We start from the raw sequence: 144,179 nt of genomic DNA on the forward strand, positions 1-144,179 counted from the left end.
AAAAGTAAACAGCTATGAAGTAGGGAGCTCTTGATAACCACAAGTGCATTTAAAAACAGCATCCCACCATGCGATGACTTTAGCCAGCTGTGTAAATTTGCCTTGGGCTGAACCAAAGTTTTGCTGATTCCTCATTAGGAAAACTCTGGGTATGCACCTTTTGGAGTCAAGAAAATGAGAAAGTGGTGGGAGTGGGGGAGAATCTGAGTACCTGGGTGCTTTGGGGCAAGCAAACTAACTGGATGCAATCATAATATAAACTTTGCTAGATGAAAAGATCATAGAATAAATGTTGGGAATAAATGTCTCACTGATTTGTCTGCCCTTGCTTGCTTGAATAATAGAGCACTAAATCAGCCATCAATACCAGACAGTGTTTCTCTATCCAGAGAAATGTAAAACAGTAGTTATTCATTACCTTATAGCAATGCAGAGAGGCCAATGTATCTTTATAGTACCCCTTTTTTTAAAAGAGTCAACAAATATTTATTACCTACATACTTTGTGTGAGGAGGTGTTATGTTTGCTTAGTACATACCTCTGAAATACTACCACTATCCTTAATTTATGTTCTAATAATAAATTCAAAAACAAATGAAAATTATGTATGTGTGGAAAGAGAGAAAGGGGAGGGGAGAGAACATAGGGAATATATAATAAGCTAGTATAATAGTCTAGTGTGACACAGACAAATGAAAATAGGAAGTTTGAAGATGGGTTCTTCTTTTACTGGGACAGTCATAGAGGACCTCTTTGAAGTGACATGAGTTTATATCTTTTTATTTATAAAATATGTGCTATTGACATTCTGCAAAAGGTAAAACTGTAGGGAGGGGACTGGATCAGCAGCTGTCAGAGCTGAGGGAGGATTTAACATCAAAGGGGCAGCACAGGAAATCTGGGGGTAATGGGAATGTTCTATCTGGATTCCTGTGCTGGTTACAGAACTGTATGTATTTGTCAAAACTGTTTACTGAATTTTACTACATGCATATTATACCTCAATAAACTTGCCTTAAAAAATAAAATAAAATAAAATATGTGCTATGGTACAGGAATTTTCTATCAGTTTGGCAATATCTGTGAACAAAGATGCCTACATCACTACCTTCCAGTCAATGGTAAAGAGGGAGTGAGAACAAAAATTGATTAATAAACATAATAAATAATGTGATAGAACATGGCATGTGCTTAGGGAAAAAATGATGCAGAAAAAGGAAGCTTGAAAGAGCTGGTGGCAAGTTGTCATTTGACTAGGTGGTCAGGAAGCTTGCTGAGTAGGCAGTGTTTGATCAAATATTTGAAAACGTGAGGATACCTGCTAAGGATTATTTGGGGTAAGAGTATTCCAGGCTGAAGAAATATCTATTCAAGATTTGGCGGTGGTTTGCTTAGGGATTTTCAGAAAAAACAAGAAAGCCAGCTACAACCAGAGCAGAGCTGGGAAGGGGAAGAGAATTAAGAGATGATTTCAGAGGTTTCTGGGTTTAGTTCTGAATAATGAGGCTGTAACGATGAGTCCGTTTTTTATCTCATCCAACGGGTGTTTCTCTTTTTGAGAGGAAAGGAGCTTTGAGATTAGGAGGTGAATCTGCTCAGAATAAACTGTTTCTGCATCTGTAAAAATCTTGACCCCCAAGCCCCATCTACACACCTGCACCCGCACACATTCTTGGTAGAGAGAAATACTAACCTAAGCCCATGGTTCACCACCCTGCCTGAGACTCAGCATCACCAGCGCAGCTTATTTTGCCACATACATGCCAGAGGCCCACTTGGTGAGGCGGATTCAGATCTGGATTATGACACAAGCCTCTCTTTTGGTTTAAAATCTCCCCGAGGTTGCTTTGATAGGCAGTCAGTTATAGAATCCACTGCTCTGAATCTACTTAGCGTGGTCTGAGCCAGTGTTATCTGGGAGTTTGTTAGTAAGATAGAATCTCAGACCTTATCAGAGAACTGTGAATCAGACTCCGTGTTCTAACAAACTCAAGAGAGGTGTATAGCATGTTCAAGATTGAGATATACATCTCTACATCTTTGTCCTACTTCTCTACTCTTTTACACTTAATCTGTGTAGATATACCCAAGCACTTCAAACCTATTTGTTAGAGGGAAATAAGTGTAGGCCAAAGAAATAAATAATCTTTCCCCCCAAGAGAAATTCTTCCTGGGACTTCCTGTGTAAATCTGTTCTGCTTTCTCACAGTATTTTTATAACCTGGAAACAATTTGTAAAAAAGTGTATGTGGTCAGAAATCCATCATGCTAATTCTATGTTATTTGATATCATAATAATATAATTGTTTATTAATTCATTGGTGAAACAGTTTTTATAAAGTTTTTTCTGAAGCATTCTTGAAATTGAAAACTTTTTTCTCTCAGCTTAAAAGGATGAGTAGGCTCTTCTGAATGTTTAAAATTTTAAAAAATGATCAAATTCATACAAAAAAATTTAGGGGGTGCGTTTTCAGGGTCTGGTAAACAACATAAGTTTTTTTTTTTTTTTTTCATTTTGCTTTCTTTTCCCTCTTTGTTTTTAATGAGTAGACATGAATATTTACAGTTATGGGCTCAGAATGTCTTCATGTAAGTTTTTAAGAATAAATACTAGCCTATAGTTGAAATAAAATATTTTTTATCAAAAAATGGAAAGGAAAGTATTTAAGATCCCTTCTTCATATATATGTGCATACATACATATATGTTAAATGCAGTAACACATCTAACAGAAATAATAAACTTCAAAAACATATATAATTATGTCCATATAATTTCCACTGCTGCCAGAGTAATCATCTCACAAACTCCAAAACTACCAACAAAGAACAAATAAATATATCAGAAGATATTTTTCTCTTTAGGTTCATGACAAAAAAGATTTATAATTCAGATTCAGTCATTACAGCTGAAAGTGAATATATTGCAGAAATAGAGCCTGTGATATTAGCTGTGGTTGACAATGAATTAAAGCCATTCCCAATGACATAGTTTTTCTTTTTTCCCTGTTCTGGCAGCCAGTCGAAAAACTGGTAAATCTACTTAATATCTACTTTTGAAGCTAGGGGTGTTGCTTCATCATTAAGAATCCATGCTTTATGACATGGGAAAAATTCATTTGAAAACAGGCAAGTCTGGACTTCCCTGGTGGTCCAGTACTAAGACCCCCTGCTCCCAATGCAGAGAGCCCGGGTTCAATCCCTGGTCATTGAACTAGATTCCACATTCTGCAATCAAGAGTCCACACATTCTGCAATTAAGAGTTCACATGCTGCAACTAAAGACTGAAGATCCCGCATGCTCCAACTAAGACCTGGCACAGCTAAATAAATAAATAAATACATATTTTTTAAAAGAAAAGCAAAGGGAAAAGGCTGACTTGCTAAATGATATTTAATCCAATTCTGTATGAATATCACTCTTTGGCAGCGTCACCATAATGATGAAAGATCATTAATTGAGCCACAGATCAGCAAAATAAGTCATTCAGGAGAGCAAAGGAAGTAAAATACTTTGCAAGGAACTTCAAAACCCTGTCACAAGTTTTAACAGCTGACTTATATCTTCTAAAGCTAAACTTGACCTAAAACTTTGTCAGATAAAATATACCACATATAAAAGTGTTGCTGTTCAGTTGCTAAATTGTATCTGACTCTTTGGGACCACATGAACTGTAGTACACCAGGCATCAGTCCTTCACTGTCTCCTGGAGCTTGCTCGAACTCATGTCCGTTGAGTCAGTGACGTTATCTCACCACCTCATCATCTTCCAACCCCTTCTCCTCTTGCCCTCAGTCTTTCCCAGCATCGAGGTCTTTTCCAATGAGTTGGCTCTTTACATCAGGTGGCCAAAGTATTGGAGCTTCAGCTTCAGCATCAGTCCTTCCAATGCATGCTCTGCTGTGTTGTGCTAAGTCACTTCAGTCATGTCCAACTCTTTGCGACCCCATGGAGTGTAGCCTGCCAGGCTCCTCTGTCCATAGGATTCTCCAGGCAAGAATACTGGAGTGGGTTGTCATGCCCTTCTCCAGGGGATCTTCCCAACCCAGATATCAAACCCAGGTCGCCTGCATTGAAGGTGGATTCTTTACCATCTGAGTCACCTGGGAAGTCCCTTCCAATCAATATTCAGGGTTAATTTCCTTTAGGATTGACTAGCTTGATCTCCTTGCTGTCCAAGGGACTGTCAAGAGTCTTTTCCAGCACCACAGTTCAAAAGCATCAGTTCTTTGATAGCCTTCTTTATGGCCCAATGCTCACATCGGTACATGACTACTGAAAAAACTACAGCTTTGATTATACATTTTGTTGGCAAAGATATGTCTCTTCTTTTTAATATGCTGTCTAGGTTTGTCATGACTTTTCTTACAAGGAGCAAGTATCTTTTAATTTCATGGCTATAGTCATGGTCCACGTTGATAAAAGTGTTATTGTAAAACAATTCATAGATTTCACGTACAATATTTAAATTTAGCTATGTTATAAAAACAAAAGCAGGTAATAAGTAAGGGTTGGCTAAAAATTTACCAATATTTTATTTAAGTGCTGTTACTAGTCAAAGATTTAGATAAATTACACTGTTTTTTTTTCTATAAACTATTAAATCTAATTTGCTTTAAGCCTTTTATTATCTCAGAGATCAACCATACTGACCACTAAGTGCAACTGGGCATCCTTGCCAGTGTCCTGTGGTAAACAGAATGATCTCAGGCAAGAAGAAAATCTCAAGTAAATATCTCTGCTATTATTACATCCCACACTTCATTATGTCATATTTATTCTAACTGTCTTTCCTATGTGATTGTTTGAGAAATAAAGGAACAAAGTAAATGCTATAGAGATTTTAGGGCTGTTTAAAAAAGTTTATTAAAAACTTTTCCAGATGACTTTCTGGTTTATGGTATTATGGGTGATTTTATTTACTTGTATATTTTTTTTAGTATTTTCCAAGTTTCTGTAAGTATATATGAATTACTTTCAAAATTAAAAAGAAAAATATTTCAAAAATATACCAAACGGGTATTGTAAGTGGAATGAATATTATAATGATCAAGAATGTCTGCATGCTAAGTCATTTCAGTCATGTCCGACTTTGCAACCCTATGGACCATAGCCCACCAGGCTCCTCTGTCCATGAGATTCTCTAGGGAAGAATACTGGAGTGGGTTACCATGTTCTCCTCCAGGAGATCCTCCCGACCCAGGGATTGAACCTGTGTCTCTTACTGACCCCTCCTGCATTGGCAAGTGGGTCCTTTACCCTAGTGCCACATGGGAAGCCCCAATGATCAAGAATAATAGTAGTACAAAAAATTGAAAAAAAAAGGATATCATTACCAGTAGATTTCCTCAGTGGCATGATAATATATTGTATTGCTAATTTGTGCCTTTTCACTCTTGTTAGTTTCCTTTTTTTAAGTTATGACTTTGGGCTCCTTTTCCTCAGAAGCAAAGAAAAACTTCTTTGGCAGGCCTCCTGTCCTACCCTAGTCTCATAAAATTTTAGTTTACAGTGAGTATTGATACAAGTGAGGGCTTGAGGGAGAAAGGAGGAGGCTAAGAAAATGTCTTTGCAATGAGAGAGAGTAAAAGAAAGGCTGTGTGGTGGATTCAGGGAAGCCTGATTCTTTACACAGGTGTTTCACAGTAGGCTAAAGCTAAGGGCATTTGGTAAAGTTTGGACTAATTTGTGCATCTGAGTGGAATATGACATATATTCACCAAACTGCTTGCTTCATGGAGTTACACTCTGTGGAAAAATATTTCTCACAGTAAATGACACATATCTTTTGTATTCAGGTCCCCAAAATATCCATTAAAGATAATGTCAATCACTGAGTCCTTCCCAGACTTACTGAATCAGAATTTCTGAGGAGTAGAAAGCAGTCATTTAAATAAGCTTCCCCAATCACTTTAATCACAGTAAAGTTTGAATACTATCATTATAAAGGCCTAAATGAATATTTATTAAAGACTTCTATATTTAGAAATCAGCATTTATCATGTCATTACACATATTAATTTTAACCCTGGGAACAAATCGCTCATATTTTCCCCAAACAGAAGGTCTCCTTTGGTCCACAACAAGACGGGACATGAGAATCAAGCAGTGACTATTTAACTGAAACTCCATTCTCCTCCCTTTCCACATTCCTGACCCATCAGAGCATTGACTGCAATGGACAGGAAGTGATTAAGTCCTTATTTTACCATGTTCACTGGCATCCATTTGCTTCTGTCTAATCTAAGGCAAGTAAACGTATTTTTTCTTCCAAAAAGACTTTTTGTGGAAGAAGATATCCACAAAGACAGATGCTTGGGAAATGCACAGCAGTGAACATTCTTTCTCATTGGCCCACAGCGCCCTGGATATGGTTTAGGAATTGGGAGGAGGATCACAGGTGTGACAGAAATTGCTGGTATCTACATGGCTAATTTGCCTCGAGAGAATAGAGTATATTTAGTATGAATCTGGACCACAGTCACCCTGAATTATCATTTGTCATGGTATATGTGCATATAAACATTTTACACAAATTTTCCACTAACAACCACCCATTTCCATTCCATCCTAGTGATGAGTCCTCAGGATACTGAAAATTGGAGTACTCAAATCTGAGCCAGACCTGTGAGCTACACCTAAATCCCCATGTCTCATCCAAAACAGTTCTGTTAAAGCTTCTTGTACACTCCCTATCTGCAGTTTGTTTTAAATAGAAAAACAGACCTGTGATATTTACTCAGGTCCTTGTATTGAATTCCCTTGATTGCACTAGTGAAGAGGTAGAACTGATTCTCGAACTATACTAGATTTTATGGAGTTTTTTTTTTTTAAGTTTGCCTAACATGCATCATAAAAAGACATTTTTTTCCTTATTCTCACAGGGTAGATATGTGATTAGGAACATCTAATTAACAATTGACTTTAATATATGCATGAACTTCAACAAAAAGACAAATTAAACATAATGCAAGCAACATACAATGATTCCTTGCTATTTTAATGTTGTTCTTAGAGGATAGAGAGGGATTACCTGTTCACTGACTCCATCTCAATGACGTGATATAATTATAATTGCCTTTTATCACAACCCATTGTTTATACCCAAGAAGAAGTAATAAAAATTGCCAAAATCCCTCTCCATTTTGCAAGTGATTCATTGTAAACTAAACCTTCTGGGGAAGTTCAGCTCTGCTCAGAGTTTTAGAAAAGGAGTATGAAGAGAAGGACTCGTTTTATTCAGGACTAAAGGATGAAACCTACGAGGATAGAACCTAAATTTGTTTAATACTATTTGAGATTAAAGAATAAGAGGCACAGTGGCTTGGTCTCTACCGTCATTTAAACTTTGCTTATATTAAAAGGACCAAATTAAAATTATATGCTGAGATTTGCTTTAAAATATTGCATTTAAAAAATAGTTGTGAAATAGATTAAACAAGATTGGCCAATCCTTTAAAATTATTCAAGTTGGGTCAGTGAAACGCACCAGGATTTATTATCTCCTTCTCTCTTTTTTGTGTATGTTTTAAAATTATATGATTAAAAAATTGTGTTTTAGCCCAGATAATGGTGCCCTCTCTAATTTTTCCACATTTTTTCACAACTAGAATCGGCTATATTCAGTGTATAGTTCTGTATTTTTCTTCTATGCTTTTGGAGTTAAATTCCCTATTTAACCTCAATTTCTCAATAAAGCCTCATAAACTTATAGCTTTTGACATATAATACAAAGATACAGCAAAGTTTGACCTTTTGCATATCAACTTTTCTGTTGAAAATATCATAGCATTATCATGGACAGGAAATGGTCTGATGCTTTAGGCTGTAATCAGAAGTTTCAGTAAGTGTTGTGCGTGCTCGCTCAGTTAAGTCTGACTCTTTGCAACCCTTTGGACTGTATTCAGCCAGGCTCCTCTGTCCATGGGATTTTCCAGACAGGAATATTTTTCCTTCTCCAGAGATTCCTCCCAACCCAGGGATCAAACTCACATCTCTTGTATCTCCTGCATTGGCAGGTGGGTTCTTTATCAGCTGAGCCACCAAGGAAGCCTGAAGTCTATTTTAGAAGTGGTGGAGAGTAACTAGTAGCCACACACACACACTCACACACACACACACACACACACACACACACACGCGCATCATGCTTAGGAAAGCATGTGTAACTGCTACAGTATTTGTGTCTTTAAGTCATGAAGCATAGTTGATGTCAGGCCCTGACTTGTAGCATTTGCTGCTTTTTGTGCTGTACCTACTTCCAAAGGCTGATTTCCAGCTTCCAAAGTGATGTCACAGATGCGGAGCTGAAAAATGTAGCTCATAGTCAGTTCTCAGGGGCCCGTATGTACCTGCTCCTGCACATTCCTCCTTTCATAGCACCGGAAGTTGAAACTGTACCTTGCTAGTTGGCACTTGGCCATTTTGCATTCTTCATGTCATTCAAAGAGTATATAGTATCCTGGCTGGGGGAATGGATCCTCACAAACAAGAAGAAACTGTGGCAAGGAAAGAAAAACTATCAGGAACGTCTAGAATTCTCCTAGAGCTTTTCTCATCACTTCCATCCCAAGCAGTAATAGTAATGGATAATAGGAGCAAAACAAACATATGAGCAAATAAGTCAGCAAACAGATAGATGAGGTAGGTTCAGTAATGACTCAGACCCCTCAATGAACCTTTCCATCACTACCAGATGAAGAACATCAGCCAGCTCATGTCTTGACAGATAGATGGAATGTGCAGTCAATCAAGATCATTAGCTATTAATTCCTCCTAACCTAAGAGGGTTTCTGACACATTTATGTGCTCCACACATATTTGGCAACTGAGTAAAACTTCTCTTCTGATACCTGGTTGGGCTTCTCTGACGGCTCAGTTGGTAAAGAATCTGCCTGCTATGCAAGAGACCTGAGTTCGATCCTAGCTTGGGAAGATCCCCTAGAGAAGGAAATGACTGACCCACTCCAGTATTCTTTCCTGCAAAATCTCATGGACAGAGGAGACTGGCAGGCTGCCATCCATGGGGTCCCAAGAGTCAGACGCGACTTAATGACTAAACCACCTCTACCACTGTTACCTGGTTAATTATGTAAATTGTCTTTAAACCAAGTGTCATTTCTGCTATTAACTAAATTATCAAATATATTAATGACTCTATTGCTTGTTCCCCATAAATGTGTGCCAAAGTATAACAAAATTGACCAAATGAGCTTTGCCATTCTAAGAAAAATCTTCTGGGTCATCCTGATTAGAGATTCCCAGATTTCTCACTTTGCTTTACATTGTATTGACGTAAAAAAAATTCTGGAGAAGTAAAGGCAAAATATGCTCCTTCAGTCAGCTTTAGTAGCGGGTACAGAGAAATAACCATTAACTTGGCTACTGAGCTCAAAGAAAGGAAAACATCATACCAGTGATCAATATCATTTGCTGGTTCTCAGTACCACCCCTTGACCTTCAGACTTCTCTCAAAGAATGCAGGGGAAGAAAATGAAAAGCCATTTTCCCCAGGCCCCCTTCACAGCTGGAAAGTAAAGAAGGAGAGGAGGCATGCGTATCTTACTGCAGCTGCAGACAGGTATGTGCACATGAACAGATAAGCAGCAAACGAAGGGTATTGTTGGCAGCCACAGGAATTTCTCCTGAGTGTATCCATTTCAGTGCTCTATGCCTTTAAGATCGTACTGGAAGGTTCCCAAGGCTTTCCCAAGCCATCCTGAAAAGAACCCACTGGTACTTCAGGCAGCTAAGTTCACTCGTGTTGATTTCCCTGTTCTACCTTCATTTTATCCTGAAAGTGCCTTTCCTGGTGGTCACATCCTCTGCCCTTGCTGGTTTAGAAAGCCTCTAGTTACCCATGTAAATGCCTTTCCTATTATCACACTAATGTAGAATCACTTCTGAATAATACAGTCCTATCCCATACTTTTTCCTTTACGAATGACGTGGTGGAGATGGACGAAGCAGAAAGAAGCAGCAAAAGAGAAGGCAACAGAGATAAACGTTTGTTGATTTGTCTTTGAAACTAACACAAAGATTTCCTAGGCCCAGGCATCCTTAGAGATGGATTAGATGAACGTTTGTTAGAAAACACTGAAATAAAGTATTGCTTTAGAAGTCACTTTTAAAATTACTCTAAATGCTACAGTGTTGTTAATTCTATGAGCCATGAGGTAGCAACCAAGGAATGGGAGTTCTGAATTATTATGGAATTGTTACCATATTATCTAAAATGTGATAGATTATTAGCAGTAATCACATTGATACCTGATGTTATCACTTAAAAATGCTTCAAGTTACAAACCTGCATAATTTCCTCATAAAATATTCACTATTGAAGCTTCTTTATTCTAAAATTATGTCAACTTTTATAATTATTTTCAACTGATATTAAATTCATCAGTAAACATATATACAGTGACTATTCCTTATATGCAAGACCTTATGCTAAGCAGTACTTTGGTACATATCAAAGTTACAATTTATGTGCTTCCTGATTTTACAGAGCACCTGAGTCATCCTTAATCCCTTCATTCAATCCATCTGCTTGTAGCTGGATGTTTTAACTCCAAAAAATATCTCAAATCTATCTATTCCTTTTCATATTTCTTGAACATAACAAGACTTTATGTTATGCATGTAGTTTGGGACATATCAAAGTTATAATTTACATGCTTGCTGATGTCACAGAGAGCCTAATCATCCTTAATCCCTTCATTCAACCCATCAGCCTGTAGCTGTATGTTCTAACTACAAAATACATCTCCTATCTATTCCTTTTCATCTGTATTATAGTCACACTACCAACAAAGCTAGTGGAGGTGATGGAATTCCAGTTGAGCTAGTTCAAATCCTGAAAGATGATGCTGTGAAAGTGCTGCACTCAATATGCCAGCAAATTTGGAAAACTCGGCAGTGGCCACAGCACTGGAAAAGGTCAGTTTTCATTCCAATCCCAAAGAAAGGCAATGCCAAAGAATGTTCAAACTACCACACAATTGCACTCATCTCACACGCTAGTAAAGTAATGCTCAAAATTCTCCCAAGCCAGGCTTCAGCAGTACGTGAACTGTGAACTTCCAGATGTTCAAGCTGGTTTTAGAAAAGGCAGAGGAACCAGAGATCAAATTGCCAACATCCAATGGATCATTGGAAAAGCAAGAGAGTTCCAGAAAAACATCTATTTCTGCTTTATTGACGATGCCAAAGCCTTTGACTGTGTGGATCACAATAAACTGTGGAAAATTCTGAAAGAGATGGGAATACCAGACCATCTGACCTGCCTCTTGAGAAATTTGTATGCAGGTTAGGAAGCAACAGTTAGAACTGGACATGGAACAACAGACTGGTTTCAAACTGGGAAAGGAGTACGTCAAGGATGTATACTGTCACCCTGCTTATTTAACTTATATGCAGAGTACATCATGCAAAATCATGGGCTGGATGAAGTACAAGCTGGAATCAAGATTGCCAGGAGAAATATCAATAACCTCAGATACACAGATGGCATCACACTTATGGCAGAAAGCGAAGAAGAACCAAAGAGCCTCGTGATGAAAGTGAAAGAGGAGAGTGAAAAAGTTGGCTTAAAGCTCAACATTCAGAAAAGTAAGATCATGGCATCTGGTCCCATCACTTCATGGGAAATAGATGGGGAAACAGTGGAACCAGTGTCAGACTTTATTTTTGGGGGCTCCAAAATCACTGCAGATGGTGATTGCAGCCATGAAATGAAAAGACACTAGCTCCTTGGAAGGAAAGTTATGACCAACTTAGATAGAATATTTAAAAGCAGAGACATTATTTTGCCAACAAAGGTCCATCTAGTCAAGGCTATGGTTTTTCCAGTGGTCATGTATGGATGTGAGAGTTGGACTGTGAAGAAAGCTGATCACTGAAGAATTGATGCTTTTAAACTGTGGTGTTGGACAAGACTCTTGAGAGTCCCTTGGACTGCAAGGAGATCCAACCAGTCCATCCTAAAGGAGATCAGTCCTGGTTGTTCATTGGAAGGACTGATGTTGAAGCTGAAACTCCAATACTTTGGCCACCTGATGTGAAGAACTGACTCATTTGAAAAGACCCTGATGCTGGAAAAGATTGAGGGCAGGAGGAGAAGGGGACGACAGAGGATGAGATGGTTGGATGGCATCACCAACTCGATGGACATGGGTTTGAGTAAACTCTGGGAGTTGGTGATGGACAGGGAGGTCTGACGTGCTGTGATTCATGAGGTCGCAATGAGTCGGACATGACTGAGCAACTGAACTGAACTGATAGTCACACTGGCTAAGCAATTATGATCTTCCAGGAAACTGCCTCCTCACTCCTGCTTCTTCATTTCCTCCCCTCTGCTTCACACCACAATCCAATCTACACTCAGCATACACAGAGTAGTTTTAAAGCATGAATCAGGTCATGTCAATTACCTGTTGTACAACTTTCAAAGGCCTTTGGACACTGATGCTTACAAGACACATTTCCTGCATCCTTCTCAAACCTCATCTGATGCGTATCATACCCCTTTCCCCTCTGTGCTCAGCCATCTAGGCCTTTTCTCTCTGCCTGCCTTCTCTGTTTTAGTGACTCAGCCTTTGCTGTTTTTTCTCCCTGGTACCCTCACCCTCTCCCCTAATTCTTTCGTTTTATTTTTTAACTTTTAATTTTAAAATAATTTCAGATATACATAAAGGTTGTTGAACAGTATTAAGAGCTCCCATGTACCCTTTTTCCAAATTAAGATATTTGCTGTCATGACCACAGTAAAATGATCACAGTCAGGAAATTCCCACTGATCAAATACTGATTAAATATTACTATCTAATCCATAAACCTCAATTAGATTTCAGTGATTGACCTAGTAATTTCCTGTAACGTGCTGAGATCCAATACAGAACTTTATGATGCACTTAACTGATATGTTTCATTAGTCTTTTTTTAATCTAAAACAGTCCCTCAGAGTCTTCTTGTCTTCAGTAGGTTTAAAGAATAGAGGACAGTTACTTCATTGAATGTTTTGCATTGATTGTGTTCTGCTCAATACACTGTATTAGAAAGTACACCATGGGCAATTGCCATGTTACTGGTGATACTGACTTTCATCATTTGGTTAAGGTGGTACAAGCTTTCTTCACTGCAGAGTTAGCTACTAAACACACTTATTAGTGATAATGGAAGTATTCTGTAGAAATATACTTTAACACTCTGCCTGTTAATATTCTTTAGCACTCTTCACACTTATGGTTTTTTTTTTTTTTAGACTTATGGTTTTTTAAGAATTTGTGTTAAAAAAAAAAAGAATTTGTGTATACCTCATTACCTTTTAACAACTTTTTAAGACATTGTAAGCTTACAGCAATGAAAAGTATTGCATACTTGTGAGAATATTATCAAAGATAATGTGAGTAAATTCATTTTACCAGACTATTTCAAAAAGGTTCTATTTATTTTTTTAATAATTCATGTAAAATATAATCATTCATGTATTTCTACACATGCTACACACACATAAAAAATGCCTAAACGATGATGGAAAAATTGACTAATATATTTTAGCTAGTTTTATTTTAGTAAAAGAAAAATATTTTACTAATGTCCAAAATTGTTACTGCAGTATCAATATACATTATAATTTTCTTGATAGTTGTTTTAATTTAGGAAAACAAGATTTTTAGTGGTTGTTTATCTGTATTTTGTTTTGAAGAATCAATTATGTTGGGTTTTTTTATATTTTTATAAAGGTTTTAATTATATCAAAATTTTAAAATTTACATGGTAATAGAGATGTAAAAAAGAAAGCTTTAAGCCATAAAAACAAAATTTTAACATAAATATACACCTTCCAAAGCACCAATTATTACTGTCAATTTACTTGGATATAATGTGAATGAAAATAGTTGAAAACTTTCTATTGATATGAAAATGTAATAGTGCCCCCTTATGGAAAATACTTTAATGACACTTGGTGGTTTTATATATCTCTTTAGAAGTGGAAAGAAATATTAACTAGATTTTAAAAACAACAGAACAACACTTAAATTTTTTTATTTGTGTAATTTTGCTCTTAATCTTATCAATACAGAATTTCTACAAATTCCCTTCTCACATAGTATCATTTGAATTTGTGTCAGAATGACAGTAATATATCTAAAGGAAAACTGAAATATAATAACTGACCATTTAATATTGAGGGTGGGTAAGAATATTCATTTTAGTATTACACCATTGGTGGTTAATATGTCTGATTAATCTAGATAGAACTGGATAAAATAAGAAAAATGTTGAAAATAATATCTAACTTTATGTAACAATGTATTTGATATGCATTATTCCAGGTACAAAACATTCTACATATATTAACTCATTGTATTCTCACATCAACCTTATGAGTTAGGTATTGTTACCATCCCTTATTTACAGATGAGGCAACCGAGGCGTAGAGAATGATGTGAATTAGTCACTTGGATACAAAGTAACAGAGCTGGCATTTGAAACAGGCAAACTGATTTCCTGTTTTTAACTCCAAAATTCTGCTGGTTCTATATGATCAAGATAATTTCTTAAAATATTTGATATATCTGTCTAAAACCCCTGAAAAATCCCAGACACTGTCAGCTCATTATAAATTGGATCATTTTAGTAAACAGGTGGGTAGATTAGTTTGGCCTAGAACAAGAATGTGGATGTTTTAGAAATGGCCTTGTTTATTCTTCTCTAATGCTTCTTCCACCTTCATTATCTCCTTCTCACCTATTCCCACTTCCTTTAAATTCAAAAAAAAAAAAAAAAAGGAGAGAAAAAAGGGAAAATTGCATGTCTGTTCTGTGCCAAGTACTGTGTTTAAGGCCTGGAAAATACATTTCTGAATCAAACAAAACATCTAACATTTGGAAGTACACAAGCTAAAGCAGAAAACAGAGAATTTGAGTATAGTGTGATTATGCAGTTCCAGAGATAGAGTACATAGCAGGGCAAACAATTCCACAAAGGAAAACACCTTCTAAACGGAAAGATGTGTTGATTCTAGCCGAAGATTAAGGGGGAAATGGGAAGGCTGGAGAGCAATCTGGACCCAAAGAACAGCATGTGGAAAGAAATGGATTAGAAGGAATTCAGAACATTCAAAGTGCAGATACAGCATGTGGCTGGGATGGAGAATGTGCTAGGAAAGAGATGAACCCGAGGTGATGCAGAGATTGTTGAGAACAGCCAAGTCTGTCTACCATCAGAAGCAGTTTGAACTTTATCCTGAGGGACTTTTAAGAGGTGAATCAGAGTAGAAGTACACTTTTAAGTGCTCCACTTATCTGCTTTTTTCTCTAGAAATGAAGGATAATAGGGAAGTCTGTATTTTTTTTTCACTTTTAGCAGCATAAGATTTATATCTACCAGGGAAGACAAATCAAAACGAACACAGCTTCAGTCTGCTCTATTTGTGGGCTCCAAAAGGGTATGTTGAAGTTCTAACCCCCGGTACCTGCGAATGTGACCTCTGCTGGAAATAGGCCACTAAAAGGTCATATTGGATCAAGTTGGGCCCCAGTCCAATAACACAGTTGTCCTTAGAAAAAGAGACATAGACGAGGGGAGAACACCAGATGATGAAAAAGTAGAGAGTGGAGTGAAGCATCTTTATGTCAACAACATGGATTGCCCAATACCACTGGAACTAAGAAAAAGGCATGAAAAAGACACTCCTCTAGAGCCTTCAGAGAGAGCATGTCTTGATTTCAGACTTGTAGCTTCAGAACTGTGAGAGAATAGATTTCTGATGTTTTAATCCACCCAGAGTCATGCACTGTCATGGCAGCCCTCGAAAAGTAATACAACATCCTGCCTAGTTCTGCCCTTAGGCCTTCATAGCAGGTCACTACAGATCACTACAGAACTCAACAAGTGATAGGCAGTTAGTTGGCTCATGAGAAAAGGCCATCGTTATATTTGCTAAGACATTTTTCCATATTTTCCTCTCTCCGAATTTTCTATATGGATATGTGTTTAGGTTAATGCAATAGTCTAAGTACCCAAGAAGTTTTCTAAGTTAAGTCTAGTGTCTTCTCTCTTGTTCACCAAGATAATAGTGCATGAAGAATTACTTCCAAGCCAGGTAATTCTCATAATTTTATATGGATGCCATGATGGTAGTAAGAACAAGTGAGATATTGCATATGAATGTGGTAAACTGTTGGCAGAATCTGGCCCCTTGAGTGTGTTGTTTCATCACAATATGTATTTCCTAATTTTTTTTTAATAATCATTTTGAATGAACTTAGATATGGAGTCCAGTTTCCAACTTTCCCTCCAGCTCTTTTGATTTTCACATTTATTTAACTTGAAAGATCAGAGTTTGGCACGACACACTGTTCACTTTGCTTTGAATATATGTTCCTGTCATTTGGCTACATTATGCTTATAGAGGTCCAGAGAGGGTCTACACTGATCTGGTTTCTCTAAGCCAATGGGACAAACTATTGTTACCCTCATATGAAGGAGATTTGAGTCACAGTCAAAGTCCTGGCCCCTCAGGCTTCATTCTTTCCTATGCTTCTTAGTTCCCATTTCTTCCCTGGGTTCCTGATTCTTGGCTTTGGGGCTACAGTGTCTAATCTTCAGCCCTGCGTTCATTGGATGGATCTTATATTTGTCTTCACTAATTTGACTGGAATATGCATGGGGCATAGAGTCAGTAAATATTGTTTAGATAGAACAGAAACATAATGTCTTGGCCATTTCTAAATCAAGAGACTAATTTATCTTGGCATCTCAAGGCTAGTCATATACTTATGAAAAATAGGAAGTACTTGTATGTGGTTTGACTTTTATGGGATCTGGAAAGCCTCAAGTTTGTAAAGAAGCATCTTCAGCTTTTGGAAAATTCCTGAATATAATGGCCACTTTATATGGGCCAGCAATTGTGCTGAGCATTTTATCCCATTATCTTCTCTAATTCTCATAATAGCTCTAACTGGTAGATACTGTTATTAATCCCACTTTACCGATTTGAAAACTGAGATTCAGATTAGCTTGGTAAATTGTGTAGAGTCACATAATATTACACGGTAGAGCTAGAATGAAGAAAAACTTAAATTGCATCCCAGGACCAAAGTTTTATTACAGGTGTGTGTGTGTGTGTGTGTGTGTGTGAATTGTGCATATGGTTTCTTATAAATTTAGAATTTTTTTTTTTACTGAAATGCTACTCAACCTGAAAAACAGAAAAAAAGTGATACTGCTTTAGTTGAATATAAAGGAAGGTGGAGTCAGTATAGAAACCTCATCTACTGCCTCCCTGAACAGTAGAGCTCTGTGGATTAAAGCGGGAATACATTTAAGGCTGTACTCGGTATTAAGTAGTAGCTGCCACAGAAAGTGATGCTAAACCCTAAAACTTTTACCAGTCATTTATTCCTTGACTGGGACTTCCCAGGGCGCACAAACACACATTCCTTGACTAATGGATATGAATTAAGGAGAAGAGTAAGGAAAACAGCAGAACACTGCAGCCAGAAATGGGCAAGGAAGGAAGGAAAAGTCCAGAGAAACCTGGTTGACATGAAGCTTAGGAATCCCCAGGTAATCCCTATATACACCCAGCTTAAAAGGTACTGATAAAGAGTAGGGATGCAACAGATAACTCCTCTATACCTAGCCTCTCAGACCTCAGTATTAAGATCATATCTTAACAGAAATGATCACATCTCACTGTTTCAAAAGTTTACATAAAGTCTAATTTTCAATAGCCAAGTCCCCAAATTATCTAAAGTATACAGTGTTTCTTAAAACAGGAGTAATGTGTTTAAGCTGACTTTCCTAAAATTAGCATGGGTTGCACTAAGCAATACCCTCTCCCAGTTATTCCTTCTTGCTTTTTTAAGATGTGGCTGCTTTTAGGGCTGCATTCAAGGTGACAGCTCCTAGTATTTCCTTTGTGTGAAACCAACTAGACGACTCTGAAACCTGGACAGCACAATGTTCCAGGCCAACCTCGAGAGATAATCAGTAAGAGCAGGTGAGGCTGCCATACCTGGCTGATCAGTGAAGGATATCACACCCCGGCAAAGAAGCGTAAGGTCCCACATCCACTCCTCTCTCTAGCACACACTGGTAAGTGCTTTTGCCAGAAACATCTTTGTATTTTTTTTGGAACAGACCAGAACAGTTTTGTGTTTCTTCAGTAATATTGCTCAGGCACTGCTTTTTTTTTCTATTAAAAGATAAAGACATATTCACATATAAATTACTTCCCATTCTGATGACTATGATAATGATGTAAAGAACAGAGATTTCTAATTTTCCTCAGATTACTATCAAATAATTATCATCATTATTTTATCCAGAAATAGGATCATTCAATGACAAAAATATCTTCTTTCTATCCCAAAAGCATTGTTAATGGCCTTGACATTACCCAAAATTATTTGACCATAGTAAAGGAACATGTATACGTTAATCACATACAACTGTTAAATTCCTATGAAACAATCTACTTGTGAAATTTCAGGTACTTTTCCATTTAATCATGACAAAAAGCAAAGTAATGTCTGAACTAGTGCTTGCCTTCACTATGTGCATTATAAAGTTTAGTTTTGTAGTAAGAATACCAAAAAAGTGATGCTTCCATTGATCACCCCCATTCTAGAGATGTTATGTTCACTCACCTGCCTGAAATAGAGAGCCAGTTTTAAAAGCCTAATTTGTTGGGAGTTTGTTAGTTTGTTTTTGACAAGAAATGTGCCTCTGTGCACATTTTTTTTTTTGCTGCTTAGGGTCTCTGTTGCAGCACGTGGGATCTTCGCTGCATCATGCAGGGTCTTTCCTTGTGGTACACGGACTCTATGGCTGTGGCTCTCACGCTCAGAGGTTGTGACATGTGGCCTTAGTTGCTCTGCAGCATGTGGGATCTTAATTCCCTGACCAGGAATCGAACCATATTCTTTGCATTGCAAAGCAGATTCTTAACTGCTGATCCGCCAGGGAAGTCCCCGTAAAAGTCTTAGTTGAAAAAGTTGAAAACGTGAAAAATTTTACACTTTGAAAAATTCAAGGTTAGGATATGAACTATGGTATTTTTAAAGAACAAAGAAAGATAGTCTAAAAGAGTACCACAAAAGAGATAACAAAAAATGCATATTGCTTTTTCTGTTGAAATTCATCTGTAAACTTCAACAGGAAATGTAGCTCAATTTCCTTGTTTGGATTGGGATTTGTTTGAATATAAGTATTTTATGAAGAGGTGGCAAAAAAAATGAAAGTGAAGGAAGCTTTGAATGAAAAAATGCTCTCTGTTTAATGGATATGAGGTCTGAGTATGAGTTGAAAAAGTAAAAATAAAATAGGTAATGCATTTTATATCATGATAATAAAATGCATACTATGTAAATAATTAGGTATATTCCACTGAAGCTAAGTCCTAGAATCAGTTTATCAGTGACCTCACTTGGCTGAAGAAATGAGGGGTTGATATTTCTATTTAGAATGTCTGGTTGGTTGGTCATTTAGGTGTTTTCATTGACCTTGTATTACTTCATAGAGTAACTAGGAAAAAAAGTATTGAGATATTAAATCTCATAAAATTTTTTACAAAAGGACTGAATGGAAATAGTTCTACTCAAAAGTGTATTAAGAAAGTTTATAGAAAATAAACTTCTATTTGTTCTGTTTGGCAGAGAGATTGGGCCATCCAGACCCCCTCTTCCTCAGAGAAGATATCTTGTTCATTCAGTCCTACCAGTTAATGATATAACTGATCTCAAATGATCCCATATTGATCCTTTCAATATTTACTCAAATTAAAGCAAAGCTTCAAAATGAAAGGGAAAAAGACATGAGATATAGAGTGTTCTAGAGGAGTGAATATAAGCCGGGCATCTGCATCTGTGAATTCTGCTGACCTCATTAATTACAGGAGAAGGCAATGGCACCGCACTCCAGCACTCTTGCCTGGAAAATCCCATGGATGGAGGAGCCTGGTAGGCTGCAGTCCATGAGGTCACTAAGAGTTGAACACGACTGAGCAGCTTCACTTTCACTTTTCACTTTCATGCATTGGAGAAGGAAATAGCAACCCACTCCAGTGTTCTTGCCTGGAAAATCCCTGGGACCGGGAAGCCTGGTGGGCTGCCATCTATGGGGTCACACAGAGTCAGACACGACTGAAGTGACTTAGCAGCAGCAGCAGCAGTGATGAGGAGATCAAATGAATGTCACTTGGCTACCATGTTTGCAAATTTTAATTTTTACCAAAAACTTAAGTTGGTAGAACTTAAGTTTTACCAGTTTTCAGATTGGGGTACAATGCTGTATAATGTTCTTCTTTTTTGCTTTTTGTAAACATTTCTTTAAAGAACAGTGAAATGATAAATTGTTGCAATTCTTTTAATGGCTTTTTCCTGGGAAAATTGTATTTTAAGAAATATAAATGTCCATCTCTTCTAAATAGCCTCTATACAGCTGATTATCCAGTGAACAGTTAATAAATTAGAAAAGGAATAGCAGCTGAGATATCATCAGTCTACAAGGCATGGTTTCTTCTATTTACATGAAGCCAAATATCGGATTACCCAGATACCACAGGGCTTTTCTTTGTTGTTCATATAGATCAGGTGTTTTCTTGGTGGTGGTGGTGTGTATGTCTGTATCTGTGTGTTTTGATGGTGGTGCTGGGAGGACTGTGATATGTTAAAGTAACAGTAGAATACAAAAGGCTTTGAGTTTAGGACAGGGTACTGTCCTGGTTCCTTTTCTATTTTAACCTCTTTTGATGGTCCTTCTTAATGATTTAGATGAGAATTATAGTAGGATAACCAGATCAGTCAGTTTTGGAGTTAGTCTTTTGAGGTAAATCAACATGTGAAACATTTTACATCAATCCTAAGTTATGAAGGAAATAATATGCTATACTCAGTAATGGATAGTTTGTTGTTGTTCAGTCACTATGTCATGTCTGACCATTTGCAACCCCATGAACTGCAGCATGCCAGGGTTCCCTGTCAATCACTATTTCCTGAAGTTTGCTCAAGCTTATGTCCATTGAGTCGGTGATGCCATCCAGCCATCTCATCCTCTGTCACCTCCTCCTCTTGCCCTCAATCGTTCTCAACATCAGGGTCTTTTCCAATGAGTCAGTTCTTTGCCATCAGGTGGCCGTAGTATTGGAGCTTCAGCTTCAGCATCAGTCCTTCCAATGAATCAGGTTTGATTTCTTTAGGATTGACTGGTTGGATCTCCTTGCAGTCCAAGGGACTTTCAAGAGTCTTGTCCAGCACCACAGTGTGAAAACATCAATTCTTCAGTGCTCAGCTTTCTTTATGGGACAGCTCTCACATCCATACATAACTATTAGAAAAACCATAGCTTTTGCTATATGGACCTTTGTTGGCAAAGTGATGTCTCTGCCTTTTAATATCCTGTCTAGGTTTGTCATAACTTTTCTTCTAAGGAGCAAGGGTCTTTTAATTTCCTGGGGCAGCCACTGTCCACAGTGATTTAGGAGTCCAAGAAAATAAAATTTGTCACTGCTTCCAATTTTTCCCCATCTATTTTCAATAAAGTGATGAGACCAGATGCCATGATCTTTGTTTTTTGAATGTTGAGATTTAAGCCAGGTTTTTCAGTCTCCTCTTTCACTTTCATCAAAAGGCTCTTTAGTTCCTCTTCACTTTGCACCATTAGATTGGTATCATCTGCGTATCTGAGGTTCTTAATATTCCTCCCAGCAATCTTGATTCCAGCTTGTGATTCATCCAGTACAGCATTTCACATGCTGCACACTCTGCATATAAGTTAAATAAGCAGGGTGACAGTATAGAGTCTTGTTGTATTCCTTTCCCAATTTTGTACCAGCCTGTTATTCCATGTGCAGGTCTAACTGGTGCTTCTTTTCCTGCATATAGGTTGCTCAGGAGACAGGTAAGGTAGTCTGGTATTCCCACCTCTTTAAGAATTTTCCACAGTTTGTTGTGATCCATGCAGTCAATGGCTTTAGCATATCAATGAAGCGTATATTATTTGTAATTCACTTCTTTTTTTCCTGTGATCCAACGGATGTTGGCAATGTGATCTCTGGCTCCCCTGCCTTTTCTAAATCCAGCTTTTACATTTAGAAGTTCTCAGTTCACATATTCTTGAAGCCTAGCTTGATAGATTTTGAGCATTACCTAGCTAGCAGGTGAAAAGAAAGCAACTGTGAGGTAGTTTGAATATTCTTTGGCATTGCCCTTCTTGGCATTAGAATGAAAACTGACCTTTTATAGTCCTTTGGCCACTGCTGCATTTTCCAAATTTGTTGGCATATTGAGTGAAGCACTCTAACAGCATCATCTTTGAGGATATGAAATAACTCAGCTGGAATTCCATCACCTCCACTAGCTTTCTTTGTAGTGATGCTTCCTAAGGCCCACTTGACTTCACGCTCCAGACATCTGGTTCTAGGTGAGTGATGACACCATCTTGATTATCTGGATCATTAAGATCTTTTCTGTACAGTTATATATTCTCACCACCACTTCTTAATATATTATGCTTCTGTTAGGTCCTTACTGTTTCTGTCCTTTTTTGTGTTCAATTTGCATTAAATATTCCCTTGGTATCTCTGATTTTCTTGAAGAGACCTCTAGTCACCCTACTTCTACTTTATTGACATCTACTTCTAGAATCAAGATTGTTGGGACAAATATCTATAACCTCAGATATGCATGACAGCACCACTATGGCAGAAAGTGAAGAAGAACTAAAGAACCTCTTGATGAAAGTGAAAGAGGAGAGTGAAAAACTTGGCTTAAAACTCAAGATTCAGAAAACTAAGATCATGGCATCCTTTCCCATCAGTTCAGTTCAGTTCAGTCGCTCAGCTGTGTCCAACTCTTTGCGACCCCATGAACTGCAGGACACCAGGCCTCCCTGTCCATCACCAAATCCCCTTCTCCTCCTTCCCTCAAACTTTCCCAGCATCAGGGTCTTTTCCAATGAGTCAGTTCTTTGCATCAGTGGCCAACATATTGGAGTTTCAGCTTCAATGTCAGTCATTCCAATGAACACCCAGGACTGATCTCCTTTAGAATGGACTACTTGGATCTCCTTGCAGTCCACAGGACTCTCAAGAGTCTTCTCCAACACCACAGTTCAAAAGTATCAGATCTTTGGTGCTCAGCTTTCTTTATAGTCCAACTCTCACATCCATACGTGACTAATGGAAAAACCATAGCCTTGACTAGACACATCTTTGTTGACAAAGTAATGTCTCTGCTTTTTAATATGCTGTCTAGGTTGGTCATAACTTTCCTTCAAAGGAGTAAGCGTCTTTCAATTTCATGGCTGCAATCACCATCTACAGTGATTTCAGAGCCCCTCAAAATAAAGTCAGCCACTGTTTCCCCATCTATTTGCCATGAAGTGATGGGACCAGATGCCATGATCTTAGTTTTCTGAATGTTTAGCTTTAAGCCAACTTTTTCACTCTCCTCTTTCACTTTCATCAAGAGGCTCTTTAGTTCTTCTTCACTTTCTGCCATAAGGGTGGTATCATCTGCATATATGAGGTTATTGATATTTGTCCCAGCAATCTTGATTCCAGCTTGTGCTTCTTCCAGCCCAGCATTTCTCATGATGTACTTTGCATCTAAGTTAAATAAGCGGGGTGACAATATACAGCCTTGACGTACTCCTTTTCCTATTTGGAACCAGGTGTCTGTTGTTCCATGTCAAGTTCTAACTGTTGCTTCCTGACCTGCATACAAATTTCTCAAGAGGCAGGTCAGGTGGTCTGGTATTCCCATCTCTTTCAGAATTTTCCACAGTTTATTGTGATCCACACAGTCAAAGGCTTTGGCATAGTCAATAAAGCAGAAATAGATGTTTTTCTGAAACTCTCTTGCTTTTTCAATGATCCATTGGATGTTGGCAATTTGATCTCTGGCCCCTCTGCCTTTTCTAAAACAAGTTTGAACATCTGTGCATTCATGGTTCATGTATTGCTGAAGCCTGGCTTGGAGAATTCTGAGCATTACTTTACTAGTGTGTGAGATGAGTGCAATTGTGCGGTAGTTTTAGCATTCTTTGGCATTACCTTTCTTTGGGATTGAAAAGAAAACTGACCTTTTCCAGTCCTGTGGCCACTGCTGAGTTTTCCAAATTTGCTGGCATATTGAGTGCAGCACTTTAACAGCATCATCATTTAGGTTTGAAATAGCTCAACTGGAATTCCATCACATCCACTAGCTTTGTTTGTAGTGAGGCTTCTTAAGGCCCACTTGATTTCATATTCCACGATGTCTGGTTTTAGGTGAGTGTGAGGGATCACACCATTGTGATTATCTGGGTTGTGAAGATCTTTTTTGTACAGTTCTTCTGTGTATTCTTGCCCCTTCTTAATATCTTCTGCTTCTCTTAGATCCATACCATTTCTGTCCTTTATCGAGCCCACCTTTGCATGAAATGTTCCCTTGGTATCTCTAATTTTCTTGAAGACATCTCTAGTCTTTCCCATTCTATTGTTTTCCTCTATTTCTTTGCATTGATCACTGACGAAGGCTTTCTTATCTCTCCTGGCTATTCTTTGGAACTCTGCATTCAAATGGGAATATCTTTCCTTTTCTCCTTTGCTTTTCACTTTTCTTCTTTCACAGCTCTTTGTAAGGCCTCCTCAGACAGCCATTTTGCTTTTTTACATTTCTTTTTCTTGGGGATGGTCTTGATTCCTGTCTCCTGTACAATGTCACGAACCTTCATCCATAGTTCATCAGGCACACTGTCTGTCAGATCTAGTCCCTTAAATCTATTGCTCACTTCCACTGTATAGTCATAAGGGATTTGATTTAGGTCATACCTGAATAGTCTAGTGGTTTTCCCCGCTTTCTTCAACTGCAGTCTGAATTTGGCAATAAGGAGTTCATGATCTGAGCCACAGTCAGCTCCCAGTCTTGTTTTTGCTGACTGTATAGAGCTTCTCCATCTTTGGCTGCAAAGAATATAATCAGTCTGATTTCAGTGTTGACCATCTGGTGATGTCCATGTGTAGAGTCTTCTCTTATGATGTTGGAAGACGGTGTTTGCTATGACCAGTGCATTCTCTTGGCAGAACTCTATTAGCCTTTGCCCTGCTTCATTCTGTACTCCAAGGCCAAATTTGCCTGTTACTCCAGATGTTTCTTGACTTTCTACTTTTGCATTCCAGTCCCCTATAATGAAAAGGACATCTTTTTGGGGTGTTAGTTCTAGAAGGTCTTGTAGGTCTTGATAGAAATGTTCAACTTCAGCTTCTTCAGCATTACTTGTCAGGGCATAGACTTGGATTACTGTGATATTGAATGGTTTATCTTCACTTCAAGGCAAATAGATGGGGAAACAATAGAAACAGTGAGAGACTTTATGTTTTTGGGCTCCAAAATTTCATGACTGCAGCCATGAAATTAAAAGACACTTGCTCCTTGGAAGAAAAACTATGACCAACATAGACAGCATATTAAAAAGCATAGACATTACTTTACCAACAGAGGTCCATCTAGTCAAAGCTATGGTTTTTCTAGGAGTCATGTATGAATGTGAGAGTTGGGCTATAAAGAAAGCTGAGCACTGAAAAATTGATGTTTTTGAACTGCGGTGTTGGAGAAGGCTGTTGAGAGTCCCTTGGACTGCAAGGAGATCCAACCAGTTCATCCTAAAGTAAATCAGTCCTGAATATTCATTGGAAGTACTGATGTTGAAGCTGAAACTCCAATATTTGGCCACCTGATGCAAAGAACTGACTCATTGGAAAAGACCTTGATGCCGGGAAAGATTGAAGGCTGGAGGAGAAGGGGACAACAGAGGATGAGATGGTTGAATGGCATCACAGACTCTATGGACACGAGTTTGAGCACGCTTCGGGAGTTGGTGATGAACAGGGAAGCCTGGCCTGCTATAGTCCATGGGATCACAAAGAGTCAGACACAACTGAGTGACTGAACTGACTAATCTTTCCCATTCTATTGTTTACCTCTATTTCTTTGCATTGATACCTTAAGAAGGTTTTCTTATCTCTCCTTGATATTCTCTGAAACTCTGCATTCAGTTGTGTATATATTTCCCTTTCTCCTTTGCCTTTCGCTTCTCTTCTTTTCTCAGCTATTTGTAAGGCCTCCTCAGGCAACCATTCTGCTTTTCACACTTCCGTTTTTGGGGGATGGTTTTGATAACCACATCCTGTGCAATGTTATGAACCTCCTTCCATATTTCTTCAGGCACTCTGTCTACCAGGTCTAATCCCTTGCATCCATTGGTCACCTCCACTGTGTAATCATAAGTGATTTGATCATACCTAAAGGGTCTAACGGTTCCCCTACTGCCTACAATTCAAGCCTGAATTTTAAGGATTTGAGCCACTACCAGCACCATGTCCTGTTTTTGCTGACTGTATACAGCTTCTCCATCTTCCGCTGCAAAATACTTAACCAATATGATTTCGATATTGACCATCTGGTGATGTCCATGTGTAGAGTCACCTGTATGTTGTTGGAAGAGGGTGTTTGCTATAACCAGAGCATCAATGGATAGCTTATACGAAATGTCAACTTCAATAGTTCTAGGAGTTGCCTAGAGTTTCATGTCTTTTCCCCTTTTGACTCAAAAGATCTACAACTAAAAGTTATGGGAAAATTTATGTAATTGCTATAATTAATAGTGATTTTATTCATATTCAGTTGGCATAGACATGTATATCTTTGAGGAGTAACCAGAAAATACAGTGACCAGGAAAAAAGCAAAAGGAGAAAGATGTTTCACTTTTCAAGTACTTTTTAATTACAAATTCCAAATTCTATCTACCTGAATTATTGTTCTTCCCAAATATTACAGTCACTGTATCTTCATTTTTATGAAGACAGAATTCATATTCTACTTGATTTTCTTTTTCATCTTTTTCATACCTATGATTCCTAAACAAGAATGAATATTAGAATACATTTAAAAAAATACTCATGTCCTGTATCCAATCCCAAAAGGATGCAAATTCAGTAAGTTAGAACTATGTCTTTAGAAAGGTCACAAGTGACTCAAAATCAAAATTATAGTTAAGAAGCACTATGTCTTATTTGAAATATTCTGGAATCACACACCCATCTGAAGATTCAATTTAAAAAATAACACCTACCTAAAACAATGCACATAAACAGAAACACATGTAAAATGCAAATATACTTTCATAAAATTATACCATAAGATGCCCTTTCACCAAGGTATTAGGCTTCCTTATTATGACTCTAACACCTAATAGTGGATACATTTTCTCCATCTCCTTTGATCCACTCTGAACACTCTACTATTCTATCCCTCCTGTCAAACTCCCCAGACTGCTTTCCATTTGAATAACCTTTGGCTCTGTCACATCTAGGTGTGAGTTTAAGGCCAGAGTTTACAGAAAGAGTGGAAAGTAATGCAAAGGCAAATTTTGGGACACTTCCTACTACTATTTATTGATTAAATACTACACTGGCTGAGAAAAAAAAAGCAGATAAGGGAGGTCCCAGGTAAAAGTGAGAAAGTTGGAAAAGATAAATTGCTTACACCTTAATTACAATGGTTTCTCAGCTTAGTACTAAGAATAAGGCAGATTCTTAGTGAGTAGATGATGAAAGAAAGGGTGAAGAAATGAATGAACAGCTGAAGGATTAACTGAATGAAATAAACAGAATTCATTTTACTTTTGTTTCCATGGCCTTAGTTTCCTCATCTGTCATATGAAGGCATTAGAAGCCATTCAGATTCTTTCATCTGAAAGGATTCCTGCAATTCTTCCTATTACTCTGAGAAGAGAAGTCACTATTCCCGAGTGCAAGGCATGTACACAAATTATAGATCAGCAGCCCTCTTGCCAAGAGAGGGAGCGTAGAGGGATGTGTGCTACGTGGCTGTATACTATCATGTTAAGCTAAAAGCTGGCAGGTAAAGTAGGCATTTGCTACAGCAGTTCTAACATTGGGATAGCTTATGGAAGAAAACACTGTTTCAAGACGAAAACAAACATAATTTATATTACCTCAACTTCTGAAATAAAGAGGCAGATTTATGTGTCTTCACATGAAACACCGTAGAAAATAAATTATTTCTTGAAATAAGTAAGATTCATAGGGAAGAATACAGAATGCTGTCATTATATAAAGAGTCTATGTTGAGCATCTCCATAAAGACACCTAAGAAACTGGTAATGGTGGTTGCCTTCAAGGATGGGAAATGGGTGACAAGGAGAAATTTTGAAGGGGGAATTTAATTTACAGTGAATTATGACAATTTTTGAGTCCATATAATGTGCATATACTGCCTATCTATAAAATATTATTGAAGTGAAACAAAATACTGTATTAGTGAAGATGCAAAAAAAAAAAAAAAAACTCTTAAGTTTTAGCCACCAGTGGAATTATAAAATGCAGTGATGCAGTCTGTTAGTATATTCCATAGCAGATGAAGAATATTTGGCCAAAATAAATCAATGGATTCAGTGTGCACACTATCTCTCCTCTTTTGCTGCTTTATCCATCATTATTTTTAAAATATGACCAATATAGTGGTAGGACAGTTAAATAAAATCTTTTTAACCAGACGACACTCAATGGAGTTCTGCCTCATCCAACCTCATATATACAACAGTTTCATAGAAATCATCATAAATTTTTTACACTTCAGAGGCAATACCGATCGAGCAGGCAGTCACCTCTGCATGTGATTTCCTGGGAGCCTATAAGTATTTTTCCAAGAACTGTGAGACTGTGTAGTTATTACTGTTGTTTAGTTGCTCAGTCTCATCCAACTCTTTCGTGATCTCATGGACTGTAGCCCACCAGACTCCTCTGTGCACGGGATTTCCCAGACGTGAATACTGGAGTGCATTGCCATTTCCTTCTCCAGGGGATCTTCCCAACCCAGGGACTGAACTACATCTCCTGAATTGCAGGTGAATTCTTTACCACTGAGCCTCCTGGGAAGCCCGTGAGACTACATTAGAACACCAGTTAGCCATAATACTCTCCTTTTCTCTTGTCCCTAAAGCAGTAATTCTGTTAGTCAATCTATTAATCCCACTTGGAATGTGATGATTAATTATTATGAAATGCCTAAGCGCTGACAGAGGTGCAAGGCAATCCCATTCAGGTAGCACAAGAAAAGTCAATGAGGGAAACAAACATCATTTTTGAACTTTATTTGTTGCTTAAAATGTAATGCCATACAATTTTAACAATCACTTAAAAAAGGATTTATATTTGCATAAAACAGAAGCAAAACAGAAAGATATGAAATAAAATGCCATCTTGCTTCAAGTTTTCAAATCAGTACTTTGAGTACTAATATACAGCTATATACACTGCGAGTATATTATAGAAATATACTATGAGTAATCTTGAAACCACAATAAATATCAAGTAGGTTTTTAGGCACACGGCATAGAAAATGCGGAATCAGCATAATTCTTGAGAGTGCTGAGTGACTCATTCTTAATTCATTTTCACACACATGGATTTTACACAAAATATACAGCCATCACACACATGATCCCCAGTCACTTCCGAATTTCACCTTTCATCCCAGCATCAGTGCCTTCTTATTCTGTGATACTATTGCTCTAGACAGCTATTACATAAGAAAATACTTTGCAGTTTTCTTCAACTAATTGCCTAAGAAGGTATCAATGCTACCAAAATAAGTGCAGCCTATCTACACGATATGTTCATGGAAGTGTGCTGAGCGGCACCAGCTTACAGAACTGTTCATTTTAATCCTGGGGGTTACCCTGAAGGCAAACTTAAATCAATTTTGAAGTACACCATTTTTGAGTTGCCCATAGCATGACATCCAGAAATTGTTAGAAACTGAGGTAACACCTGTTTTTTTTTTTTTTTTAGAGATAGGAATCCCTGGAAAAGAAAAATGCCAGAAGTATTCTTAAAACTTCCGACCAATGTGGACCTCAGTCAGTTATTGTACGCTTTGTCTGTGACTCTTTCTGCTCAAATGTAAACCGAAGAATCCAAAGGAATGGTCAAGCTGAATTTACCCTTACCATTAGGATTAAAGATCACAGCCACGGAACACCTGAGATCGCCCTCTGATAAGCGAAGTCTGACACTTCTCTTAGTAGAGCCAATGTTCATTAATAAAAAATGAACCAAATAACACTCACTGATTTCTGCACCCCCCCGCCCCCCACCTCCAGCTACAAGTCAGATTCCGGCATGTCTGGCATGTCTGCCATCAAGTACCCTATCCCATAGCGTCCGTTGGGAGCTGTATCCAGAGTTGGTGATCCACTCTGTTTTCGATAAATATTTTTACCGAAATTTGGAGAGGACAACTCGCTTGATATCTTGCCATGAATGAGGCTTGCATCATCTCCCTCTAAGTTTAGAGGCTCCTTCAGGACCCTTCCTCTCTTATAGGTGACAGATGCTAAATTACCAGAACTATCATCTATTAGGTTGCAGCGGCGGATGATGAAGACAACCGGGACGGGCAGTATTGCCAGGACCATCAGAGAGATACAGATGACCATCCCCCACGTTGGGTAGCTCAGAAATTTCTCAGATGCCTATTAAAGTCAAAAAATAATTATTAATCTTCTAGCGTTCTCTGCAGGGACATGAAAAAAAATTATATTTATCTCAGGTTTATAAGCAAAGAATCTGGGCTAGTCTTGTGACTGATTAATAAGTCGCTGTGGAAGCGACAGTAAGCAACTTCCAAAGAAAAGCCTTAAAGCCTGATGATTTCTGCCCTGAGCCCATAATGCCTGGAAGAAGTCAAGAACAAAAGCTCGCATAGAGAGAGCCCAGCTCTCCAAGTTTAGTCAACTGCATGTGTTGACTCAAGCAAGACCCAGAGAAGAATCGTCCAGCTTATCCACAAAACCCTAAGAAATAATAAGTCAGCACTGCTTTCAGTCATTATATTGTGGGTCACTGTTACTAAGCAACAGACACCTGTTGTATGTGCCACATTGCTTTTCTGCTGCTGCTGCTGCTGGACGCTAAGTCGCTTCAGTAGTGGCCGACTCTGTGCGACCCCATGGACGGCAACCCACCAGGCTCCTCCGTCCACAGGATTCCCTAGGCAAGAACACTGGAGTGGGTTGCCATTTCCTTCTCCACATTACCTTTTAGAATCTGAAATTAAATTTTGAACTACATTTGTCCCCAAGGGTTTTGATAAAGGATAGAAGACTTATTTTTTTAGAATAGTAATGAGTTGTTGTTATATAGAATTACTGACCATAGAATAAAGGTCAGAGGTAGCTCTAAAAAATAAGCATTCTGATTTTCTAATAGATAATATATATCTTGCGACTGCATTACGATGTAGCTTGCAACTTGAGAACTTGAGAACAGAAATGCAGCTTGAGAACAGAAACTGAATATTCATGGCTAATAGAAGACAGTTACAGCAAAACTCTACTTCAATATTTATTTAAATTATGTCTACATGGTTGATGCATATTTTCATTGGTATAGAGTGTCTCAAATATGATTTCATAAATTTATGCAGGAAAAATTTCTGGTGGTTTGATCAATATGTTCTCTAGCGTCAAAAGCCTAAATAATTATTGGTCCATCTACGGTGACATGGATAAAATTACTTTAATGAGGGCCAAGTCAATGTTTCTTATGTACTAAAAATATTCACTACAAATAAAAAAACATACATATTTGGGGCCAAACAAAATATAAATCTTAAGATCCCTGCATAAAAGCAGTACCACCCATTAAACAGCAAACTATACTGAAAAAAGTGAAAGCCAAAAACCTCTAAAATGATATTTTGTGTATTCTTTTATCTGACTTTCTTCTTTTTATTTTACCTTATCTTCCATCCATGCATTATAGCCAGGAGGACTTAATCCCATATTCACAATGCTAGCGATTAGCAGTGATAACAGCATTAGAGGAGATATATATTTCCACATATAGTAGTAATATCTATTGGGAGCAAAGCCCAGCATATCCTTTAGGTCTTCCATAAACCTAAATAGAAAGAAAGAATTTAATTATTCCTCGAGCTAAGGTAGCTATATTAAAATATGCTAAATTAAATGTCCTTTAAAATGTGCATTATATCAATGGTTTGACCAGGGTTAAACATGATACCCCAGGACACTTTATACTGAATCTAAAAGTCATACTGAAGATGACTTATCAATTAAGAATATTTATAATGTAAAATGGATCCAGTGTACTGTACTTTTCATTTGGAGGAAGTCCCCTTAAGCCAATTATTGGAAAGTCTCCTCCAACTGATGACCTTCCATGCTATGAACACAATATTTGCAATACATTAAAATTTCCCTGTTTCTCTCTCTCTTTTTTTATTTAGGGATAATAAACTCACATCATCCAATCCAACTGATCCACTCTCATTTCTGTTTTCAGTCTGGTGTCATTTAATTGAAAGAGGGTCCACACATTATGATTCTTTTTTTTTTTCTGAAGTCCTTTCATCTCTGCTAAGTGCCTCCTACATCTCTGTGTCATTTCTATCATTTTTTTTAAATGAGCCGGGCACTCTGTCCCGTAGTTTCCCGCAATTTAGATTTTGCTGTTAATAATTGCATCCCCACACTGTTGGCTTCGCAAGTGCATCTGATCCTCCTATTTCCTGTGAATTAGCACTTAGACTGAGTAATGATTAGACTTATGCGTTTGTTTTTTAAAGTCAAGTTATTGATACATTATTTACCTGAAATACGACTTGCTTTTTTTTTTTCCTTTTTTTTTCTTTTTTGGCTGCATGGCTTGTGGGATCTTAGTTTGCAAAACAGGGATCAAACCCAGGGCTCCAGAAGTGAGAGCACCAAGTCCTAACCACTGAACCACCAAGGAGTTCCCCAAATTCACACTTTAGAGCTATGTGATGTTAACACTGTCAGGAGCATGTCGCCATTACTTATTAGCTTATATCCCTTAATGTTTAACTCGAGATAAAATAGTACTGCCCATCCACCAGTCTTGTACTAATGTTTCTGTAGACTTTTTGGTTGTCTAGCTTAGCTAGTTCTCCAGTAGATTCTTCAAAAAGGGATCACAGTAACTATATTCCCTAATTTCTTGCATGTTTAAAATTATCTGTGGTCACTATATTTGAGTGTCAGGTCGGCTGAATTTAAAATCTTAGTTTACATTTTCTTTCTTTGAAAATCATAAATATGTCTATGTAAGATTGTTACAAAAATTTTGTTGACCATCAGATTTTTCCCTTGTAAATAATTTGTACTGTTTTTACCTGACTGCTTTTTTTTTTTTTTTGTCTCCAAGTAACATCCTAGGCTTTGTCCTGGTGTCAGCCTTTATGTCTGTTTTTTCCAACTATATCATTTGCCCTTTCAACATTCAAGTTATTTGCTTTGGTATGTTTCTTTAATTATAGTTTTTAGAGTTATTTTCCAGCCACTGCGTTTAGAGGTCCTCATTGTACAAATATTGAATCATCTTTGCTTAATTGCTATTTCTATTGATTTTCTTATCCTTACTTATTTCTTTTTGATTTTAAAAAGTATTCCTCCTTTCTAGCTTTTAATTCTTGAGGAGATATATATTGTACTTATTGTTTTTGTTTTAATTTGACTTCATTTATTAAGCGATTTTTCTGTTATCCACAATTATTTCCTGAGTCTTATCACCTCTGTTTTCAAATCTCCCTTGTCTCTAATTATTATATTTCTCAATTTTAAAATAACTGATATATGCTCTTCTTTTGTGGCTTCTGTCATTTTTCAACATTTATTTCCACTTCATTTTGAAATATTATTAGTTTTCCATCTGTTTTGCTTGTGTGGATTTGTTATCTGAAGGGCTATTATTCTGCTCCTTTCTGCTTTTTTTAATGACTTTTTTTATGATTTAACCACATTTAAGTGAAATCACATTTCCTGAATTTTGAAGAGGGAAGGATAGATGGGCATTTCTTCTTTATTTTTTTTTTAAAATTATTTACTTATTTTTGGCTGCATTGGGGTCTCCGGTGCTGCACGGACTTTCTCTAGTTGTGGCGAGCAGAGACTACCAGTTGCAGTGTGTGGGCTCCTCATTCCTGTTGTGGAGCATAGACTCTGTAGGATGTGTGCTCAGTAGCTGTGGCATACAGGCTTAGCTGCCCCTCGGCATGTGGGATCTTCCTGGACCAGGGACTGGACCTGTGTCCCCTGCATTGGCAGGCAGGCTCTCAACCACTGGACCACCAGGGAAGCCCCTCCTCTCTATTTTTGGAAAGTGAAAGTCAAGTCGCTCAGTCATGTCTGACTCTTTGCAACCCCATGGACTGTAGCCCGGCAGGCTCCTTGGTCCATGGGATTTTCCAGGCATGAACACTGGAGTGGGTTGCTATTTCCTTCTCCAGGGGATCTTCCCAACCCAGGGATCGAGCCTGGGTCTCCCATATTGTAGGCAGACACTTCACCATCTGAGCCACCAGGGAAGCTCAAAGAAGGTGGCCTCATAATTTCTTAGCTGTTTTTTTTAAACCTCTGCTCTCGTTCTCATATTTACTTGGACTTCCTTTTCCAAAGCCTCCACTACCTGTCTCCTGCTCAGCTCAGGTTTTGCTCCCACCACTTTGCCCTCAGTGCAAAGCTTTATCTTGGAAGAGAACTCTGGGTTGTTCATTTCAAGTTTTTAAGAGACCAGATTGTTCCAGCACTGATGATCTTGTTGTGTTGAGATCCCTCTGCATTCTGCTAAATAAGGGCAAAGATATTATTTCTCCCAGTTTTGCTATCTTCATGTTAATCAGCCTACCACCCATTGCACTGAGGACCTGGGGGTGAGTAGAGAGCTGTCAGAGGCCCAGCTGTGTATCCGCTACCATCACCCACACAGGTGTGATACCGCACAGGTTCTGTGGCTGCCAGTGGTTTGTCCCAACCTTTCATATTTGAGGGTTCAAGGGAATATCTTCTTTCCGGTGTCCATGGGTATTTGGTTTTGCTTTCTAGTCATTCTTTTTCTCCTTCATTTTAAAAAGGAAACTTGGGGAAATGCAATCTATGCAGCCATCACTTTCAGCATCACAGGATCTTCCTTCTCATTTTCTCTCAATTATTTTTCTGCCTAATCTCTTAACCCAGGGATCAAACCCAGGTCTCCTGTAGCGCAGGCAGATTCTTTACAGACTGAGCTACACGGAAGCCCATACAATATTTCTTTTTCTGCATTTGAATTTGCTATCTCAAACATTTACGTTTTGGAAGGCTTCTTTCTCTCAACCCTGTCTCTGGAAATTTAGGTAAACATGGCAGATGACAGAGCAGAACTGAGTTCATGACATTACTGAAGGTGAACAGGAAGAGCATAAGATTCCTGCAGACATTTAAAGGAGGGAAAAGTAATTAAATAAGAGCATTTTAAACGGGAGAATTCTAATTGTGCTCCTTGGACAAGATATGAGCTTTAGAGACCAACAGATCTGGTTTCAAATCATACCTCCATAATTTCTAAATGTATATCTTAGTCCTTCTGAACTTCATTTTTGGCATTCTCAAGAAAGATAATACCCATCTTGGAGAGTTACTTTTAGGAACATAGACAATATATGCAAAGCACACTATCTTACAAACAGCAGAAATTTATAGATGCAAGTATTAGTAATATTATTCATCTTGATGTTATAATTACTATTTAGGAACTACTAAAAAGAAATATTCACCATTATGCCTGTTGTAAATGATGAAAAGTCTAAATGGAAAACTAAATTATGATCCTACTGATCCATAGATCAGTCCAATAACAATATCAAATTCCAACACAGTGCAGTGAGGAGTTGGGGGTAGCTCAGTAGACTATAGAAATATCTGGTTTTGAAATTAAAGTTAAAAGTCCTGGCTCTACAACTAAGATACTGTGTCCTCCTATACAAGGCAGGCCAATTTTACATCTGTGATATGAGTAATATTAGTCACCACAGAATACTGTTATGAGGATTAAGACAATGCATACAGCATTCCCCTGATGATTAGTGATGTTGACAACTTTTCATGTACCTGTTGATCATCTGTATATATTCTTTGGAAAAATTCAGATCCTTTGTCCATTGTTTAATTGATTTGTTTATTTATTTATTTTTTTTGCTACTGAGTTATAAGCCCTTATACATTGTGAATATTAACCCCTTATTGGATATTTGATTTGCAAATATTTTTCTCATTCAATAGGTTACTTTTTTATTTTCTTGATCATTTCTTTGGCTGTGTAGCCATTTTATTTTGATCTGGTAATACTCCATGGAGTTGCAAGAGTTGTACACAGCTTAGCAACTAAACAATATGCAACTATTACTACTATTGCTATTTAGTACATGATCATTAAATGTAAGTTTCCCTACCTTTGCTTGCCTGGAGCTTTTAACAGTAATAAAATATTCTCTAAGTTTTGTCACAAAGCTCACTTAGTACAATAAAGTTCTTTACGTTGTTGAAGAGGACTCTGGTCCTCATTCAGTGAACTTATTCCTGCATCAGAGAAACCTCTAATAAGCTTGATGATCTTATTGCCTTAATCTACACATGCTACCTGAAGACAACAAATTTAAACAATATTGGACAAGGCCTCCAGAAACGTTTTTATTCTGAGTTACTCAAATGCTTCATTTCACACAAGTTTATATACTTTTCAGACCAAGCAGGTATATAATTTAAAGATTTAGGCACCTAGTGAATTCAAGTCATGACTCCATAAATACGTTACATATAGTGAATGCTATATATATCTTGAAGCAGTGATATATATATATGTACATATATGTATATATGTATATATATACAGCTTCAAGATATATATATATATAGACATATGTGTATATATATATATATATATCACTGCTTCAAGATATATATAGCATTCACTACATATATATATATACACACACATATATATATACATATACACACATATATATATATCTTCCCAAAATGATTCTGCTACACAAAACATTGTGTAACATGATAAAATAAGGCATTTTATAGCATAACAAAATAAAATCCGTCTAATAAGACAGGTTGGCAACATAATTAGAAGTACAGACTTTAGAGTTAAGTAAAAATGGGCTTGTGGTGGCTCAGATGGTAAAGAATCCACCTGCAATGCAGGAGACCTGGGTTCAATCCCTGGGTTGGGAAGATCCTCTGGAGGGGGGCATGGCAACCCACTCCAGTATCTTGCCTGGAGAATCCCCATGGACAGAGGAGCCTGGTGGACTACAGTCCACGGGGTCACAAAGAGTCGGACACGACTGAGCGACTAAACGCAGCCCAGCACAGAAACAGCCATGAGTCCCAGCTCTGCCTCTCTGCAGGTGTGTGATGAGCAAGTCACTCGGTGTCTCACTAAGCCTGCATTTTCTTATGTGTGAAACGGAGATAACAATGGCTCAAAACGACTTAACAAGATTCTTGGAACTTAGCCAATATACACAAGTTCTTGAAAGTTCCTATTTGATAACCAGAATTAAATCAAAGCTCCAGACTCCTAAACCTCATTACCATCTACACCATTCTATCTCATCACCTAATAAGGAGATCTGCTTTGTTAAAACTGTTGAATGGAGAAGAGCCTGCAGAAGATTTGATTTTTGTATCAAGGAAATTTTTTCTCCAGTCATTTCTCTCCTCTTCTAAGTGAGATACATATTAACAATTAGTCTTTCCAAAGCAGAGGTGTAACACGGATGCATAAGAGAATATACTTACTTATCTATGCCATAAACAAAGGATACAGCAATATTCTCCAAAATGACAACAATTAGCAGAGGCAGGGTTGCAGAATAGTCATCAAACATTGTAACAAAGTAGTTTCCAGAGCGCTGCACAAATATCAGGCCAATACAAAATGCCAGAAGACAGCAGATAACTGAACAAAAGGAATAAATTTTAAAAAAAATAAGACCTTGTCAGAATCAAGTCTTTTAAACTGCATTATAAATTATTATATGTACTTTGTTTTTCTACTTTTTTATAAGTTGTCAGTAATATGAATAGGATACTTTTCCTGAAACCATGGAATATATTGGCAATTAGTTACCTGAATTTAGCCCTGGATTTAATATGAATTCATTGTAGGGCAGTAACTCAATTCATCTCCTTGAGTCTGTGGAAATGTATGTACCAAGCCCAAATAACAAACGAGGCAAAACAGAGAAGATAATAATAGTATAAATTTCCACACCCATGTCTCATTATTAATAGAAAAGTGACCTTTTCAGGCAACAAATGTTCACAGGTAATTTCTACTTTTAATTGGAAGCAATATTGAAATTTCAAATTAATCGAGATGAATGTGCCTTATAAGACTATGATAACATATATTTTGATATTTTATTGAAATATGATTATTGTTAAAGCATAACTGAAAAAAAAAGTTTGACCCCTTAGCAGTAACCCACTCTCTACCTTGATATTGTCTGGGCAGATGAGTTGGAAACACAGTTATGACAGGGATGGGCAACCAGATTCTCCAGTTAACTAAGAAGAAGAGTCTAAAGGGAGTTTCTGGAGGAGTACTGCAGAAAGATGCAGAAACTTCCAACCAGATACCATTACTGTAGAAATTGAGAGAGAATTCTGGAATCCGTACACTACTCACATATTTTTGTTAGACTCTTTATTCTCTCATGCATGTTAGCAGAGAAGCCCTGAAAAATAAGAGATGACTGGGCTGTCTTTCTCAACTCCCTACTAGCAGAAGTGAGTAAAAGTAACAGAAGTGGGGAGGTGGAGGCAGTTCAGAAGGAGAGAAAACAGGCATCCCTGGGTTCCACCCAACGGTGGTTCCCTAGCAATCTCAGTAAGTATGGGTTAAATTAAGCCATTTCCTTCATATTGTGAGTGCTAGGCTAGTGGTATGAGTTACATCGTCCATAAGTAAAGATTATATATAAACACATCAGGTAGAGAAGGAAAAGCATCAAGAGCATTCTAACACATATTAAAATATTTAAATGCTTGTCATAGCAAATCATACTCAAAATCTCAGGATGGAAGTAGCAGAGCTTCGATTTGAACCATGGTCTGTATCACACTCCCTCTCGCCTAATTGCATCATAGTGTAAGTAGGAAGAAGGTGTACTCTAGGTGGGACAGACACGGAGAGCTTCGCTGACGAGGTGAGGGGAACAGATAATAAGTAACTTAGATCTAAGTCCTACTGTCATACCAAAGGAGACAAAAACATTTGACAAAGGTGATGGGGGAACATTTCCTCAAGGTAAATGACTTGAAGTAAAAGTGTGATCCCAAAATACAGGTAGAGGGAGTGGAGAGTATATTCCTCTTTACTCTGGTCTACCAAGCCTTCCACTGGGGGTTGGCAAACACCCCCATGCGTGTTTTTCCCCCCACACTGTTGCTGTTCCCTTCATTTTGCAAGCCCTCTTATATCAGGAGGGTTGAGATAGAGGGCATGATGAGGAAAGCAGCAAAGATGACAGTTATTTAGTCTGCATGTCAGAGGATATTGATAGCCTTAAAATAAATAGAAGCTGCAGAAGCAGAGCATGCCTTTCAGGAAAAGGAAGAGACATTTCTCCTTTGTATCCAACTGAATTAAAGAAATCTAGATGTATGTATGCGACAAGCTGCTGGAATTGTTTGGACACACACTATACAGAGCAATGAGTGATCAGGGCATATATGCACTGGAGAGTGATTGATACGCCAGTGACTACTGAATCTTTCAGAACGAAACACAGAGCCTGTGGTGGAGCTTGTGCACCACTGGCCAGCAGTCAAGATCATCTGTATGTTTTTTTCCCAATTAGTCTTTGCATCACTTACCAACACTGTCGCTGCACTCTGGTCTGGCAGCTTCCTCGCTGCTTCCTTTGTCTCTGTTTGGGTGTGCTTACTAACTAAAACTATCCTCTGACCCCTGAGAAGACCCTTGCCCTTTCTCATTCAATTTCCATGCCTTCTGCTGATAGTTCCCTCATATGTTTAGATGATCTTTGCTGCTTCTTAATTCGCAGAACATGTAAAGTCTTTATCATGCTGTCAGTATATTACATGATACAAGTTTTATCTACCCATGTTGATTTTAATTATCAGTTCTATTCTGCTTAGAGGAGAGGTTCTCCTATGTCTGCATCTCTGTTGTAATTTCTCTTACATCCTTGGTATCCCTCAAATGCAAGGACGATGCAATCCACAGCCAGTACTTTAATAACTGCTTGCAGATTGGACTTCTTAACAACCATCAATATTGATAAATCATGTTATTATCTTTACTTCCTAGATGTATTAGCTTCTATCAGGCTACAATTGCCATTTCATATGAAAACTAAATTTAGGTTTGTCAATGTCAGCTATCCACTTTTGAAAAATCCAATGATCTGAACTTTTTTTAAATTATTTGACTTGAATACAAAATTATACATGAACATTCTTTGACTTTGTTCTAGTAACAGCACTTCATAATGACATTACTACTAATAAAGAGCAATATAATAAGTGATAACTAATAAGTAATTAATAATAATATTATCTACATTCAGTTTCATTTGCATATTATAAATATGCAATGTATAAATACTATAAATGAATCCCTAAATAACAAATACTTCTGAAACATATTAATAAGTGGATTTTAAAAATATAAACACTTTTCCTATTTCCATCTCTGATCAGTCACCAAGAGTAAAATGACCTGCTATCAGTTCAATGGAAAGTCAAATACATAAAAGCTCACCGGTGAGGATTTCTTTCCTCACTTTGAAAGTGTCCACAACGGGTGTGATGATCCCTTCAATGGTTCCAAACATGCTGCCAAGCCCTAGATTTACCAGCATGAGGAAGAACATCACCGACCAGAAGGGAGATGCGGGGAAATGTGTCATCGCTTCTGTAAAGGCAATAAAAGCTAAACCAGTCCCCTGAACAGCCTGTAAGATATACAGAATAGCCACGTTAGTCAGAGCCACATGCAGTGCTGGCTATGTGTATGAAAAGGCAGGGAAACTGAATAATGTGCGGCAGTTACTGGAAATAATCACACCGAAACCATCATGTTGTCTCCTAAGAAATGTGCCTCTAAACAAAATTCAGGGTGATCATGTTATCCCATAAAGACCACAGATAGAGCCAACATTTAAAAATTCAAGAGTAAGTTAGTATTTAAATCCTTCCTTATGGAATTTAAGATTTGTGTTACCACTGGCTTCATTTGTAACTTCCTGCACACGATTCTTAATGTTTAGTCTCAGGTACATTAAGCTATCTTAAAGCAAGTGATTAATGGCCAATTTCTTCATAATATTTTCCTTTTTGGCAAAGTAAAGAGAGGTGACAATTTATGCAAAGCTCTTTATTCACGTTCCCCTATATCGTGTTTATTCAAATATATGACAGTGGCTAGAAAAAGGATTTAATCATGACTTAACAAACACAACTATTAAGATGGGAAATATCATTCATGTGTCCAAACAATTATGCAATGTGTAAATGGTCATCATAATTCAAGTTTTGTGTTAAGTATTATACCAGCAAATGTATCTAATTTCATTTTCTATGTGAAAATCACCTTATTTATATTCATATTTTAAATTATTGTGGCTTCATCAGTGAAACTACTTTTTAAATTAAAGCAAACCTTTCTGACTTAAGAAAATACGCTCTCTGAGATAAAGATGAATTTTGAAACAGCATGCCCTTCCACAGGCATTTTAAAGGTCCTTTTCCTAAAAGAAGGCATATTTTAAGTTAATGAGAATTGTTTTAGTACTTAAACGTAGACTACTAACTTTATTGAGCTCATCTTCAATTCGACAGGCATTGAGATGAAGCGCGGGAAACTCTTCTTCTTTCACTTTTTGAATGATGTCATAAACTAAGTCATAATCTTCGGCAGTAATAGCTGAAAAGTTGATATGATGGGGAATGATATCTTGACTAATGTTACCCATTTTCACAAGTTTGATGATCATTTCCGAATTTCTGAAAAGCAAAAATGTCGTTAATAAACACTTGTGGGTATGGGAAGGAGATTTTTTTCAAATACAATTATGCCATCAAATCTAAAGGTAATTGATGACCATACTCTGCAATGCATTTCTCATTTATGACAGTTGCTTTGAAGCCCAGAACTGCAAACACCACCAGTGTTGCCAGGATGGAAGTAAAAAAATTGATGAAGGACACCAGGACGGCATCGAAGTGGCAGTTGTTATCTCTCTTGTTGTAGCTTGAAAAGGCGATGACGCCGCCGAATCCCAGACCTAAGGCAAAGAACACCTGAGCTGCGGCTTCTCTCCACACCTTTGGCTCCAGCATGATTTCAAGCTGTTTAAAATTAAACAGAACAGAAGTCAGCTACAAAATATTATTCCTCAATAATCTACAAGGAGTTGATTCTGTTGTTTACATATATCATAATGACACACACCCAAAGGTAATTCAAAACAGAGGATTATCTGTTCTTAAGGAGAAAGAACAAATTTTTCATTGAGGAATGATACAAGGAAAATGAATAAGAAAGACCATAGACTATCGAAACTTTAGATGGAGATGTCACTTACATGGAGAAAAAAATCATATGGGAAATTTTAAATATCTTTAGGACAAATCAAAGGACTATTTGAGAGAGAAATGAACTATCTTCGCTTATTTCTATTTATGTCTTTGTTTTCTTTCCAAAGCAAAATAAACCAGTTAGCCATAAAAGTTATAAATTTTATTTAAGTAATGCCATAAGTTTTGTGTTTTCAGGTGACATCTAACAGCCAAAGCAGGTAATAATTATAAGCTGGGTAGAGTTGAACTATTTGTACTTTGCATATTCACATAGGTATTAACCTTTCATTTAGTAGTTTCCTGAAAGCTTTTCCTTTGAAAATTGAAGTAATTCAAAGTTCTAAAGTTTGGAATCTGTGCTGAACATATTTTTCAAGTAACTCTGCTTTACTTCTTAAACAATTATCACTGTATGTAGCTAAAACTTCTAAATGGAACAATTAATATTAGCCATATTGGGCCAAGACCTCAATAAACAGTTAACTTTGATTTCAGTAATAGTAGTACTTAAATCGGTGTTTTATCTCTTTTCACCTTTGCAATAAAATTGCCTTTATTGGGAACAAGGCCAGATGTGGTTAAAAGCATGACTCCCATAGACAGTCATTTAATAATCTAAAAATAGTGCATCCTAGGGTAAGTGGCCTGTCCACTCTGAGTTTAATTTTTCTCAAATGAAAGATGAAAGTAACAAAGCTTGTAAATACTCCTCATCACATTGCCAACCACACTGAGTCCTCAATAGCTGCTAACATGTGGACCATAGTAACAGCTACGCTGATCAGCATTGGAAAAGACCCTGATGCTGGGAAAGACTGAGGGCAGGAGGAGAAGAGGGTGACAGAGGATGAAATGGTTGAATGGCATCACTGACTCAACGGTCATGAGCAAACTCCAGGAGATAGTGAAGGACAGGGAAGCCTGGCCTGGCTCAAAGAGTTGGACACAGTCAGCAAATGAAAACCGAACTCATTCAACTGTCTTTCTCTACTTTTCTCACTAGATGGCAGACAATACCTATTTACTAAAGACCTTCTGAGTACTTTCAACTCAGAAACTAAATCTGCATTCACTGAGAATATTTTGTGTACTTAGATACTTTCTCCCTTACATAAACAACTTAAATTTAAAGGAAACTGACAACTTTTTATTGTTATTATATTAACTATCACATCCTACAATGGCCTAATAACAATCTTATCAATAGTCCAAAATGAGCTGAGGAAGTAATTCACTATATTTTAATAGTTATTTCCAGTTCTGATTTAAAATGCTAACCAAGTATTGCAGTTTTAAACATGGGGACCATGTAAAAGTGTCATATTCAAGTATCTATATTCTAAAATATCTATTTACATCAAATATTTGGAATCATGTCACAAACAATTACCAACTTAGAGAAAGGTGATATTCCAGGAATTCACACCAAAGCTAGTTGTTTTCAACTCAGAAAACTTTTTTTTTCTATATTGTAAAAAGGAAATATTTGTGGTCACTAAGTATGGCCCATTTGTGGCTAATTTAAATGATAATACAGCTGAAATTCATAAATGTGAACTAATTATTCACTGAGGAATTCTAACAACTCTACAGGACTTTTGAACAATAGAAGAGAAGCAGATCACAATGTCAACATTTTTGCTACTTGAGAATGAGCAGAACCCAACTTGGAACCAGATACTCAAAAACACAGCCTCTTTTTCACAGTACCACGGTGGCTGCCAGCAGTGACAATTCCAGGGAGGCTAAAATCTCCTACTTGAGTCTCTCAGCACGATGCTTGGTGTAGTCATCCTCAGACAACTTCCAATTTCTGAACTAAATTGAGATTGTGTTTTTATAACTCATTGTCTGATTATGATAGTGTTAGCACACTAATCGAAGTATGATTTCATTTCAGTGTATATCCAAAATCTATATGCACCTCAAATATGTTTTTGATTTTTTCCTATCAAACCAATATGACAAGTCCACAAGGATTGATTAATCAGGTTCAATGAGCCCTACATTGAGGTCAGCTCTAAGTTGAATGAGAGTTTAAGTTCTGAGCCTTTTAGGAAACCTAATGGAATTTTCTTGAAATGCATATGCATTTATAAAAATTACAGAACTTCCCAAACACACTAATATAAATACTATTCTAGAAAATATAAAACCTCAAAACAGAACAAGAAACCTTGAATTTTTTCTAAGACAGGATTTCGAATGCAATAGCATTCCTAATCTGGGTCCATGGACTTTAGGAATTCTGTCATCCTCTTAAGACGCTAAGCAAATTAATATGTTCATTATTTTTTCTGGTAAGAAGATCCTATTATCAGTTTTTTCTTTTTTTTTCCCAAAGGAGTCCATGTCACAAAAGGTTAAAAACCACTGAAATAGAAGAGGAAGAGTAAAGATTGATAAGTTCTAAACTGTACCGGTGTAAAAATGGGAAGTTAATTTATTGTAAAAGAGGAACTTCTGAAGTTTAAATAGTGAAACTTACTCTAGATGAAGTGCGACATTTAAAATTGGAGAGAGTTGGATATAATTATAGATATCTAAAAGCCTTGGTTTTACTAGGCTGGTTAACATAACAGTTATAATTTAATAGTTTAGCGTACATTGTTGTACGTAGGTTCGAACAATTATCCCTTAAATTTAACTGTGGGAATATTTTGACAACATAAAGCTTTTGTGATCATAAGCCTTAACTGGAAATACAGTACATACCTCAGGGGTAAACATATGACGGATGCCATCAACTGAACCATTTAAAAGGAGCGCTCTGATTAGGAAGCATATAAGTACCACATATGGGAACAGAGAACTAAAATACATGATCTGCAAAGAAAGATGAAAATAGGTGAGACACACAAACAACCATATTCTTTCTCATACTTAAAGATTATTTGTGCTGCTCTATACTGGAGTTTCCTGGTGCTCAGATGGTAACAAATCTGCCTGCAATGCAGGAGACCTGGGTTTGATCCCTGGGTCAGGAAAATTCCCTGGAGAAGGGAATGGCTACCCACTCCAGTATTCTTGCCTGGAAAATTCCATGGACAGGAGTCTGGTGGGCTGCAGTCCATGGAGTTGCAAAAAGTTCAACACAAGTGAGTGACTTAACACTTTTACTTCATATCTTCATACTGTGAAAATGACCCTTTTATAATATAATAATTAATGCTATTAATACATTGTTTTGTAGGATGGCTTATTAGTCTTGATTGGTGTGATTCATTAAGATCTATTTGGGATATAATGAAAAATGGGAAATCTTCCTTATTTAATCTCCTTTAAAATAGTCCATAGGTGTGATGTAACTTGAATAGTGTTGATTCTTCACAGTTCACACAGTTCACAAACAAGCAGTATTTAAGGGAAACAAAAGGACACTAACTCCATAACAAGTACCTACTTTATAGTTTTAGAAAGCAAAAGTCCTTTTAAAAAAAAATTAAGCAAAGTTCCATTATAATTCTGTAAACCTTCTGGACAGTGGTCCCTGTTAAGGCTCCTATAGAACTTGAATAATAGAGTAAATGTTTTACTTTCTACCTCACAAGTCTTCATCATTAAACAAATGTTTATCATAGAAAAGCAATTGTCCTAACCAGACATGTACTGCCTCCTTGACATCTCCATGTGGTTTCTAAAATTCCTGGATTTCCCCCAAAGCTGTCCCCACCGATCTTTATCTCCCACCACCCAACAGTTATTAAAGTCAAACATCCAGAAGTAGTTCTGCACGGTTTATAATTTCCTGGCTTCCAGACCATCACCCGGGCTATTTCATTCCCTGCTTACATGCTCTCCAGGAATCTCTAACACAGTAGGAACAAAATGCAGACAGCTGTCCTGCAAAGCCTGACACTGGGCTGCCTACCTGCCTGCCCGCCCCCCGCCCTCCCCGAGCTCCAGCCCCAAGGGAAACCAGGCTCTTCAGCTTCAGGGTCTGAGCAGACTGTGCCTCCAGTCTGAGACATTGTCTTTCCTCTCCTGCCTGTGACTTGCTCCTCTTTATTATTTCTCATCTTCATCTTTTCAAATCCTCATAGAACACTCAGAACAAGACTGTGCCTTTTTTCCCCATCCAATAGGCCCCCAAATGCCCTTCCCTATGTCCCATGAACCTTCAATGACATTGTTTTGATTTGGTTTGACAGCACTTAACTGCTGCTGAAATTGTCTGTGTTTACTTGTTAATTTCCAGTCTCCCTTACTGAAATATAAGCTCTGTGAAGGCAAGGACCTTTTCTCCCTTGCTCACTACCAAATTCCAAACATCTAACAGAGTTGTTAACACATATTAGGTATATGATATGTATCTGTGGGGGAAGGAATAGAGGGAAGGTGAGAAGAATGGAGGAAAAAACTGAAAAACTGCCAGGGCAGAGGATGACTCAGGAATCCTGTAATAATTGCAGACAGACAACAGAGAAGTCAGCACAATAATTTGCACTTCTGTTCTGTATACTTTGTAACTGTATTTCAATATTATTAAAAATATTACAAATAAAACTCTGCATAATTAGGAACCTGTATTTCTGTAAAAGTAATTATATTCTAATTTAATTATAAAGAAATATAATTTTTCAATCAATTCAGAATGGTCTGAATTTCAAATTGCATCCATTCATCCACACTTCTTGATTTTTTAAAAATCAGAATGCTTTCAGATGGAGTACTTTTCATTCTTTCTGCTTACTTTTAGCATCCTTTAAACTTGTGGGTCTACAATATCTATTCAAGTAGCCTTGGTCTCACTTGAATTGCAGCTATTCCTTTTACGATTTTTCTTTCAAATCTTGAAGCTAACTAGAAGGGTGAATTCACTTCTGCATAATAGTTCATCTTTTTGTTGTTGTCTTTTTTCTTTAACAGAACTCAAATTTGGTGCCTTTGGCAACCCACTCCAGTATTCTTGCCTGGGAAATCCCATGGACAGAGGAGTCTGGTGGGCTACATGTAGTCCATGGGGTCACAAAAGAGTCGGACCTGGATGAGTGACTAAACAAAGTGACAACAGGACTTCTGTTAAGCCATTTATTTTAAAAGTGAAAATGGAGGCTGCACACTAAAATAATCTGGATAGTTTGGGAATGATTTTTTCCAATCGATATGATATACCTCAGTATATTTTTAACATAATTTCAAATTAGAAGCTAACAGAGTAAATGATTCTTCCTGGAGCTATATTTGTCCATGCTAAACAACTCTAAACCATCAGAATATGGTTCTCTTTCCACATCCCATAACCAACTGATCCCAAACTGACTCCAAATTTCGTGCAAGCCCCTTTGCTTTCATCCTCAATGACCTGTCACTTCACTATTAGCTTTCTGTTCACTTTGCCTCTAGATTTTCCCTGCCAGCTCTCCTCTCCATCTCGGAAATTCATCACCCACACTACTACCAGAATGATCTTTCTAAAGATCTGATGGTGTTAATGAACTGCTAAAAAAACCCTCAAATACTTCACACTGTTTGTTAAGCAACAGCCAGTCATTTTACCAGTGTCCATAAATACTTGAATACCTGCAGTCAACTTAACCTTTCAAGCCTCACCTCCCACAAGCTGCACAAACTGTATGTAAAAGTCACACAGGGTTACTGAGCAGTCTTTGGGCTTTGCACATGCTGTTTTCCATGCCTCTGGTGTCTTCTCTCTCAACTTTCTGCTGAACTCTTCTTCAACCATCAAACTCTGGCCCCAAATTTATCTCCTCTGTGAAGCCCTCCCCCAAATCCAGGTTAATTTCAGTGGCTGCCTCTATGCTATCATGCACTTATTATTTGCAACTCTTTACCGTATGTATTCTGCTGTAATTATCTGTCTCACCGATTAAGTTATAGGTTCTATGTGAATAAAGGTGGGGTGGCCTATTATCCTTTGCACATTCTTTGATACTCAAAAATATTGTACATTAAGAGCCAATTCATAGGAACTTTTCCTTTCTGTACATATTCTCTTAAAAAAAAGAAAACCCTCACCTTTATCCTATAGTACTTAAAAAAATGATGTACTAATTATATGATCGGACAATTCAAGCTTCTATTAATTCAGCAAGTATTTGAATTCTTAAAGACACTCATTTGGCTTCAGGGATAAGATTCTAGCTTAGTTTCGTCCAAAAATGAGCACGAAGCTTTCATGTTGGATATAACATAAAGAAAAGTGACAGTCAAGATTTTAAACATAAAAACATTTAAGCAGTATTAGGTAGGTCACACCTGAATTTTATTCTTCTGTGAGCAGGCAAAAGAATAAAAAATATTTACTTATTACTATTTATAAGTAAAATATTTACTTATTACATATTTACATATTACATTATTTACTAGTAAATTATTTTATTAAATAAAAGATTTACTTATTAAACTATTTACTTATTATATTTACTTTTATTTTATTAAATAAAATACTTATTAAATATTTACTCATTACATATTTACTTGTTACTTATTATTAAATATCTATTAATATTTACTTATTAAAATATTTACTTATTAATTCTGAGATTTAAAGATGTGTCTTACGTCAGTATCTTACAGAGGTATCCATTTTGTGTTTCTAAACCCAAATTCTTCTCATTTAGTGAGTCTCAGAATACTAAAATTGTCAGTTGCATAATATTATTAAAAATAGTTTAAATTCTATCTAATTGACTATATGTAAAATGCTACCCCTCAAGCACTTTCTCCTTATTTTTTGCATTGTTACCTGTTAATATTTTATGATTTATTACCTGCCTCTTCCACTAAAATGGAGAGTCCATGAGGACAGGTATTTTGTCTGCCTTGTTCACCACTGCACTTCCAGAGTTAGATCAGTGTCCAGCACATAGTAGGTGCTCAATAAATGTGTTCAGTGAGTACATGAATGACTCTTAAGTAGTTTCCTTAAGAACTGGGAACTAAAACAATTTGGCTGGTTTTAACACTCCCTGGGCCTTAAAAGTGCTTCCCTTGTGGTTCAGCTAGTAAAGAATCCGCCTGCAATGTGGGAGACCGGGGTTTGATCCCTAGGTTGGGAAGATCCCCAGGAGAAGGGAAAGGCTACCCACTCCAGTATTCTGACCTGGAGAATTCCAAAACTGAACAGTCTTTCACAGCAAGGACATTCAATAAAAGAGATAAGTTTACAAATCAAAATGTTATATGAAAATACTTTCATTCTACTCAACTATCGAAAAACAGTAAACATGAAATCATTTAGGTGTTTTTCTCTTTTTTTATATTAAAATGTTTAAACATACCTTCAGACAGTCATTCTCTCTGAGGATTTCATAGCCTAGTTCTAGCTCTGCTACTTACCAGTTGTTTAATTCTATTTATTCTTCCTAAGCTTAACTTTGCAGTAAAATGGGGATATGAACATGTAAATCATCTGGTTGACAGAAAGATTAAACAAGCTAATGTATGCAGAGTGTTTACTTGGCACAGTAGTAGTACTGATAGCAAATCAGTACCAGTAGAAAATATTACCTTTAAAGAAAGCCTGGAGCTTCTCATTTCTATCCATCTCCCTGGAGGTAGGCATCCCCTTCACAGAGGATCCAACAAAGGACATGCGGCCATAAACCTCCACTGGACCACCTCCGCTAGTGCTGAGTCTCTACCGCTGCAGACAACTAATTTCATTGTTAGCAGGCTTGATTCCCAAAAGATCTTCCTTTCCTTGAAGAATCACCACCACCCCACCACTCTCCATAATCCCCAGTATTTGACCATGGTTCTACTCTCTGTGACCACATAGGATAAGGAGGGCTTATTCCTTTTTCTTCAACTATTTGAAGATTGTGATTACAAAGCTAAGATAGCTCTTCTCCATAACAAAGGAGAAAATAAGGATTTTGGTAAAAATCCAGTATTACAGGTGTAATTCAATTGACTTGTGCCCACCTGACCTAAAGGAGGATGAGACTGTCATATTCCTGTCTTAATTCATGCTGTTTCAAATTAGCATTCTGTTTGTGTGTGTGTGTGTGTGTGTTGGCGAAGACTTTTAGCTGCTAAATACTCTTAGTTGTTTTTTTTTCCCACATACTAATCTTAAACTTCATTATCATTAAACCATATTTCTCTATACTGCATTGGTGGGTTTATTCAGAGGCTTTTTTGTTTCGCAGACAAATAGAGCTTTACATATATTCCTCATAAATTTCTTATTGTATTCAGCTGATTGGTTCAGAATGAGCAAATATACATTGTGACTTTCATAACTTTGTTCATATTACTTACAGCTTTCTCTCTTATTTGTGCTTACTAAAAGTTTTTCTTCAAAATCTCCTGAAAAGCTAGCCTCTCCCTAAGCCTTCTCATTGAAATAATAAATCACACAGAGTCTAGAAATTGTATTAGATTTTCCAGAAAAGTTATTTTACAAAAGAAAAACATCCCAAATGTGTGATAAGAAAAGTATGAGTATTTTCTTTAAATGATAAGACACATACTCAGATAAAGAAAAAACAAAATGTGATATTAAGACTTGAGCAGAGAGATGTTTGGACTTCCCTGGCTGGCCACAGTTGGTTCTTATTGTATCAAATGACATTATCTTAGGAAGCCTATAAATGTGGTTAGATTTGGCTTAGGAATCTATTCCTTTATTTAAAACCTGACTATATTGGGGCTGTGACATTATAGAAGACACACCAAGTGGAACCAACTAATTGAACTTATTTAATCACAGACTACACTAACATTTATAAAAGACCAAAAAATACTCAGGTGTGTTATCTACCATATTCATTTCTGCAAAGGAAAATAGTAAAGAAGTTTCATTAGGAAGCTAAATGTAAAATCAGCTGTGATTTACAAGCTGTAAAAACTGTCAAACATTTCTAATTAAATATGAACCAACAGGAAGCAAAGATAAAGTACACACATTTTGCCCAAAAGAGTTCACTATTTAGTGGGGGAAAGTTGTCACAGAGAGAGAGGTTATAGCATTGCAGTTCAATAAGGTGGGCGTTAGCTTCAGACAGAGCTAGGTTTGACTCTAGGTACCAACATTTACTAACCTTTATTCTTTGGGCTAGTTACCTGTTTCCACAAACTTGTTCTTTTAATCTGTAAAGCAGGTCTGAGAGTAGCAATTACTTCTTAGAGGTTTTTGTTCTTTTTTTTTTTTTTTTTTTTAATGGGATAAATTATATGAAGCACTTTTCACAATGCCTACTGCAAAGTAAATACGTAATAAATACTGGCTTCTGTTATTGTTCCTGCTATGATCATTGTCAGAATCATCTTCATCATCATTTATTACCACTATTACTACTGCTGCTATATTAATACAATTATTCCCACTCTTATTAGTCAGTATATGATGGTAAGTGGCAATATATTAACCTGGAAAGATATATGATCAGATCTATACTTGGGAAAGAAAAAACAACAGAGATGGATTGTTACAGGGCAGAGAGAAGAACCAAAATTAATTCCTGCTGTGATACAGACAAAAGAAATAGAGAGCTTTAAAACAATGGCAACGAGGAGGGGGGAATGTACTATGAAAGCAAAATAGTGAATAACAATTACTTTCCTAATACACCCTTTTAAAAAATTATCTGATTGACTTCCTAGGGTATCTAAAACTTACTTAATGTCTTTCTCAACCACAGTCTTATAAAATTTTCCATTTGTCCTGGTCACATGCCCTTTAGTCTTTTATATTACTCTAAGCTTCTTGTTGAGATTATTATAACTACCTCATGTTCAGATTTTTAAGAAACACTCCACAATGGACTTTTAAAATCTTGTAATCTTGTATTCCCTAGAGCACCTATAGCAGAGAAAAAAATGATATAACACAAATAACATAAACAAATTCTTTATTCTACTACATTTCCCAATTTTCATGATTGGAACTAATCAGACAACTAAAACATTAGGTTCAGCTGAATACCAGCAAAAAGAAAGGACTGTTAAGTGTTGACAAAAAAGTTCAAAACAGATCTTGATAGAATAGGGAAAGATTATAAACGACTTTAGATTTCACTATAAAAAAAACTTACATCTTTATTTGTGTCCTTTCCTTGGTCTAAACACATTTTTTTTAAAAAACACCACTTTTTACCAGTCTTTAATTAACTGCCTAGATTGAAGTGTTACTTGCAGCTTTCTCAGACAGATTTATTTACATGGGGTTGAGAGGGGCCGGGGGTGGGAATAGTTCCCAGGAATGGAGATTAGATGTTTAGCAGAAGCAGGAGGGGCTCTGACATACTAACTTTTCCAGAAGACTGAATGCCTTTGATCATGGCCAGGCACACCACAACCCAGGCAGCCAGCAGGCAGATGGTCATCTTCCAGTTTAAGCCACCGCTTTCAGAAATGGAACTGGAAATATTCAGTGCTTCTCTGTACCAATAATAGGTAGTGGCCGAACTTTTTTCACATTCTGGCTCTACAACTGTAGAAAGAAAGGTAACACAATCATTTCACACTAGAAAGAGTAACGAGGCTATTTTTTCCCCCAGTAAGCCTGTAAATCAATTCTTAACATTTCCTAGAAAAGTACTACTATTCTACAGAAGCATTTAAATCCACAATGAAATCTCCTGTGCAAAAAACTGAAAAAAAAAATCAACAAACACGAATCCTCTTTGATGATTATCTTGTTATACACTTCTAAAACAGGAATGTGTGAGGTTTTTATCAGGGGCTTTCCTGATGGCAGGTAAAGAATCTGCCTTCAATGCAGGAGACACAGGAGATTGGGGTTCCATCCCTGGGTTAGATCCCCTGGAAAAGGAAATGGCAACCCCAGTATTCTTGCCTGGAAGATCCCATGGACAGAGGAGCCTGGCAGGCTATAGAGTCCAAAGTGTCAACAGAGAGTCAGACAAGACTGAGCATCAAAGCACAAGCTTTTATCAAGCTGATTAAAACATATCAGTTTTATAGCCCCTTTGCCCCCAAAAATTGTCTGACTGACTTCCAGGGGCCAGAGCCAACAAAAATGCTAGCTGCTTGGCATATGTGACCTTAGAAATGGAGCTAGTCTCAAGAGACTTGTGCTATAAACATAAAATACAAAGGGGATTTTGGAGACTTAGTATGAGAAAAACAATGTAAATTATTGCATTCCCATTTTATGTTAATTCTATGTTAGAATGTTAATATATTGGATATATTGGATTAAATAAAGTATTTCACCTGTCCCTTTTTACTTTTTGTAAATATGGCTACTAGGACATTTTAGACTACATATGTATGTTATATTTGATATTTACCAGACAGTGCTACAGAATTATTCTTTATATTCTAGGATATAAAATTAAAAGTTAAGAAAAACATAGAACAACAGAACCCAAGACATAAAAACAATTTCTTCAATCTAAATTATTCTTTTTCTCCTCTTTTTTATTTTAATGCAAATGTAAGACATCAATAAAGACGAACAAAATAAAATATTGTCTAAGTTTGTAACTGAAGGCTGATAATTTTTTATCCTAACATCTTGGGGCACAATAAAATAACTTATAAAATAACGAGCTAGATAAATGATGCCAAACATCTATCTTTCTGAGTATGTCAAGGAAAGTTTGTTATAATAACTTCGAAAGATTTTAGAAAAGATATCTTGAAAGCTCCCGGCTTTACTAACTTTATGATCTTTAGATACAAAAACTCTACATTGTAGATATCTTACAAGTGTGTGAAGCATTTTTCACCAAAGGACACTGATCCCAAGGCAGAGGCTGCTGAAAAGATTGAGAAAAATAAAACAGACTCCAGCCAATGATGACATTGTAGTAGAGAGCCACAAAAAAGCATACCTGCAAAATAAAACAGTGTGATTACATTAAAATTCTCCTGCCCCTACCTTTGAAACAATGAGATTAAATGCATCAAAGCCCACTTAATACTTAAAAAAGAAACTTTTTTTATTTTTATTTGAAACACATCAGCTTTTCTAACATGATGACTCTCATAGGCCTTGAGAAAATCCATTAACAAGATTGTACCACATGCACGTTACAGCATATTTTGAGTATTAGTGCAAGCTCCAGTAGTGGTTTTTTTAACACATGATTAAAGAGTTGAGTAGAAATACACACTCCAAGGTTGCATTTAACTTCAGGTTATATAATTACAAACCCTGTAAAAAATTATATGGCATACACCATACCAGGAAACTTACAACACAACTTGCAAATCCAATCCCTCCCAGTTGAGGGCTTATATAATTCCACACACCAATGCTTCCTCGCCGAATTCTCTGACCCACGGAAAGTTCCAGGAAAAAAAGGGGAATACCTATTACCAGAAGTAGTATTAAATATGGCAAAAGATAGGCACCTATAGAGAGAAGAACAAATAAAATAGATTATATTTTCAACAGCCACAGTAGAGAATACACTAATTCTGATTATCTCATGAAAGATGACATTTAAACTTCCATAAGTATAATCATAAAAGACTTTAAAGAAAATGCAATTTCATTACTTTAAGCTTTCTGGTATTTGAAACCTGAATTTGACTGCTACCAAGAGTTTCTGATAAAAAATAATTATGAAAAAAAGTAAGGATATCAATGAATAGCTTTAGTTTCATTTTATTGAAAAGGTAAAACAACTTTACTTTTTGTAAAAATAATTGATTCCTTAAAATATTGTCTCAAATAGGTTTTAAAAGCTCCTGGAAGTCTTAGTCACAAAATGTTAATGAAGTCATTTATTAAATTTTACTCAAACTCATCTAAATAATGCATTTCAAATCTGATAAATCAAAATGAATGAGATGTTATGATATTAAACTAACTTTTTCCCTAGGTAACAACAGGGAAGGAGAAATGCCTGCTTAGACTGAAAGAGAAGAAAAAAGAAAAAGAACGTCTACCACAGAAAAATGGCATTTTTTTCCCATATATATGTTATAGAAAAAGTTCACTTTGGGAAATAAGTAATTTTTTCTTTTCCAAAATTTTGTTAAGGGGTAGGTAACACTAATTTTTTTAAAAAAGATAATTAATAGCTATTATAAAATATATGTGCTATTTTTCATAATAAAGTTTTCATACTTAAATATATATACATATTATTTTACAGCTAAATCTCAACTTAAGATATATGCCCAGTGACTTAAAAATGTACTAAATCGATTGACAATGTTAATATTAGACTCTATGATTGATAAAGTCAAATATGAAACCTGTACTCATTTCTAAGTGACAGTACATATTCAAATTATTCATTAGATAACCTTTAAAATGGACTTGCTACATTCAAATTTCATATCTAGAGTTTTTTCCAACCAGATACTACCAAGTGGGGACTAATGCCCTTTTTAAAGAGGAGGCCATTCATTATATTTCTCTCATTAAAAAGAAAATGTTTAATGGTATCGAATAGATTTTGGAAGCTGTTCAAATTGTTCTGGTACCTTTTCTGCTGAAGAAGTAAATATTAATGATTTTTTTTCAAGTCATTTATCTCAGTGTCTATACACATCTTAAATAATTTCCATGTATAAGAATTTCCTTTAATATGGTGGTTGGTAGAAAATCTCTACTGTCTTACAGCTGATTTTCAGACTTTGAGACATGAGTTGATTCTACAGAGGAGTATGTAATATAAAACATCGATGCATGAGATTATAAAACAGAATTATCAAAATTCAAACGCTAAGATGACTAGCAGCATTCAGGCACTAATGACCTGAGAATGTTTCCTGAAGGACTGAAAACACACTTTCTCACCTGCATGAAATCCTGGGGTGTGAATAGGTTTATGTGTGTGTGATCGGCCAGGAGAAAAAAAGAGAATGAACAAAGACGGGACTCACTGGGAACATTTTCTCAGTTATGTGGACATGACATGGGATTAGATACCTAGCCATTTCTTCTGACTCAAATACTCTACAGTCCCGGAAATACAAATAGTCCTAGTTAAAACACAACTGAGCATTTACTATTTGCCGGGCATACTTCTATCCATGTTGTATGTAGTCACTCATTTATTCCTTACAAGAATCCAGTGTGGTAAGCACAATTATTATCCTCATTTAACAAGGGTAGAAATGAAGCCAGAAATACTAAGTTAACTTGTGAAAGGTCACCTGTATAGTGAGGGAAAGAGCCAGGCTTCCTAGTCAAATTGGCTTCAAAACCTGAGCTGGTAGTTTCTACACTATGACACTTACTAAACTTAATCAGGGCTACCCTGGTCACTCAGATGGTAAAGAATCTGCCTGCAATGTGGGAGACCTGGGTCCGATCCCTGGGTCGGGAAGATCCTCTGGAGAAGGGAATGGCTACCCACTCCAGTATTCTTGCCTGGGAAATCCCATGGACAGAGGAGCCTGGCAGGCTACAGTCCATTGGGCAGCAAAGAGTCAGACATGACTGAGCAAATAACATTTTCCCTTTCACTCTCGAGCTTAATCATCATGCTTTAAGTAATATCTTCAGACAGATCAACTTATATTGGTCTATTACTTTTTATTCTATTATTCATAAAGTACCTCAAATGATGAATAAGATTTATGCAAGTTGAGACCGGTTAACTGGTCAAATACCCTTTTGAACTCCAACAGCCATCTCAAAATGATGAAGTCCATTCGTGTTTCATAATATCACTCTCTAGCACGTGTAATTAGAAGACAGGGGACAATTCTTGGAAAGGCATCTTGATTTTCTTTACATATAAAAGTAAGGAGCAAGAGCCATTTTTGCTAACTGATAACCAACTCCTTTAGAGTTTTCCAACAAGACTAATATTATATTAAGCAGCAAGCAACCTGAGTTTTCAGCCAAGATAGCCTCTTCCTTAATAGTACAGTCAATAAAATGCATAAGGCAAAAGGTCTGAAAATCAGAATTCATCTTCTGCCCATCTTGCAAATGGGATAATTTGTTGTGAAATATAAAGCAGGGTAGTACTTAGCTGCTTGTGGCTGATTTGGTAAATAATCCATCTGTGATGTTAAAGACTAGCTAAGGAGCTTGCAGGTTCTGTGGAGTGATGGGTAGTGGACCACCAACTCCATGTATTGATTCTTACCTCTCAGGCAGATTTATCACACAGGCTGTGTGTGCTAGGCTAAGTCACTTCAGTCATGTCCTACTCTTAGCAACCCCATGGACTATCACCCGCCAGACTCCTGTCCATGGGATTCTCCAAGCAAGAATACTAGAGTAGGTTACCATTTCCTTCTCCAGGGATCTTCCCAAGCCAGGGATTGAACCCACATCTTTTATGTCTCCTGCATTGGCAGGCAGGTTCTTTACCACTAGCACCACCTGGAAAGCCCATCACACATGCTGCTGCTGCTGCTGCTAAGTCAGTTCAGTCGTTTCCGACTCTGTGTGACCCCATAGACGTCAGCCCTCCAGGCTCCCCCGTCCCTGGGATTCTCCAGGCAAGGACACTGGAGTGGGTTGCCATTTCCTTCGCCAATGCGTGAAAGTGAAAAGTGAAAGTGTAGTCGCTCAGTCGATCACACATGCTACTTTCCCCCAAACCTGTTGGTCTTCCCCTGGTTGAATTAACTAAGCAAGACATTAAATGTATTTTGTCACCTGACACCTTAGCTTTTTATCTTAGTGACTAAAAGAAACCATTTCACATGTGAATGGTTTTATTACTTCAACTGATTTACAGGTTGGTAATTAAATCAAAATAAAATAAAACCATGTTTTTGTCCTGTCACCAAACCTATCACAAATTGGAATCAAATACCAAAAGAGTAGTTCTTTCCTTTATGTGCTGAAATGCCACATACAGAACATTTAGTATTTAAACACACTTGTTTTAACAGCTTCCATATATGTATATAATAAAGATACTAAAGGTAAAGAAAGTAAAGCAAATATTAAAGTTATTTTAATTTAATAACCCTAATTTTAGGTAATGTTCAGTTTAATTGGGTGTACTATTGAGCCTGTATCCTATAGGAACTATCTATTCTTTTGTATATGTTTTTATTTTCTTGATTTTAAGACAATTTCCACTAAATAACCCTTGCAATTATATGCACGAATACATATAGCTAAATATGCTGATGGGGATAATCTGTTTGAAATAAAAAATGCTAATTTCTTTACAGCATCTTAACGGTGCTGATATCCAAGGATGAAGACTATCTGGTATTATATTAACTACATAGGTTAAATTACTTTTACTGGGATCTACAAAGTTCTGGTTGGCAACTGAAGACTATAATCATTCTAAATTATATGTAACTTTGTTTCACTGAAGAATGAAACAACTCAAAATTCAGAGTTAATACACTGTGGATAGAACATTCTCTCTCTTGTTCACCAATATATTTTTTTATCAGAAACTTGAGGATTTTCTCCAAAGTGAATAACTGACAGGAACAAGGAATGGAACATTGGTTAGAAAAGGCAGTAATTTAGAGATGTTAACAGGATCCACAGAAAGAATTTGAGACTATGTCCTTAAGCAATCCTTGTGTGTTCATAGCAAGTCACCGGCTCCTATGGAAACCTAATCTGAAAACAGAGCTCAACTCAGACTTTCAACAAAGGCGTCTCCCTGGTTTTACAATGGAATTCATAGTTTCTAAAATACTGAGACTGCAGCAACAATGATTGCTATTTGACATAATCAACTGCAATTTACTCAGCAGCGTATCACTCAAAAAAAGAAAAACAAAAAGGGCAGAAAACAGAAACTTACCACCCCCGTTCTTCTGACAGAGATATGGGAACCGCCACACGTTCCCTAATCCTACAGAAAATCCAACCTGGGCCAGGATGTATTGTAGCTTGCTGTTCCAAGCTGGTCTTTCATCTTTGACTTCAGATCTTTCTTCAACATCTGTGTCTTTCTCTTCTTGGACATCAACAATTAGTTCACTCTTCTTAAAAGCATCATCAGCTGAGTCTTCATTAGAAAGAAGGTCTTTGACAGACTCAATAACCTCATCATCTAATTCTCTTTTTACCACCTTGCTATTCTTCGGCATTGGAAAGTGTGGGTAGTAGTAGTAGGGTTTTTTTTTTTGGTTTTTTTTTTTTTACTTTCCTTTTGGCAAACTTCTTAATTCTTTTTAAAAATGTGTTAGTTGATATGAATAAAAGATGGAGGAGGATACCAAAGAAATCCTTGATTCAAGGTGATAAAGTCTTATGGATTCTGGATCTGTTTGTTCAATATTCTGTAGGTATCTGTAAAATTTTAAGTTGAAAAACAATAATATTTAATGAGGAAAAATATTTAAAATACCAAAGACTCTGTCTTCTTAATTTTTGCGATGCAAGTTCTTTCTGCATAGCATAAAATATATGCTTGTCCTTGACCTTTCAGAGCTTAATATTCACAGAAGTATAAGAATTGTAAAGTACACAAGAGCTTCACACACGTTTTCTTTTTGCTAACTTCTTCCTTCTTGCAAAAATCTACTTCAGCCTCAGATATACCCCATTGCATAATGTATACTCAGTTCATTTGTAAGTAGAATTTTGAAACCTTTTCTTAATTCTTCCTTCTTCCCTCTCTGACTAAAGTACATTCTAATTTTATCACTTATAAAATTACATAAACAATTGCATGCCATCCCTGTAAATTTGTCTTATATAGAATTTCTTCTGTTAGCATATTCATCTACTCATTCATTTGCTATTAAGGGAAAAGTCGTTAAGGGATATATTGCAGGAAGGGAAATTTCTCCTTTCCTCTCTTACACCCTTTGGTAGCGAATACATTTGTTTTCTATGTTTGTGAGCCTGTTTCTGTTTTGGATTCATTTGTGTTATTTTTCAGATTCCACATATAAGTGACGTCATTTAGTATTTGTCTTTGTCTTACTTCACTAAGCATAAAATTCTCTAGGTCCATCCATCTTGCTACAAATGGCAATATTTCATTCTTTTTATGGCTGAGTAATATTCCAGTGTGTGTGCGTGTATACACCACATCCTCATAAGCTAACTGCCTGCTGATGGGCACTTGGACTGCCTCCATGTCTTAGCTACTGCAGACAGTACTGCATTGAACAGTGGGGTTTATGCATCCTTTTGAAGTAGTTTTCCATTTTTCCAAATATATACCTACAAATGGAATTGCTGGATCATATGGTAGTTCTCTTTTTTAGTTTTTTAAAGGAATGTTTTCCATAATGGCTATACCAATTTACATTCCCACCAACAGTGTATAAAGGTTCCCATTTTTCCACACCCTCCCCAGAACTTATTTATAGATTTTTTGATGGTAGCCATTCTGACCAGTGTGAAATTATCTGTTTTCAAAAGTAACTAAATGTATGAGAGTTTCTCCTCAAAACTAGATCAGGAAGCTTGAAAAATGATATCCAAAAGAATTCTGCCATTCACTGCTAGAAAAAGAATGGAATTCTTTAACGGAACTGCTGTTAGGTTTACATTTAAAATGTCAGAGAAACACTCTGTCATACTTTATCTTATAACCTTAATAAAAACAGAACTGGGTAACCAATGGGAAAAAAAAAATCTTTAACTTGATCATCTATTTGTCATTTTAAGATTTGGATGGCGTTTCATTGATTACAAAATTAAAATGTGTACCCCAAGGAAAAACACTAATTTAGGATTTGGTGAAGGTTAAAAGAAAGACTGTGAAGAAAATTCTTGAAGAAGAAGCATTCCCAAAATATTCTCAAGAATAGAAACATCTCTAGAATAAGTGAAAAACTTCTAAAGGTAACTATTTTAAAGAGGCCAACAAGGTTTGAATAAGGAAATAGTTTCATGAAGTTAGGGAGTATATCTGTTTAATTTGCATTATCTACCCCTAAAGCTCAGTAAGTATTAGTTCAATAAATGAAAACATACAATCATTGAAAAGCTGAAAAAAGCTGTTTCCCAAGAATTTTTGCTGGAAGAAAACGACCTGACATATAAGAAAGTGTGATTTGTGAGACATAAATTATCTAACGGTCTACATTTTTTGGATCATCTAATGATAAACTGTTGGCATAATAACTTTACTGATACAAGGATAAGGGCGTTTGTTTTAATTTGACAAGTTTGGAGTTATGTCCTAGACTTTTTACTTAGTTGTATAACTTCTCGCAGTTATATGACTCAACTTAGTTTCCTCAATAAACATTTATCTACTATTCTTTTTGCTTTTTTCCATAAAATAGAAAGGAAAGTATTGAAGTTTAAAGTACTATTACACTAAAACTCTTCTTCATAAAGAAAAAAATTAAAAAACAGTGTTACTCATGAGTCTCCCCCAAATTAGCTATCTCAGAACTGTATTTCTTCTGTATATTTCTCATCTTTGCAGGAAAAAAAAAAAGAAAAATAACATATTTAGACACTGTTGCATGTTTTTTACATATCCAACAGATAATCATACCAGCTTACATAGTATATCTTTTGGCAAAGTTTAACTTGAAAATTCCTATACAACAACCCAAAGTTCTTATTTTCTATGAAAAAAATCAATGTCTAACAGAAACAAAATTTAAATGCAATTTTATATTTTAAATTCCTAAAATATACTTAATTACATATACAGATTTATAATGCAATAATCTTAGGCAAATTTTATAAAATGTAAAAGTTAAAAAGGAATATTATATATCTATTTGCATGCATTTACAGTTCCTTTTCTATTATAAGCAAAAACAAAAGTGATAGTACATTAAAAATGTCACAAGTAAAATAATTTATACTCTCTTTTCTCACTGTTTCTTACCCACCTCCTCCTCTTAGGGATTGCTGAAGGATAATATGGGATGGGGATCACTATAGGATAATATAGGGTGGGGCTGCAGTTAACATTGAAACTTCCACAATAACAAGTGAGTTGTCTGGGTGGAAAAAAATATCTCTTCTTCAATAGGCCATAATCTCTCCTTGGAGAATGACTTTATCTTACCAATCTCACATTCTCAGTGTTTAACTCTGTCAACTATATGAACTGAAAGTATGGCGAATTACATTGTATAATAACTACAAGTATTTTGCATTATTACACATTTGGTTTAGTGTTTTGGTTGGTTTTTGTTTTTTGGTTTTTTTTTTTGCCTTTTGCCTTTTGTCCCAAGGTCCTATATTTACTGAGTCAGAGGCATTCCTTTCTTATATAGAGACTGCATATAGCCAAAAAATATAAAGAGTTTCTGAGTGGAGTTATAAAAACTTAGTATATGAGACAACAATTTGTAAGTCAAATAAATTTCAAAATTTTAAGACCCAACTTTTTTGAAAGAGAAAATGTTTATGGATGCCAAAAGCTTGCCTGAAGAACTTAGTCCATAAAAGTATGGCACAGATGAAGATTTGAAAATATAATTGACTATATCCAAAAGTGTATTACTGTTGCTTCAAAACAGGAATATCCAGGAAGGACGTGAAGTAGTGAGTGAAAAAGTATTGGTGTTCTACAGGTCACATGAGCAGCAGGATAATCAGAATCAAGTAACTGCACAGTTTCTACCAAGTTAGCATCATCCCCACCTGTCAGAGTCAACTGGGCAGCAAGCTGTCATGACTGTTCTTTGTCTGCACCAAGGAGCTGCATTAGCTGTCATCATTACCTGGGAAAAGCCTCCTGTCTACAATGGAGCAACAGATAGTCAAGAGTTGGGTCAGAAATACTGCTTGTGGGTCCAATACAGCCCACTGTCTGATTTCGTAAAGAGAATTGTATTGGCACAGAGTCATGCCCACAAATGTACATATCTCCTATGGCTAATGTTGTGCTACAAGAGCTGAATCACTTTGAATGCATTGCAAAGCTTGAAATATTTACTATAGAAAAAATTTACCAACCAACCACTGTGTACGCTCAGTCGTGTCCGATTCTTTGCAGCCCCATGGACTGTAGCCCACCAGGCTCCTCTGTCCATGGAAATTTCCAGGCAATATTACTGGAGGGGGTTCCCATGTCCTCCTCCAGGGGATCTTCCCAACCCAGGGATGGAACCCAAGTCCCTGGCCTTTCCTGCATTGGCTCTTTACCACTAGCACCACCTGGGAAGCCTGACAACCACTCTTTCAGAGATTAAATCTGGATTGAAGGTGCAGAGTGCTCCAAGTCACACCATATATGCTCCATTTTCATGACACTAAGCTTTTTATCACATAGTATGACAAGATAGAAATCTCCCTATTCAAAGGTAAGATTGTTTACTAAGTAATTATGAAATTAGTTGCTAAGAATGAATGAGTTTTACAGAGAAACAGGGTGATGTAGTTGAGGGTACAGGGGTAATAGTTGAGAAGGAAACAAAAGCAAAACATAAATGTAGTATATCAGGAAACAAAATTAATGAAACACAAAATGAAGATGAAATAACAGACGTTTAGATAATAATAATTTCAAAAAGTAATGCAGAAGTGTCAACACTGAGATAGTACTGAGATAAAAACTCCTAGGGATTTCAAGCAGAAGTAGAAAGGAGAAATAAAAGACTTCTCAGGATATTCAGTCACTTCTATAAAAGTGAAGAGAAGAAAGTACTTGATCTCCAGTTTTCATACTCAAGTATTTTATCTTTTAATTATAAATGTCACAGGCACGTCGTCCAATCCATGAGAGATCTGATGAGCCCTACGGGGAGGGAGAGGAACAGGCTACACGATCGTGAAACTTAGCCAATTAGGACAGAGACCCATGTTAAATAATAGGAGTAAACATTAATTTAAACAGGGAAATAAGGCTCAAACATAGGAATTATGTTTGGAGAAAAATATATATATGTACATATGTAGGGAGAATATGTAGGGAGAAAGATATAAATATAATAAAAATTAATATCCAAAAATAATCTAACAAAATCAGGAATTTAAATGGGAGAGAGAAAGAAAGGTATGGAAACGTCTTCATCTTTCATGGCAGAAAGCAAGTTAGGATACTGTCTAAATATGAGGGACTTCACTGGTAGTCCAGTGGTTAAGACTCTGCACTTCCAATGCAGGGGACACCGGTTCCATCCCTGGTTGGGGAACTAAGATCCCATATGCTGTGTGGTATGGCCAGAAAAAAAGAAAATGTAAATATGAAACTCATGGTCCAAAACTGGATAATGACTGCACCTCTTCATGTTTCATATAATCCGTCTTATTTACTACTTTTAATGGGATCTTGTAGGAATTAATTTTTACTGGTATGAAGACATGTATTGGTGCCAAACATTAACATCTAGGATATAGAAATAGACTGAGTTTAAACCCAAACTCTATCACTAATGGTTTTATGACCTTGGCTGAAATGCTGAGTTAGCTAATAATAAAGAGCTTGGATAAACGCCAACACATTGAGAGTACTCAGTATATGTTTTCTTTTATTACTATGATAATAGTCCCTCTTATATTTGTATTATATTACAAGTTTATTCTATTAAGGCTAATGTGAGTTCAAAGCAAATGCAACATGTTTCGGGTATTTTTACACCACTTTAAAAAGAAAAAAAAACAGTCTTCTCTCTCTGCATAGTTCAGTACAGTTCAGTTCAGTCGCTCAGTCGTGTCTGACTCTTTGCGACCCCATGAATCGCAGCACGCAGGCCTCTCTGTCCATCACCAACTCCCGGAGTTTACTCAAACTCATGTCCATCGAGTCGGTGATGCCATCCAGCCATCTCATCCTCTGTCCTCCCCTTCTCCTCCTGCCCCCAATCCCTCCCAGCATCAGGGTCTTTTCCAATGAGTCGACTCTTCGCATGAGGTGGCCAAAGTATTGGAGTTTCAGCTTCAGCATCTGTCCTTCCAATGAACACCCAGGACTGATCTCCTTTAGGATGGACTGGTTGGATCTCCTTGCAGTCCAAGGGACTCTCAAGAGTCTTCTCCAACACCACAGTTTAAAAGCATCAATTCTTCAGTGCTCAGCCTTCTTCACAGTCCAACTCTCACATCCATACATGACCACTGGAAAAACCATAGCCTTGACTAGATGGACCTTTGTTGGCCAAGTAATGTCTCTGCTTTTTAATATGCTATCTAGGTTGGTCATAACTTAAGGAGTGTCTTTTAATTTCATGGCTGCAGTCACCATCCGCAGTGATTTTGGAGCCCAAAAAAATAAAGTCTGACACTGTTTCCACTGTCTCCCCATCTATTTCCTGTGAGGTGATGGGACCAGATGCCATGATCTTAGCATAGTAAATTACCTCAAAATTTAATAGCTTAACAAACAAAAACTGTATTTGCTCATAATTTTGTGGGTTAGCAATTTACTCTAGGCTTAGATGATCAGTTGCTTTGCTTCACTTGACTTGGGTCACTTCCGCACTGTAGTCACCTCTCAACTCAAGTGGAGGAGGATGGTCTAAGAGGGTCGAAATCACATTCTGGCAGGAGGCAAGAGGTAGCCTAGAAGTCCAGCTTCCCTGGTGACTCAGATGGTAAAGAATCTGCCTGCAATGTGAGACCTGGGTTTGATCCCTAGGTTGGCAAGATCCCCTGGAGAAGGGCATGGCAACCCACTCCAGGATTCTTGCCTGGAGAATCCCCATAGACAGAGGAGCCTGGCGGGCTACAGTCCATGGGCTCACAAAGGGTCAGACATGACTGAGCCATTAAGCACAGCCTATAATTCAGAGCACTTTGGTCCTCCTACACACAGTCTCTCCAGTGTGTGGAGCTTCAACCTGTTCCCATGACAAGCTCAGAGTCCCAGCTCTAGCCAAAAGGGGTAAGCTCAACACACAAACACTAGTAAAGCCCATTTGAGTCATAATTGCTAATGTCTCACTGCCCAAAGCAAGTTACACAGCTAAGTCTGGATGACTTGAGAGTAAATAAACTCCGAGTTTTGATGAAAGGAGAAATAAAGTGAATTCGCTAAAGTAGGTATGAATATAGGGAAGACAGAAGTACTGCTGTTACTTGGAAAATAATCTGCATTTATCCACTTAGATTTCCCTTCCCTGGATTTTGAATCTCAAGGACAGGAACAAAGAGATCAAAACGTTGGCATCTCACTTAACTCCAAAGGCATTATGCCCAGGCTGTAACTTCTACAGTAGTCATGGACCTGCTTCCTGGTTTTCAGAACCATTTTCATTCTTGCTCTTCCCCTTCTTATTGCCAAGCACCCCATTGTTTCTTTGAGCCCCTGTGACCCTGTTAATGTTTCTTTTTTCCTTTCTTAGCTAGCATCAGTTTCTGCAGCTTGCAAACAAAAAACCTCATTAGACACTGTTATAAATCACCTATTATAAACGTATTATAAATGTAAATAATATACCTATTAAAATAATACACCCATTATAAATGTAACGGGCATGTTATTACCATTTATCTATTCTATGTAAAGACTTATACATTAAAATGTTTGAAATGTTACAGTATTTAATTTGGACTTATCTTTACATTTTTCTCATTCTCCTGTTTCTGTATTGTTTAATATCTTCATGTGTAACTTTTCAGGAAAAAAATCTATTTTAAACACTCAAAACAAGATTCAAAACCTTTTAAAATCAACATAATAAATATTTGTGGTTCTCAACCCTAACCATTTTTAATATGTTTTCCCTTTTTTAAGATTGTTTCATTGCCCATCCATACAAATTCTGAAATCAGCTTGTCAATTTCTACCCCAAAAAACAGTCTGCTGGAATTTTGAATGGGTTTACATTGACTGAGTCTGTAGATCCATTTGGGGAACGGTGACATCTCAGAAAATTGAGTTTTCAGATTTATGAACGTAGTATATCATGGCATTTATTTGTATCTGCTTTAATTTCTATCCAGAAAAAAAATAAGATTTTTTAATACAAGGTTTCTATCCCGCTGCTGCTGCTGCCAAGTCACTTCAGTCGTGTCTGACTCTGCAACCCTATGGACTGTAGCCCACCAGGCTCCTCTGTCCATGGGATTGTCTAGGCAAGAATACTGGAGTGGGTTGCCATGCCCTCCTGCAGGGGATCTTCCCACCCAGGGAGAGAACCCACATTTCCTGAAGCTCCTGCACTGCAGGCAAATTCTTTGCTGCTGAGTCACCGGGGAAGCACTTTCTTTCCTGCAATAATGCTAATCAAGTTGTTATTTTTTAAAGATCATTTAGGATTTTTATATACATCATTGGTAAATAAAGAGAGTTTTTCTCTCATTGCTTATCTTAATTGCTTTGTCTTGACTTATTTTTTGGCTAGGACATCTACCACAATTTTGAACAGAAGTGTTAAGAGCAGACTTCTTTATCTATGCCCTGATGTTAGGGGGAAGTACTCAATATTTTACTGTTAGGTACTCTGTTAGTGATGGATTTTTTTCTCCATTGGATCCTTTTACCTGTTTAGAAGTTTCTTTTATTCATAATTCAGTGAATTTTTTTTTTTGAATCATGCATAACTGTTGACTTTCGTTATATAATTTCCTGCTTTTATTAAGATAATCACACAACTTCTTAATTTGTTCATGTAAAGTATTATATTGATTGATTTAATATCTTTCATTATGGGATAAACCACACTTGGTCTATATTTATTACCCTTTTTAATATATTATTGAATTAAATTGCTAATATTTTGGTAAGGATATTTTTCAACTATATTCATGGGAAAGTGGATCTGTAAAAATTTTTTTTCTTATGCAATATATTTTCCTTCTCTGGTTTTTGTGGACCCCTAAATAAGAGTTTTGAAATAAAGTTTTTATTTTCTGAGAGAATATACGTAGGATTAGTTTTACTTCTTCCTAAAATGTTTGTAGCACTCACCAATAAAACCATCTCGGCCTGGAGTTTTCTTTTTTGCAATATTTTAAATGAAAAATTCAATGTATTATATTGATATACAGCTACTTAGGTTTTCTTTTCTTTTTTCACTCTTTTAATTTCAGTTAGTTGTGTTTTTCAAAGAATCTATATTATCTAAATTGTCAAATTTATTGGCGGCAGAGTGATTCAAAATATTCCCTAGAACTATTTAATGTCTATAGGCTTTGTAGTCCTATCATTTGCATCCCTGTTGTCGGTAATAGGTATTTTCTCTGCCTTTGTCTTTATTAGTCTTTATTTCACTGTAGAATTAACTCAAAATAGATATAATTCACTATACAATCAACACAATTCTTGCTTCACCTTTTAAGACTTTTTAACTACTGTTGTTACAAAATCTTTTGAAATTATAGTAGACACTAATTAATATTTCATGAAAATATGCAAAATCCTAAAGTAGGAGGAAGGCACTTGCATCTGAGATATGCATTAAACAAAAAGATGACCAAAAAAATCACAGAACCAATCAAAAGGAGGAGAATATTTTTACAAGTGAAATACAAAGTAACAACTTAAACTTGTTAATATATGTTTTACCCAAAAAGCTATAACATATCTATCAGAATGGCATAAATAAATAAATACATGACGACACCAACAATTGGTGAGGATGTAAAGAAACTAGATCAATCATATGTTGCTAATAGAAATGTAAAATAGTATAGCTACTCTAAAAAATAGTTGCCAGTTTCTTTTTTTTTTTTTGGCCAGTTTCTTTTAGCACTAATAATAGCATTACCAGGGTGACTACCATTTTGTATTCTTAGGCATATATCTCAGAAAATAAAAATTTATTTTCAAGCAGAAACTTGTACATAAATGTTCATAAAAATCTTTACTCATAGTGGCCCCAAACTGAAAACTACCCCAGTTTCCTTCAATGGGTAGGTGGTTAAACAAACCAGAGTACATCACATCATGAAATATCAGCCATAAAAAGGAAGGAACTATTGATACACACAAAACCCTGGATGAACTTCCAGCAAATGATGCTCAGTGAGGGGGGTGGTGAAAGTATTATTCTCTTAGTCATGTCCAACTCTTTGCAACCCCATGGACTATAGCCTGCCAGGCTCCTCTGTCCATGGAATTCTCCAGGCAAGAGTCCTGGAGTGGGTAAAATGGTGCAGGAAGCCAATTTGAAAATGACGCAAATTTCATGATTCAATTTATAAAGCATTTGTAAAATTACATAATGACAGAGATGAACCACAGTGGTTCCTGGGTATGGAAGGACAGGTGGGTGTGCTATAAATGAGTAGCACAAGGGAATCTTGTAAGATGGTACCATTTAGTGTGTTCATTGTGATAAGGGTTACATGAGGATATACATGTGATAAAATTGCAAAGAACTACACATACATAGAAAAAAAATTATTGTGTAGTCTGGAAAAGCTTTGTGAATAACACAGTATCGATATGCTGTTTTGATATTCTATTCTACTTTTATATAAGATTATCAAGTGGGGAGGCCAGGAGAAGGATACACAGGACTTCCCTTCGCACCTTCCTGTGAGCCTACAATTATTTCAGAGTTAATTGTAAAGTAATTTCTAGAAACTGAAATGTATTTCTGTTGACTTCCGTGAACCAAGCACAGATCGTATATCTTACTTAACTCTTTCAAAAAGTCTTTTAAACATTTTAAAAACATACAAAAGTCTTTTGAACATGTAAACTTTTATTAATATATTCAGGACACCTCCGATTTAGACACTGTATTCATTTCCTGAGGCTTCTGTAACAAATTCAAAATTTCGTGGCTTGAAACAACAGAAATCTAATTTTTCAAAGCTCTGGAAGCCAGAGATTCAAAATCAGCTTGAGTGAACCAAAATCAAGTGTGGGCAGGTCTGCGCTCCCTCAGGAGGCTCTGGGGGGAATCTCTGCCTGGCCTCGTCTGACTTCTGGGGCTGCCCATGGTACTTCCCTCACCGCCACACCACTCCAATCTACACCTTCATGTTCACAGTGTCTCCTCCTCTTCTTTTTGTGTCTAATCTCCTTCTGCTTCTTTCATATAAGGATATTTGTAATGGCAAGGCAGGCAGGGCCCATCTAGAGATTTGGGGATAATCTTTTGATCTGAAGATAATTTCTGCAATGACTCTTTTTCCAGTTATGGTAACATTCACAAGTGCCAGGAATTAAGAGGTAGACATACTTTTAGGAGTTATTAGCAGCCTATTATTGGAGAAGGCAATGGCACCCCACTCCAGTACTCTTGCCTGGAAAATCCCATGGACAGAGGAGCCTGGTAGGCTGCAGTCCATGGGGTCATGAAGAGTCAGACACGACTGAGCGACTTCATTTTCACTTTTCAATTTCATGCATTGGAGAAGGAAATGGCAACCCACTCCAGTGTTCTTGCCTGAAGAATCCCAGGGACAGGGGAGCCTAGTGAGCTGCTGTCTATGGGGTCGCACAGAGGAGTCGGACACGACTGAAGCGACTTAGCAGCAGCAGCAGCAGCAGTAGCCTATTATAGGCATATACCAGTCAACCCTAACTGGAGAAGGAAATGGCAACCCACTCCAGTATTCTTGCCTGGAGAATCCCAGGGACAGAAGAGCCTGGCAGGCTAGGGTCCATGGGGTTGTAAAAAGTTGGACATGACTGGACTACGTTCATACAGTCAATCCTAAAGGAAATCAACCCTGAATATTCACTGGAAGGACTGATGCTGAAGCTGAAGCTCCAATAATTTGACCACCTGATGCAAAGAGTTGACTCACTGGAAGACCCTGATGCTGGGAATGATTGAAGGCAATGGGAGAAAGGGGCAGGAGAGGATGAGATTGTTAAATAGCATCACTGACTCAATGGACATGAATCTGAACAAACTCTGGGAAATAGTGAAGGACAGGGGAAATTGGCATGCTGTAAAGAGGGGTTGCAAAGAGTCAGACATGACTTAGCAATTGAACATAAACAATAGGCATATATTATTGTACTACATTTATTTACATATTTGTATTTTTGTGCTTTATGGAAAAAATGAATGTGAAAGCATTTAACATATTTTATTGTCATCATCCTAGAATGTCAAGTATGATCTTAGCTATTTCCTATAGTAGAAAACAAAAACAAACATTAACAATTCCTCCCAATGCAGTATTATCCCTGTTACTCATTTTGTTAAAAGATGGAGCCTATTTCCTTCTTTTAATTCTGGGCTGGGCTTAAACTTTGACCATTAGAATGCGGAAGTGACCCTATACAAGCTACAAAGCTAGGCCTAAAGAAATCTGGCAATTTCTGCTTTGACTTCTTGGAAGCCAGGCTCAATACTAAAAAGTCCATCTGCCCTGTTAGAAATCCCACATGGAGAGAGAGAGAAAGATAAATTCAATCAGTCAACCGATTGTATCAGCCATCTGAGCTAAACCCACAGGCACAAGAACAAAGATTTTGACATTCTAGTCAAAGTTAAATTGCTAGTTAATATCAACTAGAACAGATGAAGCAGCTAGCTGAGCCCAACCAACACAGAGAATAATGAGAAAAGATAAATCATTATTGTTTCAAGTCACTACAATCCAGAAGGTGAACGCTTTGATAAAATATTGTATCAAACCTACTTAAAAAAAAAAAAAAAAAAAGGATAGTTAGCTATGTAGCATATGTAGCAATTGATAACTGCCAAATGGGGGAGATAAACTGAATAGTCATTGAATTTAACTGAAAGTAAAAATACTTAACTAAATTTAAAATATTTTCCAAGGGACTATTCACAACAGGGTTACACCTGTGTAAAAAGGGTGTGGTTTAGGTTTTTAAACCCATGCAGTGATTTTCTTTTAAACACAATTTAAACATTAGCCTTGAAAGACACATTTTAGTTACCCTAATACAAAAACTAGCTCAAAGGGAATCATGGACTTAAATGTAAAACATCAAACTATAAAACTTTTAAAAAAATATCATCAGAGAAAATGTTTGAAGTATAGAGCTAAGCAAAGAGTTCTTAGACATGACACCAAAAGCAGACTCCATCAAAGCAAAAATTTTAGTAAAATGGACTTCAAAATTTTTTAATCTGCTCAGTTAAAGAAACTATTAATTGGATGAAAAAATAAGCTAAAGACTTATTTTGCAAAGCTAAAATATTTGCAAACCATGACCCCAAGGGGAAAAGAAAAACCAGTATTTAGGATCTATAAGAACTCATAAAACACATCAATTAAAAATTATTCAGAAAGCGGACATGCGATATGAAGGAACATTTCACTGAATATGATGTATGAATGGCAAATGAACACGTGAAATGTGGTTTGCCATCATCAGTTACCATTAGGAAATGGTAACTAAAACCACAATGCAATGTCACTGCACAGATCGGGATGGCTAAAATAGAGTGATAACCAAATTCTGACAAGGATACAGAGCAAATGGATCATTCCTACCTGGGGAGTGAGAATGTAATATGCTGCAGCTCTCCAGAAAACAATGTATGCAACTACCATATAACCCAATGCCCTCCTGGGCACTTATCCTGCAGAAAGGAAAAGTTAGGTTCCATAAAATCTATAAACAACTGTCTACAGCAGCTTTATTCATAACAGCCCTAAACTGCAACAACTCAGACGTCATTCAAAGAGTGAATGATTAAAGAAACTCTGGTAAATCCATACCATGGAATACTACTCAGAAAAAGAAAAAAACAAACAAACTACCAACACGCACAACAGCTTAGATGAATCTACAGACAATTATGATGAGTGGAAGAAGCCAATCCCAAAAGGTTGCATACTATATGATTCTACTTACACAACATTCTTGAAAAGACAAGACAACAAACATGAATAATAGATTAGTGATTACCACAATTTAAGGAGAGGTTGGGGACAGCAAAGAAGTGCTTGTGCTTATGAAAGGGCCACACAGGGATCCTTACAGTGATGGAACTATTCTGCATGCTGCTTTATCAATGTCAATATTCTAATTATGATGTTGTAGTATAGCTTTGCAAAATGTTACACTTGCATAAAACTGTGTAAAGGGCACACAAGAACTCTCTGTATTATTTCTTAAAATCATATATTATCATATAAGTATTTCTTAACAACTACATTTGAATCTATAACCATCTCAACTTTTTCCTTAAAAATATCTGTCAATTCACTAAAATATGCATTTTTATGCTGATATAACTGGTTAATTTTAGTGAATCCATTAAATCCCATGCGCTGTCCTAATACAATTTTATTACTAGGGATACTGAATATAGGAAACGTCTTTAAATTTAGAAACTACAAAAATCAGAGTCAAAATACCCATTGACTTTTTTTTTTTCCCATTGACTTTTATACCTTACTCATTTGACAGCATCTGATGCCTAGATACTCTTTTCCCAAGAGTATCTTTTATTTGCTACTGGCTTCACTTAAGAATACTTTAAAATCTATATTTAGAATAAGTAACACAGTAAACCATTTTGCCTTTTGCGTTTCTTTCTCTTGAGGATGGTCTTGATCACTGCCTCCTGTACAATGTCACAAACCTCCATCCATACTTCTACAGGCACTCTATCAGATCTAATCCCTTGAATCTATTTGTCACTTTCAATGTATAATCCTATTGACTAAGTCAAAGCCTGACTGTGTGGATCACAACAAAATGAAAAATTCTTAAAGAGATGGGAATAACAGACCACCTGACCTGCCTCCTGAGAAATCTGTATGCAGGTCAAGAAGCAACAGTTAAAACTGGACTTGGAACAACAGACTGGTTCAAATTTGGGAAAGGAGTACATCAAGGCTGTATATTGTCACCCTGCTTATTTAACTTATATGCAGAATTTATCATAAGAAATGCTGGGCTGGATGAAGCACAAGCTGGAATCAAGATTGCTGGGAGAAATATCAATAATCTCAATATGCAGATGACACCACCCTTAGGGCAGAAAGTGAATAGGAACTAAGGAGCCTCTTGATGAAAGTGAAAAAGGAGACTGAAAAAGTTGGCTTAAAGCTCAACATTCAGAAAACTAAGATCATGGCATCTGGTCCTGTCACTTCATGGCAAATAGAAGGGGAAACAATGGAAACAGTGAGAGACTTTATTTTGGGGGCAGCTCGAAAATGACCACAGATGGTGATTGCAGCCATGAAATTAAAAGACGCTTGCTTCTTGGAAGAAAAGTTACGACCAACCTAGACAGCATATTACAAAGAAGAGACATTATATTGCCAACAAAGGTCCATCTAGTCAAAGCCATGGTTTTTCCAGTAGTCATGTATGAATGTGAGAGTTGGACTATAAAGAAAGCTGAGCACCGAAGAATTGATGCTTTTGAACTGTGGTGTTGGAGAAGACTCTTGAGAGTCCCTTGGACTACAAGGAGGTCCAACCAGTCCATCTTAAAGGAGATCAGTCCTGAATATTCTTTGGAAGGACTGATGTTGAAGCTGAAACTCGAATACTTTGACCACCTGATGTGAAGAGCCGACTCATTGGAAAAGACCCTGATGCTGGGAATGATGGAACTTGGCAGGAGAAGGGGACGACAGAGGATGAGTGGCTGGATGGCATCACCGACTCAATGGACATGAGTTTGAGCAAGCTCCAGGAGTTGGTGATGGACAGGGAAGCCTGGTGTGCTGCAGTCCATGGGGTTTAAAAGAATTGAACAGACTGAGTGACTGAACTGAACTGAACTGACTGAACACAGTAAAATGGCAGGCATAGAGTGAAAAACGTCTTCCCACTCTTTTTTCCCAGCACATCTAGCCCCACCCCTATCTTCCTATGTCACCAAATTCCTCCACAGATATTTGGTATATAATCAAGTTAATATAAATATTCAAGCTACTATGTGTTTTTGTTCCATCTACCCATGTTTTTCTTTTTACATCACTATTACTGTATACTATATGTATTATTCTGCATCTTGATTTTTCACTTTAAAGATCTTTTAAAATTTTTGCTCTCAATACAATAGCTTATTGTGTGTGTGTTTTAATGATTATATGACAGATCATGGGATGAGAATGTCATATACAGGTTACTTCTGAAAGTTGGCTTCAAATGGTCAAGAAACTCACTTTATGTATCTGATACTTACGTATCTGTAGAATAAATTCCTAGAAGTGGAACTGCTTGATCAAAAGGTATGTGCTTTTATCATTTTAGTAAAAACTGACAATCTACCCTTTATAGAAGCTGTCTTAATTTGCACTACCATAAGCAAAGTATCATAGTGCCTGGTTCCCTGTCTTCTTCAGTAGAGTAATCTTTTTGATCTTTGCCAATCTGATAGATGAAAAAGCTTCCAAGTTAAACATTCTATACAAAGATTGCCATCAATTAATCTTATGTGAAAGGATATATTAGCACATTATCCACAAGTAAATAAACTGACCTTCAAAACTGAGAACAGTTCTATCCTATATCAAGTAGTATGCTCGTGTGGGTGCTCAGTCGCTAAGTTGTGTCCAATTCTTTGTTACCCCATGGACTTTAGACTGACAGGCTCCTCTATCCACGGGATTTTCCAGGCAAGAATACTGAAGTGGGTTGTCATGCCCTCCTCCAGGGGATCTTCCCAACCCAGGGATTGAACCTCTGTCTCCTGTGTCTCCTGTAATGACAGGTGGCTTCTTTACCACTGAGCCACTTGGAAAGCCCAGTATATCAAGTGGTACTGTGCATTTAAAACTACCATGTACCACAGTCTCTAGGGCTTGCTGTTCATCAAGAAATATGAGACATTTATTATTGGTCAAAGTTAACATATAAGCAGATAAATTTGTTTATTAAAAATTATTTACTCAATATACCCACAAGAGTAGTTAGGACTTGTTTTAAGTTACAGGCAAAACTGGAAATAAATCTTAAGCATTCCTGCTATGTAACCTCGAATGTTTGCACACATGAGACTATGCTCATGGATTTTGTTAATAACGCCATCTGCTCAGAAACTATTTTAAAATCGACTTTGCATAGGAATATATTAAAACAGTCCATCATGCATATGTATGCAGTAATAAAGGGGTTAATGAACTCTTCAAAAGAAGTTGAGAAGTAAATTAAGAAGTGAAAGTTTGTGGTGCTTTTCATCACCAAGTCTCAGGTCTATCATTCTAAGTCAATGATTTTTTAATTACCCTGTATGATAACCCCAGAGTTCAAAGGAATGCAAATTTATGTCGTCTCAAACAAAAGTCTTATGTTATGACAGGGGAAACCTATTTTCTAACATGTTCACAGTAAAATTTAAACTGTGATCACTGGGTAAACTAATGCTTGTGAAGTTTAGGTTTTAATAATTATTTTAACTTGATTTAAAATTTCAATAACAACTAAGGCATCTCATCTGATTACTGGTATCGGAAATAGCTATCATCCAATTTAAAAATTCTTTACTATTTGCTATGGTTTGAATGTTTGTGTCCTCCCCCCATCCCATATATGTTGAAATTCTAACCCCAGTGTGATGGTATTAAGAGGTGAAGCCTTTAGGGGTGAATATCAGCCTCTAGAGAACTAACTAACCCCTTCCACCATGTGAGAATACAGTTAGAAAGCATCCTCTAGGCACCAGGAGAAGGCAATGGCACCCCACTCCAGTACTCTTGCCTGGAAAATCCCATGGATGGAGGAGCCTGGTAGGCTGCAGTCCGTGGGGTCGCAGAGAGTAGGACACGACTGAGCGACTTCACTTTCCCTTCTCACTTTCCTGCATTGGAGAAGGAAATGGCAGCCCACTCCAGTGTTCTTGCCTGGAGAATCCCAGGGATGGCGGAGCCTGGTGGGCTGCCGTCTATGGGGTCGCACAGAGCCGGACACGACTGAAGTGACTTAGCAGCAGCAGCAGCAGGTACCAGGAAGCAGGCTCCCACCAGACGTGGAATCTGATGCACCTTGATCTTGAACCAGCCTCTGGAACTATGATAAATAAATTTCTTTTATCTATAAGCCATCCAGTTTATGGTAATTTGTTATAGCAACTTGAACTAGACTGACAGTATTTCTGATTTACTTTATTTACTGGATGACATAGCACTTATTTCCTAAAAACATAAATACCTTTCTTAATACCATTAAAATACTGTATCGAGTTACATATATTGAAATATAAAGTGAAAGTCGCTCAGTCGTGTTATACTGTTTGCCACGCCATCGACTGTAGCCGCCTGGCTCCTCTGTCCATGGAATCCTCCAGGCAAGAATACTGGAGTGTGTTTTCACTCCCTTCTCCAAGGGCTCTTCCAACCCAGGGATTGAACTCGGGTCTCCTGCATTGTAGACAGATTCTTTACCAGTTGAGTCACCAAAGTAATTCTCTAATCAAGTATATAAGTGCAATCAGAAAAAGAAAGCTTGCCAACAAACGATGAGGTTGTCTTCCTTTTAAAAACACTTAAGTCCTGTCTTTCTAGTGGGAAAAAAAAAAAAAAAAGAACACTGTTCTTTTCACTTGTTGGCAAAGTCAAAGAATTCAGTAGTATACTGATAATATATTTTATGCTAACCAATATAGATGGATCATTGATCAGGTAAGACGCAAAAAAAAAAAAAAAAAAGAATATTTTGATGGTTGAATATTCCAAATTTAATAAGAGAAATCCACAACCCTCGAGTCCATCAACAAGTATTTATTAAACACCTACTACAAGTCCAACCCAATACTAGGCGTTGAAGACTTAAGCCGGAGTGTGGTTCTTGCAGAACTGAGACTAACCATTGGGTTATTCGTCAGAAAATGATATTTCTTAAAGCAAACACATTGTTCCCTGTGTTCCGGGACGACAACCAGGCAATGACAGGTATAATAATACTGCTTTAAAAACTGGGAGACAAACAGCCCAAACGCAGCACAGAACGCAGCCCCTCCGGTCCTCTCGTGTTGCTGGGCAGTGAACCAAACAAACGGCGCAGCCTGAGCCTGGGTGTACCTTTAAGACCTGGAGGGGAAACGGCCGGTCCGCGGAGACGGTCGCAGCCTCATTTGCATAAGCACCCAAACACTGCTGACGTCACCGCGCCGAGTGCGGACCCCGCCCCGTCCTACTCCACTGTTTCTCCCGGAGGTGGGAGAAGGGAACCGGGAGGGCTGGGCGCCGGAGAGCGCGAGCCCGGCTTCCCCGCTCGCTGTGAACGCGCCACGCACGCCGCTTCTCGGCTCAACGGCAAAGGATTCCCGCCGCTGGGGCCTCTGACAGCGGGTGGGTCACACCTGTCCCCAGGACAGGTCGGACGTTTTTTATCCATTTATATTTACAAGGCGCGTTCCGACGGAAAGTCAAAACGGTCCTCTTGCCCAGGACACGCACAAACCCGCCGAGTTCGTGGTCTGGGTTTCCAATCTCTCCCATCCCCGCCTTTAAATCCCAGCACCGACACCCTCACCAACACCCTCTCCAATTCCTGGAGGCGCAGAAACCCACAAGCTGTGCTTTTCTTGGGGGAGCCGCGTGCCTGGTGCGGGAGAAAGGCCCCACTTTGGGACCATTTAACGCAGGATACCTCGGGGAAAAGGGAACCGGGGTCACGTGAAACCACCCCGCCTTAGGTAGTCGCCTTCAGCAGTTGCAAAAGCCCCCAGAAGCGAATGAGAATGAGGTTGGTTCCTCTCCCCGCCCCACCGCCCACCCGCACGAGGATCGGCATCCAACTCACCTAGAACCTTGGAAGCGCCTTGTTCCGGCCCGACCCTCGCAACTTTCTGACTGGCCCACTCGGACCCCACCCTGCGGCCAGCTCTACTTTGGCTTGGAAACAACTAGTCCTTCGGGGATGCTGCGGTCACAAGAAGGAAGGAAGGATGGCGGCACGTTTCGACCCATGTGCTTCCCGGTTACGCGCCGCTCCTAGCCCCCGCTCCCCACGCTGACTATGCACAGGTGCAGGACGCAGAGCCCAGCTTCGCCCTCCCGGGGCTTTGGAGCCGCCCTGCCTCCCCGCACCCCCCGGACACATCCCGAGTCCTTCCCGGCATCCAAGCATCAATTCCGCTCCCTTCCCGGGTCCCAGGCTCCAGGGTGCCAAGTGGTGAGCCCCACCCTACCTAAACCTTGCCCTCAGCGCTAGGAGCGTGTCCTCACCCTCAGGGTGCCTTGGCCGGGCGCCTCTGGGCTGTTTCCAAGTGCCGACAGTAGCAGCAGTGGCCAGAGTCGGGCCAGGTGGCTGCGACCCGCGGGCGCGAGGAGCCGTCTGGAGAGCAGGCGCTGCTGGCCGAGGGCGGGCCCGGAGTCTGGGTGGAGGGGGGTCGCTGCCTGCGGGCCGGGGCCAGGAGCGACTCGTGAGCGCCTGTGTGTCGGCCAGGGAGAGAGCACGGGATGCAGGCGCGCGGGTGCGTGCGCGCGGGGGTGTGTGTGTGTGTGTTTGTGTGTGTGTGTGTGAGGGTGTGACGGAGGCGCCCACGTGCCCGGCCCGCCCGAGCTGCGGCCGCCGACAGGCTGCGGGGGAGGGCGAGGCTGCGGGCGCCAGGGGACACGAGCCAGGTCGCCCGGCCGGGCGCCGCACCTCCCCGCCGCGCCGCCTCCTGACGCAGAGGCCGCTGCGGCTGCCTCGCCGCGTCCTCGCTGCGCTCCCGGCGGGGGCGGGATGGACTCGGGGAAAGCCGGCTACAAAGCAAAACAAAACAAATCCCGCCCTGCCATCCCTCCCCTCCTTGCCCAACCCACGCAACCGAGAGGGTGGGCACCACGCCCGCCCCCCTCCCTCCTACCCCGCCTTTGTCTCAGCCCGGATAACAATAGAAATGGTCCTACCCTTTGAGTGTTCTCCGAACGACGGGGACAGGACTAGAGGCAGTGAGTGACCCAAAGAACCCTTTTCCCTAGCTTTCTCTCCAAGCCGGTCATTTACATCTTTCTCACAGGAAAACACTCGGGGCATTTCCTTCATCAGACGGTGGCTTGATAGCGCTCAGGGATTCTGGCCAAATTACGGCTCTTCAAGAGAGCCGGTGTTCACCGTATGTAGGTTCCTTAGCATCCTATTTATCTCCAAGGGGTCTTATTATGAGATGAAGCCTGAATCATCTCTCGTAGCAACGAAGACATACTAATCCACGTGGAGAATTCCTAAAATATACATCACTGAGCACAAAAGCCTAGCCTGCTTTTAAAAATGGCTGAATCTTCCCCGAGGCAGGGCATATACCCTAGAGATTACATTTTATGTCCCTAAAACTTTATAAAGTTTGAAAGAAATGCAAAATGAACGTAAAATATGCTGCAAAGGTTTAGTGTCTTGGCGAAGGACATTTCCCTCTTGTAGGTGATTGATATTACCATTAAAAAAAAGGAAAAGAAAACTTTGTGCACTTTTAGGCGTTCCAACAATCCCTCAGATTTTGACGGTTTATATCCAATTAAGATTGAATTAAATAATAAGTCCATTGCAGACAGGTTTCTCAGGCAGTGAAAAATCTCCTGGAAAGAAATCACAAGACCTAAATTTCAAGTCAGAACATTGCTACTAATCCTCGGCTTTTAATGCAGCCAAGACAGCTGTTTCTCAGTCTCTTCCAAACCTACCTTTTTTTTTTTTTTTTTTTAAGAAAAAATTAGATTTTATTTTCTGGATGCCCTTCCTCTGACATGGATAAAGGAACACTCTGATAGATGCCTCAAAGGAAAAGCTAAAAAGAGTTACAATAAGTCTTACAAAACATTTTGCAAAATTTGCTTTTACTTCACATGTTGGTGACAGGCAAATATTTATGTTGATATATTGAAATGTAGTACAAATAATACCAATAACAACTGAGAAGAATTTTAAAAAGTTAAGTAGAGCTATGTTCTCCATAATCAGGATCAGGCATATCTATGGGAAACAAAGCTTTCTGTATGCTTCCAGGGATAGTTTATAGTAGTACCAGGGAGACTTTTTTATCCTACCAGTATTCCCCTCCGCACACGTTTACACTGATGTGTGACACCTATCACAAATGCATGTACAGTTACAAGTCACAAATTATTTGTGGAATAATCTCCTCAAAAATGACTGATACTAATTTGTGTCTTGAAGTCAATGAGAAAGAAGAGAAAGTTGCTATTGAGTTTCCCACTAAGCACTGGGGGGCTTTAAAATAGCTTATATAAAAATAAAATAAAATAAAAAAATAAAATAGCTTATATAATCTTCTCAATTAATTAATGAGGTGATTTTCCTAATTTATTGATTAGACACATGTGATGCCCAAAGGAAAAAATGTATTAGAAAACGTTACACAGTTCAATGGCAGAATAGATATTTAAACCCAGATCTGCCTGGCTTTTTTTTCCCCGAACAATAGAATGGGAAAGATGGGAGAATTCTTCAAGAAAATTAGAGATACCAAAGGAACATTTCTTGCAAAGGTGAGCTCAATAAAGGACAGAAATGGTATGGACCAAACAGAAGCAGAAGATATTAAGAAGAGGTGGCAAGAATACACAGAACTGTACGAAAAAGATCATCATAACCCAGATAATCACAATGGTGTGATCACTCACCTAGGGCCAGACAACCTGGAATGTGAAGTCAAGTGGGCCTTAGGAAGCATCACTATGAACAAAGCTAGTGGAGGTGATGGAATTCCAGTTGAGCTATTTCAAATCCTAAAAGATGATGCTGTGAAATTGCTGCACTCAATATGCCAGCAAATTTGGAAAACTCAGCAGTGGCCACAGGGCTGGAAAAGGTCAATTTTCATTCCAATCCCAAAGAAAGGCAATGCCAAAGAATGCTCAAACTACTGCACAATTGCACTCATCTCACATGCTAGCAAAGGAATGCTCAAAATTCTCCAAGCCAGAGTTAATAGCACATGAACCGTGAACTTGCAGATGTTCAAGCTGGTTTTAGAAAAGGCAGAGGGACCAGAGATCAAATTACCAATATCTGCTGGATCATGAGTTCCAGAAAGATATCTATTTCTGCTTTATTGACTAGGCTAAGTCCTTTGACTGTGTGGATCACAATAAACTGTGGAAAATTCTGAAAGAGATGGGAATACCAGACCACCTGACCTGCCTCCTGAGAAATCTGTATGCAGGTCAGGAAGCAGCAGTTAGAACTGGACATGGAACAGCAGAATGGTTCCAAAAGGAAAAGGAGTACATCAAGGCTGTATATTGTCACCCTGCTTATTTAACTTCTATGCAGAGTACATCATGAGAAACGCTGGGCTGGAGGAAGCACAAGCTGGAATTAAGATTGCCGGGAGAAATATCAATAACCTCAGATATGCAGATGACACCACCCTTATGGCAGAAAGTGAATAGGAACTAAAGAGCCTCTTGATGAAAGTGAAAGAGGAGCCTGAAAAAGTTGGCTTAAAGCTCAACATTAAGAAAACTAAGATCATGGCAACTGGTCCCTTCACTTCATGGGAAATAGATGGGGAAACAGTGGAAACTGGCTGACTTTATTTTGGGGGGCTCCAAAATCACTGCAGATGGTGAGTGCAGCCATGGAATTAAAAGATGCTTGCTCCTTGGAAGAAAAACTATGACCAACCTAGGCAGCGTATTAAAAAGCAGAGACATTACTTTACCAACAAAGGTCCATCTAGCCAAGGCTATGGTTTTTCCAGTGGTCATGTATGGATGTGAGAGTGGGACTATAAACAAAGCTGAGCACCGAAGAATTGATGCTTTTGAACTGTGGTGTTGGGAGGGCTCTTGAGAGTCCCTTGGACTGCAAGGAGATCCAACCAGTCCATCCTAAAGGGAATCAGTCCTGAATATTCATTGGAAGGACTGATGTTGAAGCTGAAACTCCAATCCTGTGAAGAGCTGACTGATTTGAAAAGACCCTGATGCTGGGAAAGATTGAAGGCAGGAGGAGAAGAGGCAACAGAGATGGCTGGATAGCATCACTGACTAATGGACATGAGTTTGGGTAAACTCTGGGAGTTGGTGATGGACAGGGAGGCCTGGCATTCTGCAGTCATGGGGTGGCAAAGAGTGGGACACGACTGAGCGACTGAACTGAACTGAGGTGGCTTTTTTTATTTTTTCCATTCATTTATGTAAGCCTTTAGTGAATGTACATATTTTAAGAGAAAGAAAGTGTAGAATTACGACAGGGTTAGGCACCTTAGAAAGAACAAGTGCAGCAGGAGTGTAAAGATTCCAGAAGGAGGTTCTGGGAACTCCAGTCATGGAGGTGAACAGTATCATTAAAAAACTTTTAACAACAAAATCCTTCAAATATTTGCTGTTCGATTGCTAATATCTTTTAACTAATGGTTACTGAGTGGTTTCTCTGGTCATACAGTAGGAATATGACTCCCCCATGGGATGGGTGTGCGAGGAAGAGGCAGCATGCCAAAGGGGACGAGCAGAACATGGAAGAAGAATTCAACCTACAGGTAAAGGGAGACTCATTTTTATGGCCACACTGGGTGCTTTTAATGATTTTATTTATTTATTTGTTGCTGGCTGTCCTGGGTCCTTGTTGCTGCCATGGCTTTTCTCTAGTTGCAGCAAGCAGGGGCTCCTCTCTAGCCGTGGAGCCTGGGCTTCTCACGGCCATGGATTCTCTTGCTATGGAGCACAGGCTCTAGGGAACGCAGGCTTCTGCAGATGCAGCACGTGGGCCCAGGAGTTTTGGTTCCCAGGCTCTAGAGCACTGACTCAGGGATTGTGGTGCACAGGCTAACTTGCTCCCAGGCATGTGGGATCTTCCCAGATTGGGGATCAAACTCGTACCACTGCATTGGCAGGCGGATTCTTTACCACTGAGCCACCACGGAAGCCCATCATGCGGTATTCTTATATATTAGTAAGTATTGATTTGATGTTGAGTATGTGCCTTTGGAATGTGTGGAATAGTTAATATGCCTATTTTTTTAAACCCTTACACCAGCCTTATGATGTAGATACACTGCAGAAGAAAAACCTGAGACTTAGGTTGTCTAAATTTACATAGTCTGGAGGCATCTGCTAGATAGAGTAAATAAATACCTGCCTGTATCCAAATCACCTTCTGAATTTGACACCTGCTTTTAAGCAATTAATATGATACTTCTCATTTTAGAAAGTAATAAAAAGTCTGAAAGAGAAAATAACTGAGTATTCTCTTAAGCATGTGTGGAGTATATGTGGGGAGAGGAATCTTGACTTGCCATAACTTTCTACCACACTATTTTTAAAACCAAATCTCTCAAAATGACAATATTATGCAAAAACTCCCAAGAGTTCAGAAAAGCAAAGATTATTTTTAGAAGTTTTAAAAGCTCAATACTAAAGGAAAATAGTGAAATCATTTCACATCATGAGAGTATATTCATTTTCAAAATTCTGCCGTTTGGCACGACACAATGCCAGTTAACATAGGAACAATTGTTTAATTAATTGTTTAATTAAATTTTTCATAATTTAGAATTCTTTATAATGCAAAGATCCAGGCACTGTCTGGCCATTGAAGAGTAGAATCCTTTTTTTTTTTTTTGAAGAGTAGCATCTTAATAGCAACTCAAACCAATAAACCTTTTAATGGCTTAACTAAGGATGTAAATGGTGTCCCACAAGACAGTGCAAAGGATGCAGTTCTCACAAGATTCATCCATTCATTCCCAAGGATAGCCTGAGAAATTAAAGATTTTCACTTTATAAGAGGAAACAACAATTCAAGGGAAAATATGGAAATTAATTCACATCATGAGATTATATTCATCCATCTCCTATTGTTGGGGAGGAAGACATTTTTCCACACTTCTAGGTTCTTTAGCATTTTGTGGATATTCTACTTTTCATTCTATTAAAAATTGTATTCTTTATCCTCCATACCAAATGTTATTTGATGTATAGTCTATAGTCTCAAAATGTTTATAAAATAAAGTCTGCACAATCCAAAAATGCCTGTTGAAAATTCTGTTGATCTGAAGTATTCATGACTGATGAAGGATTGAGAGGTAAAGAGCAAGGCAGTTAACCAGGTTATCTGATCTCTGTGAGTAGAGGAAGGGTTAACTGAATTCATAAATGTCAAAGCAATCAAATCAAATTTTTAAACAATTGCTTGAGATAGTGAAGCATTCAAAACAGTAAACAAGGATCAAATTGCCAACATTTCTACATTTTGTAGATAAAGCCATAATGACTTGGACACCTGAAAATACCAACAAACGTTATCACTTTTTAAATGTTTTTTTCCATACTCTATGGAATGTGGAATCTTAGTTCCCCCACCAGGGATTTATCCCACATCAGTGGAAGTATGGAGGCTTAACCACTAGACTTCCAGGGAAGTCCCTTAAGTTACTTTTTAATTGTAAATTTCTTTTACATAATATTATACTTCTAAAGTACTACAAATATACATATATATATATATATATATAGAGAGAGAGAGAGAGAGAGACAAAGAATGTCACCTCCCATTTTAATAAACAAAGAATGTGTGCCTGCTCAGGCAATAAATCATGTCTGATTCTTTCCGACCCCATGGACTCTAGCCCACCAGGCTCCTCAAAATCCAAGGGATTCTCCAGGCAAGAATATTGGAGTGGGTTGCCATTTTCTTCTTCAGGGGATCTTCCCAACCCAGAAATCAAACCCACATCTCCTGCTTGGCAGATGGATTCTTTACTACTATGCCACCTCAGTTCAGGTCAGTTTAGTTCAGTTCAGTCGCTCAGTCGTGTCCACCTCTTTGCGACCCCATGAATCGCAGCACGCCAGGCCTCCCTGTCCATCACCAACTCCCGGAGTTTACTCAAATTCATGCCCATCGAGTCAGTGATGCCATCCAGTCATCTCATCCTCTGTCATCCCCTTCTCCTCCTGCCCTCAATCCCTCCCAGCATCAGGGTCTTTTCCAATGAGTCAACTCTTCGCATCAGGTGGCCAAAGTATTGGAGTTTCAGGTTCTTCAGCATCAGTACTTCCAATGAACACCCAGGACTGATCTCCTTTAGGATGGACTGGTTGGATCTCCTTGCAGTCCAAGGGACTCTCAAGAGTCTTCTCTTGAAGTTCAAAAGCCTCAATTCTTCTGCACTCAGCTTTCTTCACAGTCCAACTCTCACATCCATACATGACCACTGGAAAAACCATAGCCTTGACTAGATGGACCTTTGTTGGCCAAGTAATGTCTCTGCTTTTTAATATGCTATCTAGGTTGGTCATAACTTTCCTTCCAAGGAGTAAGCGTCTTTTAATTTCATGGCTGCAATCACCATCTGCAGTGATTTTGGAGCCCCCCAAAATAAAGTCTGACACTGCTTCCACCGTTTCCCCATCTATTTGCCATGAAGCGATGGGACCAGATGCCATGATCTTAGTTTTCTGAATGTTGAGCTTTAAGCCAACTTTTTCACTCTCCTCTTTCGCTTTCATCAAGAGGTTCTTTAGTTCCTATTCACTTTCTGCCATAAGGGTGGTATCATCTGCCTATCTGAGGTTATTGATATTTCTCCCAGCAATCTTGATTCCATCTTGTGCTTCTTCCAGCCCAGCATTTCTCATGATGTACTCTGCATAGAAGTTAAATAAACAGGGTGACAATATACAGCCTTGATGTACTCCTTTTCCTATTTGGAACCAGTCTGTTGTTCCATGTCCAGTTCTAACTGTTGCTTCCTGACCTACGTATAGGTTTCTCAAGAGATGGGTCAGGTGGTCTGGTATTCCCATCTGTTTCAGAATTTTCCACAGTTTATTGTTATCCACACAGTCAAAGGCTTTGGCATAGTCAATAAAACAGAAATAGATGTTTTTCTGGAACATCTGGGCAATTCAGGATGGAGGAAAATCAGGAAACATTCTGTGCTGGATAGTGGCTCTGTATAGTTAAGATCCATATCTGAGGAATAATTCCAATGACCCCGGACTCTTGTGTCTTCCTATACATTGTTGTTTTTCAGTTGATAGGTACTGCCTGACTTTTTGCAGCTCCATGGACTGCAGCACACAAGGCTTTCCCATCCTTCACTATCTCCCAGAGTTTGCTCAAACTCATGTCCATTGAGTTGGTGATGCAGTCCAACCATCTCATCCTCTGTTGTCCCCTTCTCCTCCTGCCCTCAATCTTTCCCTGCATTAGGGTCTTTTCCAATGAGTCAGCTCGTCGCATCAGGTGGCCAAAGTATTGGAGCTTCAGCTTCAGCATCAGTTCTTCCAATGAATATTCAAGATTGATTTATCCTTTAGGATTGACTGGTTTGATCTCTTTGTTGTCCTAAGGGACTCTCAAGAGTCTCCTCCTGCATCACAATTCAAAATCATCAATTCTTTGGCACTCAGCCTTCTTTATGGCCCATGTACATGACTACTGGAAAGACCATTCCTTTTTCCAGGGAATCTTCCTGACCCAGGGATCAAATCCAGGTCTCCTGCATTGCAGGGAGATTCTTTACCCTCTGAACCACCAGGAAGCTCCCTTTCCCATACATGGAAAAGCACTAAAAATCAGTAACTTGAAAAGTCTGTCTTTTTGTGATTAGATGTTTGACTATAAGATGTTTTTTAGCAAAAACTCCTATATATGGTGGCTTTTTATCCTTTTGAAACAGTTCTTCAGAATATCTGAAAGGTTGCCTCCCAGGCTATAGTGCTCTGTGAAGTTCCTGGAAAAACATAACTGACAATTTAGGTTGTGCATTTTTCTTCAGTTGACATATATGTCAGGTACTGTGCTCAGGCCTTAATTTGGGTTTACAGCTATGTAATTATCTAAAAACAAAACATTTTATAGTTTTCATTTTGCATGTCATGTCTTTTCTGCTTTTTCTTTGATTCATTTCAAAATCTCACTACAGATTTATTCAAACCTCATCATCTAAATTCTATATTATTATTTTAATACAATAATGATACCTGCTCATTGAATAAGTGTCAAAATATGAACACATAAATGGTAAGAAATTAAAAAGTTAAAGCCCCTGTGTTTAAGCTTCTTTTCCTTTCTGTCAATTCTACAAGCTAGTAGTAAATATTGTGAACTATTTGATATGTGTTCTTACAAAATTTCCTTTCCTTCTCTCCCGTCTCTTCCTCTCTTTCTCTCTGTCTATACACATGTCTGTATATACTTATGATATGCAAATATATAGTTTTGTTTATTTTTATTAGTGTTGTTGTTTTATAAAATATGACAAATGACTGCTTTTCTCATTGAAACATAGCCAGAACAACTCAGGAAGACTAGGTGAGTGCTGGAATTCTATTAAATTATGACGACAGTTAGGGCTTCCCAGGTGACACTAGCGGGAAAGAACCTGCCAATGCAAGAGACAAGAGACATGGGTTCGATCCCTGGGTTGGGAAGATCCCCTGGAGAAAGGCATGGCAACCCACTCCAGTATTCTTGCCTGGAGAATCCAATGCACAGAGGAGTCTGGTGGGCTACAGTCCATAGGGCTGCAAAGAGTTGGACGCGGCTGAAACGACTTAGCAAGATGACAGTTAAGTACTTAGGTGACCTATGCTGAAATCAGTGGTTCTCTTTTATAAAAGTAAATGCTTACAGTCTTCTTTTTAGCAACCCCTTACCCATTTTCTTTATTCTTTTTTCTTTATAAATGTTAATAGTTAGGGCTCTGTCCTTGGTCCTTATATCTTTTTTTTCTTTTCATGCTCTCCCTGGATGATTTCACTCGTCTACATTTTCTTTCATCTTTGACTTAAATAATGGTGATATTAAAATATTTAATTTTCTGTGAGTAATCGTCTATAATTGCTTACTTCCACCTCAGCCTCTTGTTCTAGGATTGTCTCATTGGTGTCTTATTCTTGAATAGATGTTAGCTGTTCTTAGGGTGAATGAGGTCAGGAATGACTTATATTGCCATCTCATTTTCATCACTCTCCTAAGTTACCTATTTCTTACTGAGTACATTTTGATGACTCATTTCTTTTAAGTTGTTCTTTCTTTTTTTTAATTTTAGTGTGTTGTGATAAGTTTGTTAGTATTTTTGAATTTTAAATTCTAGATTATACTTGTAGATATATATACTTCTCCTTATTATTGTTTATTTCAAGCTTTTCTTTTTTCTAATCAATTTTTCTAAACATTTGTCTGCTAGCCCTTTCAAAGAGTCAACTTTTGATATTGTTGGCAATGTAATTTTTTTGCTGCTGCTTTTTTGTGATTTTTCATTTCCCACATTATTGACATATTTCTTATGTGTGTCTCTTTCTTGCTTTTGGATTTCAACAACTATGGTTATATTTTAGTTTGTAAATTGCTTCAAGATTATAATTTACTCTGTAAGTACAGCTTTAGTTGCAAGCTACTAACAATTTGCGTCTCAAGCAGTATAGCACATGCAGATTCCCAAATTCACAGAGAATTTCAAGAAGCCACTGCATTGACTGTGTGAACTGAGTGTGGTGACTTCACCTTACTCTGTATGATTGGCAAACCATAAGAATCTATCAGTATAAGGAAGGTGATTCTTAGAAATGCTGTCCTCACCCTTTTGTGGAAGTAATAGTGGTATCATGTTGAAAACAGCCAATCCAGCATATAGCATTCCTATCCAAATTGAATTTTTTATGAGTTTCTTTCTCTATGTGTGATATTTCTGTTAGGTGTTATTATTATGGCTATGCTGATTTTACAAAATGAATTGGGAAGATTTTATGTTTTACTAAATTGTTGACTAGTATGAATATATCTCCTTGAATGTATCTCTTCTTTGAAAGGTTGAAATGAATCAGCTTGTAAAGCCATCTGGGCCCAATTATCTTTCAGAGGTAATTCTTTCACATTATTTCCTAGAGCTTCTAAAATAATCTTCCTTTGTAGGTTTTCTTCTTCATCTTTATTTACTTTGGGGAAAAAAAATAGAGACTTCTTTATTTTAACTAAATTTTAAACGAGAGTTGTGCATACTAAAGCAGTATTTATGGAGTATTTTAAAATCTGTTTTCTAGCTATGTTTGTAATAAAGAGTCTGCTGCACAGTTACTCATTCAGTAATGACACAACTCGTGTTTATTTCTCACTCATATTACACTTCAGCAATTGCAATTTGCTCCAGTCTACTTGACTCTGTTCAGATTTGCTCCACGTGTCTTTTCATTTTAGGACCTTGCCCGAAGAAGCAAACCTTATATGGAATACACCTATTCTCTTAGCAAAAGGGAAGATAAGAGGCCAATGCAATTGCAAACAGAACTTCTGTTTAGATGTGGTGTGTGTCACATCACTTACTTTTCATTGTCCGAAACAAATCAGGTGTGGCTCTTCTTGCTCTGGAGATGCAGAGGAGGGGAAGTGGTAATCAGGCTTCCCCGTGTGACTCAACACAAGCCCAACATAAAATGGTGGAACAGGAACAAGACGACTATGATAAACACTGCCATTCAGAGTAGTCCGTAGTCCAGAGAAATTCTGAAGTCTCACTGGGATAACTTTGTAAAGTGTTCCTGGGCTCACTGAGGAAATGTTAGTTAGAGGTCATGGTCCTCCTCCTTAAAAGTAATGTCCTTGTCGTTGTTTCTCCATGGCTTCTGAGTGCCCCACTCTTTAATTAATGTTTCCTTTTTCAGTATCATTCTTGGTCACATATGAAATGGAAATTTTGGTGCCTAAGAAAGTCTGTCAACTTAATCAAACTGGTGGTACTTCTAGAAGTGTAGTTCTCAAAGCAGTTTAAAAATTATTTGCTTCTAAGCCACTCTGTGTATTAATAGTCAAACACACAGTTCTTTTCAAGACATAACCTTTCTCTTTAGATTTAATCATAGGTACTTTGAGTTTATCAGATACCTGTTGGATTAAGCCTTTGGTCTCTTCTCCCAGAGATATTTTGTCCAATTTAACGGATCTGATGGGTGAAAGGCAAATCAATTATATCTGAGTTGGCTCAGCACTTAAAGAATCCACCTGCAGTGTGGGAGACACAGGAGACATGGGTTCAATCCCTGGGTTGGGAAGATACCCTGGAAGAGGAAATTGGCAACCCTCTCCAGTATTCTTACCTTAAAAAATCCCATGGACAGAGCAGCCTGGCAGGCTACAGTCCAAAGGGTCACAAAGAATCGGACACGACTGAGCAACTAAACACGCACTAGTTTAAAACAAAAGGTATGGTGATCATTTTCTCACTTTGTTCACTGAAGTTGCTCAAAACACTTTTTTGTTTTGCTATTTCATTTACCAATTAGAGAAGGGAAAGTGCTATTGTGCTATATCTCTCAGCCCTGCAGGTTCTGAAATTCCTGAGCTTTTTTTTTTGTTTTTTTTTTTTGGTCTCTTCTTGAAAATGAGCCAGTCCTCTCCTAACTCAACTCTTCTTTGCCAGACACCTTATAAAATGCAGCTAAACCAACAAACTCATACCAATAACATTATATTTTTAGAAACCCTCTCCTGGAACCCAGGTTCATCATATTATTTCTTTATTAAATGATGGCATGTGACAGTTTTGTCAAATTTTTCACCACTGTAGACTGTCAGTTACCATTTTCCAATCTCTACTAATGTTCTACTGTTCATCCACCATCTGATCCCAACCAAATCTATGCTGTATATGTTAGCTTTTTGTTGGTGGTGATGTTTTGTTTTGTTTTTCATTGACAGATTCTTTTTTTTTTTCCTTAACTGGCTAATTTTGTCTTTAATACTTATGTTATATTCTCCTGTACTTATTGATCTGTTTTGTTTTTCTATTTCTCATTTTTAAATTAATGCTCAATTAATCTTTCTCCCTTTTTTGAATAAGAAAAGGATCTCACTAGTTACAAAGTAATGCTGTCTTCAGCCTCTTTCTTAGTGTTGTTCCTCAGTGTTGGAGATTTTCCCCAGTTGCTCTTCCACTTTCTGAAGTTGCTGTTTTCTGTGTGACTTCCAGTCCAGCTGTTTTCACATTTATACTGTTTCACAGTGTTAAAAAAAAAAAAGAAAGTGATAAGCTCTATCCCTGTTCATTGAGGACTTCACTCCTTGCTCTGCAAATTAGAGTGTATTTAGGAAGTTCTGAAATGTTTAGCTTTATTATTTTGAAGTGATGCACATTTTTAAGGAGAAAAAGTATCATTCGTATCTTCCTTCATTATACCCAGTTAAAATTCTTGAGTTTTTTAAAAGTGTCTTTCTTTAGTTCTCAACTCATATTCAGACACTCCCTCTTTGAGAGTCCCTTTGATAATTGCGGTGGGATTCAAAAAGGAATAGCTACCTGTGTTCACATTGTTGACCAAAAAGATGCGCAACGTGAGAGTTGCGAGTGAAGTTTTATATGGGGTAAAATGAGGACTGCAGCCTGGGAGACAGCCCCTCAGGTAGCTCTGAGAGACTGCTCCAGAGTCAGTTATGCAAGGTCAATATATAAGACTTTGGTGAACGGAGAGTTCAATGCCATCAAGCACTTATTTTACAGAAGTTTTTTTGCCAGTCCCGAGGAGCTGATGTCACCAGGAAGGGATTTAGTGCTTTTCTAGATATGAGGAGACACAAGGATTCGGATCTTGAAATCAGTTTCTGAAAACACCTAACTATCTAAAGACCTATTCTACCAGTTTCCCTGGGGCACAGGGCGCCTCACTGTCCACCCCGAATTCCCTTCAGGGAGGGTTGAAGGCCAGCAGCTGCAGCAAAAGCAGGTGGCAGATGCCCTTGTTGTTGTTCAGGCCCCGGCAAATGATCTTGGCAAGTGCCACTTAGCAGTTGACAGGCAAGCACCAATTAGTAGTTGACAGGCAAGCACCAATTAGTAGTTGACAGGCAAGCACCAATTAGTAGTTGACAGGCAAGCGCCAATTTATAGTTGACAGGCAAGTGCCAATTTATTGTTGACAACATCATTTCTACCCAGGAATCCTTCCTTGAAGATGCTATACATGTATAGTATGTGGCAGGTGTGAGCTATGTGTACTATATTAATGTTTTTTAGAGGCAGAGTCTTCACTGGTGGAGGAACGTGATACAAATTTGCAGTGCTGGAAGTCAAAGAAGACCAAGAAGTGCAAAGAGAACACCCTAATGTTGCCGTGAAATTGGTAGTATCAGAATTAACTCATCTTTAAATATGTAATTTAAATATGTTAAATTCATGAAATTCTACTGAAAGGGCCTAGAAGCAAAGACATGTGTAGCAATGGACACAGCTAGAAATAAGGTCTCAGCTTCTAAATATCATTCTGCACTGAAAAGAATCAGTGTTTCTGAAATGGCTAAATCTAAGCCTGAGACAAAGAAAATACAAGATGAGCTTGGAAGTATCTTGTGTCATAAGTGATCAAAAGGAGATAGGGACATAGCAAAAGGAAATAGCAATCTTAAAAGACTTCCAACTTGTTGAAATATGAGGAATTTCAAACTTGAAAATTAATAATGACAGTCATGTAATATAACAGTAAATAGAATAAGAATACATAAATCCATACTCATAATAAATAAAGCAATAATATGAAAGAAGAAACAGTTCTTTCTTACAGGAAAAAGCCAAATACTGAAGGTACATGGAATAGGGACTTGGAAAATTACCATCCTGCAAATAGCAGAGTAGTAATTAATTAGAATAAGATGATTTCTAAAACTAGTAGTTAAATTTTTTCTAGTACTTGTTATGAAAACTTGCAAATATACAAAAGTCTGAGGAAACTTCTAGTAAATTTTCATATACTCACCATTTAGATTCAACCATTAACATATTACTGTAGCTGTTTTATCACAGATATTTCCACCATTCTACTTGTCCATAAATCTGTCTTATTTTATTGAAGCATTTCAAGATAAATTGTATACATCAGTACATTTTTCCCCTAAGCACTTCAGCATAGATGTAATTCATTGGGATTCAAAATACATTTATAGTTCTTTTTTGTTCTTTTTAGGTAAAACTTACATAAAGGAAAATTATCAAGAATTAGATATATCATTTGATGAGTTGTAACACAACCACTTGCTAAGACATAAAACACTGCAGAAAACATCACTCCAAAAAATTACATCTTCTCAGGTAATATCTACCTCACCCCTCCAAGCAATAGTTGTTCTTATTTTTTCCAACATACATCAATTTTTACTTCTCTAAAACTTTATATAAATTAAACCATACTGTGCATGTGTGCTCAGTTGTGTCCAATTCTTTGTGACCCCATGACGGGGGCCTGCAGGCTTCTCTGTCCGTGGGATTGTCCAGGCAAGAATACTGGAGTGGGTTGCCATTTCCACCTGCAGGGGATCTTCCAGAGTCAGGAATCAAAGCCCTGTCTCCTGAGTCTCCTGCACTGGCATGCAGATTCTTTACAACTAAGTCACCTGGGAAGCCCAAATCATACCGTAGTACTTTTTTTACTAAATCTTTTTTCACTCAGAATAATACTCTTAAAATTGATCCATGTTATTGGAGTAGTTTATTTCTTTTTATTACTGAATAGCATTCTTTCTATTATATGAATATTGTATAATGATTATCCACACTCCTACTGATGGATACTTGGACTGTTTCTAGTTTTGACTATTATGAATACCTTTGCTATAATCATTTTTCACACTGATTTTTATTGACATTTCTTTCCATTTCTCTTGGGTAAAGTTTTAGGAATAGAATTCCTGTGCCACATAGTAGGCATATGCTTAGTTTTATAGGAAACTGAATAAAAATTTCTAAAGTGATCTGACATCAAAGTCTGTGTTCTTATCTACTATGCTGAAGAGTTGAAATGGGTCTTGCTGGAAAAATAGGATTTTTCCAAATAGGCAATGGAGGGAAGATATTTCTGATTAAGAGAGCAAACCAAACACCTGTGAAGTGAATTTTACTCATGAGAAGGAATTGATGTATGCGTTTGATATATTAAGAGATGAACTTGGAAAGGTAATTAAGTCATGTCCTAGAGATCTGCTTGATCACAATAATAAGGATTTATGAATTAATGCCATAAAAGATGGAAACTCATAGGAGTTTTTTTTTTGGGGGGGGGGAGTAATCATTCATTCATTCACTGATTCATTCTCCACAATAAACATTTGCTGATACTAAGCATGCACAGGCACTTCAGTGGTCTTTGCCGTGATCTAAGAAGATGTGCAAAAGGTTTTAGACAGCACAGTGTCAGGAAAGGGAAGAACATCTTCGAAAAACACTGAAAAGACAATTCCAACGGACCTTTTAGTTAACTGAACTTAGCTTCCTGAAAGAGAGTAAGAGCTTAACAGCAGTCAAAGCCCGAATAATTGGAAAATTTCTGTTGCTTTTAACCACAATAGAGAAGTTAAAAGACAATCAAGTTAGTGCTACAAAGCTGAAAGCAGAATGATTTCTAAGCCACACCTTTTAGGGAACACAGAACTTCTGTTATATTCATAATACCAAGCATAGCATTCTAAATGTAACAGAATTTAAGTGTTCTTGACTTTTAAGTAGGAAAAAAAACTTACTTAAACTGCTCTGTAATAAGCATCGGACTATTTTAATTCTAAGTTGGTATACCATATTCCAATTATTTTTATAAATTCTGTCAAATAATTTCTTACAATAGCTTTGTTTGTTGTAGGAAGTATAGCCAAGAAGTTTATATTTCCTTTGATACTAATGAAAATTAATGATTTTAACACTGATTTCAGGGCTTTTTAAATTTAATAATGTATAAATATTGGTGCTTTTTTTTATTTAAGCCAAACTAATTTAAAGGTAGAATTATAATAGCATATCTTTCACAGAAAAGCAGGGTACAACCATATTTAAAAATATAAGTTACTTTAATGTTATGCCAATGAAGCATTTAAGGTTGTATGTAAAACTTGAGAATTCAGAGTGAGTCAGAAGAGAATCTGTAGTCTTAGAACCGCTCTACCAGCAATCTTTCTCTTCCATCATCTTCATACAACCTTACCCTGAGTCTAATTGTCACATTGTAATCTTAGTTATTTGCATATACTTTTCTTATAAAACTTGAGCATTATATTTCCAACCCATCTAAGTAGATTCTCATGTTGAATTCTATTTTTTTTTTATCATTTAGATTCTCTTTATATTTGATAACATTAGGGACCGCCATTGAATGGTCCCTCTCCACCTGTCTGCACAGCTCTGTCAATTCCTGATTATGAAAAGTATGATAAAAGTCACAATTTGAAATTATAGCAAGGCAGGAGTAAATGTTAGGTCCTGAGGAGATTGGACTGGAAGATAGTGCTAATTTTAAAATATAGTGCTAATTTAAAAATAAAGTGAGGAGCACTGAAGAAACCAGTTATTGTCACAATGCTGTAAACCCAAATCATTCCCAAGCCCAATGGCTTAGAACAATTACCATCCTCATCACTTATCTAAACTGGCCTGGTTCTATCAGTTCTAAGCTTCATTCAGGTCTGTTCTACATGTCTCTTAACCTACCTGGGACCATTATCTTCTGAGGCATGTTCTTTTCATGGCAAAAGGGCCGATAGAAACTTGGTGTCTCTTAAGTACAGAATTAGAACCGCAACACTATCACAACTGCCCACATTGTATCAAAGCAAGACACTTGGCCAAGCCCCATATAATGAAGCAGGGACATTTATTTCTGCTTAAGATTGGGGAAAGGACTAAATATCATGAACAGTAATCTAATACAGTCCAAGCACTTAAGCAATCTGAAATACTTTCTGTAACTAGACTTCTCTTTTTTCAGTTCCATACCTGCCTTATATATATCCATACCTAGTTGTTCCCAGGTGTCTCAAATTTTCAGTCTTTGACAATTCCAGTCTTGCCCAGTGGCATGTTTTAAGTATCTTTTTTTGCAGGCACACACTCACCCAGTCTCTGACTCATCAATAATGAAGGCAATTTATTCGTCATTCCGTTTATGTTAAGTCTTGCTATAGAAAGTAAACATCACTGTGCCTGGGCTGGGACCTATAGACTTGCTGAGCATTGACTGTTTTTTCCTCCAAAACATGTTTCAGGAGATGGGTAGCTTTTAAGCAAGGATTCTGCCTCAGTTCTCCTAAGTTCCTAAGTTCTTTTGCAAAAGAGACAGCATTAAATTTTATTATAAAGAATGCATTGTGTACTATGGCCATTTTAACAAGATGAATTCCAATCCATGAACTTAGAATACCTGTTCATTTATTTATGCCTTCTTCAGTTTGTTTCATCACTGTCTCATAATTTTCAGTGTGTGGATCTTCACTTCCTTTTTTTTTTCTTCCTTGATTGTATTTATTCTTAAGTATTTTATTCTTTTTGATGCTCTTGTAAATGGGATTTTTTTAAAATTTCTTTTCTGGAAAGTTTATTGATAATATGTATAAATGCAACTGATTTTGCATATTAATTTTGTATCCTGCAGTTTTACTAAATTGATTTATGAATTTCTATGTGTTTTTTCCAGTATCTTTACTGGAATCTTTAGGGTTTTCTATATGAGATCATGTCGTCTACAAACAGAGATAATTGAACTTCTTCCTTTCTTATTTGGATGTTTGTTATTTCTTTTTCTTGCCTGATTGTTTTGATCTGAACTTCCAGTACCTTATTGAATAGGAGTGGTAAACGAAGGCATCTTTGCTTTGTTTCTAATCTTAGAGAAAAATATTTCTTCTTTTTACCATTGAATATGATGTTAGCTGGGGCTTCCCTGATGGCTCAGCAGTAAACAATCTGCCTGCAGTGCTGGAGATGCAGGAGATGTGGGTTCGATCCCTAAATCAGGAAGATCCCCTGGAGGAGAGCATGGCAACCCACTCCAGTTTTCTTGCCTGGAGAATTCCCTGGACAGAGGGACCTGGGGGGTTACAGTTCAGAGGGCAGTCAGACTTGACTGAAGTGACTGAGCAAGCACATGTTAGCTGTTGGTTTGTCATGTATGGCCTTTATTATGTTGTGGTATATTTCTCATATACCTGATTTATTGAGAATTTTATCATGAATAGATGTGGAATTTTGTCAAATGCTTTTTGAGCATCTATTAAGATAACCATGATTTTTATTCTTCATTCTGTCAATGTAGTGTATCCCATTTTTTTGATTTGTGTATTTTGAAACATCATTGCTCCTCAGGGATAAGTCAGTCTTAATTATGATGTATGGTTTTTTTAAATGTATGGTAGGATTCATTTTGCTAGTATTTTGTTGAGAATGTTTGCAACTATGTTCATTAGTGTCTCAAGAAAATGGAAAAAAAATGTATATACATTTCTATACAACTGAACAGCATAAATGAAATTAAAAGTCAGTGAAACATAAAGATGTACTGTTAGTATAAGAAACCATTCTCATTATCATTTATTTAAGCAATAAATATATATTGAGATTCTAACTTGTGCTAGACACCATTCTAAATTCTAGATTTCAGAGGACTGAGGAAAAAGCATTTGGACAATAAGTTGACTTTGAATCTGGGAACAGAAGGAAAAACAAATGATAATGTCAGTAATAAAATAATTACATTTTTATTTTTCAGTTCTAACATATCTACTCTGCAGCAAGTCCATATCCAAGTCTACAGTGTCAAAGTGCAGGTTTAAATAAAATCTATCAAAAATATTAAATTCTGTTCATCTTTGAATATTAATAATTTATTTAATTATTTAAATTTATTAGGATAAAAAGTTCCTATATACTTAGAATATTGGTGTTTTACAGTATACTAAATGCATGTTTGAAAAGTCTGTGATATTAAATCATAGGTAAATTTTGCTTTATCTATCCATTTTTAAATTCAAAATTTATCTTTGATTGCTTTAGAAATGACTGAATACAAAGGTACAGCTGGTTGTATGATACTGATATTTTACAGGCTTCCCTGATAGCTCAGCTGGTAAAGAATCGACCTGCAATGCAGGAGACCCCAGTTCAATTCCTGGGTCGGGAAGATCTGCTGGAGAAGGGAAAGGCTACCCACTCCAGTATTCTGGCCTAGAGAAGTCCATGAACTGTATAGTCCATATTTTACAGAAAAATGTATGCTGATTAGATAAAAAGTTAATATAACAATATACTTTATTCCCTGTTTTAAACCTTATGCCAATGTTGAATCCATTTTATCTTCACCTTAAAGGATATGTTACTATATTCCAGGGCATAAAATTCAGAAAGTAGGTCCTTACAATATGAATACAGCTATAGACCAATAAGCCAGTCAATAATAAGAACTGTCCTTTACTTTCAAAAGAACAGTCATTCATGGAACAAAAATAAAGTAACTTGTACGCTGTAAATAACTGGATACATTTAAGTTGGTTACTTTGTGGTTTGCAAAAGGTTGGCTCAGTCAATTAGAAGGAATAATTAGCTTCAGCATCAAAAGTAGCAAGTTTATTTTGTGGTACTTCTTTGTCTTTCTAAAGAAATGATTAAATATATTGCATTTAAAGTGGTAATACAAAAATGTGGCAACCTCACTATATTAATGAAAATTTATCATTTTGTAATAATATTAGTTTAAAAAATAAAATGTACCTTTCAATATAGCACACAATTAAACACTACACTTCCAGCAGAAACTTTTCTCTGCTTCATAGAAATAGTTCTTAAACATACTTTTTTAATATAATGGGACATGAGCTAAATAAATAAATTTGATAAAGCTTTTCTCTGTTTAAAAATAATTTACTCAAAAAATTTTAAATTTTAATTTTGTAGTTAAAAATTGATTAGAACGATCACTAATTAGCATAAAAACTGGCTCATTATCATACCAGCTGCTGAAAAATTTGTGAAACAAGTTTCATGTTGGCAAGCAGAACTGCAGGCTGTCTTAGATGTAAAAATATCTGTGGGCATGAAAGATGTTCTATGCAATTTAAAGAGAAGTACAGACCCAAATTTCTGAGGATTTCTTTTGTGGATGATTTTCATTCTTAGTGAAGATGAAAAGTTATAAGGAAATGTTGCCTGACAAAGGTGGACATCCTGGAATTAAACTGACCTATTCTCAAATAAAAATATTAAGGGTACAACATCATATAAGCTTAATGAGCTGGCTTGCTCTCAGATGTACATTTGCATTAAACAGTTTTCATAATAAACTGAAATCAATGGGTATTTCAGAATTTATTTCTATATCTTCATATTATTAATTTTTGAGATTGTCCAGAATTTTGAGAAATCTCCATGTGGTTCCACGTGAATTATTTTCCACTACATAGTGAATTAGTCAAAGATTAAAATACCTTTATCTACAAAACTTCTCAGTTTTTTAAATTTTTTATTATTATTTATTGGGTTCGCAAAAAAATTTGCTCAAATTTTTTCATTCCAGTGTACAGAAAACTCTGAACAAACATTTTGGCCAACCCAAATTTTTTTTTTAATTTTTGCTTGCAAATTTTGGTAGGCCAAAAACAAACAAATAAGAAAACCCACAAGTATGCTGCTGAAATATTTCTGTGATTGCACCTTATTATCAGTTTGGTGGAAGATACTAAAGGTAACTTTTTTTGAAGGAAAAAATTATAAAATTATCCAACAAACTCAGATTTTCGAAGAACATTGCTTCAAATGTACTTTTAAACAGGACTACTTATGTTACATGAGGTTCTACAAAACTTACTAATTATTTTGTCCTATGTCCTAAATGTCTCCAATTTATCATGTATAGTTGCTAATGTTGTGATTATTTATTTAACTAGAAAAACTCTGGTTTCAATTACATTGAAATTTAAATATTAATGTAAAAGTGTTTATAGTCTGAGTTTTGTATAGTCAAAGTATGGTTATCTTAATAATGCAAGCAAGATTCTTTCTTTTATATCGATTAGATATGTTAAATTACATTCTCCATAACTCTTTACCCCTTTTGATTTCTTGAATTATGTACCTTCACTAATATTATGAACTTTTAGATCAAAATAATAAAAGATTTTTAGATCAAAATAAAATAATAAAAGATCATATCACATGCCAGCAAAGTAATGTTCAATATTCTCCAAGCCTGGCTTCAACAGTATGTGAACCATGAACTTCCAGATGTTCAAGCGGGATTTAGAAAAGGCAGAGGAAACAGAGATCAAATTGCCAACATATGTTGGATGATCAAAAATGCAAAAGAATTCCAAAAAAAACATCTACTGCTTTATTGACTATGCCAAAGCCTTTGACTGTATGGATCACAACAAACTGTGGGAAATTCTTAGAGATATGGGAATACCAGACCACCTGACCTGCCTCCTGAGAAATCTGTATGCAGGTCAGGAAGCAAATTAGAACTGGATACGGAACAACAAGCTGGTTCCAAATCTAGAAAGGAGCAGGTCAAGGCTGTATATTGTCACCCTGCTAATTTAACTTATATGCAGAGTACAACATGTGAAATGCCGGGCTGGATGAAGCACAAGCTGGAATCAAGATTGCCGGGAGAAATATCAATAACCTCAGATATGCAGATGACACCACCCTTATGGCAGAAAGTGAAGAACTAAAGAGACTCTTGATGATAGAGGAGAGTGAAAAAGTTGTCTTAAGACTCAACATTCAGAAAACTAAGATCATGGCATCTGGTCCTGTCACTTCATGGCAAACAGATGGGGAAACGGTGGAATCAGTGACAGACTTTATTTTTGGGGTGCTTCAAATCACTGGAGGTGGTGACTGCAGCCATGAAATTAAAAGATGCTTGCTCCTTGGAAGAAAAAACGACCTAGACAGCATATTAAAAAGCAGAGACATTACTTTACCAACAGAGGTCCATCTAGTCAAAGCTATGGTTTTTCCAGTAGTCATGTATGGATGTGAGAGTTGGACTATAAAGAAAGCTGAGTCCTGAAGAATTGATGCTTTTGAACTGTGGTGTTGGAGAGGACTCTTGAGAGTCCCTTGGACTGCAAGGAGATTCAACCAGTCCATCCTAACAGAAATCAGTCCTGAATATTCATTGGAAGGACTGATGTTGAAGCTGAAACTCCAATACTTTGACCACCTGATGTAGGGAACAGACTCATTTGAAAAGATCCTGATGCTCAGAAAGAGCGAAGGCAGGAGGAGACGGGCATGACAGAGGATGAGATGGTTGGATGGCATCATGGACTCGAAGGACATGAGTTTGAGTAAGCTCCAGGAGTTGGTGATGGACAGGGAAGCCTGGCGTGCTGCTGTCCATGGGGTTGTAAAGAGTTGAACATGACTGAGCGACTGAACTGAACTGAATAAAAGAGAAAAATCAGGCTTAACACAATTAAATGAATTTTCCCTTTCTAAATACAAATCATGGTTTGTATTGAATATTTTGTTTTTAGTTTAGGACAATATGTTTTCCCCCAGATCAGTGTTGAAGTGTATATTGCCCTCAACAGAAAGTAAAAACAGGGCACATGTTTTTCAATTTGTTTTCAGATTTAGAAGCTGTATAATTGGTTTGTTTCATTATAGCTTAAATTATAGAAGATCGGACATTATTTTCTACTAAAGAGTGATAAATTTTAAAAACTGTAAAGACAAAGGTAACTATATTTATTGTACTAATTTTCAAGTCTTTATGAAAAACAAAACTGTATCAAAGCATACTGTTCACTATTCCTAAAAATATCTCATTAACTTAAACTCATCTCTTTCATGGGCCACATTTAAGCTTAAACTAATATTTCAGTCTTTTATTCTTTTTTTCACATTTCTTTTTCACCACTAGTATCTTTTTAATGCATATTTGCATCGAGAATGTAAAGAATGCTATTTGTTTACTACAATAATATTATAATTGATGAAAACATTTAAGTGAATTAACATTTGTCATCATGCTATTTTATTAAAATAATCATGAGCATTTATTGTCATAAAACATGTTAGATCTCATAAGTTTTAATCAGAGAAGACTTAATGAACATGATAACTGAACAAAATTGGAAATTTTCAGAAAGCTTCCGCAAATCTTCATTTAGAAAACTAATCAAAGAATGTTTACTGAGTACTTTGTACAGTTAAGGGAGAATAATATATGAAATTTGCTCTCTGTACTCAAGCAGTTCACCATCCATGTGCAAGATAGTGCAAATATGCCTGAAAAGAGCAGTAATGTTCTTTTCAGTAATGCTTTGAGTAAGTGTTTTAGCATTATGTGACTATTTTAACTGTCATCTCTAACTGAGTTCTTATAAGAACAAATTAAACCAAATTAAAGCTTTGTTAACAGAAACTGACAACTCATATTTTCTCTCCTTTTACCTCCCTGATGTGTTAATAAACCACCATCTATCTCTCACCTGTATTATTCCCATTGCCTCCTAACTGGTGGACCTAATTCTAGTCTTGTTACTCTATGTTTCATTTCTAATAGTAGTTGAAATAATACTTTGAGAATGGAAGTCAGATCCTGTCCCTCCTATGCTTTAAAAAACCGAGATGGCTCCCCATTTCAATAGTGGTAGAGTCAAATTCCATATAATAGCCTACAAAGTCTTCCAGAATCTGCTGTCCACCCCTTAGCACTCTACACAGGCTTATGTACAATTCTCCCTTGTCTGTGCCCTTTGCTCATTCAGATTCTGCCATGTTGGCTTCCTACTTGCCTCAAATACCTTAGGCATGCTCCACCATTAACAGGGAGTTTGCAGCGGCTGTTCCCTCTGTCTGCAACACTCTTAACGTCAAATATCTGCAAGTCAGATGGCCTCCTCACCACCTCTGCTCAAGTATCCTTGACCAGTCTCTTTTAAATTTCGCGTTACTCTTCAGCCCTGGCACTCTCAAGTCTCTTTACTCTGTTCTAGTTATTGTTATTGCATTCTAATAAACCATAATTATTTCATTATTTCTTATGTTTATATTTTTTTTCTTTTTGTGCCCATGAACCTAAAGGTCCTTTGCATTGCCCCCTGGTATACCTCAAGCATGAGAAGTAGGGCAGGACTCAAAGTGGGCACTTAATAAAAGTGTATGATGTAAATAAATGATCATGGGAACAAATAGCAAATGCTAGGGTCTTATTTTTCCTAAATATGCAATTTCTATTAAAATGAAAGCTAGTTATATTGTATTTAGATTTTTATTTTTTATTATCTTATTTCCAATCATGAGCTTTTTCTGGAAAGACTGAAGCACCGTCACCAATGCATGTAAAATAAGCAAAAAATAATAATAATAGAAAAATTATCAAGAATCTTCTCCTTACTGTTATTGATCAAATATAGTAGTTCAAAGTTAAAATCTAATTATTTGGGACACTTGCCATTCAAAGGGATATATCCCTTGTCATGCTAAATCATTAGTCAGATCTTTCAATAGGCAGATCAAAGTCTGAGCTTTGGGCCACTTTCAGAAAGGGGATACCATATGTAGGTTTAGGGGGACAAAAAAGATTAAATAGATTCTCCCCTTTGATGAAATCAGACCTCTGCACACTTGCTTTATTCCCATGCCCCTTTCGCTGGTGCTGACACTCTTTTCCCTGCCAAAATATATAGATGTGTGCTTAAAGGTATACACAGAATTATGTGAAATTCATCTTTATGTTAACTAAAGCTCTACTTATCTTCTACAGAAAGAAAGAATATAGTGGAATGCTAATGTGGTAAATAATTTTATATCTAATCTCATTGGTTTTCATACAACTGTTTTAAAATTCACAAACACTGGTTCTTTGCCTACCTGTGACTACAAGGTAGTGATAAGTGATATAGAGTAGATGAAAAAGCAGAGCTCAGTTTTGATATGGAATAAATATTTGCTAACGAAGAAAATCGGAGCAGGCAATGGCACCCCACTCCAGTACTCTTGCCTGGAAAATCCCATGGAGGGAGGAGCCTGGTGGGCTGCAGTCCACGGGGTCGCTAAGAGTCGGACATGACTGAGCGACGTCACTTTCACTTTTCACTTTCATGCATTGGAGAAGGAAATGGCAACCCACTCCAGTGTTCTTGCCTGGAGAATCCCAGGGACGGGGGAGCCTGGTGGGCTACCATCTATGGGGTCGCACAGAGTCGGCCACGACTGAAGAGACTTAGCAGCAGCAGCAGCAGCGAAGAACATAGGAGGGTGTTGGATTCGATTGCTACATACTGGCAACTGACTTGAACTTGATTTATTCATTCATTCATTCATTCATTTGTTCAACAGTTACTAACTCCATGCCCCAGACAGTGTATCGTATAACTGGGTTCAAAGGTAAGACCTGGTCTTTGCTTAAAAAGTGGAATGCAATTGTCAGCTAGTAAGAGATGGAAAGATTTTTTATTTTTTAAATAGGATGCAATGTATTAATTTCCCTGAACACGCAAACCCATGCAAAACTTCCATAGAATAAATAGAATGAAAATTTCTTCTTTCTGAAACTAAGTAGCCAATATTCACTTGTGTTAGTTTCCCAGTCCAACCAACCATCGATGGCATCACCGACTCAATGGAGTTTGGGTAAACTCCGGGAGTTGGTGATAGACAGGGAGGCCTGGCGGGCTGCGGTTCATGGGGTCACAAAGAGTCGGACACGACTGAGCGACTGAACTGAACTGAACTGAGTCTCTCAGTCATGCCCCACTCTTTGCGATTCATGAACTGCAGCCCACCAGGCTCCTCTGTCCATGAGATTTTCCAGGCAAGGATACTGGAGTGGTTTACCATTTCCTTCTCCAGGGGATCTTCCTGACCCAGGGATCAAACCTGGGTCTCCTGCATTGCAGGCAGATTCTTTCCCAACTGAGCTACCAGGGAAGCCTCATATTCAGTAAAACTAATTTAATCAGTTCCCTATTTTGAGCATTCTTTGATTTTGATTGTGTAATATCTTTTTTTGCTTTAAAATTACACAAGAATGTGCATGGGGTCACGGAGTTGGTTATGACTGAGCGACTTAAGCATGCATGTGCATGCGCATTTATAAATGAAATCCCCATGGTGATACCAACATGGCATTTCTGGAATATACAACTAATTATGTTTCTCTGTGCTTAAAGCCCTCCAGTACCCTCTCCCCCTGCCGCTGACGACAGAGTCTTTCATAACTCAAGCCCAGCCTTTACCTCTCATGTTCTGCCTCCACATTTTGCTTTTCTAAAATGAGCCTTCTCATTTTTCCTTGCACTACACTACTGTTTGATTCAACAATGTGGAGCTTCTTATATCGTCCTCAAAATCAAACTATGATTTTTTTTATGCTTTGGAATTTTTTTTGCACTGTTTTCCATGCCTCGAATGCCATCACATTTCCCTCTGTTAAACTCTACACGTCCTTTAAAACTTTCTTATATCCACGTTCTGGGAAGCCTTCCCTGAGGCCCGTTACTCACTCCTAATTGTACCGTCAGAATTGCGTTTAAGTTTTCATTTGTTACTTTTTTGGTGGCGGGTACTCTAGTGTATAAAGAAGTAGAAATAGAATATTGTACACATGAAACTTACATAATATTTCAAGAAAATGTTTCCTCAGTACAAAATAAAACTTTAAAAAGTTCTTTTTGTATTTCCTTTGGTATTACATGTTAAATGTTTGCTGATTTCATTCTGTCTCTACTTTACTGGAGCACTTTGAGATGAGACATAACATTCATTTATATTTCCATTTTATCTCTCACAGTATTGGTGATAGTAGTTGTTCAATAAATATTAATTAATTAAAATGGTTTTAATTTGGCCATTTTAAAAGCACTTTTTTTTTTTGGTTTGTGCCAAATGGAAATGTTTTTTAGGAATCTACCATTTGCCTCTCAATAACTAATTGGTCAGATTTTCCTAGCACAAACTAATCCATGATGTTATATGAGATTTATCTTAAAACTACATTAATACATTAAGATTACTCTTCAAAACAGGAAGCACAGCTCAAAGAATATGATCTCAGTATAGCTAACTTATTTTTTAAGCTCACAACCTTGACCTTGAAATATGTTATAGACAGCTGACTGTTTCATTATATTTTCACTTGGAACCACTTTTTAAAACTATCAACATTTATCTAACTTTCATTCACACCTCCAGGTTGGGGAACTATGTATCTTTTTTCTCAATAGAGTAATTACTAGATAACTATATGAAACATATGCATTTTTCAAATGGTGGAGACTCAATCTGACAAAGAAAACCTGTTTTTTTAAAAGGGAAACATTTCTATTCATTATAAAGTGATATGGATACTTTAAATGCCATTTCAGGTCAGATACCAATTATTTCAGATGGAGAGGGAAATGTAAAGAATTCAGTAATATTACAATGAAAGTTCATACTAGCGCTCCCTGTCTATTGGCATATCTCAGTGTATCACATTTCTGCCTCACTGAAATAACACATTGGTCCAGGTTTGTGTATCTAACATTTGAGAAATAGTCCCATATTGATTGATGGATATTATTTGAATTATTTATTAATATTTGGGTAATTTACCTGTCATTGAGAAATATTTTTATTCTAATTAGGTCATCCTGGCAAAAAAATAAAAATAATAATTAAATTAGAATAATTATTTCTATGCCAGAAAGCTTCTCTAGTCATTGCAATGATTTGTCTGTGTGGGAATGGGGAGAATAAATTTTAAGGAAGAATTATGTCCTTAATGTCCACAGATTTTAAATTTTGGAAAAAGAATTCCTAATGTTCCTAAGTCACAGGCTAATTTTTTTTAATACAAATAAATAAGATTAGGATACCAGTAACATACAAAATCTATAGTTGAATAGCAGTGTCACCAGCACCAAATCATAAAGATAGAGGAGTCAGCTTTAGAATAAACTTGGAGGTGATTTATTCTACACTAGTTTAGTTTGGAAACTTATTTATAAAGTTGGTAGAAATTATCACTTTTAATATACTTTTAATTCACCAAAGGACACACATGGTTCTATGATAAAGGAATAGCAAATATTAGGACATCTTTTACCCATAAAAGTAGTCACCTATGTTCTTGGAATTGAAAGCAATGTTTTGTGACAGTGAACATGTGGTTGGAAATGAAAACAGAGGACTGTGTTAAAAAGCCAGCTTCACTAATCAACATAATAGTACTAAGTACCATCTGGATCCTGTGATTCTGTGCTGTCTTGATATCATGACCTCTAAAGCTTCCTTCATTTGCATCTTCAATTCTCATCCTTTATCACTCAATTCCAGGAGGACTCCTTGCATGCTCCGTGTTCCTAACCTCATGTTCTAGACCCCAAGCTAGAGTGATTTTATGATCCCATCCTCAACACTGTTACTGCCTAAATCTGGACACTGGACAGTTTTATACACAGATGTTTATAGATGTTACAACATGGAGATATTATTTATCTGGAAAACACAACAGTAAAAGAGTGATATAAAACCCAACCTTGTTATCAGCTTTTAAGTCAGTATTAGAAAATACACATCTTCTTATATACCAATGCAGGTCTCCATATCCATTGCTGCAAGTACATCAGAGTCACTCTGGTTGGAATACGCATTGTCCATTAGAAATGTATGCATGCGTGCATGTGAGCTCAGTCATGTCTGACTCTTTGTGACCCCATGGACTGAAGCTCACCAGTCTCCTCTGTCCATGGAATTTTCCAAGCAAGAATACCAGAGTGGGTAGTCGTCATTCCCTTCTCTATAATCAAACCCAAGTCCAGGAATCAAACCCAAGTCTCTTGTGTCTCCTTGACTCTCTAGGAATCAAACCCAAGTCTCTTGTGTCTCCTACATTGGCAGAAGGCTTCTTCACCAGTTGAGCCACTGACTTTGTGAATGATATTTGATGAAAACAAATTAGGTGATTAATAACTACCCAGGGATAAGGGATGCGGAGAAACATTGTTATAAATTTGTTGTCAAGTCCGGTATAAATTAAAAGACAGATTTATTAACAATACTACCGTAGTGCCTTTTGCCATGGTTATTTGTAGGGAAGATCTCCAAACCTATTTACATGACCTACTGTTGGCGCCTTAATCCGGTATTGTGCTAAAGCAGCCAAATGTGTTATCTATACACCGATGCTGGAAATATGGAAAGCATTTATAAACATGGTGAAAGTATGATATCCTTCCTGATACAACATCAAAAAATTGACAAAGGCAGTTGTAATTTTAATTTTGAAAATCATGCCACTCTTTAATCATGTGCTTGAAATCCATTGCTAAGAATGTTAGGGTTTATAGAATACTTTGTATAATCAAAAATGCAAACTGATCAAATGAGCATACCATAAAACCAAATAAAATAATCTATCCATACAGTAACTTTCCATGTTTATACAATTTATATTATATGTTACATTTGAAATGATTGACCACATGAGGAAGTGAAAAATATTACTGCAATATACATAACATAGACTTAAAATGGAGTGATATTTTGTTTGTCAGATTGTGCTGATACTTTTTTCAGTTTAGAAATATCTTTAATTTTTTTTAATTAAGGCATAAACCCAACCTAAAAAATCTGATACACATTTATTTTAAAATACAAGTCATGCTTCCAGGCAAATTAGTATAAGTTCAAAAAGTTCAACCAAATTTTACAAAGGATTAAGAAAGCCATAGTTGAGTAAAAATAGCTTAATATTCATATCCTATTATTTGGCATTTATATAAGACAAAATTTCTAAATGGTTTGAAATGTTCAAACATTCTTATGGTATGGTTGGTATAATTCTAAGATATGTCCTTTTCAGCTTAATATATGCTTGATATTATGAAACATTTATTTATAGTAATAGAAATCCTCTCCTTTATTTATTCATCTATTTTGATATTATGAAGCAATTATTTATAGTAATAGAAATCCGTTCCTTTATTTATTCATCTATTAAGCTCATATTTATTCATTGCCTTCTTTTGCCCTACACTGAATTGTTTTTAGGAATATGATATACAGTAAGTATCTGGCTATTTTACTCTAGAAAATATAAATTTCTTTGAGAAAAATGACCATTTCTTATCTTATGTGTTTCTGGTACCACAAAGTTTGAGTGCAAGATCAGGTCAACAACAACAAAAATACTTCATTCCTTTAACTAGATGACTCTGTTTTTAGGGTTTGATACAGAGTCTGAGGGAGTGCAGAGTACATCTCTGTCTCTCTTCTCCTCCCTCCCCTCTACCCTTTACTCTCTCTTTCTTCATAGATGTTGTAAACCTGAAATTGCTGTCTTTAATAACTAAGAAAGCCTGCTTCAGGTTGAAGTCTACCTACACAGGGGCAAGTTTAGACAAGATGTGCGCAAAGCAGTTACATCCACTGGAAATCAGACAATATATAGAATTTAGTCAAATTTGAACCTGATCTTGAGCAAAAATGGAATATCAATAGCTATAGATGAACGAGAATTACATTTCAGGCCTCTTGTTGCTCTGTTGCTCAGTCATGTCTGACTCTTTGTGATCCTATGGACTGCATCACACCAGGGTTCACTGTCCTTCATTAGCTCCTAAAGTTTGTTTAAATTCATGTCCATTGAATTGGTGATGCCAGCCAACCATCTCATCCTCTGTCATCCCCTTCTCCTCCTGCCCTCAATCTTTCCCAGCATCAGGGTCTTTTCCAGTGAGTCAGCTCTTTGCATCAACTGCTCAGAGTACTGAAGCTTCAGCTTCAGCATCAGTCCTTCCAAAGAATATTCAAGACTGATTTCCTTTAGGATTGACTAGTGTGATCTCCTTGCTGTCCAAGGGGCCCTTAAAAGTCTTCTCCAACACCAGAGTTCAAAAGCATCAATTCTTCGGTGCTCGGCCTTCTTTATGGTCCATCTCACATCTGTACATGACCACTGGAAAACCATGATTTTGACTATACAGACCTTTGTTGGCAAAGTAATGTCTCTGCTTTTTAATATGCTGTCTAGGTTGGTCATAGCTTTCCTTACAAGGAGCAAGCATCTTTTAATTTCATGGCTATAGCCACCATCTGCAGTGATTTTGGAGCCCAAGAAAAAAAAGTCTGTCACTGTTTACATTTTTTCCCTGTCTATTTTCTATGAAGTGATGGGACTGGATGGCACTTAGTTTTTTGAATGTTGAGTTTTAAGCCACCTTTTTCCTTCCTTCCTACATTTCTCTTTTCCTTTCCTCCTTTCCTTCCTTCTCTCTCTTCTTTTTCCTTTCCTTTGTCCATTCTCTTCCTTTCTCTCTTCCTTTCTTCCTACATTACACATTTTGGAAACAACTATATACTATAAAGGATATTGAGAATAAAGAGGAAGACTCCCTATCCTCTAGGACCAGAGGGTCAGAATGTGATATGTTTACATTTGTTTTATGAAAGTGAAAATTATTTTTACAAAAAAAACCCAACATTTTTCTGTCCTTTTAATAATTCAGATAATAAAGCAATTCTAGAAATATGTATGTTTTTAAAAGAATACACTATATAGAAGGTGGTTTTAAATCCTTGAAATATGTCGAGTGCATAAATTATAAATTTCCCTAACTTTATTTGAACATAATAACTTAGATAAAAATATAAGAAAAATAAGTTGCTTTTCACAGGAAATATGTAAATTTGTTTGTAACTGTATGATACAATTAATAAATACTGTCAGATTCCACTGCTATGTTATATGATATGCATCTTGATAATAATGGTTTTAGAACTTTATTAAAAAACTCTCTTGCTGATTATTTTCCATATAGCTCGTAATTATCAAACAAAATTTGTGAGTACAAAATCAAATAAAAAGGCATTCTGTTTCCAAAAAATAAATAATATTTTTTTAGGGACAGAGGGATAATGTATAAATAAATTTAAAACTTATACACACACATTAAAAACACACAGGAAAAGTGTTCTTACTTGTTAAAAGGACTATTTCACCTTAATGTGACAAAATTTCAATTTCAACTAGTTTGAATGATTCTGAGAATTCAAATTTATTTTTTAAAATAAGACTTCTTCAAAACAGTGTAATTTTTTTTAATATTGCCACCTTTGAAACCGCTTACACTTTATAGCCAGAAAAAACTGCTGACAGATAATTAAAAATGTTAGTTTAATAACATTAAGACAAAATGGAGGCTAGCGTTAAGATTTGAGATTCAAGGTTATTTCTGTTCAATGTCCTTTACTTTGTTGTTTTAACAACTTAATGTTGGGCTGTGGCCAAAAGTATTTTTCTACTATTACAAGCTCTACCCTTAAAATAAGCATTTCATATTTTTTGCCTCTATCAAAATTGAAAAATAAAGTTTCTCTATATATTAGTATAATTAATTAAATTACCTAAATTAAATTAGGATAGTAAAATGAAAACTTTACAATTATTCATTTTACTTAACAGAATTTGCACAATATTATTTTAACAGATATTAATCCCACTTTACATTCTCTGTTTAGACATGAGTAAAACTGGAAATTTAGACATGAGGTTTGAACTGGAAATTTTGACAAGATAAAAATGATATTCATTCTAGTAGAAATTAGCATTATTCTATTATTGGAGTAGAAGAGGGCAAGTTATAAAAATTACTATCTATTTTTTTTAAGTTAAGTATGATGGATGCTGAATTTTGGCAAAAACATTCTGCTTTATTGAGATGATCATATTGTTTTTAATTCTTCAATTTGTTAATGTGTTGTATCAAAACATACTGTCTTTAAGCGATATTCTGCCATTTTTTTATTGAAGTCTTGCAATTCTTTGGATAATTTCCCAAATTCTGATGAGGTGATTTTGAACAATCAGTATTTTTCTCACAGCTCTTATAGAGAAATGGATTTCTATTGTCCTTAGTGCATCATTCCAGAAATACTATGTTCCACCCATTTGAAGGCCTGGTTTCTATTCTTTTTATTGACTTTGCCTCCAATGGAAATTTTATATTAACACAGATGCTATCCCCTTACTCTTAAGTGGTTGGAGCCTGTCCTGTGGTCATAACGGGGTCAAGATGAAAGAACTTTATATAACTGCTCGGGTCAGTTACAAAGAATATATTAAAGATTATGGCATTAAATGTGATAGACTATATATTATTTAAGATTGCATTGGCAGAGAAGTCATTTCTTGTCCCCTGATATTTTGGGGGAAGAAGGAACTGATATAAAAGGGAAATGTTATTTGTCAGAGAACGTACATAAATCAGGAATTCTAAATGACAGGATGCTGAACTCAAACGCTAAAGAGTAAAATAAAACCCCACATAATGTCATCAGAGCTCCATTTCTTCCAATCTTAATGAAGATAAGCAGAAAAAAAAATTGTGAAGGGAGAGAGCCATTCTATATCCATCATCTACAATAGATAGTCAGAGTCTACCTACTAGTTAACACAAACGACATAAGGAAATCATAAGCTGAAATAACATACAGGCTAGGAAGGCAGTTATAATAAGAAACTAATAAAAGCTTTCCCCAGGGTGTGCTTTGCTAAGTCGCTTCAGTTGGTCCGACTCTGTGCAACCCCATGGACTGCAGCCTGCCAGGCTCCTCTGTCCATGGGATTCTCCAGGCAAGAACACTGGAGTGGGGTGCCATGCCCCCTTCCAGGGAGTCTTCTCAACCCAGGGATCAAACCTGCATCTTTTACGTCTACCTGCATTGCCACTCAGATTCCTTACCACTAGTGCCACCTGGAAATCAATCCTGAGATTTGGACTAACGTAAATAATAGCCACATATATTAACAGAATAATAATGCCAGTTTCTGCAACAGACAGCCCTCCAGTTTTCCAGGCTTACCATAAAAAGTATATTTCTCATTCACATCACATCCAGTGGGACTCAGGTGATGCATCTACATGATATGTTCACACTGCTATATTTAAAATAAATAACCAAGAAGGACCTTCTGTAGAGCACAAGGAACTCTGCTCAGTATGGGGAAAGAGTTTGGAAAAGAGTGGATCGTGTATATGTATAAACTGAATCACTTTGCTGTACACTGAAACACACATTGTTGATCAACTCTACTCCAATATGAAATAAAAATTTTAAAAAAGAACTTTGTTCTAAGTAATGACTGAAGAACCCAGATTGATTCCATCTTACAACTCTACCTTCTTCAAATTGTTTCCAGCTCTAAGAGGAGAAAAGAGAATGAAGAGATCTACTCATCTTGGGCTGCCTTAAACCAGAGTGACTCATCACTTCTCTTTTTCTTCCAGTAAATTGGTGATAAATCACCACCTTTACCCAGTTAGACATATGAGGTCTCTGAAATATAAGGGAACACTTGGGTGTCTGATGAATGCTAGCAATCTCTCCTAGACTGTTACAACCTAAAACCCAAAGAAAAACCAACTGTGAAAGGAAGTCTTCTATTGTGTTCCTGATCTAGTTTGATAGTTCCAACTTCCACCATGTCATTTCTAGTAGGGGCAGTTTCTGGAAGCTTTCTCCTCTCAGTTAGGGACTACTAAAACTTTAAAAATGTCTACTTAATTTAGCTTGTTCTTTACATATATATGTGTGTGTGTATATGTATATATATACATATATGTAATGGCAATGATCAGAAATCCATGTCCAGTTTTACTCTATAAGAAAAGTTTATGGAAAATAAGTTCACACATTGTGTGTACTTAGTCGTGTCCTGCAAGCTGTGCAGGGTGGCCTAAAAAGAAAGGTGTTTTGTATTGAGTCTAGTTTTAGTACTGATACAAAACTGAATTGTAAGCCTTGAAAGGACAATGATAGTACCTCATTTCAGTTTTTTTTTTTTTTTTCTTTCAATCATGGTAAGAATGCAACATGAGATCTGCATTTTTAACAAAGACGAGTACACAAGACAGTATCGTTAGCTATGTATAAAAACGTCACTCATCTTGTAGACATGAAAATTTGAACAATTCCCAGCTTCCCCCTCTCCCCAGCCCCTGGCAACCACCATGTTACATTTTGCTTCTGTGAATCTGACTATTCTAGATACATACCATAAGTGGAGTCACGCCAGATTTAGCCTTCTGCGTCTGGCTTATTTCACTTAGTTATAATGTCTTCCAGGTCCACGCATACTGTTTCATATGGCAAGATTTTCCTATTTTCTAGGGATCGTTCCTCTTTCTTTTTGCTCTAAAGTTTCTTACATCTAACATAATGCCTACCAAGCAAAACTCATTCTGTAAATGCTTATTGAATAAATTAACTTTTGCTAGATTAAATATGAACACCACAGTCAGCTCTATTATTTTTTGTGAGTGTTCTATTTCTCTTCTTTACAAATAAGGTCATCTGTTTTTGCATCTAGAAAAAAGATCAACATTTTTCTAGATTCCACATATATGCCTTAATATACAATATGAAATTTGATTTCAGGCAAATTTTAGATTTGCCTAATAGCAAACATGCCCTTTTCAATAAGTTACTGATTTTTACCACTTATAGCTCAAGTGTTGTATCTATGACATAGCTAGTTTGTAGGGCTGCTGTGATGTTGAATAAGACAAACAAAAATGTTTTAAAATACTAGCACAGTGCTAAAAGTATAGCAGCCTTTCAACAAATGTGAGTAGTAATAATAGTTCTTTAAAATTTCATCAGTAGGTTTTGGTTTTGCAATAGATGGTAGGGGAAGTATTCCTCAGAACGATAGAATATCCATTCCCATAAGGATTGTAACATAGTAATTCTTTCTGCAGTTATCTTCCTGTTTTCAGTTAAGTTTTATGGTTCAGTATTCTGAGTAGTCTATCATTAAATTTCATGGTTAAATAAATGGGTAGCATAATAGGATTACCTACTGCTCTATTATTTAATGGGAGTGGTACATTTTTATTTCAAGGAAGATGAATAAAAGATCCCCAAGTAACTTTGTCTTTAGATATGAAATGTTTACATGAATACGTAATATTGAGTATACTGGGTCATTGCACTGGCTCCTTAAAAGTACATATGCATCAACAGTGCGTGTCTGGTTTAATTTCCATTGGTAATGTTATTTAATGTCACATTTCTACATATTTTTAAATTAAGAAAAAGGGCATCAAAAGACCTTAATTCCATTTTATACTCCAAAAAATGTCAACAAAAAAAAATCTGTGTTGTACTGGAAATAAGACATGTTTAACTAATAAATGCCACAGGATTTACTTCAAAATTATAGACTAATATTCTGTTATGAATGTACACTTTGAGGATTAGTCTTTGGGTACAGGAAACAACATGTTCAAGAGATCTCCTTTTCAGGGCAATAAAATACCTAGAGCATTATGAGGCTTAATTGAATAAAATTTCACCATATACACACATTTATAAGCTTACAACTCTTAACAAGTTAAAGCTTCATCAAGAATTCAACATCAAATAAAAATTAGTTTCTACCAGCAGTGTTTGCATGAAACCCTAATCCGGATAGGATGATAATACTAACATCTACATTGCTTGTCCAAGTCACAGTTGCCCTAAGTGAATTTAAAAATGTGCTTCTGTTTTCTTCTTTCTTCCTCAAGGAAGTGTCATAAATAACTGGCAGGACATTCTCAAGACATTGTTTCCCAAAGGATAAGACTTTTAAAATTCTATTCCCTGGAAAGAAACTTATCTTAATCTAAAATAGTAAAACATAAATACTAGCTGCAAAATATTTTTCAGTTGGGTTCAGTTCAGTCACTCAGTCATGTCCTAGTCTTTGTGACCCCATGAATCACAGCACGCCAGGCCTCCCTGTCCATCACCAACTCCCAGAGTTTATTCAAACTCAAGTTCATCGAGTTGGTGATGCCATCCAGCCATCTCATCCTCTGTCGTCCCCTTCTCCTCCTGCCCCCAATCCCTCCCAGCATCAGGGTCTTTTCCAATGAGTCAACTCTTTACACGAGGTGGCCAAAGTATTAGAGTTTCAGTTTCAGCAAAATGTTCTTAGCGTCTCATAAATTAGCAGTAGGAATGTAAAGGACTTTCCTCATGGCTCAGTGGTAAAGAATCTGCCTGCCAACACAGGAGACACAGGTTCAATCCCTTGGTCTGAAAGATCCCCTGGAGAAAAAGATGGCAACCCATTTCAGTATTCTTTCCTGGAGAATTCCATGGACAGAGGAGTCTCAAGGGTTACAATCCATGGGGCTGCAAAGAGTCAGCCAAGACTTAGTGACTAAACAGCAACAGGAATATAAGTATATTGAATTCAGTTCAGCTCAGTCACTCAGTCGTGTCCAACTCTTTGTGACCCCATGAATCGCAGCACGCCAGGCCTCCCGGTCCATCACCAACTCCCAGAGTTTACCCAAACACATGTCCACTGAGTCAGTGATGCCACCCAACTATCTCATCCTCTGTTGTCCCTTCTCCTTCTGCCCCCAATCCCTCCCAGCATCAGGGTCTTTTCCAATGAGTCAACTCTTTGCATGAGGTGGCCAAAGTACTGGAGTTTCAGCTTCAGCATCGGTCCTTCCAATGAACACCCAGGACTGATCTCCTTTAGGATGGACTGGTTGGATCTCCTTGCAGTCCAAGGGACTCTCAAGAGTCTTCTCCAACACCATAGTTCAAAAGCATCAATTTTTCGGCACTCAGCTTTCTTTATAGTCCAACTCTCACATCCATACATGACCACTGGAAAAACCATAGCCTTGGCTAGATGGACCTTTGTTGGCAAAGTAATGTCTCTGCTTTTAATATGCTATCTAGGTTGGTCATAACTTTCCTTCCAAGGAGTAAGTGTCTTTTAATTTCATGGCAGCAATCACCATCTGCAGTGATTTTGGAGCCCAAAAAAATGAAGTCTTCCACTATTTCCACTGTTTCTCATCTGTTTGCAATGATGGGGCCAGATGCCATGATCTTAGTTTTCTGAATGTTGAGCTTTAAGCCAACTTTTTCACTCTCCTCTTTCACTTTCATCAAGAGGTTCTTTAGTTCTTTTTCACTTTCTGCCATAATGGTGGTGTCATCTGCATATCTGAGGTTATTAATAATTCTCCTGGCAATCTTGATTCCAGCTTGTGCTTCTTCCAGCCCAGCGTTTCTCATGATATACTTTGTGTATAAGTTAAATAAGCAGGGTGACAATATACAGCCTTGACATACTCCTTTTCCTATTTGGAACCAGTCTGTTGTTCCATGTCCAGTTCTAACTGTTGCTTCCTGACCTGCATACAGGTTTCTCAAGAGGCAGGTCAGGTGGTCTGGTATTCCCATCTCTTTCAGAATTTTCCACGGTTTTTGTGATCCACACAGTCAAAGGCTTTGGCATAGTCAATAAAGCAGAACTAGATGTTTTTCTGGAACTCTCTTGCCTTTTCAATGATCCAGCGGATATTGGCAATTTGATCTCTGGTTCCTCTGCCTTTTCTAAAACCAGCTTGAACATCTGGAAGTTCATGGTTCACATATTGCTGAAGCCTGACTTGGAGAATTTTAAGCATTACTTTACTAGCATGTGAGATAAGTGAAATTGTGCGGTAGTTTGAGCCTTCTTTGTCATTGCCTGTCTTTGAGATTGGAATGAAAACGGACCTTTCCCAGTCCTGTGGCCACTGCGATGTTTTCCAAATTTATTGGCATATTGAGTGCAGCACTTTCACAGTATCATCCTTTAGGATCTGAAATAGCTCAACTGGAATTCCGTCACCTCCACTAGCTTTGTTCATAGTGATGCTTCCTAAGGCCCACTTGACTTCACATTCCAGTATGTCTGGCTCTAGATGAGTGATCACACCATCATGATTATCTGGGTCATGAAGATCTTTTTTGCACTAGTAATATTAAAAATATTTTTATTTATACTAATTCAGTGATGATTCAATATCTCCTTTAACAAAGCATAGCTTATGGCTTACACAATTATTAAACATCAGCTGTGTACCTATTATGTGAAGTGCATGTTGCTTTCTTATTTATCAAAAATAAGGAGAGGATGGATTAAAACAGGACCTAGTGTGTTTGTTAAAGATGATAATTTTATAGATTAAGGTTTTAGAGACTAAGATATTTTACTCATTTTTTATGATTAATTCCAAAAATGTATAATAGCTATTTTAAGATGGGTAATTATGAATTAAACTATGTTTTAGTTTATAAGTGCATACTGTTTTAGTTTACTAAGTGCATACTGTTTAATAAGTGCAATTTTAATAAGTGCATACCAGATATCCATGAGAAAGGAGATTTTAAATATATTCAGTTGTTTGTACCAAAGTTTTTCCCTCTTCTGTTTCTGCTTTGATTGTGATTCAGCTTAAGATGACACAGGCTGAGAAAATAGAGTTATTGTGACTTTATTTGTCTTACTTGTCAAATGGTTTGAGGCTGAATTTAGGTTAGCAGCATTTAAAATTCCAAATGAATTGTGAACAACTGAAGGAATTTTTCAAGAAGGATGGAAAGAAATGAACATAGTCATCCTAGATCCATGAGGGGGGGGGGGGGTGGTGGGAAATGGGCTATGAAAAATGTCCCTATCTTCCTCATACCTTTTTCTTTTTCTTCTTTTCCATTTTAAATGTTTGTGTGTGTGTGGACCATTTTGTAAAATCTTTACTGGATTTGTTACAACATTGCTCTTGTTTTGTGTCTTGCTTTGTTTTGGCCACAAGGCGTGTGGGGTCTTAGGTTCCTGACCAGGGATGGAACCTGCGCTGGTAGACCAAGTCTTCTGCTGGACTGCTGGAAGTCCCTCTTCTTTTCCACTTCGAAATCTATTCAGAAATACCATTCTTGCTTTTCTCCTTTGGTTTTTAGAAAGAACAGATCACTTAACCTCTCAGTGCCTTAAGTTTATCATCTCCAAAATAAGGGAGCAGGATTAGAACATGTGATCCACAAAGGTTGGAGTAAATAAGAACTACAATAGAAAGCATGCTAAGGAGTCCCCAGACCTGCCTCAAAAACTCTCATTCTCTCAGTCTGGGTAAAGCTTTGAATTTGCTTTTTTTAAAACAAGCTCTTCAAGATTTTTGGAGCAGGTTGTCTTCAGACCCCACTGTGAAATCTGAACATGACGAAAATTTCTCTTTAAGCTTCTTCTCTCCTCTCATCAACCCCCCAAAACATCATTTCTTTTAGATTCCATAGAAAGAATGAAAACTGATTTTCTGGCTTACAAAAGTGAAATAGAATTTTGTCATCATTAAAGTATTCCAATTCATCTTCAATTTTTTAACACCCATGTGGGGGTATTAAAACCTATGGAGAGGCCGTTCTACAAGTCAGCAGAGCATTGCACATGAAAACTGCCTCTGCACAGTGATTGTATTGTCACTTAGGGAGCATTCCATTGAATATTACAAAACTATACAGGGATGCTATCACACTATCAAAGCAAGCAGTCAATTTTGAAAGGGTGCTGATCTCTAAATAACGTCAAGGTTATGACAAAAATGAAATCAATATGCAGCTTGTCTTTTTCATCTTGAATTTCAGTTTGTGTTGGGACATCATGAGGAATCAAAATTACAAAGTTTTAGCATAAAGGAGATTCTAGATATTATTACACACATTTCTATTCCCTATAAGGTGTTATGAGTCCTGTTTTACCAGTAATCAGGATAAATTCTTGTTTGCATTCTTATTGCACTGACTCACTGTAGCACTCAAAAATGTTCGCTAGTGAATGAGTGAATAAATGAATGGAATAGAATGAATGAATCCCATTTATTCATGTCCGTAGTTACAGAGAAGCAAGTAATGAACCTGAACCACTTACTTGTTAAGAAGCATAACTAGCTGTAGAATTTATGCATATCTCCTGAGTCCCAAGAGAGGCCTTTAAAAATTTGGGCTCTGGTTCTGTAGCACTTCCCAAGTGGTTCTAGGGATAAAGAACCCACCTGCCAATGCAGGAGGTGTAAAAGATGTGTGTTCAATATCTGGGTCGGGAAGATCCCCTGGAGGAGGGCATGGCAACCCTGGAGAATTCCTGCCTGGAGAATCCCAGGGATGGAGGAGCCCGATGTGTTATAGCTCCATAGGGTCACAAGAGAGTCAGACACAACCGACACACCGTGATTCTGTAGACAGAGAGCTCTTCAGTTGTCACAAAATTGGTTAAAAACTGGCTCTTGCTTCTCGGCACTCACCTCCATTCCCACTTTAGACAACATAACTTAAAATACTCAGGGTAGTAAATTATACATAAGAAATCTTATTCCTCATAGCCTGCTTAATTGAAAACCCAGAAAATTTTAGATTATTTTTTTCTGATGATAGTAGATCTTTGTAGCCCCATCATGTGACAGTGATATAAACTCAGTTTAGAAATAATACTCTGAAATTATGTGATTCACAACTTAAGAGTCCTTTTTATTTGTGGGATTTGTATCAGAAAGTGAGACTTGATATTTCCTATCACAAGAGCTCAAATTTGTAGGATTCAGATCTGCGCAGAATGCAGCCACACAGCCTTGGCAGTGTAATTCTGGGACAGAGTTTCCAAGCAAGTGGGATAAGGCTGTCTCGGCTCTCATCTGGCCACTGGCTTTGTATATGGCCTTGTTTGATAACAACATGAATAACTAGACCTCCAACACATAATGAGGATTAAAGAACTGGATCGTGACCTTGGTAATCCCTGGATGTTCCTAGTCCTTCCTATAAGGTCGAACAAGTGGGTGTCGTGAAAAAGAATCAGAAAGTGGCTTTTGTGTTTGCCTCTGGGGGGAGAACTTTCTTGCCTCTAGGTGAAAACATGGGCAATCTGGTGATTTTACATCTTATCTGTAGGTCATTAAAATTGCCTCGGCCTATTTAAATCACAAAAGTGCATCGATTCAATGTTTAGAACATCTGTTTCTATGTAGTAGTAAAAGCTGTTGGTTTCATTCGAGGTTATAGCCAATCTCTCTCAGCTCTCCTTTTAATTATAGCTGTGATAGCTCAGGGTTGAAATAGAGAGAGAGGAGCAAGCCAGGTCTTCCTTGGCTGGTATTCTTGGTTTCCAGGTTCATTCTTTATGCACGTACTGGGTATCTAGAACTGACCATGTCCTGTTTAGCTGTGTGTTTGCATTCTTCAGAGGCTTCCTTCTTCATATGTAGTTCCCTCAGTCTGAGCAATTGCTTCTCTCTTTTGTAGCTTCTTGCTTAATCTTGCAAACCCGAAGAATATAGTGCTATTACTTAATGCTGACGTGTTTTTGCTCTTCTAAAATTATGCCTCTGGCCAAGACCTAATATTATCTGCATGTTAGCTCTCTTTTACATGTGATCCACACGTGGCCCTCAAGAAACACTGAGACATCCTTTGCTCTGAGGGGGAAAGTCAAACCTTGCCTGAGCAGCAGCCCCTCAGCCCATCTCCTCCATTTAGATCCACAGCTAAGAGGTTATAACAGATCTAATATACTTCCTACCTCAGGAGACAGAGTTCATATTTTCTGACAGACTCATCAGAGCCTCTCCCTGCCCAGACTCTGAAGCTGGATTCTTCACCTTGAAGTTCCAACTTACTTAAATTTACTAGCTTGGTTTCCTCTTCTATAAAATGTTCTTTCCCAACTGGTATTAACGCTGCCTGCTTTGTAAGTTCATTGTGATGATTAATTAGTTTAATAGTATAGGACACTGAAAAGACGGGCCCAGAAGCCAAGACAAGAAGAATCTTGTTTTAACATCCTGTTAACATTCTCATTATCCCTGGAAATGTCAGTTAAAAACTAGAATATCAAAAACATAAGAGAATTTATCTACAGAAGGTGTGTGCTCAGTCACTCAGCTGTGTCCGACTCTTTGCAACCCTGTGGACTGTAGCCTGCCAGGACCCTCTATCCATCGGATTCTCCAGTCAAGGATGCTGGAGGAGGATGGATACTAAGGATACTCCTGCTTTGACCCAAGGTTCAATTAGCCAGGACACCTGATCAACAGTTTAACACTTCCACTGAGTAGCTAGTATGTATGTGAAAAGGTATTAGTTGCTTAGTTGTGTCCAACTCTTTGCGACCCTATAGACTGTAGCCACCAAGCTTCTCTGTCCATGGGATTCTCCAGGCAAGAATACTGGAGTGGGTTGCCATGCCCTTCTCCAGAGGATCTTTCCGACACAGGATCAAACGTGGCTCTCCCACACTGCAGGCAGATTCTTTGTCCTCTGAGTCACAGGAAAGCCCAGTAACTAGTATGAGCCATAGCAAATCCTTAAGTAATCTGTATGTTTGCTTTTCTCATCAGTGTGTAAGAATTTTTCCCATTTTAGGACACGAGACTTCTTTGTCAAGGGCTATTTATTCATCCAACAAATACTTACTTATTAAACATACACTATGTGCTAGATACTTTAGGCACTGAGGATACAGCAGTGAACAAAAACTAAAAAAAAAAAAAAAATTCTCAGCTGTCATAGAGGTTGTATACTAGTGGCAAGATCCAAAAAAACGTTCAAAATATGTGTTATATTTTAGAGTTGTCCCAATGCCCTTACAACCACAGGGGGATGTGAGATGAGAATAGACAAGATGGCTTTACCTCCTTGTTTTGAAAGAAGTATGCATAATATTGGGTTGGCTAAAAAGTTGCTGAGGTCAGCAAGGGTTGGTCCCACATGGAGCACATGTTCTTCTGAGCTCCCTCTTGAATTCTGATGGAGTCTAGAGGCTGAGGGGGGCAGTCTTACTTAAAATTGTTTATCTCCTTGTCCCTTTGTTATTTTTAGTGCAAAAAACCTCTAAGACTGTGGTATCCTGCAGAAGGGGACATAAAAGAAAAGGAAAAAAGAATCATTGGTTTCATAGGATTATTTGTGTCTTGGAATTTATTTTAACTAGAATGAAACACTTTCTGTGACCTGTAAAAGAATAATTTAGGAATACAGGAGTCATTTTTAGTATATTACAACTATCAGAATGTCTAACATTTATTTTTTTAAAAAGGCTGACAAAATCAAGTACTGGTAAGAATATAGACTGAACTCAGCCCTCATACATTTATTGGTGGGAGTGGAGAGTGGTACAATCACGTTCAAAAAGCTCTGGTAATATTTATAAAACTAAGTTTATATCTACCCCGTGGCCCTGAATTTACTCAAGAGAAATGAAAACATATGTGCACACACACAGAAAAGTATATAAGAATGTTTACAGCAACTTCTTTGTAATATTACAGAACTAGAAGCAGCCGAAATGCTCACCAATAGTACAATAAATAAGTAAACTGGGGCTTATTTATGAGTGGAATACTACTCAGCAGTAAAAAATGCATGATCAACATGAAGGACTCTCAAACACGTACTGCCAAGTGAAAGAAATCGTACACAAATTCCATACTGTATGATCTGTATGAAGTCCTGGAAGAAGAAAAACTAATCTATGGGCAATGAAGGAATAATGATTGTTTCTGGGATGGTGGGAGCAAGGATTGCCTGAGGAAAATATGAACCCTTTCTGAGGCTGTGGTCATCTTCTGTATTTTGAGAGGAACTTGGGATTGCACAGGAGTATGTACTGTGAATGGTACATGAGTTTACTGAACTGTACATTTAACTTCATTTTATATAAATTTTACCTCAAAAAAATTACTCTGTAAAACTTTATTTAATGCTGTGATGTGCTTAGTTGCTTGGTCATGTCCAACTCTTTGCAACTCCACGGACTCTAGCCCGCCAGGCTCCTCTGTCCATAGCGATTTTCCAAACAAGAATATTGGAGTGGATTGCCATGCCTTCCTCCAGGGGATCTTCCCAACCCAGGGATCGAACCCAGGTCTCCTGCATTGCAGGCAGATTCTTTACCATCTGAATCATGCATGCTTAAATATTTGGGAAACATACTGATGCCTGCAATTTGTTTGAAAAACCATCAAAAAATAAGATGCTGAAGAGATGGATAGTTGGATGGTTAGATAATTATGTCATCAAGCAAGAACAGTAAAAAGTTAATCTGGGTGGTGGGTACATGTTTATTTACTATACAATACTTTTCTGTAAGTTTGATAATTTTCAAAATAAAGTTTTAGGGAAAGCAGCCTAGTTTGAGATGGAACCATGATCTGTTATTATCATGGTTTACATACTGTAAATTAAAAAAAATTAGCATCACATATATTTGTTATGGACCTCTTTCTGAGATAACAGAGATGATAAAATATGCATTCATACACTCAATTATTGCTTAATAAGCAACTCATTGTTAGTCTTTGGTAAAATCAGGCACAATAGTCTGTTCCCACTCTTATAGTCTAATGGAGGAAGGTAAGCTATTTATAAGTTTTATGCTAACAAATAATATGTCATTTACATTGGTAACAATAATTTTAAGCAAAATACTTTTCCTTTAAAATTCCAAACACTGATTATGTATTTTTCTTTGGAATATTTTCAAAAAAGAATTATAAATTCTTAGAAGACAAGTTCTAGAATAGGTTTTATGGTACCTCCCCTACTGAACCAATAGTTAGCAAATTATCTCCAATTTAACAGTCTGCGTGTAGAGTCATAAGATACTAGGTTTTGAAATTAATTAATCCAAAGTAAAACCCAGTTGACCAAGTAATCATTAAGAAGCATAATTTAGGAAATTTTTTTAAAAAATAAAAAAAATTTTTTTGAAACAGTGGCCAACAGCATCACAAGATTTGTCCTTAATACCTACATAATATAAATTATATCTGGCATGTCTCCTTACTAAAGGCACAATGCCCAGAAATAACTCAAGTAAATAGCTTTAAGCAAGTTAATTTATAATCTCATCTAGTGAGTGTATATGCAGCTGTTAAAAAACATTAGCTTTCTAGTTACTGACTTTAAATACAAATCCTATTATCTCTATTATAGAAAATGCTCAAAGCCAATTTTGGACCAGTAGGGCATTAAGTTCAGTCTTCAGTCCTCTCTTCTTTCTCTATATTCTTCTGTGAATTTACCCACCTTACATTTTCTCAACGCTTATTTTAATTCTCAGCCATTTGAATACTGATAATCATTTTTTAATATTTACTGGCCATTGATACTTCTCCTTGTCATTACTGATTCATGTTGTTAGTCCATTTTCTTTCTTTTCCTCTCTTTTTATATAGAAGTATAGTTATTTTTACCATACTATTTAGTCCATTTCTTATTAGACACTTTGCCTTTGGCCTATTCATTTCACAGTAGTTTTACAATCTGTATGTTTGTCTTCACTGTCTCAAAATTCTAAATACTACGTGCTTTATTTAAAATATATATATATATATATATATATATATATATAGCTAGTATGTCATTTGTTTATCCAGATGGTGAATTGCTCTCCATTTCCTACAGGATCAAGACTTTAACATTCAAGAATTCTAGTTTCTCTGAATACTCAGCCTATACATAAGTATCACCAATAATGTGTCCAACAACAAGGACAGGTTCACTGTTGCTCTTCCCTAATAGCTCTCCACCTGAACCCTCTCTCTCCTGAATCATATCCTATATAAACCTATTCACAGGAATCTTTCCTTTTCTAGTTTACTCTTCCATTGTGCTCCTGCCAGAAATCTGGGGGCCTTTCCTCATACTTTCCTCCTCTTTACCTCACATATGCAGTCCGTAACCATGGACTCTTACTTCTATTTAAATTCCCTTATTTATCCCTGCTGACACTGCCGCTATTCTTGATCATATCTTATTTCTGTACTACAGAGTATGAATTTCCTCCTTCACTACCTATCAAAATGGCATTTCAAAGGCAAATCTGACCACAGTACTTACTCCCCTGGGGAGAGCTCTGTCAGTACATTTTACTGCACTTAGGCTAGAATCCAAAACGCTTGTGGCCTACAGCGTCCTGTGGAATCTGGCCACTCTTCATTATCATCTCCTACTCCTCCTGCACCCTCACCCGGGATCACTAACTTCCTCCAATGCCCTAATCTTTTAGTGAGTGAACTTGCTCAGTTGTGTCCGACTCTGCAACCCCATGGACTGTAGCCTACCAGGCTCCTCCGTCTATGGGATTCTCCAGGCAAGAATACTGGAGTGGGTTGCCATTCCCTTCTCCAGGGGATCTTCCCAACCCAGGGATCAAACCCAGGTCTCCCGCATTGCAGGCAGATGCTTTACCATATGCGCTACCAGGGAAGCCCCCTAATCTTCTTAGCACTTTCCCATGTTCTTCTTCCTCACATTTACTTACTGTCTTCTCTGTTAACTACCAACTTATATGTAACTTTCTCAGCTTCTCCAAACTAGGTTGCTTTATTGCTGAGGCTCACAGCATATGGCACTTTGCAGCACTTATGATCATTTTAATCACTGCCTAATTCTTGCAGTTATTTGTTTAATATGTGTTCCTTTTCCTAAGGGCAAGTACCATGTCTGTATGTTCCAGCACTGTATCCCAAGCATCAAGTACAATGCCTTGTAAAAACAAGAGACTCAATAATGTTTGGTGGCCTGGAAAAAAAAAAAATGAAAGTCTGATTGATCTTATGCGTACAGTACTTATTTGTTGTTCTCCAAACTGTTCCTTTTTGTTTGTTTGTTTGTTTGTATTTTAGGATTTTTTTTTTTTTCAGCCGAAGCATGTGAGATCTTATTTCCCCAACCAGGGATTGAACCCATATCCTCCTCCCACATGGGGAGCTCAGAGTCTTAACTACTGGACCACAAGGGAAGTCCCCCAAATTGTTCTTGTGGTTAAATTTTATTTCCCTAAGCATATTTTATCTGTTTCAAGTGAAAAGCCTGCTGTATACTTCTCTGTAATTCCAATAGAAAAGAACAGGTCTGGAAAATAGCAGACATTAAATATACACAAGTTGAGGTAAATGTGCAGTTGAATAGTTACAATACTGACCTTTTGAAAAGAAATTGAGGGAGAGATGGTCAAAACAATATTTGGTACTGAGAGAAAACAGAAGAGGGGGATAAAACATCATCACTGAAGGTTGATTAAAAATCAAATTATTAAATTGAGGATGTTCGTATTTCTCAAATTATCATATGGTTGTTTTACCCTTCACTGACATGAGGAAATCTATTAATACAAAAAAATTAAATTTTCTTGAATGCAATTCAAATGAGAGATTGAATCCATTTTTAAAATTGCCTTTTTCTTCTACATAATAATAAGTATTAGTAGCTTTTTCTTTTTTACAGTATTATCCTATCAGATGATTCTTTTAAGGATCAATTCAGTCTGGTAAATCAGTTCACTCAAATCCATTAAGCAGTGGGTGATAAGGTCAAAGAAATAATAATATTGTATTGCATGTTTGAAACTTGCTAAGAGAATAAATCTTAAAAGTTCTCTTGACAAGAAAAAGAACTGATGACTTTGTATGGTAATGGATGATAACTAGACTTATTATGGTGATCATTTCACAGCGTTTATGAATATTCAATCATTATGCTGTGAAAGTGTTAGTCATTCAGTTGTGTCTGACTCTTAGTGACCCCATGGACTATAGCCAGCCAGGCTCCTCTGTCCATGGAATTCTCCAGGCAAGAATACTGAAATGGGTTGTCATTCCCTTCTCTAGGGAATCTTCCCAATCCAGGGATGGAACCCAAGTCTCCTGCAGTTTGGGCAGATTCTTTACCGTCTGAGCCACCAGGGAAACATTATGCTGTATACCTAAACAAATATATGTCAGTTGTACCTCAGTTTAAAAAAATCAAATTTAAAAACAAAGATTAGTTAAATCTTAATTATTTAGTGGCAGCTAAGCCCAGTTAGGACACAGGGGAGATCAAGAACCATCTCACTGCCATAATTAAGAATAGGCAACAGCTGATGAGTGTTGATGGCTAACACTGAACAACCCAGACTGGAGAGTAACATCTCCCTTTGGGAATCAAGTGGAAATGTGACCAGTGAGAGGAATCCCGAGATGTGGAGCGTAAGCTTCATCTAGAGCAGAAATGTCAGGGGCTAGCCTCCTTTTCTCAGACTGTGAGGGGAGCCATCAGCATCAGTTAACCCCAGACGGATTATTCAGTGTCTCTGGAGGTGCGCTTCTCCCAGGGTCTGCTGTGTCTCAGATTGTAGCTCATCATTTATCCAGGCATCAGCAAAAGTTTTTATTTTATATTTTTAATATATGGATACAGTGCAAATTCTTTTGAAACAATGTAGTTGTACACCTGCATGGGGCACTGAGTTCCTTGGTGAGATTTGAAATGCAAATTTGAGTTTAGGGCCAAAGGGAACCAAATTCGCTCTTTGCGGTTGAAAAGGAATCACACGTTTTAGGAGGTAACTTTAGGGATAAGAGGTAGAGCAAGCTAGGAAGAGAGGAAAGAGAGTGGGGTTTGGTGGAGCAGCTTGGAAGATTGTCACCTGTTCCAACGATAACTATTTCTCACAAGTCTCCCGTTGAATGTCCTGCAGCCCATAAAATCTGCAGACCAAGTGGACTGCTTGTGCAAACTATTGAAGGGGTCAAGACTCATGTCTAAAGTAACCTGAGATCAAACAGGGAAGGCAAAAGAGACGGGATCCCTGCTAGAAGCAAGACTCTAAAGTGCGCTTCCCAAAGAATAGTGTTGTAAGATCTTTGAACTTCTGAACTTTACACTAAGTTTAGGTGGCTGCACAGAGATCAGGTATCTAAAATTAACATCCCCAACTAAAATCTGTGTCTCATCTCCTCTGAGAGAAAGTTAGAGCATTTACAAAGGAGCTATATAAGAGAAGCAAAATAGAATCATCTAAATTATTTTCAAGAGAAATTTTTCTATAAAGTATGCTCATGTTCCATTGAAAAAATTGAAAATTGCAGAATTATGAATTACAATCCTATTTCTTCCAAGTCACTTCACAATCTTATTCAACCTATCTCATTTATAAATGTGACTGATAATATTTGCAGTATATGACAGGGCTGGATGATCTCCTGAGATGATTATCTCTCAAAACTATGATTCTCTGAATAACTGAATCAAATATTTAAATATATAATTTGTTCCCATTATTTGCAATTCAATTAGCTAAAACAAGCATATACTGATTAGCAAAATGAATGTTACTAAATAGTTCAATTTTCCCAATTTTAATTAAGGACTCTTATGGAAAATGATATATGAGTAGGCAAGCTAAAATAAAAGTATGGGCTCTGAGTTCTGAATGATATTATTATTCCCCATAAATCAATAATTGAAAAATTTATTGTCCTTATTTTATATACCATTATTTGTTACATTATGAGATAGATTCTTCAACTATGTGTAAAAACAAATGTGAATACTTATCTTTTAGATAAAATTTCAAATTATGCTGTTAGGCAACATTTTCATTTCAAAACTCAAATGTTGTTAAGTTGTGGCTTTTTCTTTGTTTTTTTTCTGTTTTGCTCTGATCTGATTTTTTTTAAATGGATACTATGTCTGGTGAAGTCCTAAAACAATAAACTAGCACCTAACAATAACATATTTATATAAAAATGTATAATTTAAAATTATATTTACATGTAAATGTTCCAAACCCCTCTGTTATTGTTTTATGTTGTCAGCATACGAGGAAACTGAGAGTCAGAGCAGTTAAACAAACTGCAATATCATTTTAGAGTCGCAGTCAGTGGGAGAGGAGAAATTCAAACCTGGATTTCTGATTTAAATCCATCTTCTTTTGACTTCACACACACACAAAAAAATGGAGAACACAGACATGATACAGATAGAGATAAATGGTACCCTAGCCAAAATAATTTTGTGTTCCCAGGTAATCAGAGGTTTCAGATGATTCTGTTCTTTAGTAATATTAAGAATTCATATCTGCAGTAGTGATGTGAAACCAAGTAATGTCTCTGTGAGTTAGATTAGGTGATGTGCTTCATTTTCTCTTTTGAATTAGCTGAATAATTGCTTCTGCTTTGCAATTGTCTTTATCCATAGAGACTTAACTTGAGATTCAACTTTCATTGCATGAAAATCACGTTCAAATTTTTCCAAGAAAACCTGTTCAATTTTGTTCACCAAAATGATTGACCACTGTTCAGAAAGAATAAAATCTAGACAAAGCCAAGCACTGAGAAACTCTGATCCATGAAGGAACAGTTTTTCACTCTGTCAAAAAAAAAAAAAAAAGGTTTATAATTTAATAATGTTTATGTGATTTTATATATGTATAGATTTATGTAATAAATGTCATCTGCTTATACACACACACACACACACACACACACATATATGGATCTCCAGTAGTAAGTATTTTTAGAAGAATATGGGATCCTCAAATCTGAATCATTTTATTCAAAGTAAAATCAAAAGACAACATACACAATACAATGGACTTAGCAGAGATACGGACATTAGAAATTCAAATGTAATAGAAACTTGACAATATAAACTTTTTACACATGATCTTCTATATTACATATTCTATATGTTTCTTATTGTCTTTGAAATGAAGTTTAACCGAGTCACAAATGCAATTAATTGCTGTCACAATAACAGAGAGAAAGTCATTTTAGTTAACTGGATTCCACATAGTATTTAAAGGTCGTGTGATCACATGGAATATAAAATCCTAGCACTTATTAGAGGCAAACTGCCCTTGAATGGTTTAAGCTGTTTCAAACCATCATGCGTCTGTGTGTGTAACATGTGATGCACAATAACCAGTTTTTGCCATCTGTAGTGTTGCCCTTAGCAACAGAAAAAACATGTGACAGTGCTTATGTGACTCTGCTGGCCTGCAACAGTGTGCAGAAGGATTTAAGCAAAATGAAACAGACAGAAATATTGATCCAGGCAACTGGAGTTTTCAAGTGTATTGTAATGATCCTGCAGATTGTTAAGGGAAGAATAGAAAGAAGCAAAGAAAACTAACAGAGAAAACTCAGAGTGAGAGTAACACGGAGGGGTATGCGGTATCACAGAGGAGTGTGTTTTCCAGAGACTGTTGTGAAACTGAATTTTAAAACGCACGTGTAGAACAGATATGATCACTCTGTTCCTTTGTCTCTGTCATTTTATAGTTTATGGCTAAATCCTGCTCTGCCTTGTGATGTGAAATGGGGTAATTCTAGAATCACAGACACCTTCCCCTGTCACCATCACAGTTAAGAACAAGATTGAGAATTGAGTTAGGTATCACCAAGACCATTTAAAGACAGCTTAAATAGTGCATTTTCAGAGATTCTTTTCTTTACATTTGTATTTATTTATTTTCGGCTGTGCTGCGGTTGTCGCTGTGAGTGGCTTTCTCTAGCTGCGGTGAGCAGGAGCTCTTCGTAGTTGCGGCGCACCGGCTGTAGCCCGCACGGGATCGGGAGCTGCGGCGTGCGAGCTTGGTCGCTCCATAGCGTGTGGGACCTTCCCTGCCCAGGAAGCGCATCCGTGTCCCCTACATGCGAAGGTGCATTCTTAACCATTGGGCTTGTATGAAACAACATGACGTAATCATGTCTGCTATAAGCCATATATATATATATATATATATATATATATATATATATTTTTTTTTTTTTACGTATAATGTTTTTATTTGAGTTTGGGAAGCAATAAAACTAGGAGAGTGAAACTTCTGTGATTGCTATTAGAAGCAAACCCAATTTACTCACTGTATTAGGAACTCTGGGCTTCCCAGGTGGCACAGGGGTAAAGAGTCACCTGCCCACGCAGGATACGAAGAAGACGCAGGTTTAATCCCTGGGTCAGGAAGATCCCCTGGAGCAGGGAATGGCAACCCGCTCCAGTGTTCTTGCCTGAAAAATTCCATGGACAAATGAGTCTGGTGGGCTACAGCCCATGGGGGGACATGACTGAGCAGACACGCAGGAAAAAAAAAAAATCACATTAAGGACTCTGGCTATCCATGTATCTTCAATCAGAAAGAAAAAAATGCAGATGTGACAACGTAAGAACCAGTGTTAGAACTGTATCATGTAGACAAATATGCTTCTGGGTCATATCATTGTTCCATGTAAATCACGATGCATTTGATAGTCTATTATGAAGAGAACAACTCTCAAAAGGAAAAATATCTTCACTTTTACTATTTTAAGTTTACTATCACAGAAAAGAAGAAATACATGACTTTTACACTGACCAGATAATATTCAAATTTACCACAGTAAAAAGGAATAAGTAAGATTCATTAGAAGCTGTAGGAATCAAGAATTTAGAATTAAGAATATATGTATATGTAATCAACCAAAAAGATAATGCAGGAGGTTGCAAGGGTAAAGATTTCTTAAGTATTATTATGGATCTCACACAGTATGAGGTGGTTTTGAAACCGCACCTCACATGGAACTTAAACCCACAGTCTTCAATTGAAATTGCACAACTTGTCTAAAGATTTAATGAAGTTCAGGTTCTTGATGTCTCCTCACAGAAGGAATTTAGTGAGAGGTAAAGTGATAGGCAAGACGTCGAAGAGGAACTAAAGAGCCTCTTGATGACGATAAGGGGGAGGATGAAAGAGCCAGCTTGAAACTAAATATTTTAAAAAAACCTAAGATCATGGCATCCAGCCCCATTACTTCAAGGAAAATAGAAGGGGAAAAGGTGGAAGTAGGAACGGATTTCCTCTTCCTGGGCTCTAAAATCACTGTGGATGGTGACTGCAGCTATGAAATCAGAAGATGATTGCATCTTGGCAGGAAAGCTGTGACAAATGGAGACAGTGTGTTGAAAAGCAGAGACATCACTCTGCCGACAAAGGGCCATATAGTCAAAGCTATGGTCTTCCCAGAGGTCACATGCTGTTGTGAGAGCCGGAGTATGAAGAAAGCAGAACACCAAAGAATTGATGCCTTTGAACTGTGGTGCTGGAGAAGACTCCTGAAGGTCCCTTGGACAGCAAGGAGTTCAAACCAGTCACTCTTAAGGGAAATCTACCCTGAATACTCATTGGAAGGACTGACACTGAAGCTGAAGCTCCAGTATTTTGGTCATCTGATGCGAACAGCCGACTCATTGGAAAAGTCCCTGATGCTGGGAAAGATTGAGGGTAGAAGGAGAAGAGGGCACCAGAGGATGAGATGGCTGGATGGCATCGACAATGCAATGGACATGAACTGGGGTAAACTTCTGGAGATGGTGAAGGACAGTGAGGCCTGGCGTGTTGCATTCCATGGGTTCGCAACGAGTCAGACACAACTGGGTGACTGAACAACAATTACAGGTAGATTTATTAATAGAGGAAGTATTATTAATACAGGAATGCTTGTGAAGAACACAAGTGGGCAAGCAAGAAGGCTCTGCCCTGAGAACTAATTGGGCTACATTTTTATAATCAAAGGAAAAGTGCATAGGGAGAGAACACCACCTTCTTCCTCTTTTTCTGAGTAGACATCAGGCTCACATCATGAGTTTCTCCTTCACATTAGGTGAAAGAGTGCTTGACCCTATATGGGCAAACCAGGACTGTCACAGAGCTTTTCAAATCAGTAGAAGGGTGGGAACACTTACTCAAATATGTTCATTAATTATCTCAGGTTTCCATTTAATGTGGATCTTCTACTTTGGAAAGGCTTCCCTGATGTCTCAGAAGATAAAGAAGTGTTCCATCCCTGGGTCAGAAAGATCCCCTGGAGAATGGAATGGCTACCCACTCCAGTATTCTTGCCTGGAAAATCCCATGGATAGAGAGCCCAATAGGCCACAGTCCATGGAATCGCAGAGTTGGACACGACTGACGGATTACTTTCTACTTTGAAAAGGTGACTTTTCCTTGTATTCCTATCCTTGATACATGTAGAAGTGCATGACCAAAGGATCATTACATTGCAGATCTCCACCACCAGGGTGCAAGCCTCATTTTTTTCACTTAATGGCTTGGAGCAAATCTTGTGCTTTTATTTATGGTTTTATTGTTAGGCAAGCCTGCTTCATTTCCTGAAGTTCTGATAGTTTTCCTGAGTAATCATTAACTTATAGTGATCTCCCAAATTTCCCTAAAGCTCCCTCTCCATTTATAATCCCCTAGTGAAATTTCTAAAACTACCTGTGTAACTACTCTATCTGTATCATTTTTACATAATTTTATCTCATTTAATATTAATAATGATCCTAAAAGGGTAGGTATTATTAAATCAAGTTTTTAGAAGCAGAGAGAGGAAAAGGCCTTTATTTTTGTCCCTTCTTACACCTATTAAGTGACTTATTTGAGATCCAAAGATAAAGTGTCCAATTGCTAATTCTTTGCACATTTTATTACTATATTAATTAAATCATTTTAATACTAATTTAAATATATATCTACTTAAATATCTATCCATCTCAAATATTTAATATACATAATCAGAGGATCCTGATTATGTCTCCTGATACAAACTTCTCCAACTTGCAGACTCTCCTAGATTTGAACAGGTTTTTCAGAACAAAAGTGTGTTCACCTCTGCCTGTCCCCAGGAAGTGGCACTAACATTTACCAGTACAGTGTTGCTATGGCATTATAAGAATATAAAATGTAGGTATACATTTATATATAAGCATATAAAATTTAGATTTAGCCTTTCATAATTTGCTTTGTTCATAAGAAGAGGATATTTCATACATTTGATGGTTCACTCTCGTGTTCCTCAAATCTTATTTGGCGAAAAGTCCCATGACAAATGGCTTGTTGGATGCAACCTTCAGATGGTAGAAGAAGCAAAGTTACTCTGTAGCAAGACTGGTTGTTTAAATCCCAGATCATTTTATTTCCTAAATTCAGGTTGTTTTGCAAGTTATTTCATGGCCCTCTGCCTCAATTTTCTCATCGGTGCACAGGGTACCAAGTATTAGAGGTATTAGGTATCAAATATTAGAGCCTCAGGGTCTGGATTAACGCTAGAAACTCTATTAATCAAAAGTCACATGCTTTTGAAAAGCACCACAGACTTTTTTTTTTCCTAAGTAGAAACAAATGGCTTGCATTTTCCTCAACAGAACAAAAAAATCACGTTATCTACTATATTCTTATCTGTCCATATTCCTTTGCCTCTTATTATTTATTTTAGTTTTTGTTAAAATAAAATTTGTTGTGAAGGATAAAGGAGATAATTTATGTAATTACAGTTGAAGAATATTCAGGATATAGATTAGTAAAATACCCAGAACTTTTTGAACCTTATTCTCACACAGTCATTATTCAATCTAGACATTTATGTTTCTCTTAAGAACAAGTATTAACTCACACAACACGGTTATTAACAAAATTTTCAAATTAGGAAGCACTGTTAAAGACACATTTGTAAATATGGAATACATTCCTAAAGTCCTAGGAACTGATTTTAAAATCTGTAGAAAGTTGAAAGCTCACATATAAAATTATATTTCTATACTAAACTTTAGAGCTATATTTATCTTCCTCTTAGCTTGAACTTTTAAAATAATAATTCTAGGAATTATAAATACACATGCACATATGCTGATAAACATGCACACACACAGAGTATGCATGAAATTAGAATTTTAATTCAAATTTGGGGGTAAGTTATGGGTGATGGTTAGAATAAAGACTAAACTCTGTAACAAGGGACTAAAAACCACAGTATCTTTAAAAAGTTCTTTACTTCTCTTTTAATTGGTAGTCTGTTTCTGTTCCAGAGCTGCTGTGCCATCTCCACTGTGTCAGAGACACAGATGTTTTCCATCTTGTTGCTCTCCCGCTGCTGAAATAGCGCCCTTATCCGCAGAGAAAAGGGCTTCCTAGGTGGCACTGGGGGTAAAGAGCCTGCCTACCAATGCAGGAGACATAAGAGGTGCAGGTTTGATCCCTGGGCCAGGAAGAGCCCCTGGAGGAGGGCATGGCAACCCAGGCCAATATTCTTGCCTGGAGAATCCTGGGGACAGAGGAACCCACTGGGCTACAGTCCATAGGGTCGCCAAGAGTTGGACAGGACTGACGCGACTTAGCATGCACACACATACACAGAGCAAAAGGTAGTTCACCCCTTCATCTACATTCCATCCCTGGAAAGGGGAAATGAGAGATTGGGAAGGCATGAACTTTTCAGCTTTCTAAGAACTGCCTAGTTGTTGGAAATGTCACTTCCACTCATTTTCATTGACCAGAAACTAGTTATATCATCACCTTAGCTGCAAGAGAGATGAGGAAATCTAATCTTAGCTGGGTAGACATGAGTGAGTCCAGTTAAGACTTATATAGAAGTGGATATCTGATAGACAGAGTGCCTCATGAACTATAGACTGAGGTTCGTGACTTTGTACAGGAGACAGGGAGCAAGACCATCCCCAAGAAAAAGAAATGCAAAAAGGCAAAATGGCTGTTTGAGGAGCCTTACAAATAGCTGTGAGAAAGAGAAGTGAAAAGCAAAGGAGAAAAGGAAAGATATTCCCATTTGAATGCAGAGTTCCAAAGAATACAAGGAGAGATAAGAAAGCCTTCCTCAGCGATCAATGCAAAGAAATAGAGGAAAACAATAGAATGGGAAAAACTAGAGATCTCTTCAGAGAATTCTATCTCAAAGAAAATTAGAGATACCAAGGGAAGATTTCATGCAAAGATAGGCTCAATAAAGGACAGAAATGGTATGGACCTAACAGAAGCAGAAGATATTAAAGAGACGTGGCAACAATACACAGACAAACTATTCAAAAAAGATTTTCATGACCCAGATGATAACGATGGTATGATCACTCACCTAGAGCCAGACATCCTGGAATGCGAAGTCTGGAATGGAATGGAAAGCATCACTGCAAACAAAGCTAGAGGAGGTGATGGAGTTCCAGTTGAGCTGTTTCAAATCCTAAAAGCTGATGCTGTGAAAGTGCTGCACTCAATATTCCAGCAAATTTGGAAAACTCAGCAGTGGCCACAGGACTGGAAAAGGTCAGTTTTCATTCCAATCCTTAAGAAAGGCAATCCCAAAGAATGCTCAAACTACTGCACAATTGCACTCATCTCACATGCTAGAAAGTAATGCTCAAAATTCTCCAAGCCAGACTTCAACAGTACATGAACCATGAACTGGATTTAGAAAAGACAGAGGAACCAGAGATCAAATTGCCAACATCTGCTGAATTATCAAAAAAGCAAGAGAGTTCCAGAAAAACATATATTTCTGCTTTATTGACTATGCCAAAGCCTTTGACTGTGTGGATCACAATAAACTGTGGAAAATTCTGAAAGAGATGGGAATACCAGACCACCTGACCTGCCTCTTGAGAAACCCGTATGCAGGTCAGGAAGCAACAGTTAGAACTGGACATTGGAACAACAAACTGGTTCCAAATTGGGAAAGGAGTACATCAAGGCTGTATATTGTCACCCTGCTTATTTGACTTATATGCAGGGTCCATCATGAGAAACGCTGGGCTGGAAGAAGCACAAGCTGGAATCAAGATCGCCGGGAGAAATATCAAAAACCTCAGATATGCAGATGATACCACTCTTATGGCAGAAAGCGAAGAAGAACTAAAGAACCTCTTGATGAAAGTGAAAGAGGAGAGTGGAAAAGTTGGCTTAAAGCTCAACGTTCAGAAAACTGAGATCATGGCATCTGGTCCCATCACTTCATGGCAAACATATGGGGAAACAGTGGCTGATTTTGTTTTTGGGGGCTCCCAAATTACTGCAGATGGTAACTGCAGCCATGAAATTAAAGACACTTACTCCTTGGAAGGAAAGTTATGACCAACCTAGATAGCATATTAAAAAGCAGAGACATTACTTTGCCAACAAAAGTTTGTCCAGTTAAGGCTATGGTTTTTCCAGTGGTCATGTATGGATGTGAGAGTTGGACTATAAAGAAAGCTGAGCACTGAAGAATTGCTGTGGTGTTTGGAGAAGACTCTTGAGAGTCCCTTAGACTGCAAGGAGATCCAACTAAAGTCCATCCTAAAGGAGATTAGTCCTGGGTGTTCATTGGAAGGACAGATGCTGAAGCTGAAACTCCAATACTTTGGCCACCTCATGCAAAGAGCTGACTCATTTGAGAAGACCCTGATGCTGGGAAAGATTGAGGGCAGGAGGAGAAGGGGACGACAGAGGATGAGATGGTTGGATGGCATCACTGACACGATGGACATGAGTTTGAGTAAACTCCGGGAGCTGGTGATGGACAGGGAGGCCTGGTGTGCTGCAGTCCATCTGGTTGCAAGAGTCGGACACGAGTTAGCAAATAAACCACCAACCTCAGAGCTCAGACTGGGGGTTCAGGGCGGGAAGTTCCCTGGGTAGGGACAGCAAAATGTTACTGTGGGCTTCAGAAAGAGGATGTAGGAGATAATGCTCAATGTTTTTTCAGTATTAATAAGAAGCTCAAAGGATGTGTTGTTTATGACCTCTTGCTCTCTTTCCTTTACTAAGACAACACCCCAAAGTTAAACATCACAAAAACTAAAACAAATAATAAGGTACAAAAGAATATGGACAGTTAAGAACATAGTAGATATATATGTTCTATTGAGAAAATGCAAGCCATTATTTTTCTACTTAGAAAAAAAGTCTGTGGTGCTTTTCAAAAGCATGTGACTTGATTAATAGAGATTCTAGCATTAATCCAGACCCTGAGGCTCTCATACTTGATAGAACAAAACAAAATACTGTTAAGCTTTTGAAAGTCTGGTACGTTTTTTCCAAAAGGTGTCATGTTTGCTTAGGATTGAGATGTTATAAATAATTGTACAGTTGCTCTTAATTGTAATTTCTTTTTAAAACATTTTAATTTCTTAAATTTTGGTTCAAAAAAAAAAAAATTAGTGCCTGACAGCCTCTGCATTCAGTCTGAGCTCTGGCTGCACTATCTGAAGAATGAGCCTCTTTGTGGCTGCTCCCAAACACATCTTCCTCTTGGATTCTGAGGAGGTAACATCGCATGCTGCAGAGACAATGGGCTTCCTCCTCCCAGTAGAACATGTGGGCACAGGGAAGATCAGAACTCATAATTAAAATAAAAACACCATCAGTGTGAAAAATAAGAGATTAGATATAGTTCAAGAAGGTATTAGTGAGTTGGAATGTCAGATTGAAGAATTATTTCAGAAGGGATCAAGGTACACTAATGTCATATTTTTTAAAATAGTAAAGAACCTAAAAGACATATAAGATAGAAATAGAAGTGCATTGAGGTTTTTAGTATGGAAGAATTATTTAACTCGTAAGCAAGTAAGCCAAGCACATCTAAATGTATAAGTCATGAAAGTATAAAGCTGTGTTTATTTTTTTATAGAAAAAAGGGGACAAAAAAGAAGATGATTTCTAAGATTATTGTTAAACATAAAACAAAAGTCAAGAGATCAACGAAATGGGCATTTTTAGCTAGAAAAATATGTTTAAAGAATGACATATCAAATGAAACGGACAAGATTTGGACAAGATTCATGACACTGTTTCAGAGAGGGTTCCCTTTCTGACAAAAGATAGTTATCACACAAGAGAAAGAACTTGAGTGAAATTGAAGATGTGGTTAGCTTTCCACATGAGGCTACAATGAGTAATATGTTTAAAAGAAATTCAAGAGTTTCTACAAATAATTTCTTGAGGCAACATGATGCTGAAGTCACTAGTACTGCCACTGAGATTCCCTGTGAGTTGGTTTGGAAATTATATTTGCTTCTGAATAGACAATTGAAGCCATGAAGAGATGGCAACATCTGACATGTTGCCATGGTAGCATTTCCTTCCCAGCTGAGGAAGCTATGTACAAGAGAGGATATAGGTCAGAAAGCATTTACACTGACAAAACAACTGCATATTAAAATCAAACTCTTTTGTACACGTCATATACCAAAGGAGAATTGTAAGTCCTAGTTTCAGGCTATTAAAAACAGACATCTTCAGAGTGATATAACAAGCTACACAATGAGACACAGGACATTCGAGGTCAGGAGTACTCTCTTCTTTGCATATTGGTAGTTCAATTTTTAAAAATGGGGTCACGATAAAACTTTTTCCTATGGGTTTCATCTGAATTCCTTGAAATAGAGATGTATTCAACTGAAGAATTCTCCCAGAAGGCAATTCATTTCACAATAAATTACTCCAGGATAAGAAGAATCAACTCTATGCTCAATAAATACTTGGGCCTTATTAATTCTGTACCCTTATTAATGACCAAAATTTCTGAAATGCAATTGAAGTCAGCTATAACTAAAGAAAAGGAGAAAATAAGGGTGAGAAATGAAGAAAGCGATGGAGTAAAATTAGTCAAATCCCAGATTTAGAAAGAATGAAAGGAAGAAATAACAAAAGTGTGAAAGAAGAAAGGAAGGAAAGATGGAAGGGAAAAGAAAAAAGGGGAAGTAAGGAAGGGAGGGAGGGAGGAAAAAAAGATATCAGGAAGTAATAGTCTCCCTAATGAAGAATGAAGGTGGCATTTTCAAGACAGAGGATGAAATGAAAATTTGTAGTTTGCCTTCACCACATCCATCAATCCCCAAGCCATCAGACAAATCTAACTTTTCTTATCTGGGGAATTCACACTTTGTAGTTTTATTAACTTTGTTTTGGATGAGGTTAACTGGATGTCTAGTTCTAAAGGCAGTATCTAGTAGGCTTAAACTAGTAATAGATCTCATTCTTCACTGAACAAAGTGATTAAGAGATAGGCAGATGATCCAATCTGAGTCAGTACTTATGTGTTCTTTGGAATTTCTAAGAAAGAAGAACTCTTTCAATATTCTCCTGGAGTGGCAGTATGAAGACATGAGGTCTCTCCAGCCATATTAGGACCACTAGGCAAAAGCTTGAAGGTAGTAGAAGCCATCAGTTGAGACTGTGGATAGAGATACCCCAGAGAAAGATGAACCAAGACATGAATTGTGACATTTCAGCCTTGGAGCAAATCACAGCAGAAGGCAGAGCTGCCCATGGACTATTTAGTTGCAGGGACAATCATATTCTTGATTTTCCTAACACATTTTGAGTTGAGTCTTCCATTTCTTGATTTGGGAAAGATCCTGATAAAATTCCACTTACTTCTCAAACCTTCCCCCTCTATGAAGCCAAAGGAAGGAACTGAAGTAAGTGAAGCACAAAATAATGATTGTATCCTTGGGTTCAGAATCCATGAAAATCCCTGAAACGTGCTTTTGCAGCCTCCCATATGCAAGGCACTAGAAAGGATAAGAACATGAACAAGATGAGTCTGTCACATTAAATGTACAGAAATGAGCAGGAGACTAGGATAGTTAACAGATGATTAGCAATGAGTTAGATATTTTCACTATTTACAAGTGAGAAAACTGAGGCACTGAATCTAGGAAATTGCCTCAAGAGGTGCCAGAAGGGATGTGGGATAGAGCTGTGAAGCAAGACGCAGGAAGGAGCAGGAATCCCAACAATCAGTGTTAAGTACTATGTGTTGTATGTATTACATTCATCTACCATATATGCCATCTGTTAATTGTTTTGTCTATTAGCAATACAAACAGTGTAACTGTTGTTACCATTAAAGAATAGAGATGCAGACATAGAGGATGACATGTGGACACATGGGGGACGATTAAAGTGTGATGAACTGAGAGATTAGGATTGACATATATGTTACACACTACCATGTATAAAATACATAATGAGAAGCTGCTTATAACATGCAGATCTCAGCTCAATGCTCTGTGATGACCTAGGAGGTGGGATGGGGTGTGGGGTGGGTGGAGGTCTTAGAGGGAGGGGATAAATGTGTACATATAGCTGATTCATGTTCTATAATGAAAACTAACACAACATTGTGAAGTAGTCATACTCCAATTAAAGAAAAAATTAGATTATGTTCTGTCTCTGTTTCCTAGGAAACGAAATCCCTTGATTTTCCTCAGTGATAGAAGTTTCTTGTTACTGATGGTGGGCCCTGATAGTTTATACTAATGACTTACTGTAGAGCCCTAGTGAACTTATACTAAAAGATGATTTAGGATGATGTAAGCCACTGTAGAAAGACCAATCATGTGATTTAAGGGTTGGAGCTTTGAGCCACAAGCTACCAGCCAAAGTTGGAGAATGACTTCATTCAGGTAGCCGGTCAATTGCATCTGTGTAAGGAAACTGCAGTGAAAGTTCTGGGACTGGAAGCTCAGTGAAGCTTCCTGGTTCGTGAATACACTGATATGATGGGAGGTTAAGATCCCCTGATTCCACGAGGAGAGGACCTAAACGCTCACTGTTCCTTCCCAGAACTCACCCTCTATGCCTCTTCACTTGAGTGGTCCTCTTTCTTTGTAATCTTCATAATAATACCATAATCATATGAACAGCATTTTCTGAGTTATCTGAGTTATTCTTGAAAATTATTAAGCTTGAGAAGATCATGAGAACCTCCAAATTTATAACCAGTCAATCAGAAATGCACACGGCTCTGATGACTGCTTCAGTGTGACTGGCATCTGAAGTAAGATTAATCTTTTTGGGAACTATGCCCTTTAACTTAAAGACTAACTAACTTGAGGTAGTTTTTGCTAGAACTGAATTGCAGTACACTCAGTACTGCAATTTGGGTTTGGGTTTGAAATGAAACAATAACATAATACCATAATGAAACTTCTGGGCCTTTACTAAAGCTAAGAAAAAACACTGTACCTCAAATCCAAGGGGTATTTAAGGAAATACAGTAGTAGGGCTTCCAAGGTGGTGCTAGTTGTAAAGAATCTGCCTGCCAATGCAGGAGATGTAACAGTCCTGTGTTCAACTCCTGGGTCAGGAAGATCCCCTGGAGGAGGCATGGCAACCCACTCCAGTATTCTTGCCTGGAGAATCCCAGGGACAGAAGAGCCTGGCAGGCTAGGGTCCATAGGGTCACAAAAATTCGAAAATGACTGAAGCAAGTTAGCATGCACATACACAGTGGTATTTAAGGAAAAATATAAATGTCTCCTTGGCTTTTTCTCCAATAAGGCATACCTGAAGAGTTTTAGGGAGTGGCTGGAACTTTTAGGGAACAGTTTGATGAGAGACTTAGGAAAAGGGTTTTCTACAGCTTCTAAATTAGAGCTACTTTGTTCACAGCTCATGATTTGAGGATGAAAACAAACATGAAATTTGGCTTCACACGAGGCAGCCAGATATGACTTTGCTTCTGCTCCTGGTTTTGTAATAGGGAAGAGTGCTTTCCAGATATTTTGCTTGCTGTCACAATCAGCTGAGGTAAGTGACAGGAGGGAGCTTCTGAGGCTCAAGGGATTATGTGGCTCCAGAGTCTGTAAGAAGTGGATCCAGAGTTTATCTTCAGGTTATTTAATTGCCACTTCTTATTTTTTGTGCCATAGTATACTGGTCTAACATGAGCTTTTGCTAAATCCGTAAACAGGGAACATTTATTTACATATTCATTATTTATGATTATTTTTATGGCGCCTGAAAGAGTACTTCCTCAATTTTCCGCCAGTCTATAATATTTTGCAAACGATCTCATTCCCCATGAGAAAAGGACTTTACCAGAAAACCAATAGCATTGCCAGGAAGTAGAGAGTGCTGATTTCATGTCATTGATTGTGATGTATAGTGTCCTGCACAGTCGTTAATATTTTCTCCAGCAAACTTCAGCCACACCAGAGCCAGCACAGATTTGGATGCTGAGAGTGAGTGAGAGATAAGTGTGGTTGTAAAAACTTACTTATGAATCATGAACCTAATTAA

The 144,179-nt window shown here is 37.3% G+C and overlaps 1 protein-coding gene across 3 annotated transcripts; it reads right to left on the reverse strand.

Annotated features, from left to right (window-relative positions):
* Positions 1-29,152: 29,152 nt before the first annotated feature.
* On the reverse strand, positions 29,153-80,240 carry SLC6A15 (solute carrier family 6 member 15). Of its 3 annotated transcripts, XM_043880581.1 has the most exons (13): positions 79,227-79,740; positions 78,802-78,921; positions 59,140-59,630; positions 54,639-54,796; positions 54,147-54,273; positions 52,723-52,904; positions 45,218-45,328; positions 42,030-42,271; positions 41,734-41,926; positions 40,683-40,875; positions 37,691-37,850; positions 31,817-31,979; positions 29,153-30,550 (listed from the first exon to the last, which is right to left on the reverse strand). In XM_043880581.1, the coding sequence occupies exons 3-13, from the start codon at positions 59,426-59,428 to the stop codon at positions 30,179-30,181; spliced, it is 2,190 nt and encodes a 729-aa protein (XP_043736516.1). In that variant the 5' UTR covers positions 59,429-59,630; positions 78,802-78,921; positions 79,227-79,740; the 3' UTR covers positions 29,153-30,178. The 3 variants fall into 3 exon arrangements, with proteins under 3 accessions (XP_043736516.1, XP_043736528.1, XP_043736523.1); XM_043880593.1 differs by lacking the exons at positions 78,802-78,921; positions 79,227-79,740 and adding an exon at positions 79,896-80,240; XM_043880588.1 differs by lacking the exon at positions 78,802-78,921.
* Positions 80,241-144,179: the final 63,939 nt, after the last annotated feature.

The sequence above is a fragment of the Cervus elaphus genome, chromosome 3, assembly GCF_910594005.1.
Source record: "Cervus elaphus chromosome 3, mCerEla1.1, whole genome shotgun sequence".
Taxonomy (NCBI): Eukaryota; Metazoa; Chordata; class Mammalia; order Artiodactyla; family Cervidae; genus Cervus; species Cervus elaphus.

Coding starts and splice junctions, on each gene's coding strand:
- SLC6A15 (XM_043880593.1), bottom strand. CDS start 59,428: ATGCCGAAGAATAGCAAGGTGGTAAAAAGAGAATTAGATGATGAGGTT. Junction 54,274..54,638: donor TTGGATTTGCAAGTTGTGTT/GTAAGTTTCCTG, acceptor TTTATTTTGCAG/GTATGCTTTTTTGTGGCTCT. Junction 41,927..42,029: donor AATGAGAAATGCATTGCAGA/GTATGGTCATCA, acceptor TTTGCTTTTCAG/AAATTCGGAAATGATCATCA.